Source organism: Pipistrellus hanaki, assembly GCF_964339955.1.
Source record: "Pipistrellus hanaki genome assembly, chromosome: 10".
NCBI classification, from domain to species: Eukaryota; Metazoa; Chordata; class Mammalia; order Chiroptera; family Vespertilionidae; genus Pipistrellus; species Pipistrellus hanaki.
The window spans coordinates 2,363,910-2,503,003 of record NC_140512.1 but is presented as its reverse complement, the minus strand read 5'-3'; the positions used below and the strand labels follow the sequence as shown (position 1 = coordinate 2,503,003).

The following is a 139,094-nucleotide window of genomic DNA, read 5'->3' as shown; positions in this document are numbered from 1 at the left end:
GGGGGTTAGTTCCCTTTTCATCCTTGACCTGGAAATACCTGTAAATTCAGGCCTCATGGAATGTGTGCTCCACAGCCTAGCCGTGGTATGACCTTGGGCAGCCTCTGTGCCCCACGTTGCTTCACAGGTAGAGATATGAGGGAGGGAAGCCGCCACACAGGCTCCGGTGGGGCCAGATGAGTCACCAAATGCGATAGGCTTATCAAGGACTTCACACGGTGCCCAGCTCTACAGTCGATATTGTACATTAGCGATGCCATGCTCTCAAGAGCTTAACCCCGTTAAAGTGGGGGAGAGCCTAGAGTAGAGAGTGGAGAGTCACTGTGGCCATGCCTCTTGAGTCAGCCTCTGGGAATAGTACTGATGAATCATATGTGCTGACTGTAAATGAGATACCACGCCCCCTAGCAGAGCTGGCCATCTGTGGTTGGGTGTGGGTGAAGCTCAGCACCTAAGTGGGAGTGGACAGCAACTCCCTGAAGGATTGTGATTCCAGAAAAAAACACAGGGGTGTGGGGCTGGAGCCACAAAATCCCATGAAAGCTGCCTTCCTGGGGCTGGGGCCAGCCCGCTGCTTCAGGGGTGGGGGAGGGGTGCCAGCCAATAGAGGCAGCCAGTCCACCATCACAATCCTTTCCCCGTGAGCAAGCATCATCTGAGGTTGCCCTTAATCCCCCAGTTCACAGAGAAGGCGATACTGAGTTTGTGAACATGTGCATGATGTTAGGTTCTTGACTTGGATTATGTGATCTCATCTTCCCAACAGCTCTGGAAGGCAGAACTGGATGTGGCATCGTGAGTCCTGAGCCCACAGCAGGGAAAGCAGGAGCCTTTCCCCAGGCAGTTAGTCAGGCCCTGGCCCTGGGCTGTGGGTGGGCAGCACCCAGGGGCTCTGGGTGGCAGGGAGGAGGTTTGGCCGATGGCTGCTTAGCTGCCAATCAGCTCTGTGCAGGCCTTTCCTGCCACCCAGCAGTGTCTGGCCCTCCCCTTCCTAGAGCTTCTGTTCTGGAAAGAGCGCTGGCCTTTGGCCCAGAGGACATGAGGTCAGGGTGAAGGTCAGAGTGCCCTCTGGTGAAGATGGCCCCTGGCATGCTGCCCCCTTCCCCTCTGCGACTTGCAGCAGGAGATTAGGTGCTGGCTGGGCAGGTGCTGGTGGGCTCCAGAAACAGGCCCAGCCACGTCCACCCTGTGGGCAAGCGTTTCCAGTGAGCTTCAGACCCCCCCCCCCCCCCGCCCCTCAGCTCTGGGAGCTTGTGCAGCCCAGAGCTAACCAGCAGACCCTCTGACAGGAGAGACTAAAGCCAGCAGACAGGACACACCAGCTCAGATAAAGCCAGCTAGCCAGCGAGCTGAGCGTGGCTGGAGAACCACCACAGCCCACCCACCCATCTCCCTTATGTCCACAACCACGTGGGCTCTGGATGCCACCATGCCGGGCAGCGGGGGTCCAGACCAGCCTTCCTGGGGCGACAGAGGAACCAGGGAGCCACGGCAAGTTCCGCTGATGGGTGGGTCCCCAGGCGAGCACCACCAGCATCACCCTAGACTCGGCAGGAGACGCCCTCGGGCCCCACCTAGACCTACGGATCCCACCGGCCCAGGGGCCCGAGTTTCCACAAGCCTCCAAGAGATTGCTGGGCGTGCTGGCTTTGAGAGCCGCTGACTCACCCTCCTCCGTCTCCTGGCGACATTCACACTTTCTCTTCTCGCTCCCGGTCCTCACACCTCCTCCTCCACCTTCACTCAGCAGATGCCCCGCTGAGAACACCGAAGAAATCAGACTTCTACCGCGCCTACCGCCCCTCTGCGCCCACCAGCGTCTGCGCCCATCTGTGACCAGAGACGTGGAATGCAGGCTCCAGCTCTGCGCCCCCTGGTCTGGGCCTGGGCACCAGCTCCCCCCCGCTGTCCCCCTTCCTGTGCCATGTCACGTCTCAAACACGGCCCTCTGGGTCCTGCTCACGGATTCACAAACACGCTGTTAGTTTTCTGAACTTAAAAAAGTATATTCTTGATCCCCTTTCTCTCACCATGGACAACTCTTTCCTCTCCGAAGAGCGGATCCCTCTTCTCCCTGCCTCCCCCTCATGGCTTCCAGGAGAGCACAGCCCGATCCAGGGCTGCTTCCGCCCCACCCCCCTTGCTGGGCTTCCTCTCCTCCCAGCCCCCATGCTGCTGGGCTTCCTCTCCTCCCAGCCCCCATGCTGCTGGGCTTCCCTGTGCAGCCCAGAGTGCTTCAAAGACAGCAATAGGCAACCCACTCCCAAATGCCATGTGCCTGACCATGACCCTGACCCTACCTAACCCTGACCTTGACCCTGACTGTGCCTGACTGTGACCCTGACTATGCCTGACCCTGGCCCATGCCACGTCCCCTCCACCTGCTGGCACCCAATGGGGAGGAGGAGGGTGTGAGGCCGCCTGGCCGAGAGCAAACCTGTGAGTGTGACTCCTGAGTATTGTACCGGCAGCTTCCCTGTCCCTCACGTGTCAGCCCAAGACAAGGCCAACAAGAGCCTTGTCATACATGGAGGGTGCGCAGTGACCAAGGTCACCCTGTTTGGGAACATGCGGCCAGGACACGCCCCTCTGGCTGGGAGGCCGAGTCCTGTGCAGCCCCCAGGCCTCCCCGGGACACGCGACAGCACAGGCCACCGCCTCGTGGGCCGAGGGACCCCGTGAGCGGCTGTGTGGGTGCGGCTGTGGACCCCGTGCGCGGCTGTGTGTGGGTGCGGCTGTGGACCCCGTGAGCGGCTGTGTGTGGGTGCGGCTGTGGACCCCGTGCGCGGCTGTGTGTGGGTGCGGCTGTGTGTGGGTGCGGCTGTGTGTGGGTGCGGCTGTGGACCCCGTGAGCGGCTGTGTGTGGGTGCGGCTGTGGACCCCGTGCGCGGCTGTGTGTGGGTGCGGCTGTGGACCCCGTGCGCGGCTGTGTGTGGATGGGGCGGGAGCAGGTTGACGGTTGGGCTCTCCAGATGCATGTCCTCCGGGTGACAGGGCCTGGCTGCCCAGGAAGCCCCTTAAAAACATCCCTGGGGATCTGTGACCAGGGATGTCACCAGCCCCACGTGGGAACAGATGTGACTCGGACACAGTGGCTATGTGAAGGCTGAGCCGTCACATTCATCAGGCTGGCCTGGGGCGCTCAGCCTCGCCAGGAGGGCCGTGACCTGCCTTCCGTGCTGACCCCCTCTGTGAGGGCACAGGGGCTGCTGGTGGCCAGACAGGCCCAGGCCTGGGGCCTCGGTGTCTCCCGAACCCCGCCTCACGCGCAGGTGAGCCGTTCCAGACCAGCCGTCCCGAGGGAAACCTGCTACCCACGGAGCCCAGTGGCAGGACTGGGGGCACGCACGCTCACCCAGAGCCGTGCCCGTTTACACGCACATGCCCGCCAGGTTCTCATTGGACTGTGTTTCCCGTGTGGACACGTGAAGACCAGCACGTTCATGCTTAACATGCGTCATCATGATCCTGTCATCCCCCAGTGAACAAAGCACAGGACGCATGGATCCCGAGCGGATGCCTAGATAACGGACCAAGTTTGACAGTTTAATTGCAGGGACACGGGACAGAGACCTGCCTGCCGGTCGCCTTCTGGAACTTTACTCACGGAACTTAAAGCCACACACACAAGGCGGACGGACGGGGAGCCGCGGACTGCCCACGCCGGGCCCTGACACACAGCTGTCACAGAAGGTTCACCTGCAGCCGCCCGGGTCCCGAGGCCACGCTGCTGAGAGGCACCGGCTGCTCAAACCACCGGGGCGAGCCGGGCCGGTGGCTCAGTGGCTGGAGCGTCATTCTCGTACATCCAAAGGCTGCGGGTTCGAGTCCCTGTCAGGGCACGTGTGGGAGGCAATCTCTCTCCTCACCTCTCCTCTCTCTCTCAGCCAGTAAAACAGATCCTCAGGTAAGGATGTAAAGAAAATAAAACAACAACAACAACAACAAACACCGAGGTGAGCACTGAACCCTGGAGGGAAGGCTGAGCCCTGGACCCCTGCAGCCGAACCTTCTCACCGGCTCCGCTTCCGGTCCCGGAGCCCTTCCCTCCTGCCGGAGGCGCAGCGTGCGGTGGGGGTGTGGGCCCGCTGCCCTGCCGGGAAGTGACTCACAGAGAAGGGGCTGCCACCTCCCAGGGGCCAGCTCCGTGCGAGGGCACAGAGGGCCTTCTGCCTAGCACAGCTGAAACCCACACAGCAAACACCAGGGACATGCAAACGCGCGGGAGCTGGGTGAGGACGGCGTGGCCGGGGTGGGGCTGTGACGGGCGTGACGGGAGCGGCCACTCGGCGCCAGGTCCAGGGCCTCTGCACACAGGCCCGGCTTCCCGTCAGGCACCGAGCAGTCTCGTGGCTTTTGGTCCAGACGGGGCTCTGAGGAGTCTTTTTACATCTTTTTATCCGTCTGCGAAGGGCTAAGTTCAAACGCCGGGAACCGGGATGTCTCGGGGGTCAGGACGTCGGAGAGAAAGTGGATCGCACCAGCCATGCCTGCAATCAAGGGGTCCTTTACGAAGGGCACTGGGCGGGACACAGCCCCTGACCCTGCTGGTCAGGAGCCACCCGAGGCAGCGGTCACAAACAGCACACATGCTTGTACACACACACTTGCACACGCACACACACACATCCCCCAGGGCGCTCTGTAGGCTATTTTGCTTTCTCGGGTTATGGTCACATGCTGTGCCTGCAGCAGACTTACCACTGTTTTCCACTTCCTGTCATTGCTCTTGTTTTCCAGAACTTTCTTCAATATTCTCATAACTTTTCCCAACTACCACTATTTCCAGCTACTAATGCTTTTTTAAATACCAATATTGATCAGTCACATTTGTTTATGTAACTGAAGTGATTGGATACATGTAAGCAGCTAACTAACGAGGTCCTGTGGCAGAGCATGGCACACACAGCACCGCCCAGGGAGCAGAGCAGGAAGGCAGCCTGTCCTCGTTGCCAAGCAGCAAGCGCCCTGCTGTCTGCATTTGCTTCACAAGAGACCAAACACGGGAGACAGTCACAGGAGCACCAGGCGGGCAGCAGGGAGACTAATGTAACTCAGCCACGAATCCTGAGTGAGGACTGATGGCTGTGGGGTCATCGCTGGAGCAGGAGCAGGAGCAGAGGCACTGGTGCCGGTCCCGCAGAGAGGGGCCGCTCCCGCCCCCACACCCGGGGCCCCCTCACCTTCGAAGAGGGAGTAGGGTCTGTCGGGGATGCGGCATCCGTGGGCACCGTAGTCCAGACACCACTCTGCAAACTAAGGAGACATTGCTTGTCAAGGCTGAGAGGTCACCCAGGAGGCAGCAAAGCAGACACTCGATGACCTCCCCCAGGGACCCCCCGCCCCCCCATGCCAAGGCCAGGAGGCTGCACCCAGTGCAGAGGGCGGGGCGTGGGCTCTGTGCTGGGCCCTGTCCGCCTCCTCTCAGTGGGGTGTCTGCTGTAGAGCCGCCACCCAGGCTGAGCCTGGGGATTGGGGGGGGTGCGGGCGGGCGGGTAGAAGAAGGGGAAGGGAGGGGGGAGGGAGGGGGGAGGTGTCCCTGATGGGGACCAGCTGAGCCGCGGGGAGAGGAGAGGCGGGCAGGGCGAGGGGCTCGGGAACAGGAGTGGGTCTGACTCCGGGGCGCGGTGGACGGGGCAGGACGGGCTGTGCCGGAGGGAGGAGGGGAGCTGTGCTGTCCGGCAGAGCTCGCCTTGCAGGCGCGGTAGAGGTGCCTCCTGTCCTGGGTGAGGTGGTACAGGGACAGGAAGGAGTAGCCGTTGCCGGCCGTGCCGTGGCAGAGCCCGTAGCCCTTGCGCAGCAGGCCGCGCTGCCAGATGACGTCGCTGCACTCCACGGCGTCCTTCAGGTACTTCTCCTCCTTGAACACCTGGTGGGAGGAGGCGGGAGGAGGCTCAGGGGGCCAGCGAGACCTGCCCGTCCCCTCAGGAGCCACAGGACGCTCGGCAGCCTGGGGGCCTGGACAGACAGCCACCCCTCCTGACGGCCCTGGACAGACACACCCTCCTCCTGACAGCACCCCTCCTCCTGCTGGCCCTGGACAGACACACCCTCCTGACGGCCCTGGGCAGATCACAGTCCCTCCTCCTGATGGCCCTGGACAGACACACCCTCCTCCTGACGGCCCTGGGCAGACACACTCCCTTCTCCTGACGGCCCTGGGCAGACACACTCCCTCCTCCTGACGGCCCTGGGCAGACACACTCCCTCCTCCTGCAGCAGCTCCTACAGCCTCAGTCTGTTCTGTGTCCCCGTCCCCCTTGCACCTGACCACAGGAGCTGCTGACGGAGGCCACGGAGGAGCGGGAGGGGAGGAGGCACTGGCCTTGTGCGCCTGCATCAGCATGTGGATGACCCCCGAGGCCCCGTGGCACCAGTGGACCAGCCGGTCCGTTTCGTTGCTCAGCGACGACGGGTAATTGCCGGAGCGGAAGCGCTTGTGGCGGACGTAGTCAATGCTGGGCTTCACCGCCGCGGCCAGCGTCTCCTGGTCCACTTTTGCTGCTGGCTTCAAGCAAACAAAATACAACACTTAACCTACTTTCCTAAGTGTCTTCTTTTCCTTCAGAAAACCTCTCTCTATGGCTAATGTCAATTACCTGGGATACTGAGAAGCACATAAAATTAGAATCGATTCAGTTATTGGGTTAATTAAGTCCAGGGCACATCTTCCACCCATTTAAGTATAAACCTCACAGAAACGTTCAGGATAATGTCTGACCACACCTCTCGGCACCGTGAATAAATATCAAGTTAACACGTAAAGTTAACACAGAGAGCTGGCCTGTCTGTTTCTTTTTTAAATATATATATTTTCATTGATTTCAGAGACTGATGTCCCAGTCTGGTGTATTTTTTTTTTACATTCACACACTGAAACATTTTATCTCTTTCTGTATATTGGTAATGATAAAGCTTAAAATGCTTACTCTATGAAACCGCACACGTGAGGAATATACATAAATGATTTATCTTACAGAAACTAAAGGTGAAAACGTCTTCCACACCCTGAGCTCAGGGTGTGGCAGCCAGGCTCTCCCTCAGCTGGGCACTGTGCGTCTCACAGAGAACGATGACCCACCACGCCCGTGTCTCACCCAGACCGGTGGGCACAGGGCCCGGGGGCTCGCGGGAGCTCTGCCCAATGGGGACAGGGACTCCTCCGCAGCAGCAGGCCCCCACCGGCCAGTGGGCGGAGAACCCGATCTGCGCAGACTTCCTGCGACCGAGCTCCGGCGCTCACTGCTGGGTGAGTGCAGCAGGCTGAGGGGTCCTGGCTCAGAGGGCCTTATTGCAGCCTGCCTGGTCTGTGGCCACGTTTAGCTCCGTTTTCCTAGCCGACCTCCTGCTTTATGTCCGCCCGCGTGGTCAGTGTTTAGAGCGTCTCCCACCTGCATCAGCATGTAGTAGATGCCGGCCATGCCGTGGGCGGCCCCCACGTACTGCTTCCGGTGCCACTGGTACAGCAGGGGGCAGCGCTCCGCCTTCCGCTCCTCCCTCGACAGAGCCTTGCCCGACTCAATGATAGCAGTGACGACCTGCAGAGATAAGACACAGCTTACGTCTGGAAAACTTACATGTGTCCTGTTTTACTGATACCACTAACAGCATGTGCTTAGATATCTTCATCATCCATAAATCTCTAAGCACTCAGCAACCAGCACTGTTCTTCATTTTGTAAATTAACAAATATAGGCAGAGAGAAATCAGTAGACAATCGTAGAGCAGAAAAAGTCAAACCACCAAACCAAAACTTTTATGCATAATAAGTTTCCTATAAAAATATTCTTCTTAGTTGCTTTGTAGCTGCAATGTTTTCCCAAAAAGACTGGTGACCTCCCATAAAATGCTGCAGGAATGGCTGTGTGTGGGAAAAGCTGCATGAACTGGCTGTGTGTGGGAAAAGCTAGTGACATGAGGTTGCTGTGACATGCAGAGCCTTAGTTAGATAAAAAGAAGACCTGAATGGCTGTACTGAGGCTGGAGTGCAGATCCTGCCTGGCTCTAACATCCTGACTCCCGTCACACTTCTGGTCCCTTTGGTACAAGTTTAGCTGGGCCTCCTGGCCTCTTAACCCCGTGGCTGAGTTGTGTGTGTGGGATGGGAGCAGAGCTGAGAGGAGCAGCTTCTTGTTCTTGGCCTGACAAGGAAGCTGCCCATCCTCCACTCACTCACTTGTCCCCGGGCACAGGTGCTCACCCAGCCTGGGCCATGCCGACAAGGGCACGGCCCCAGGATGTGGGCAAACAAGATAGAGGGACCGCCCACCGGCTCAGACATCTCCTCAAAGGCAAACATGCTACCTTCCTGAAGCTGGGGCTGTTTTATTCTAGTGAAAACACTGACTGGACACAGGTCTAAGAGGAGTACAGGTTAAAAACCCCCACACGTTCCTGGAAGACGCAGGAAGGAGCTACGCATTAGCTACGATCTGCTTTTAGAAGTTACTGTTCTTAAGGCAGAGAGCAGGCCCGAATGGGCGGGGTGCGAGGAGACCCTACCTCTCTGACCGCCGACTCAGACACGGTGCCCGGCCCGATCTCCGTGTTCAGGTAGAGGAGGGCGTACAGGTACCCGGCCCGGCCGTAGAGCAGCTCGTCGGGGAGGTCCGAGTCTTGGCAGACGATGGATTTCTGGAGCTGCAAAAGTCTACCCAACGAGAAAGTGTCTTTTCCCAGGGAAGGTCCTGGCTACCTTCCTGAAACTGTGATTAACTGTTGGTTATTTTCAACTTAAATGGTTTAAAGAAATACCAAAAACCAGAAAAGAAAACCTTTTCCATTTCACTCATTTCTCGCTCAGATATTACAGTGAGTAACAAAACATCGTTATGGTCAAAATGTCTACCGTACATCTACCCTACGCCATGGAAGAGAAGATACTCAATTTTGAAATTCAGAATTAGAAGAAAGTGAATTGTCTGTCGTTCAGTAAACAGGAACAGCCCAGCCTGAGCTGGGGACCACGGCCTCGGCAGTGAGCGCTGGACTCTGCTTCTCCAGGGAAGAACAGAAGCCGACAGATGCACAAAACGTGGATGCTCTACCTGTCCCACTGCCATGGAACCGAGAACAACTTCCTCACCCTAGGTCTGAGGCATACAGGCACCTTTCCGTGCACCGAAGGCGCCAAAAGTTACACAGAAAAATGATGAAAGTAACGCAAAGAAACACGTGTCCTGTCCCCTGCTTGCCCCCCTCTCTCCCCACGTTAAGGCCAGCACAGTGTGGGTAGAAAGGAGCACACGATCCCACACCTGCTCAGAATTCACACACCGACTCTCCACTGCTCGGGGAGGTCTGTAGCCGGTGAGTTAACAATGGCTTCCTTTTGGACACCTTCTGACAGCAGGGCCTCCCGCTGAGAGTCCGGAGGAGACCTCAGCGTTCAGCACTCACTTTGCGATGCACTCCTGGGACTCGCCGTCGCTCCTGAGCCTGTGGTACACCACCGCGCCCACGGCCAGCGGCCCCGCGTCTCCGCAGAGGAAGGTGACCCTGCGGCCGCTCAGGTTCCGAAGCGTCCTCTTGACGTAATCCAGGGACCGCAGCAGGTGGGTCTGGTCACCCGTCACCCGGTGCAGCTGCAGGTACAGCAGTGCTATGCCTGGGAATGCCGGGAAGAGCGTTAACCCCTCCCTGCACCGTTAGGGCACTGCTTTACATTTACGTGAAAACTACAGAACACCTGTACTTCTGAACGGCAACAGGATAGATAGACTTACAAAAAAACTCAGGGTAGTAAAAAGGCAGCACAAACACTGGTCTGGGGCAAGCCTGCTCTTAGCACCCATTTCTGTAGTCGCCGTACATTAGGGCAAATCACGTGACAGACACGTAGCAGATGACATGTCAAGCTTCCAACTTGCAGGCAAAATGTTTTAGAAATAAAGTTCTAAAGCATCTCCTCTGGGAAGACAGTTCAAAACCTCATGGGAAGGGTACAGAGCTTCACCATTTTACAGGAGAAAGACTTTTACACCCAAGTCTTAGGTACCATCATCTAAGAATAGAACACAGTAGTCACCCCCCCTCGCACCCAGCTCTCACCTGTCCAGCCAGTGTAAGCAGAGCAGTCATGTGGGTCGGCCGTCTTCAGTCCTTCTTCCATCTGCTGAAGCAGATCTTTGATTTTGGTCTGGATCCGCCTTGTGAAGGTGGGAATGATCTGAGAACCAGAGGACATCGATATAAACGGCACAGGAGCAGGACAATGTTGTGATAAATCCGTTACCAGTCTAAGTCGTGAGAACGTCAATAGACGGAAGCTACACTGCCTGGCCCATTTTAACGCTTCGCAGGTTGGAGAGTGTGTCTTGGCTTATTAAGGTAAGTTTTTAAATGAGATAATGCCCCCCCCCCCCCCACGATAAGCCTTAGGTAGGATTACACAAAAGAAGTTGCAGAACCAAAGGAACAAAACCATTGAAAGGTGGTAGATTTGACTACACAGATGTTTTAACTTCTCTAAGTTAAAGGGAATAAGAAAGATGGTTTAAAGGTTAATGACAAAAACCTGCAGACACAGACAACAGCATGGTGGTCACCAGAGGGTGCAAAGGGGATGGGGCAGGTAGGAGAGGGTAAAGGTTGGGGGGAGTTGGGGGAAACCAGGCCAGCAAGGGGGGGGGCAGTAAGGGGCAACCAGCTCAGCGGGGGGGGGGGGGGTGGTGGTGGGGGGTAGGGGGGGCAGTTGGGTGTGACCAGACTGACAGGCAGAGGCAATTAGGGGTGATCAGGCTGTCAGGCAGGTGAGCAGTTAGGAGCCAGCAGTCCCGGATTGTGAAAGGAACGTCCGAATGCCGGTTTAGGCCCAATCCCAGATTGGAGAGGGTGCAGGCTGGGCTGAGGGGAATTTTGTGCACCAGGCCTCTAGTTTTAACAATAAAATGTAGTAATCAGCCAATCATAAAGTATCTCTATGGAAGATAGTGGAACTTAATCCATCTTCATTTTATCTTGTGACTTTCCCCTTTTAACATCACAGCCCGCCCCTCCTTCATGTCTAAGAACACAATTCCCACTTGCCCTTTCCTCCCGAAAGCACGCACACCCACTAGCACCGTCCCGCCCTGCGAGTTCACTGTCTCACTGCACGGAGAGAAATACAAGCCGCATGAATCACTGGTGCTTTAACTTCCTTTTCACCAATCCCTTCGGTATAGGCACGCGTGAGCAAAAGCAGGTTTACAGTGGTTCGCATAGAAACATATATAATCAGTAACAAGTAACAACACAAGAATAAACATTGTTTTGTGAACTCACAGCTGTAAACCCACTTTTGCCCAGCCCTGTAGCTGGGGTAAAAATCACATTCACTACCGTATTTTCCGGCATATAAGACGACCCCCTAATTTCACAGTTAAAACATAGGTTTAGGCCTATATTCGCTGTATAAGACTACCTCCCCCTTCCGAGGCAACAACATGTACACTGTGTTCTAGTAAAAAGCCTGCTCAGATTGGCCGGAGTCAGAGCGGCGGTCTATTAAAAAAAGAACTGGTGTTGCCTCGGAAGTGGCGAATATAGGCCTAAACCTATGTTTTAACTGTAAAATTAGGGGGTCGTCTTATACGTCGGAAATACGGTACATACAAAGGGTAAAAAGAAAGAAAAAAGTCATTTTCATGGTCAGCGTTTCTCTCAGTGTGTGGGCAGAAATGAAACAGCGGCTCCAGCCCCTTGACTGTTCCCACGGAGGCTCCGCCGAGTGGGGGGCTCGCTTCCCGCACCCTCACCAACCTTGGCAGTGGTTGAGAGCTACTGGTGGCAAGCATGAGCGTTTGCCAGCGGTCAGTATAAACTTTTTACTGTAAAAATGTGAACCCTGCCCTAACTGGTGTGGCTCAGTCGATAGAGCAGCGACTTGCAGACTGAAAGGACCCAGGTTCAATTCCCATCAAGGGCATGTACCTTGGTGGCGGGCACATCCCCAGTGAGGGGTGTGCAGGAGGCAGCTGATCAATGTTTCTAACTCTCTATCCTTCTCCCTTCCTCTCTGTAAAAAACCAATAAAATACATATTTTTAAAAACGTGAGCCCGCAGAAACTGGTTTGACTCAGTGGATGGAGTGTCGGCCTGCAGACTGAAGGGTACCAGGTACGAATCCGGTCAAGGGCATGTACCTTGGTGGCGGGCACATCCCCAGTGAGGGGTGTGCAGGAGGCAGCTGATCGATGTTTCTCTCTCATTGATGTTTCTGACTCTCTATCCCTCTCCCTTCCTCTCTAAAAAAATCAATAAAATATATATATTTTAAAAAACGTGAACCCTAAGCGACACATATAACGTGCAAACAGAGGATGCCGGCGGCCCGGGAACACCGGAGCCGGTTCGCAGCGCGCGTTGGCTCCTGCAGGCAGTGAAGGGCATCGCTGCCATCCAACCAGCGCCTTCGCCCCGCCGGCCCCGAGCAGACCCTCCGCCGGGCACTTCCAAGGCTGAGGGCCCGGGGCGCCAGGCGGGGAAGGCGGCCCCACCTGGCAGGGCCCGCCCGCCTGGGGCTGGCGGCCAGGAGGGACCCACAGGGCGGAAGGACCTGCTCCCCGAGCCTGGCCCAGGCGGGACGCGGGCCGGTCCAGCGCGCGGCGCAGGTGGGCGGGGCCGGTGACGTCAGCGCGCAGAGGGCGGATCGATGACATCAGCCCGCTGTGGGCGGGGCGGGTGGACGCTACCACCGCCCGGCTCCCCCCGCCCGGCGCGGCCCAGGCCCGGCCTCGGCGCCGCCGCTCACCTTCCCGTCGTCGTGAAACGGGAGGCCGAGCCCGTCGGGGGCGGGCGCGGGGCTGGCGTCGTCCGCGTCCTCGGCCGCGGCGGAGGCGGCGGCGTCGGCGCAGGCGGCGGCCTCGTAGTCCGGGAAGCGGTTGGCGAACGCGCGCTCCTCCATCTCCGCCTCGGCGCCCAGGTGCAGGCGCAGCCGCTTGGACATGGTCTCGCCCATCGCCGCGCGCCGGGGCCGCGCGGGCGGACGGATCGCGCGCGGGGACAAACCTCCGGCGCGGGCGGCGTTCGCCGGCCGGTTCCTAGGCGGGCGGCGGGCCGCGGGCGCGGGGGCCTGGGCGCGGGGCCGCGCGCCGGCACATCGGCCCCGGCGGCGCGCCCCCCGGGGGCCCGCCCGGCCGGACGCTGCTGCCGGGGCGGCGGGGCCCCGCGGGACGCCGGGCGGCTCCGAGCCCGGCCCCGGCCGCCCGCCCGGTGCCTGTGCCGCCCGGTGCCTCGCCGCCGCCGGGGCCCCGGCTGGAAGCGCCGCCCGCGGGAGCCTGGAGCGGGCGCGCCGTCATGCACGGCGCCCGGGCGCGCCGGCACCGCCCCGCATGTCCTCCCGCCGGGCGGGGGCCCGGGCCCGGGGCAGCGCCGGTTCCGATCCCGGAGAAACTCCTCCAGGAAAGGCCGAACAGCCCCGCCGCCGCGGACGGAGCCGGGAGCGCGCGGCCCCTCCTCTCCCGCCGCTGGGAGGGGGTCGGGGGAGGAGCCTCCGGCCTGTCTGGCTCTGTCTCTCTCTCCCAAAACCTCTTCTTTCCAGCCCCTTTGTTTGGAATGAGCGTGTGTCTTCGTTAACCGGACATACGCGGGAGCCTATTTAACCCGAATCTCCCGGCGCCGCCGGGGGTTCTCGGACGTTAACGGCCCGGCAGCTGTCAGCTGTCAGCGGAGGACCCGCCTTCCCTCCGCGGACAGGGCTGCTGCTCTGTCCTGCTGCTTCCATCCTTTTAACCACATCGATGCAGCGATTTCTCCTCCTTTTAGGGAAATATTTCACATTTTTCTCCCCCATTTAAACAGCCATTGAACGCCCGTGGGTGCCAGGCGATGACGGCACAGATGGAAGGGACTCCCATGGGGTGGGGGAGAGGGAGGGGTTACAGGACACACCGTGTGGGGCCTTTTCTGGAGCCCAGCAAGGGGCACATGGACACGGATAGGGACAAGGGGCACATGGACACAGACAGGGACAAGGGGCACATGGACACAGGGACAGTGTGGCGGAAAGCGGGTCCCAGCCCCGGGAAGGCGGGCGGAGGCCTGGCTCCCCTCGCAGGAGGCTGACAGTGTCCCGGAATCATCCTAAAGGGGTTACTGAGCCCATGTCCCCAGGGCTGAAGGGAGCAGCTGGTGCCACAGGGACCTGCTAAGGAGGCATCATGGAGGCCCCGCCCACTTTCCTGCCTCTCTCTCTCTCTCTCTTAAAAATATATATTTTTTTGTTTTTTACAGAGGAAGGGAGAGGGATAGAGAGTAACATCAATGAGAGAGAAATATCCATCAGCTGCCTCCTGCATGCCCCCCACTGGGGATGTGCCCGCAACCAAGGAACATGCGCTTGACCGGAATTGAACCCTGGACCCTTCGGTCCCCAGGCCGACGCTCCATCCACTGAGCCAAACCAGCCAGGGCTCTCCCTCTTTCTAAAATCCGTAAGAACATATCCTTGGGTGAGGATTAATAAAAAAAAACATACCTTGAGACAAATGAGAATGAAATATAACATCACAACTTAAGTGATGCAACACAAAAGCTTTTAGAGAGAAGATCAGAGTTATAAATGCTTATGTTCGGAAAAAAGAAAGATCTCAAACAACTTTACTGGCCAAGAAGAGAACGTCTGAAGGCAGAGTCAGCAGGTGAAGGCAGTCCCAGGGCGCGGCCACGTGCTGCCCGGCCTGGCCGGTGCGGGGAGCACCCTGTCTCACTCCTCGAGAGGCCTTGGCGTGAGTGCTTGCCTGAGCTGCGGACACACCTCCAGGGCTGACACTCTGCGTCCACGCTCGGCAGGGGCCTCTTGGCCAGCAGGCCCTGTGAGGGGACGGAGCGGAGCTAGGGTGTGAGCCCTGCCAGCTTCTCCTCAGCAAAGAGTCTCCCTCCTCACCCATGTGGGCCAACCTGGGGGCCCGGAGGAGACCCCCACCCTGGGGAGACCTACGAGGGCAGGGATGTGTCCGCTCTGGGCGCAGACCCTGAGGGGTGTGGTGTCTCCAGAGAACTGGCAGACAATAAAAACGACAGGCGTCCATCTGTTAGCTCTGGACCCTAGCGCTCACCCTGGGGACGCAGCATCCGGTTATACCGGGCGGGGCAGGAGGACGGGGAAGAGGCTGTGCTACGGCATCACAGAAATGTCTGCGTCGTTATTTCGTTGTGTTTCTCTCCCTGAGCCACAGCGCCCTGAGGGCAGGGTTGTGTTTGTATCGTTATTACTTTACCGTGGCCTCACAGTGCGGGCACGTCAGAGGCATTTAAAATATTTCATGGATGAATGCATGGATGGTGGCTGGATGGATGGATGGACCGGTGAATGAGGGAATGAATGCAATGATTTCGTCTGAAAAGGCCTTGGAGAATGAGATTAAGCTGACTTATCATTTGTACATGACTTTTCCATTTTTAAAGGACTTTAACATTCCTATTTGAGCGGTTGCTAATGTCTGTGTGACTGAGGGTGACGGCCGTTCAGAGCGGCACCGCCTGTGCCCACGCAGGAGGTCACTGGCAGGACGGGGATCGGAAGCAGCCTCCGACTTGTCCCATCTCGTCCACTTCCTACTTTCCCCGATGAAGAACCGGAGGCCACGGCGGTAAGAGAACGCTCACAGGGTTACACAACAGGCCACACGAAGACAAAATCACGGAAACTTGTCTGGAAAAAACAGCTGTTGCCCGTTTGGCTCAGTGGATAGAGCGTTGGCCTGCGGACTGAAGGGTCCCGGGTTCAGTTCGTGTCAAGGGCACATGCCTGGGTTGCAGGCTGGATCCCCATTAGGGGGCGTGCAGGAGGCAACCGATCAATGATTCTCATCATTGATGTTTCTATCTCCCTCCTCCTTCCTCTCTGAAATCATAGACACACACACACACACACACACACACTGAGTGGCCAGATCATTATGATCTCTGACCGCATAATAATCTGGCCACTCTGTGTGTGTGTGTGTGTGTGTGTGTGTGTGTGTGTATAAATTAAAAAACAAACAAAAAACCCCAGCCGTATTCCCTTCAATGATTCTTTGGTCTTTCACTCTGGCCCAAGGCAGGCTCCTCAGCGGCTGTTGAAACACATCTTGCCCGGCCAGCCGGACTGGCTGTAGTGGAGCATCCGCACATGAACCAGGTCGCCGTTTGATTCTGTCAGGGCACATGCCTGGGTTATGGGCTCTAGCCCCAGTAGGGGCCATGCAGGAGGCAGTAAATAGAAGATTCTCTCCCTCTCTCTCCCTTCCTCTCAAACCCCTTATTTTTCAGCAACATGGAAACGGGGACCCAGGACATAGCTGGGACAGGGCGGAAGCAGAGCGGGCACCTGCCTATGGCTCAGGGCCATTGGGGACTAACCCACGTGGGTCCACAGAACAGCTTGACGGTGGTCCTCCCCAGCAGTAAGAGTCTCATGCTTTAGTCCGGCAGGCCTGGCTCAGGTGTTGAGCATCCACCTATGAACCAGGAGGTCACGGTTCAATCCCCCGTCAAGGCACTTGCTGGGGTTGTGGGCTCGATTCCTAGTAGGGGGTGGGGGTGGGGCGTGCAGGAGGCAGCCTATCCAGGATTCTCTCTCATCATTGATGTTTCTTTCTTTCTCTCTCTCCTCCTTGCTCTCTGAAATCAATAAAAATATATATTAAAAAAGTCTCATGCTTTAGAATCTAAAGTTTAGATAATACACAACCTATACACCTATAGTGAAAAAGTTAAAGAGCCCAGCAGTGGACAGTGTGTGTGTGTGTGTGTGTGTGTGTGTGTGTGTGGAGGGGGATTGCTCTGCAGTCTGGGGCTTGTTGCCTCCAAGGATTCAGGCCACGGGAAAGACTGTCACGCTGTCACACGCCCTCGGAAATCCCAGCTGCTCTGTCTCCCTGGTCCCAGGGTCTCCCAGGAGGAAGTCGAACCGGGATGAAGTAGGCGGGCCGGGGTTTCATTGCTTCTGCGCTGGGTGCGAGGGCGTCCCGGTCCCAAACCTTGGCAAGAACGTGCGCTTGATCTCCATGCTCGGGAACAGACCTGGGCAGGCACTGCGGACCCCTGCTCAGACTGCATTCTGGACGCACCACGGAGGCCGGGGAGGGGGCCCACCTGGAGGATGTCGGGGGTCACTCGGGGGAGAGCTGGGGCTGGCATTTGGCTCCTTCACGTCTGAGTGCGGCTAACTCCCCACCCTGCCATTTCCAGTCCTGCCTGCCTACCAGAGACAGGGCCTGGTTCTGTGTTGTACCCGCCACAGCCCACCAGCAGGGGGCACCATCGCCCCGTTGGCGTTTGCAGGACCGCTGGGGTGGGGCGGCTGGCATTCATGTGTGATGAATACGTTATGGATCCTGCACCCCGGGATGGACGGACAGACAGGGAGTGCCCGCGGCGCTGGCTCCTGAGGCCGATGCCCCGGAGGCAGCGCACACGGAAGCCGGGTTTAGGCTGGGTGAGCACAGGGAACACCGAGTCCGTCCCGGTGTTACCTCCAGGCTCAGGAACGCCTGGTGGCACCAAGAGAGAATCAGGTGGCAGCAGCGGACTCTCCTCTCTCTTACTTTATGTTTAAAGCTTTTTGTTCATCTTCACTTAGGGCACTCGGCCCGCGCTGATTGGTGGTCTCCTGTAAGGCACATGATTAGGCACGTAGGGACTCAGGAATCGGGGCTGAGGGTACTTGGCAGGTGCTGACTGGCGGTTCAGGGTCCAGTCCACGCGAGGTGCCTGGTCAGGTGCTCAGGAATGTGCGGCTGCAGGTGGAGTTTCCGTCATTCTCTCTCCGTCCACCACTTGGGGGAAGGGGGCCTGTCAGGAGCGGGTGGTATTCGTGGAGGGGTTTCCGTTGCAAACTCCTCATTACCCGCTCCTCAGCACCCCCCCCCCCACTCCCCTCCTGGAGCCCGCAGACTCCTGCCTCCCCCGCGAGGCCGCGCCCAGCCTCGGGGCTGCGCCGTGTCTCCCAGGCCTCCCCGCCCACGTCTCTGCTTCTGTGCAGCGATCTCCGCGTGCACCCCCCCCCGCCTGTGGGGCCCACACCGTCCTCCGGGCCCGACGCCCTGGCCCGGCTGCAGGCACAGAGAGGCTGCTCTCCTGGGTCCCCGCACACACAAGCGCTGGTTCCAGCCGGGCGGTGGCCACCCGGACCCGCGTCCCTCCCAGCGCCCGGCCCGGCGAGGCGTGGCCGGGGTGAGCCGGGTCCACGGGAGGAAAGCGAGCGTGGACTCGGCTTCCGAGAAACGTCCTGTGCGCACGCCTTTCCTGCCTTTGTCTCCCCTCGGCCGGAATGCGGATGTGCGTGTGTGCGTGTGTGTGCTTGTCTGTGCCTGTGCGTGTGTGCGTGTGCGTGTGCTTGGGTGCGTGTGTGTGCGTGTGTGTGTGCGCGTGTGCGTGCGTGCCTGTGCGTGTGTGTGTGTGTCCGGCCGCCACCCCTCGGGTGCAGAGTGGAAGCTGAGTGCTGACTAGGGGAGGTGCCCCGAGGAGGGCAGGGCCCCGGTGGGTGAGGCCAACATTCTCTCCGGGAAAAGAAAAGCTCTGCTTTCTTCGTTGTGTTTTTTTTTTCTTCTAATTGCAGCATTTTACTTTTTAAATTTTAAAAAATATTTTTATTTCTTTAAGAAATATATGTTTCTTTATTGATTTCAGAGTGGAAGGGAGAAGGAGATAGAGAGAGAAACATCAGTGATGAGAGAGAATCATTGACTGGCTGCCGGAATCGGACCCGGGACCCCTCAATCCGCAGGCTGGCACTCTGCCGACCAGGGCTCATTTTTTAATTTAATGTAATTAAAAAAAATCCTCACTCAAAGATATTTTTTAATTGATTTTTAGAGAGAGTGAGAGGGAGAGGGAAAGACAGAGAGAAACATCGATGTGAGAGAAAGACTGAGGGGCCGGGACCGGGGAGGAGCCTGCAACCGAAGTTCATGCCCTTGACCAGAATCCAACCCAGGTCCCTTTGGTCTGCAGGGCGACGCTCTATCCACTGAGCCACACTGGCCAGGGCTCCGTGCAATATTTCTATCCTCAGAAAAAAAGCCCCATAACATCCCACCAGTGGAGGCCTATTTAAAGTTTCACTTTCTCTTTTAGGAGTTCCATTCTTTTCTCCTATCAAAGAAGATAAATAAAATAATTGATAATGTAATTCTTAAAATAGTCCACTGTTTTTACAGGTTTAAAAAAGCTATGGCAGTGCCGGCGGCAGAATTTTCTCTCCGTGACCTTGCAAAGGTCACTGTGCTTCTCTGGCCCTGGCTTCATTTCTGGACCGGATGCTCACGCCGTCCCCGCCCTCCTCCTGGGCCCCGCTGCCCCCTCCGCCTGGCGGCAGGCCCGGCGGCTCCTCCCTGCGTCCCTCCCGAGTTCCTGCTGAGCAGGGCAGAGGGCCAGCCAGGCTCCCTGACCTCCCAGCGGCCAGCTCTCCCTCGCACGTGAGCCCGCGCAGCGGCTGGCTCCTCAGCACAGGCTCCCGCCCCAGGCTCTGCCCCGTCCGTCCTCACGCAGCCCCTCTGCCTCAGACGCTCCCGCACCTTCCCTCAGCGAGCAGTCCCCGTCCCCAGCCGCCCCCTGACCGCCCGCCCGGTCCTGACAGACAGGTGTCCAGCGCTCCAGCTGTGGCTGGGGGCTCCTGCTTTCAGGCAGCCGAGGAAACGCATTTGTCAGAGAAGGTGGTGGGTTGCTGGGCCTTTTACTCACTCCCCGTCCAACGTGGACCACAAGAGCGAGAGCACGGCATTTTTGCCGTCTCCTCCTCCTCGGACCCAGCCCGGACGTGGCCCCGCGCCCAGGCAGGCCGCCTCGCCTCGGGGTGGGCGGGGTGGGGGGCCTGACGGCCTGCTGGCCTGGAGTTCCGGCCTCAGCCGTTTGGAATCACCCCGGAGCCCCGGCCAGGATCCTGGAGGGCGCGGGCGGCTCCTGCGTTTGCAATCGGAGCGGGGGGCGGGGGGGGGGTGTGTGTGTGTGAGAGGCTGCTTGCGGGTCCGCCCCCGTTCCCCTGACACTTGGATCTGGTTCCACTGGATGGTAAAACCAGAGCGAAGAGGGTCTGGTTCTTCTAGATTTCCCTCTTCAGATGCAGGTCTCAGCGGACTCCACGTGGAGCCACGCCTCCGCTGCAGACAGCATGAGGGGCCCGGTGTTCTGGCTCTTCCCGGCCTTTCCCTGCGGAGGTTCCGTTCACAGGCGGTTCTCTCTCCATGGTCACACCATCCGTGTGTGTCATGTACTGTGACACGAGGGGCCTGGGCACAGAGGGACACAAGCAGCAGCCGGTGGGAGTGTGGCTCAGGAAGAGGTCAGTGAGGCGGTGGGGGCGGGCTAGGGCTAGGGCTAGGGTTAGGGGTAGGGCTAGGGCTAGGGCTAGGGCTAGGGCTAGGGTTAGGGGTAGGGCTAGGGCTAGGGCTAGGGTTAGGGGTAGGGCTAGGGCTAGGGCTAGGGCTAGGGTTAGGGGTAGGGCTAGGGCTAGGGTTAGGGCTGGGGTTAGGGCTTTTGCTAGGGTTATGGTTAGGTTTAGGGGTTGGACTAGGGCTATGGTTAGTGTTAGGGCTAGGGCCAGGGTCAGGGCTAGTGTTAGAGTTGGTCTAGGACTAGAACTGAGGTTAGGGTTAGGGGTAGGGGTAGCGTTAGGGTTAGCTTAGGGTTAGCCTTAGGGATAGTTCTAGGTGTAGGTCTAGGGTTAGGACTAGGGCTAAGACTAGGTCTAGGGCTACGGCTAGGGTAATGGTTAGAGTTGGGGGTAGGGTTAGTGTCAGGGTTAGGTCTAGTGCTAGGGCTAGGTTACTAGTAAGATAGTTTGGGGTTTGGTATCTCATTAAAGCCTCTGGCAGAAGAGCTCAGAGACTGTGTATCTTGGAGGGCGTGTGAGAAGAGGGTCGAGGGAGGCGCTGTTTGAAGCGGCCGGTGGAGGCCAGCATGGCTGTCCCTGTGGGAGGACACAGGTGTGTCACGGAGGCCGTAAAACACAAGACCCCTCGGAGTTAGAGGCCCCACGCCATGTCGGGGACGTGAGGAGCCGTGGAGGGGCGTCAGGGAGTCAGGAGGCCTGTGCTGACGCAGGGAGTGGGGTCAGGAGCCACGTTCTGCCTCGCTGTGCCCGTGCTTTCTGGAAGGGGCGGGAGGCAGTGAACTGGCCGCCTCGGGCACACTCCCTCAGGAAGGAATTTACAATCCGTCTGTCAGGGGCTGGACGTGCGTCAAACCAGAGCCAGCCTTCCCGGAACAGGGGGGGCTCCAGGGAGGGGGCTGCAGTGTGGGAGTGGAACGGCTCCTCGGAGCCACTTAAAAAATCCTCATCCAACAGTCTGTTTTCATTGATTTTTTTTTTTTGCATTTTTGTTTCTGCCTCATAGTAATAAGCATGTTTTAATATGTGCATCATAGGTTTTCTTTTTTCTCTTCTCATTGTACAAAGGGACTTTTATTTCTTAAACTATCATTTGCTGTCCCTCGGAGAATGGGTTGGAGTTCATTCCCGGTTGCGGGTGAAAGGATGCTGGTAACTAAGCTGCTCAGGGATGGGAAGGAGGGCTCAGTTAGATCTGTGTGCACCTGAGAATCCTCTGGCTCTTGCCCACAGCCGTGTCCCCAGATGGAGAGATAAAGGGCCCCTTAGCAAGAGGCAAATATTTCCCACTTTTCAAAAGGTACAATCTGTTCTGCTATAGAAAAGCCAGGATGTAAAACTGACCAATTGGCAGGCCATCAGTAGAAATTTATCTGGTGTTTTCATTGATTTTTACAGAGAGGAAGGGAGGGAAGGAAGAAGGAATTTCTTCCTTCTTCCTTAGAGAGAGAGAGAGAGAGGGGGGGGGAGAGAGAGAGAGAGAGGGAGAGAGAGAGAGAGAGGAACATTGATGTGACAGAGAAACATCCATTGGTTGCCTCCTGCCTGCACCCCCACTGGGATTGAACCCACAACCTTTCGGCGCCGGGACGGGGCTCCCACTGCCTGAGACGCCCCAGTCAGGGCTTGTCGGAGCTGCCCTGGTGTGGGATTTTGGAGCTCCTGGGACCAAAGAAAACTCCAGCGGCTCCTGGCCCGTGGTCCCGATGGTAGGACCAGGCCGGGCATGTGGGCGGCTACGAAATGTTTACTCTGAATGGACAGGACGCCGTGCTTGTTGAAGTGTCTGTTTCCTCAGGATGTGCCTTCAAAAATGGCAGAGTAGCCCGGCCGGCCTGGCTCAGTGGCTGAGCATCGACCTACGGACCAGGAGGTCACGGTTCGGTTCCCGGTCAGGGCACAGGCTGGAGTTGTGGGCTCCTCCCCAGGGTGGGGCGTGCAGGAGGCAGCCGATCCATCATCCTCTCTCATCATGGATGTTTCTCTCTCCCTCTCCCTTCCTCTTGAAATCAATCTATCTGTATAAAAGGCTAATATGCAAAGTTCTACCTGGAGACTAGGAGTTCGATCGATCGCTATTACGTGCACTGACCACCAGGGGGCAGTGCAGAACGAAGGAATGAAGGAAGGCCTGGCTGGCAGCCAGCAGCTGGGGAAGGGAGGCTGGATCGGCCCTGATCTCCGGCCGGGCCTAGGGACCCTCCCGTGCACGGATTCTGTGCAGCAGGCCTCCAGGAAAACATATTAAGGAAAGAAGAAAGCTTGCCAGGCTCCACAGGGGTGTACCACCCACGGGAACCCACAGCCCTTCGGGAGAGGGAGGGAGCTTTGCTCTGCTGGGAGGAAGGGGGCTGGTGGTGGGGCTGGTTCTTCGGGGTGGAGGTGGCTGACTGCCTCCCTGGCAGCCAGAGTGCCGTCCGGCTGGGACAGCGGCTGCTGGGGGCCAGCCCCTCCCGCCCCCTGGCGGGGCGATTCCCACATTGTCCGGGCGTCCCACAGGGCCTTCCGGTGGGGCCTGGGCCGGTCCCCGGCTCGGCTCCGTGGGTGGCTGAGCAGGACTGGCAAGCTGAGAGCCGGGCCCCTCGGGATGGAGAGCCAGGATGTGGGAGTGCGAGGAGGCCGCGGGGCGGATGTGAGCAGATGGAGCAGGGCTGTGGGCCGGCGGGGGCCGGGGCGGGAAGGGCCGCTGGGCGCCAGCCGGACAGCAGCCCCTCCCGCCGGCGGGTGGTGGGCCAGCACAGAGGCTCTGCGGGAAGACGGGCGGGAAACTCCCCCCGCCAGCAGAGAACATGGCGAACACGGCTGCGCCTCGGGGGAGGGCCTTCTCAGCCCAGGCGCCTGAGCAAATTCCATGGAAAACGCATTTAATATAAAAAACGCCAGGATTCCGGTTCCCCGATGATAGCATTTACAGTGTCTCACGTATAGGATGGGGAGACAGGGAGCGGGAGTCCCGGACACAGGGTGAGCGTCTGTGTCCACACGCAGGAGGCAGGCGCCCGCAGAAAAGGTCAGCCGGCGCCGGGGGAGGCGACACACGGGGGCAAACACGCCTCCCGCCGGTCTGTGTGTGCCATGCTCCCGTGTTTTCTATAGGGTAAGCGTGTTTCATAGGCGAATACACACACGAAGAAGACGCCATGGTCACGAGGCAAACGCGGAAACCCCGAGCAGAGAGAGCCAAAGCAGACACGGCCGCCGGAGCCCCACGCGGTGCACAGGAGCCTGAGAGCTGACAGCGCGGGGAGCTGGCAGGGGTGCGGAGAAACGGGCCGCATGTGCTTCTGGCGGCTGGACAGTGTCCATGTACATGGAAATGCCCCACCACTTAAAGCAATTTCCTGTTGCAGAGTGAGAGGGAGAGAGGGAAGGGAGGGGGGGAGAGAGGGAGAGGGAGGGGGAGAGAGAGGGCGGGGAGAGAGAGATGGAGAGAGAGATGGAGAGAGAGATGGAGAGAGGGAGAGAGAGAGAGGGAGAGAGGGAAAGGGAGGGGGGGAGAGATGGGGGAGAGAGAGAGAGAGAGAGGGAAAGGGAGAGAGAGATAGAGAGAGAGATGGAGAGAGGGAAAGGGAGGGGGAGAGAGAGGGGGAGAGAGAGAGAGAGAGAGAGAGAGAGAGAGAGAGAGAGAGATGGAGAGAGAGATGGAGAGAGAGATGGAGAGAGAGATGGAGAGAGGGAGAGAGAGAGAGAGGGAGGGAGAGAGAGGGGGAGGGAGAGAGAGAGATGGAGAGAGAGAGAGAGAGATGGAGAGAGAGATGGAGAGAGGGAGAGAGAGAGAGAGAGGGAGGGAGAGAGAGGGAGAGAGAGAGAGAGAGGGAGGGAGAGAGAGGGGGAGGGAGAGAGAGGGGGAGGGAGAGAGAGAGATGGAGAGAGAGAGAGAGAGATGGAGAGAGAGATGGAGAGAGGGTGAGAGAGTGCGCCTCGCAGGGGTGCACAGCAGGGCACATGCAGCATCACGGCTGCTGCCGAAGGCCTGCGGGAGGCAGACAGCGGCCTCAGGAGGAGCCCAGTCACACGTGGGGGCCGTGCAGGGGGATGAGCTCGGTGTCTCCGTCATGGCAGACGGAGGGCTCCTAACGCTCTGCTGGGCGGGGAGCAGCCGCAGAAGAACGAAGAGTCACCACCCTCCCCCACCACACCCCTTACCACCCGCACCGTCTTAATGTCATAAACACACCACATGGATGTTCCGTGTCAATCACATGGGTATTACACACATGCCGCACCCTGAGTAAAGGATGGGGGGGGGAGGAGAGACAGGAGTCCCCGCTCTGGGCGGGGCGGGGCGGGACGAGGGGTCCCTGACGCAGGTGCTGCGAGCGGAGTGGGGGCAGCTGGTGCTGGGGTTCCCTCCCGCGGGCTGGCCTGCGGCTCCCGAGCCGCCGGGTGGCTGGTGGGAGCCTGTGCTCTGTCTCCGGGAGGAGTACTCCAGGTGCCAGCTGGCGCTCACTGCGCGTCTTAAAGTAAAGCAGCCTTTTCTTTCTTTTTTTAAAAAAATATATTTTATTGATTTTTTACAGAGAGGAAGGGAGAGAGGTAGAGAGCTAGAAACGTCGATGAGAGAGAAACATCGACCAGCCGCCTCCTGCACACCCCCCACCGGGGATGTGCCCGCAACCAAGGTACATGCCCCTGACCGGATTCGAACCTGGGACCCTTCAGTTCACAGACCGACGCTCTACCACTGAGCCACACCGGCTTCGGCTAACGCAGCCTTTCTGACTACGTGTGCCCTCCGCGGGGATGTCAAGGCCCGGCCCCCGGGGGTGGTGATGGCTGTGGCTTTGGGAGGGTTAGCAGGGGTGGGGCCATGAGGGGGGGCCCCGGCTGGGGGGTCAGTGCCCTTCGAAGAGACATCAGATGCCCTTTCTGTGCCTCTCGGTCCGGCGAGGCCCACACACCGGGAGGGAGGGGGCTCTCGGCATCGGACCCCAGGCAGCCGCCCGTCGGCCCTGGAGCTCGTCGCCCCAGCCGGTGCGAAACCAGCGTCTGCTGTGCCAGCCACGCAGCCGGCGGCACTTTCTCACGCAGCCCAAGCTGACTACCGGCCTCCTCCGAGGGCCCTGCTCTCCCAGGCCGTGTGTCCGTCACCCAGGAACCCATGCCCTCAGCCCAGAGCGCCCCCTGCCCGCCACCGCCTCCCGCCACCCAGGCCTCACCACAGCCTCCGCCACCCAGGGGCCGACCACAGCCTCCCGCCACCCAGGGGCCCAACCACCACCTCCCGCCACCCAGGGCCTCACCACAGCCTCCGCCACCCAGGGCCTCACCACAGCCTCCGCCACCCAGGGCCTCACCACAGCCTCCGCCACCCAGGGCCTCACCACAGCCTCTCGCCACCAGCACTTTCCCCGAAGGAGCCGGAGGAAGCTAAACAGGACTCGGCTGCGGGCCCGAGGGAAAGGCTGACGTCCGGGAAACAGATCCCAATACAAGCACCAGAGTGACAGGCAATCATTCCAAACACCCGCAGCCGAAACCGGTTTGGCTCTGTGGACTGAAGGTTCCCGGGTTCCATTCCGGTCAAGGGCATGTACCTTGGTTGCAGGCACATCCCCAGTAGGAGGTGTGCAAGAGGCAGCTGATCGATGATTCTCTCTCATCGATGTTTCTGACTCTCTATCCCTCTCTCTTCCTCTCCGTAAAAATCAATAAACAATATTAAATAAAAAATAAGCACCCCACAGCATGGGAAGTAAAAGGAAACAGATAAAAGGCACCCCACCCCCCGCCCCAGCCACCTCATCGCCTCACTCCCCACTCCCTGCTCACCACAGGTCCCAGCATCGATGAGCCAACATGACCAGCTCCAGATCCATGTCAGGCTGTACGCGTGTGCACACATGGGTATACACACATGTAGGCTTTTCTTCTTTTTTAAACAAAAGTGTTATTCAGCATCTTGCTTGATTTTACTTAAAACTACAGGACGGGGACATAGCTCGCAGTATTGCTCATGGTTTCTCCCGTCCCATCTAACAAGGGCGTTGAGTTGCATAGCCGGCTGCTCCAACAATGACTTCCCTTTGGCCCGGCGGCGTGGCTCGGTGGTTAGCGTTGACCTATGAACCAGGAGGTCATGGTTCAATCGGTCAGAGCACATGCTGGGATTGCGGGATGAATTCCCAGTAGGGGGTGTGCAGGAGGCAGCTGGTCCGTGATTCTCTCTCACCGATGTTTCTAGCTCTCTCCGCCTCTCCCTTCCTCTCTGAAACCAATAAAAAAATACTTAAAGAAATAATTTCCCAGGTGCACGGACATGACGCAGCTCCCACGTCGTTTCTGTGACGGAACCTGCCGCAGTGAGCATGCTCCCTCCTGCATGTGTCTGGTTGTTGGACTGTCGGCTTCGCCAGCTCAGGGCCCAGGCGAAGCGGCGGAGAGCGGGTGGCTGACCGAGCAGTCCTGACTTCCTCCGTGTGGGCGCTGGGAGTCCGAGCCCCGGGCCCAGCTCGGCCCGGTCCTGGCGAGAGTGCTCGTCTGGCTGGCAGGGGGCTGCCCTCTGCCTGGTCCTCCCCGCGGAGAGAGAGGGGGCTCTGGTGTCCCCCTCTTCTTAGAAGGCCCTAACCCCCTCTCCCCTGGGTCCCAGCTCCGGAGTGCCCGGAACCCCAGTTCCTTCCAAAGCCCACCTCCCAACACCATCACCGGGGGTTCGGGCTTAGCAAATACCTTTAAGGGGAGACACGTGTTGTCCATGACAATATTTCACTAGGTGACTAGTGAAATCTCACAGCCCTGGACACCCGAACCTGTCCACATAGAGCTCCAGGCGCCTGGCCCTGCCCTGCCCTCTGGCTTCTCTGGCTGCCTCAAGCCCCGCTCTCAGTCCTCGAGTTGCCTCGGGCTGGTCCCGCCTTCTCTGGACGCCCCCCGGCTTCTGCCCCATCTCCGGAGCCACACGGCTCCTCTGCACTGTCATGGCGCCTCCTGCCCGCTGCGCTGTGCTCCCTCCCGGGCAGGTGGGCGGGCGCTCTGAGTGCCAGCGGTGGGTGCGAAGGCCTGGTGAGGGGGTGCTACGGGCTCTCCCCCGCCCCTGCCCTCCCCAGCATGGGATGGTCCTGCCTCCTCTGGGCACCTCCCTGCTTCAGCCGGGCCCCGGAGCAATGCCCCACGCACACGTGCAGGCAGCCTCTGCGATGGCCGTTCCCGTTACGGCGTCCTGACCGTTAGCACACCAGCTCTCTGTCGTTAGGACCAGAGCCCGTGGCACGGAGATGCTGGAGATGCGCGCCTTAGGCCTTCCTCCCCCTGGCGGCCCTGCTGGTTTTCCTCCGCCCGGGACCCAGGCCTTCACTCCGGCAGCCCTCCGTCTCGGCCCCGGCCCAGGCACCCCGTATGACAGATGCGCGCCCGCAGGCTCTTTCCCGTGCTCTGTTGACTGGCTCTGAGGCCAGGGCGCCATTCAGATGGGATTGTGTGGCTTCTCCACCCCAGTGTTTACAAGTGGTTTTCGGGGTGTGGAGGGTGGACCGTGGCCTGGAGAGGGAACCGGGTCCCCAGGAAACCCGGAGAGCGCCTGAGCCCGCTCCGGGAGCCAGGCCCGGCAGGAGGAACCCGTCCCCGCCAGCCCCTCCGCTCTGGGGACCTGTCTCCTCCGTTAGAGCGGCTCCGACAGATGTGGCCCCGAAGCACCATTTCTCCCGGCCTCCGCCCCTCGCTCGGAGCTGCAGGTGGAGGGAGGGGGCAGGGGGAGGGGGAGGGGAGCGGGGCTGGGGAGAGGGGGCAGGGCGAGGGGGAGGGGAGCGGGGCTGGGGAGAGGGGGCAGGGCGAGGGGGAGGGGAGCGGGGCTGGGGAGAGGGGGCAGGGGGAGGGGGCTGCAGGTGGAGGGGGGGCAGGGGGAGCAGGGAGAGGGGAGTGGGGCTGGAGGGAGAGCAGGGGAGGGGGGCTGGTGCGTTTGCCTTGAGGTTGGGATCTCTCTTTTTTAAAATATAGTTTTATTGATGTCAGAGAGTAAGGGGGAGAGAGGGAGAAACATCAGTGATGAGAGAGAATCATTGATTGGCTGCCTCCTGCACGCCCCCTATTGGGGATCTAGCCCGCAACCCGGGCATGTGCCCTTGGCTGGAATCGAACCCGGGACCGTTCAGTCTGCAGGCTGGCACTCTGTCCACTGAGCCACACCAGCCAGGGCTCCTTCGGCACTGGTGGGCCAGCAGTGAAGTGTCTGAAATGAGACACGCTACGGAAGAGTCCCCTTGCCCACAGGAGTCACTGGTGGGTGGGGGAGGGAGCCATCCAGAGTGCGGGGTGGGGGGAGGGGGAGGTGGTGACAGGGCCGCAGGGAGCCTGCCGCTGTGCACGGGCCGCGGGCACAGTCGCCCTCAGAGCATGGGGGGGGCAGGTGTGTCTCAGGGACACTCCCCCCGCTGAGGGTCCGAGGAACAGGCGGCATGGCGCCCGGGGCTCTGCGGAGCCGGGGCCAGAGCCCTCGGAGGGAATCGGACGGAGAGCGTCAGGGGGAACGGCTGAAACGACCGTAGAATGAAGCGCTCGGGTCAGACGCACCGCCCACCGCGGCGCCCGGAGGGACCCCCGCTGGGGGACGGGCCCCGATCCCACCCCACACCGATCCTCCGGGCGGCGCTGTGACCAGGCCGCGGGGTGTGGGCGGCCACAGGGAAGGAGGGTCGGGGTGCGGGGAGGGGGGTGGGAAGAGGGGGTTGGGAATGTCCTCCTTTCTGCCCCATTTTGCAGTGTCTCAACCCGACAGTGCTCTAAAAATAAAGTTTATTAATGAACTTTAAAACGTCATCCATCAGGAAAGATCACCTGCAGGCGGCCAGACGGGACCGATGACGAGCATGGACTCATGGACACGGTTAGGCAGGGTACAGGTTATCCTACAGGGACTCAGGCACAGCCCACAGGGGCGGCGGGCACTCACCGCCGGGCACTGCCCGCCAGCCTGCCCGCACTGTCGCCGTGGCCGCGGGCGGGCGCCCGGGACAGACCCTCTCCGCGCCCCCAGCGGGCGGAGCGTGTCTGGCCGGCGCCGAGGCTGCCGCTGGTTTGGGAAGGAAGGTCGTGCTCCGGCCGCTCCCCGCGGTCGCCCCCAACCCCAGGGTCCCCGTCTGTTGGAGGCGCTATCACACAGCGGGGTTATTTCCTGCCGAATTAGGTGGGAAGGTTTTGTATTAAAAGAAGTAAATGCAGGTAGATGTGCCGCCAGGCGATGGGGGAAAGGGGGACGGCCGAGGCCCTCAGAGTGGACGGCCCGGTGCCTGCAGTCATGGCTGAGCCTCCGTGGGCCCTGGCCCGGGACCACACCGGACCCTGGTGCAGAGGGGCGGCTCTCCCACCGCCAGCCCCCTGGGCCCCCCGGGCTCGTTAGGTGGTGAGGACGCGGGCCGTCTGAAAGGCCTGGGAGCCGGCCCTCATTCCCGCAGGTAAACCCGGTCCCCGGGGTGTACAGAATGCCAGGCCGCGGGCTCCGTCCCCAGGGCGGGGCGCGGAGGCGCTGATCCACGGTTCTCTCTCACATGGATGTTTCTCTCTCTCAATCCCTTCCTCTCTGAAATCAATAACAATGCTTTAAGAAAACTTGCCTTACAAAGTTCAGTGCTACATAAGAGGCTAATATTCCTTAAAAAAGTTACAAAAATAGATGCCCATGGAAAGTCCTGTGTGCGTGGGTCTGAGTACAGAGGGGTAGGCCCCCGGCCGCCCCGGCAGGTGTGGGGGGGGGAGGCAGGTGTGTGTGTGGAAGGTGTGGGGGGAGGCGGGCTTCCTGACAGGTTAGGGTGACAGCCCCAGGCCAGGGAGCAGACGGAGAATCGCTTCCGGAAAAACACAGCCTTCAGCGAAGCGGGCAGCCAGGTCTCGGGCAGGAGAGTGGAGATCCGGGAGGAGCCAGTGCTGGGACCTCTGACCTCTGCGGGTGACTGTTACAGAGTGAACTCTCTCCATTTCCACCCGGAGCTCCTGGCTGCACGGACGCCTCCCCGCCCCCATCACCGTGACCCTGGCCTGGGACTGCGGCTCCGGGGGGTGGGGGTGCGGGGGGAGACCTGCCGAGCCACTCCCGTTCCGAGGGGCATGGGCCACAAGGCGGTTTCGTGGCCCTGGCGTCGTCGCACGTGGATGCTTAGTGATGCGGTGCGCGTCCCCCCAGCCCCGCTGACTCCTGGGGGGACTCTGACTCCTGGGGGGACTCTGACTCCTGGGGGGACTCTGACTCCTGGGGGGACTCTGACTCCTGGGGAGACTCTGACTGACTCCTGGGGAGACTCTGACTGACTCCTGGGGGGACTCTGGCTCGTGGGGGGACTCTGGCTCCTGGAGGGACTCTGACTCCTGGGGGGACACCACCTCCAGCGTGAAGCCCGGGGCGGTGCAGGGCCTCCGGGCTTAAAGGGGCAGCGGTCGGAATTCCCTGGGAACAGGGATTCTGACCTATGGCTTTTTGCACGTTAGCACCTTTGCGGGGTGGCCGAGGCCTCCGGGGTGTTCCCAGCGCGGTGGCACTAAGTTGAACAGAGCTTCTATTTCCACGGAAACAAATTTTTGGTAACAAAATGGCGGGGCCCTGACCCACCTGAGAGTCACCACATCTTTCAAAAGCAAAGGACAGCTTTGCACGTGTGCGCGCATGTATGTGTGTGCACGCCTGTGCGTGTGTGCATGTGTGTGTGTGGCCAGAGAGGCGGGGGATGCTTCTCCCGGGGCTGGGTGGGCGGTGGGTGTGGCTCCGCGTGTGTAAGGCACCGGGGAGGCCCACCTCGGACCCGTCGGGGTGTAGGGGCAGCCAGATTGGAAACACGGTGGGTGCCCCACCTCGCTGGGCCTCCCGATGATGGAGACTCTTTTTCCAGAAGGAAGAACATTTCTCCTCCTCCTCCACCTGCCGATGCTGGAAGGCACTACGTCACCTTCACACCCGCCTTCCCATCTGCTCCCTGAACCCCCTCCCCACCGTCCCCCGCCAGCCGGGCGGCGGCAGTGCGAGCTGTGAGGGCGCCGTCCTCTCTCCCCGGGCCGGGCCTCCCCCAAGAGGAGGGCAGAGTGCCTTCAGGAGAAGGAAGGGGAGGAGGAGGGAGGGCTTTCACGGGGCCTCAGCGGACCTTTTCGGGGAGACTCAGCGGGCCCCCAGCACAGCCTGCTCTCCGCAGCCCGGACCTGCGCTCCCCCCGACCCCGCGGCCGGGGACTCCCGGAGCCGGCCCGGGACACGCACTCGTCCGAAGGGAACGTGTCTCAGTAACAGGCTCCGGTCTGAATGCTGCCCACGGCCTGGGAGCCGGCCCGGCCCGCTGGCTGCGCCGTGTCCGTCCCGGGCGCCGGCAGGAATGGAATGGACGATGGACGAGGAAGTCCTCAGGCTGGTCCCGGGAAGACGCCGGTCCGGGGCGGGGAGGGAGGACGGTGGACACAGGGACAGGAGAGCGAGTCCGAGGGGGCGTCTGCCCCGGTGCTTCCTGCCCAGGAGGGTTCCACGTGGCTCATCCTCTCGTACCTGCCACGCCGTACCGAGTACCGAGTACCGAGTACCGAGTACCGTCAGCTGCTGGGGTCAGGGGGGCACAGGTGACCCTGGGCGGGGGTGGGCCGGGCAGAGCCGATGGTCCGTGCCGGCTGCCGGCTGGCCTTGCTCTGGCCCCAGGGGCGCCCCGTCCACTCAGGGCAGTGTGAGCTCCGGACGCTCATGTCTCTTCCTCCTACGAGGAGCTCACTCAGAACCGAACCAGTACCGACCATAGAAAACCGCCCCACCCCCGGCCCCAGCAGCCCGCCTCGTGTGGGGCGGCTTTCGTTCTCTCCGAGGAGACCTCGCTGCCGGGCGCACATCTGCCCGGGACAATGTCCTTCCCGGTGCCTCCGGGGGCCTCGGAGCGTGAGGGCGGAGGGACGCCCCAAACTCAGGGGCCACATGGGAGCAGGGGCGCTGCCGGCCGTGGGGGGCCCGTCAGACCATCTAAGGAGATGCTGGTTCCGGCCGAGCCAGTCCGGCGGGCAGGTTGGGGGAACGGAGCGGCCGGCGGGCCGGGGGGGGGCCGGCCGTGGCTGTGGCCGCCTCCTCGTCACGCCCCGATGGACTCGCCGCTGGGCAGGGCGTCTGCGTGCGGGGCCGGGGGCCCCAGGGAGAGCCCGTTGGGCCGGGCCTGCTTGGGCAGGAAGTCCTGCTGGTAGTCGGGGTTGTCCAGGCTGATCTGGTGGCTGCCGTTCGGCGGCCGGCGGGCGGGGGCGCCGGGGGTCCCGGGAGCCCCGGGGGGGCGGGCGGTGTTGAGATACTCGGGGTTGCCCACGGCGATGCTGGGCGGGTTCTGGTAGTGCGGGTCCCGGCCGGGGGCGGGCGTCAGGGGCTGGTTGTGGTAGACGGGGTTCTGCACCGAGCCGGCCGGCCGCTTGGGGACGGACTGGTTCATGTACTCTGCGCGGAGGGAAGCAGAGGCGTCAGCGCCCGGCGGGCGGGCGGGCCCCCTGGCGTCCTCTGACCCGGGAGTGTCCCCAGGGGGCGGGGGACGGGGTGGGTGACGGGGTGGGAGTGGAGACGGCGGTCCCCCTGTCCCTCAAACAGGCTGTGCCCATTCTGTGCCCCCAGAGCGGCAGGCACCCCGGCCCCCGCCCCCGAGAGCTCCCGGGGGACACTGGCCCCGGGGGTGCAGGCAGGTGGGAGGCTGGGGTACAGCTTAGATCAGAACTGCATGGTCACAGGCTGAGCATGGAGCCAGGAGAGAAAAAGGGGCGTGAATCTGTCACCCCCCAACATGCTCACACACATGCAATGCTCACACTCTTCTCACACACTTTCACACACACATTGCTCACACACACACACACACACACACACAATGCTCACTCTCTCACATACTTTCACACACACAATGCTCACACACACACTCACACACACTCACACACACACACAATGCTCACACTTACACATGCACATATGTGCACACACACTCACACACACACAACGCTCACACTTACACATACACATATGTGCACACACACAATGCTCACTCTCTCACACACTTTCACACACACAATGCTCACACACACTCACACACATCCGCTCACAGACTCTCATACACACACACATACACTCTCACATACTCACACACACTCACATACATACACGCACCTTCGCACTCTCTCACACACGTATGCGTGAGCTGTTTGCCCCACAGCCTGGAACCTGCAGATTCATTGTGCACACTGAGCTCTGACACCCCCGCCCACGCCTGGGCTCGGGGGAGATGAGGGGCCACGCTGAGTCGGCTGTGTGCATCTGCCTCTCACGCCCCCGCTGTGCCTGCCTGTTTGCCCCGTGTCCGCCCCCGGGTCCGCCCGGAGGAAGCCGCGGCCGCGGCCGGGGCTGGGGCTGGGGCTGCCGAGCATGCGTGCCCAGGACGGCCACTCACCTGGTGCGGGCAGGAAGGCGTCGCTGAGGCTGTCCTCCTCGATCAGGGCACCCGTGGGGTCGGAGCTGTACCGCTGCAGGAAGCTGTCCTCCTTGAGGGGGAAGCTCTGCGGGGGAGGGCAGGAGGCGGGTCATGGATCTGACAGACCCGGGGGCAGAATCTGAGCTCCGCTCCAGGCGGGCTTGCACTCTCCGGTCTGGGTGGCTCGAGATTCTGCGTTCCTAACATGCTCCGGGGTCCCCACACTGCTGGCCCAGACCTGGGCAGGTGGCATGCCCGGCACCGACGTCCTGCAGGCCGTGCACCCAGCGGGCCATGCACCCAGTGGGCCATGCACCCAGTGGGCCGTGCACCCAGCGGGCCATGCACCCAGTGGGCCGTGCACCCAGCAGGCCATGCACCCAGCAGGCCGTGCACCCAGCGGGCCGTGCACCCAGCGGGCCGTGCACCCAGCGGGCCATGCACCCAGCAGGCCATGCACCCAGCGGGCCGTGCACCCAGTGGGCCGTGCACCCAGTGGGCCGTGCACCCAGCAGGCCATGCACCCAGTGGGCCGTGCACCCAGTGGGCCATGCACCCAGTGGGCCGTGCACCCAGCAGGCCATGCACCCAGTGGGCCTTGCACCCAGCGGGCCGTCTGCAAGGGCAGACTCGGCCTCTAGCCACGTGTGTGAGCAGCTGAGCCGTAACCAGCATTTGGTCTTAATGAACGTTTACATGGAAGCTAGTGGCTTCCCCTTGGCAAAGGGGGTCCCGATCCAGGCTGCATGCCACCGAGTCGGCACCCCCAGGGGGCTGGGTGCTCCCCGAGGGGCCCGCTTCCTTGTACCCCTGCTTTGCATGGTCACCAGCTGCCTGGTGACACTGAGGCGGACGGACGGTCTGGGAGCCACGACGGAGCAGCACTGCAGAGACGGCTCATACAGGCCTCGCAGGGGCGGGGGCGGGGGCGGGGGCGGGGGAGAAGCCGCGGGGCAGGGGGCGGGGATCTCGGGGTGAACCTGGGCATTTCCCGGGTTCCACAGCGCAGAGCCCAGGGCGCCCCCGAGCCGTTCACAGGCCTCCACACGTACCCCGTTCCTGTCGACGCAGGTCACGGCGGAGCTGTTGCTGGTGGCACTCTGGAAGAGAATGAGGGGTTTGTGGGATGCACGTACGTCCTTCCCTGCCTCCCCGGGTCACCGGGGCGCCCTCTCCTCGGGACCCGGAGCTGCAGGAGCACCAGGCCTGCGGCTGACGCAGTTCCACTCCCCGGTGAACCCGAAAAAGCCACCACCTGGGAGTCCCGACGCCACCCAAAGCGTGAACACGCCGAGCGGCCGGGCCCCTCGGCTCCAGGCACCTCGTCCCCGGTGAGTCCCCGGACTGGCGTCCGTCCGTCCCTCCCGACGGGCGCGGGGCGGGGGCTCTCACCAGGGAGCTGAGCAGCGGCGTGCGGGAGGTGGCGGGGCTGTGGAAGAAGCCCTGCTGCGGGATCAGGTACTCGTCCGCGTCCACCACGTCCTCCATGTCCTCCTCGTCCATCAGCGCGCGGTAGAAGTTGGAGTCCGTGGGGCTGGGCAGGTTCATCCTCTCGTCGCCCTGGGGTGGGGGTGGGGGGTCGGAGCCCGTGAGGAAGGCCCAGGGGGGGGGAATTTCCTCTTGGCTCTCGGGGTCTGGGAGTCCATGGCGGCAGGCGCTGTGCTTGCCGGGTGAGTCACGGTAAAATTGCCCTGGCTCTCTTCCGTGGGGCGGGAATGAAAACATCAGTGGTGGCTCGGGTGGAGCATCGACCTGTGAACCAGGTCACAGTTCCATTCCCGGTCAGGACACGTGCCTGGGTTGCAAACTCGATCCCCAGTGGGGGGCGTGCAGGAGGCAGCTGATCAATGATTCTCTCATCATGGATGTTCCTCTCTCTCTCTCTCTCTCTCTCTCTCTCTCTCTCTCTCTCTCTCTCTCTCTCTCTCTCCTCTCCGAAATCACTAAAAATCTACACTAATAAAAGAGAAACACGCAAATTGACCGTCACTTCACGATGCCCACCAGCCAATCAGGAGTGAGTAGGCAAATTAGCCTGACAAAGATGGCGGCAGCCCGCCCCCTAGCTCTCCGGGCCTCTGGGCAGCACACATGCAGGCGCAGAGTGGCCAGGCAGGGCAGGACGCCTGCTACGAGGGGGAGGGCGGGGGGCGGAGGGAGCTGAGGAGCAGCGCTCTGGCCGGAGCGAAGACGGAGGGCCCCTGCTGCCACCCACCCCTGCTCCCCACTCGCCATCGAAGCCTGCCAGCGGTGGGTGGGGGTGGGGGCGAGAGGCTGGCCGTTTGCGCCCGCTCGCCGGCCTCGGGGACGGGCGGCACCGGGCGGAGCTCGGACACGGTGTGCGTTATGGGTCTGAGGTCTGGTACCTGGATGACGAGGTAGCGCTGGGGGTCGCGGGCCATCTTGGAGAATTCGCTGATCAACTCGCGGAACTTGGGGCGGCTGTCCGCATCGATCATCCAGCCTGGAGGAGGGAGGAGGGGACGGGGTCCAGTGAGAGCCCCCCAATAACAGCCCCCAGGACGGCACCGCCAGGGGCGGCTTACGGGGAGGCCCTCCCCCCCACCAGTCAGTGCTGCGGAAACCTGCCCCCTCGATGGACCTCCAGTCAGACGTGTGTGTGTATTGTGTCGTCAGACACGTTTGTAGAGTGTGTCCCCGACAACAGACATGTGTGAACGGGAGCGACGTGACATCTGTGATGGGTCCGCCTGCTCCTCCGCGGCCAGCACCGCGGCGTGAGCCTGGGGGACCCCTGGGAGCTGCTCTGACTGTGGGCGCCCCGTGGCCACGCCCCCAGGCCCTCACTCCGAGGGCCCCTCACTCCGCAGTCCTGCCAACTGAGACCAGGGCCCGTGCAGGGGAACTGGGGACGTTCTTTAAGAATCTGGGGTCCGGGAGGTCCCCGCCCTGATGCCCTCATGTGCCCGGGGGGGGGGGGGAGGAGCAGAGGACACCCCTGTCTCCGTTCCCAGGCTGGTGGCCTCGCTTACACGACCCCGGCCGATCCCCGTCGACCAGCTACAGGAGCAGCCGGGCCTGGCCGCCCTCGGCCTCCGGGCCTCACGTTTACTTCCTACCAGCGGGACGGCGGCTATTTTTAGGCCAGACGGCCGGTGACCTCAGATCCCAGCTTCCTCGGCCCCCCAACCAGACGCTAAAAACAGATGACCCCGTAGCTGGGAGTTCAAGAGGCATCAATGTTTACATCGATGCTGCTCCCGCCCCCCTTCCCGTTTCCTTCTGGGTCAACGCTCAGCACACGCACGGCCACGTCGCCCTGGGCCCGCTGAGCCCGGGCTTCTGCCGCCCTGCCAGCGGGAGCCGGGCACATCCACCTTGCCGCCAGACCGCACGGAAACCGCGGCTGGGAAGATGGGATCAAGGCAGGCAGGCGGACTCCACCAGCCTCGTGCGGTCACTCACGGCTGGCCCCTCCGGTCACTCACTCCCCTACGGGCGGGCCTGTCCCTGGAGCCACTCAGGACGGGGGTGGGGGCGGCGTGGCTCCCGGGGGACCTTGCTTTTGTTTATTTGCTCGCAGCCCCGGGCAGACGCGGGGCCCCGGGGCTCCGTGAGTCAGGCTCGGCTTCAGGAACGTCCGGGGGCTGCCGGCGGGTGTCCCTGGGCCTGACTGCCGGCCGCAGAGCCGGGTGGCGTTTCTCCGGGGAGCTGAGCGCTCCCGGAGCAGCTGCGCGAGGCGGGGCCCGGCGGTCACTCACACTTGACCATGATCATGTAGACGTCGATGGTGCAGATGGGCGGCTGCGGGAGGCGCTCCCCCTTCTCCAGGACGGTGGAGATCTCGCTGGCCGGGATCCCGTCGTACGGCTTCGACCCGAAGGTCATCAACTCCCACACGGTGACCCCTGCGAGGACCAAGGTGCCACGTTAGGAGTCAGGGACCCCAGCGCCTCGGCCCTGGTCATCTCTATCGACAGGGTTTCTTATGCTCAGACACCTGTGTGTCTGTGGTCCTGGGCAGCGGGCTGGCGCTGGGGGCTCAGTGTACCTCTCTGTAAAAGGGGGTGATGACAGTGTTCGTCTAGGATGTTATGAGGGGCCAATAACATAACGGAAATGTTCAGACAGTAAATGGTAAACTTTAGTGACAACCGCAGAGACACCTTGGCCACGGGAGTGGGTAAATGTCAGTCTGTTCTCGGGCAGGAGGGGCCCGCAGGCGGCGCCCCCAGCAGCTTGGAGGACACATGGGCTTGCAGCAAGGTTACACGCTGGGAGTTTTAATAAAAGAAAAACTAGAGGGTAAGAGGTCACCCAAAGGACTTGTAAGCATGCGTATTAGCATAAGTGATGGACACGGACGCTGGGCGGTGGGGCTTGACCTGGGGGGTGGGAGTGGCAGGGGTCAATGGGGGCAGAAGGAGACATGTAATACTTTAAACAATAGGAAGAACACACACACACATATCCCACGGCCTCGGCGCTCCGGCTCCACTCACCGTAGCTCCAGACGTCGCTCTGGTGGGTGTAGATGCGGTGCAGGATGGACTCCAGGGCCATCCACTTGATGGGCACCTGGGGACAGCGGAGGGGGCGATGAGAGACCCCAGCCTCCCCTTCCGAGGCCAGGCTGCCACGTCACCAGGACAGGTGATGGGGACGAGTGAGGGGGGCCGGCCCCCATCCCCCCACCCCCAGGCCCAGGGTCTGCCAGGAGGGGCAGGCTGCCCATCGGCTGAGAAGAGGGGTGCTCGGAGGCCCCTGGCTGGCAGCCCAGGGCCTGGCTCTGGGCCCCGAGCTTATGGGGTTTGCTGGGGCCGTGCAGGCTGGGGAGAGACGTGGGAGGGTCCGGCTGACCCAGAGCACTCTGAAGGCCGCCCTGTGGGGGGAGCCCCGGGAGGGGCCCCGACCTGTCAGAGGAGGGCGCCCAGCAGGCGTCACAGAGACCTCGGGGCTCTGACACGTTCTCACCGCCGCCGTCCACCGACCGGTGGGGCCTCCACAGCTGCCTGCGGAGGGAGCTTCCTCCTGCAGGGCCGGGCCTGACCTCGCGGGGCCCATGGGGCCAGACTCACGTGACGGCTCTCCGTTCTCCACCAGAAACATCGTGCTCCCTCCCCCCGCAAACCCTGCCCCAGGCCCAGGAGTCGGTGGCAGTGCTGTGACTGACGTCCCCGGCCCGGACCGAGAGCACCCCCGGTCCGTCCGTCCATCCGTCCGTCCGTCCGCCCGCCCGCGGCCCCGGCCCGCTCGCACCTTGCCGCCCTCGGCGTGGTACTCCTTCTCCTCGGCGCCCAGCAGCTTGGCCAGCCCGAAGTCCGTGATCTTGACGTGCTGCGGCGTCTTCACCAGCACGTTCCTGGCGGCCAGGTCCCGGTGCACCAGGCGCCGCTCCTCCAGGTAGTTCATGCCCTGAGGCAGGCAGCGGTGAGTGAGGGCGCGGGGGCTCAGGGGCCCTCCCGCCCCCGCTGGCGGCTTGTTCCCGCCGGGCCACGCGGAGGACAGCCCAGCAGGAGCCGGCCCCTGGCCCAGACCTGGCTGGTCGGGGGAAGGGGGAGCCAGCAGGATGTGCTCCCGGCCGGGCACCTCCCAGACTCACCGCCAATGCCCATCTCTCCGCCTGTCCCCCTCCGCCATCTCATTTGTTTATTTAAAGAATAGCTTAGTTAGTTATTTGTTGAGAGAGAGGAAGGGAGGAGAGAGAAACGTGGATGTGAGAGTTCAATGTGGATGGGCCATCTCCCGCACACCCCTTACTGGGGACCAAGCCCACCATACAGGCCTGTGCCCTGACCGGGAATCGAACCCCAAACCTTCTGGTGCGCCGGATGACACCCAACCAACTGAGCCACACCAGCCAGGGCTCTCTCACGTGTTTTTTTTCTTTTTTTTTTCTTTTAAAAATATATTTTATTGAATTTTTACAGAGAGGAAGGAGAGGGACAGAGTTAGAAACATTGATGAGAGAGAATCATTGATCAGCCGCCTCCTGCACTCCCCCCCCCCCCCCCACTGGGGATGTGCCCACAACCAAGGTACATGCCCTTGACCTGAATCGAACCTGGGACCCTTCAGTCTGCAGGCCGACGCTCTATCCACTGAACCACACTGTTAGGGCTCTCACGTGTTTTACATGAAAACCACGTGGCTATTGAACTTGATTCTATAAGCTCTGCCCTCTCCTGTCCCCCCACTCCCCTGCCCCCACCCCTCCTGGTCCCTGTGGCTGTGCAAACCCAGTGAAGGAGCTGAGCTCGGCCGCCCTCCACCCGCCCCTCCACCCACACGGCGGCCGTTCCAGGCAGAGCAGCTGGGGGTGCTGCCTGTGTTCGGGGAGCGGGGCGGCTGGGAAAGGGAGGGGGAGGGGGGGAAGGGCGGCTCCCACGTTCCGGATAATTCTGGGACGAGAAGATTAAATCCGTTTGAACTCGGATCACACGCTCAGTCTGGGTCCCACACTCCGAGGCCCGGGGGCGGCCACGCCGAGCCAGCAGGGTCACTGTTTAACCGGCCACCGACGCCGATCGGAGCCACGGCCTGGCTGCAGAGCTCAGAACGCGGCGGAGAGGCCCGGAGGGATGGCAGGGCCGCGGGGGAGGGATGGCAGGCCTGGGGCCTCCGGGGGCCTCGCTTCCTGCCTCCAGCCTGGCTTCCATGCGCGCAGCGCGTGTGTTTGTGTGAATGGCTGCGCCGGCTGGCTGCGCGCTGACAGACGGCGGTTCCAGAGACCTCACACGGGAGGGCCCGGGGCCAGGGTGCGAGGGGAAGGTTTTCCTGGCGGGACTTTTACAGGCTGCTTTCCCACGGCTGCCGCCGCCCACAGCCCGGGGAGGGGCCCCGAGGGCCATGCCCCCCACGTGGAAACGGGGCACGCACGGATGTGAGGACAGGGATGTGCAGGACGAGGACGGCCTAGCAGAGGCCGCTGGGGCAGCGGGGCCCACAGTGCAGCCTCCCCCCGCAGACCCGGCCCTGGAGGGGGGCGCTGACATGGACTGTGGGGTCGGGACGCTGGCTGGCTGGCCTGGGGGCTCTGAGTCAGGGGCCGGTGCGGGCAACGGGCGTGGATGTGGGAGCAAGGCCGCCCGGCGTCCAAGCCCCAGTTCGCTACGTGCTGGCCCGGGGCGCCAATTTTTAAAAAAAGAGCTCAGAGAGCTGAGTTTTCAGACAAAGGAGAGAAGCGTAGGTTGCTGGGAGCAGCCTGAGACGTGAGGAGAGCGCTCAGGAGGGCAGGCGAGGGCAGGCGATGTGAGGGCGAGGGTTAGGGTTAGGGTTCTGGCCAGGGCGAGGCCAGGGCCGCAGGAAGAGGCTTAGGCCCGGCCGCCATCCTCTGACCGCGGCTTCGTACGCAGCAGCCTGCTGAGCTCTTTTTTAAAAAACTGATTTTTAGAGACAGAGAGAGACATTGCTTTGCTGTTCGCTCACTGATGCTCTCACCGGCTGATTCTCATCTGTGCCCTGAGCAGGGGTCAAACCCGCAACCTCGGAGCATTGGGGTGGCGCTCTAACCGATGAGCCCCCCGGCCGGGCGGTGAGGTCTCAGTCTGGGTTGGTGCTGAGAGCGTGCTGCTGTCTGAAAGGCTGAGGAGCCCGGCCCCCACGGCTCAGGGACTGAGTGTTGACCTCTGAACCAGGAGGTCATGGTCCCATCCCGGGTCAGGGCACAGGCCCGGGTTGTGGGCTCCATCCCCAGTAGGGGGCGTCCAAGAGGCAGCCGATCAGTGATTCTCTCTCATCATGGATGTTTCTCTCCCTCTCCCTCTCCCTTCCTCCCTGAGATCAATAAAAATATATTTAAAACATGACAGGCTTGGGAAAATGCTGGTTTCACCGCCGCCCGGCGGCTCCCTCTCCCGCGGGCCCTGCAGGAGGAGGGGGCCGGGGCAGCGTGCACGGCAGCCATGCCCTGAGGCTGCAGGGCGGACTCCTCTGGATGAGAGGGTGTAGAGGTGACGGGGCCACGCAGCACACGTCGGGGGTCACCCCTGGCTCACAGAGCCACAAAGAGTGGGCACGCTCTCCGCAGCCACCGCGCGGCCGCCTGTCGGTGACAGCCACCGAGGCCTCGTGGCCGGCCTCCCTGATGGGGGTGGGGGTGTAAGGGGGGTGGGTGAGGTCTGCGAGTCCTGAGCCGGAGACTTTGGTCTGGAGAACAGAAGCCATTTCCACGCCTGCAGCCGCGGGGGGGGGGGGGCGGTGAGTGGGGGGGGGGGGCTGCTTCCTTCTGCCCCCCTCCGGCCCCGCCCGCCCCCGCCCGCCCCCGCCCCCCGCCATTCCTACTATGGCGAGATGATCACTTTTCCTTTCGCCGGGCGATGCGGTTTTATCTGCTGTCTTGGCAGGGTGGCCGGGACCATAAACGCCTTCCGGCAGCGTTCAGACAGTTTCCCAGGACGCCCAGCCGGTGCCCGCCGGTGCCCGCCGGTGCCCGCCCCCCGTCCACCGCTCAGCAGAGCCTGCTGCGCCCGGGCGGCCGGTTTAGGCTCTGGTCGGCCACGGAGAGTTTCGGGGCGGCTTCGCCTCAGGTTTGTACAAAGAAAACGGCTTAATCCTCAGATAAATAGTCCCTGACCCCGAGCGAATGCCTCTCTTCTCGGCCGGGCGAGGGAACCATCCCCCCCCCCGCGTCCCCCCTCCCCCCGACAGACGCCGGGCCCGCCAGCTCCTGGAACACGGCGTCCCCGGCGTGTCACAGGCGGACAGCTCACAGCCGCTGGCGGAAGGACTTCAACACCGAGCACCGCCCACAGCCCGGGAGGCAGGCCGGCGGGCTTCAATGCGGTTGATGCCCTGCTGGTGTGGCCCAGTGGATAGCGCGTCAGCGTGAACTGAAGGGCCCCCGGGTTCCATCCCCGGTCAGGGCACATGCCCGGGTTGCGGGCTGGATCCCCAGTAGGGGGCAGTGACTCTCATCATCGATGTTTCTATCTCCCCCCCTTCCTCTCTGAATCAATAGAAATCTGTTTAAGAAAATGTAGCCAGGTGACCTGGTGCCCAGCGGGCAGTGGGACAGGCACGGCTGGAGGCGGAAGACAATTCCGTTCCACCCCCAGGCACGGGGGCTCCCACCGGCGGCCGCGCGTCCCGGGCGGGAGGGCCGCCCGCCTGCCCGCGCCCCCTCGGCCCGCGCCCGCACTGACCTTGGCGATCTGCACACACCAGTTGAGCAGGTGCTGGGAGCCGATGCTGTCCTTGTGCTCCCGCACGTAGTCCAGCAGGCAGCCGAAGGGCATCAGCTGTGTCACCAGCTGCACCGTGGACGTCAGGCAGATGCCCAGCAGGCGGCACACGTGCGGGTTGTCCACGCTGGCCATCACGTAGGCTTCCTGGGCGGGCGAGAGGCGGGCGGGCGTCAGGCGAGCTCCGGCGGGGCCGAGGCCGAGGGCGAGGCGGGCGGGCCCTGCCCGGGTCCCAGAGCAGATGCGGTGTGGAGGGGACGGGTGGGCGGGGAGGGGGGCATTCTGCAGGGTCTCTGGTGGATTGGCTGTGAATGACCAGGTGCATTGTGAGGCGGGCGCCCCCCGGGGGCACGAGAGACCCCCTGTGCAGGGCGCCCCGGTGGCAGAGACCTGTTGTCCCCAGCCGGGCACTGCCAAGCTCTCCGTCTCCGCTGCCTTGACGCTAAGGAGGCTGCAGGCTAAGATGTGGGCGGGTGGAGGGACCCGGAGAGCATCATGCTGAGCGAAATCAGCCACTCAGAGGAAGACAGGACCCCTGGTCCCGCTCCTCTGGGAGTCTCCTGGGCCAAATGAACTGATGATCAAAATTAGATCCTGAGACACAGACGCAGGGGCAGCCTGGGGGACCTCAGAGGGAAGGCGGGAGGGAGGGTGGGAAGAGAGAGATCAGCGGATGAACTGTTGTTTGCAAATATGCGTAACCCGGGACACAGACAGTGTGTGTGGGAGGGAGGGCCTGGGGGTGATGGGAGTGGCTGGGAGAGGTCAGTGGGGAAAAGGGGGCCATATGTAATACTTTCAAGAATAAAGATAAAAAATTAAAAGATAATAAAATGTCCTCAGGGTTCCCACCGCCGGACAGGGCCTCGCCCGCGGGTGCTGAGCCCCCGCTGCGGCCCGGGAGCCAGACACCCTGCCGGGGGCCCGTCGGAGGCCTCCCCGGGGGCCGCGCCCCCTTGGCCGCGGGTGCCAGGCAGGGGCCTTTGTGGGCACAGACGGGGGCAGAGACTGTGAGTCCTGCTTCCTCGGACGGACGGGCTGTTTATTTATCACCCCGCACACAACGGGCCCTGTCTTCTGTCTGCGTGAGCGGGAGGGGACCCTGGATTTCCACCCATAAATCCTCCTCTTCTCCTCTAGCAGACAAAGGCTGGGGCTCTTCACCCGGACCACGGGGCTGCGGGAGGAAGCTCAGCGGCGCCTTTGTCCATCCCGGCTGCTCCCGGGGGTGGGGGTGGGGGTGGGGGTGGGGGGAGGAGGGGAGGCCGGGCGCTCCCTGCAGAAGTGAAGGTGCCTGGGCCGCTGGGCAGGGGAGGTGAGACAGGAGACGGAGGTGGGGGCCTGCCCCTCCCTGGGCCTCACCTTCCAGCCCCGCCTCCCACACCCCTCTGGCCCCCCTGCCCTGTTCCGTCAGCCCTCCCTCAGCCCCCCCCACCCAGGCCCTTTACCCCCTCCCAGACCCCAATCCGAGCTGGCTTCTCCTGGGTCTCACCACAGTCCCGGGGGCCGGCTGGGCACAGCCTGGAACTTTCTGTGGGAGATGCAGGAGGGAGCCCACCCAGCGGTCTGTCTATGGGAACAAGAGAGTCAGCCACTCGTGGTGAGAGCCACTTGGGTGTTCGTGTGACTTTGAAAAATCTTCCCCACTAGGGTCTCTGAGGAAAGGGCTGCAGGTCAGCTCTGGTACACGCCAGAGCCCCCAGTATATGCCAGAGTCCCCATACATGCCCAGAGCCCCTTGTGCACGCCCAGAGATCCGTGTACACGCCCAGAGCCCCCTGTACACGCCCAGAGCTCCCTGTACACACCCAGAGCCCCCTGATACACGCCCAGAGCTCCCAGTACACGCCAGAGCTCCCAGTACACGCCCAGAGCCCCCTGCACACGCCCAGAGCCCCCTGATAGACGCCCAGAGATCCCTGTACACACCCAGAGCTCCCTGTACACACCCAGAGCTCCCAGTACACACCCAGAGCTCCTGTACACGCCCAGAGCTCCCTGATACACGCCCAGAGCTCCCTGATACACGCCCAGAGTTCCCGGTACACGCCAGAGCTCCTGGTACACGCCAGAGCTCCCGGTACATGCCCAGAGCTCCCGGTACACGCCAGAGCTCCCGGTACACGCCAGAGCTCCCGGTACACGCCCAGAGCCCCCTGTACACGCCCAGAGCCCCCGGTACACGCCAGAGCTCCCGGTACACGCCAGAGCTCCCGGTACACGCCCAGAGCCCCCTGTACACGCCCAGAGCCACCTGATACACGCCCAGAGCTCCCAGTACACGCCCAGAGCTCCCAGTACATGCCAGAGCTCCCAGCACATGCCCAGAGCTCCCAGTACACGCCCAGAGCTCCCCGCACTGGACCTGCTGCCAAGCGCTGATTATTTATTGCTCCCCTGCCCCCTCCCCGCCCCCTGCGCTCCCGCTGACTCAGCAATGTGGTCAGCACTTGGCGGGAGTGCCCGGATCTCTCTTCCTTCCTTCATTCCAGCGCGGCCCGCCCTACGTGCAGGCACGGAGCTGCCTCGGAGATGCCAGGGCTGTGCCGCACCGAAATCACACGAAGCTGAAGTGCAGAGCAGAGCAGCGACCCCGATGTCTCTGAGCCACAAGGACTCTCGCTGGGAGGCCTTCCTTTCAGGGGAGCTTGCGGGTCTCTTTTGCACCTCCTACCCCGCAGGCCGTGTGCCTGTGCAGACCCGGCCCAAGCCTTCCCTCACCTTGGGAAGGCAGCCACCGGAGGCAGAGCTGCGGAGCCCGGGCCCCTCCTTCCCGGGCCGTTTTGTCTAAAAGGAATCGAGGCGCTGGGAGGCGAATGGCCCACGGAGACCCCGTCCCCGGGCGGGAGTGGCCACGGTGGGGGGGGGGGGGCCATCGGGGAGCAGCCACACCCCACGTCCGCAGAGCGGCTCTGCACTCCCGCTCCCGCCGCCCTCCACCAGGCTGGGAAGCCGCGGAGAAATGAGCAGGCCCCGGCTGCCAAAGCACAGCTCCCTCTCCCCCGCGTCTGGGAACCGGTACAACCACAACACGGAGGCCCTGGGCCCGGGGGAGGCGGACACATGCTGTCCTCATTTCGAGGAGAAAACCCGCGCCCAGCACCGGAGCGGCGGCCGGGGGCGCGGGGGCAGGAGGACCTGGCGGACCCGGGGAGGATGGGGAGCGGCTCGGCGGGGGTGTCGGGCCACACAGAGCCGGGAGCCCCGCCAGGTTCCGGTCCCGCTGCAATGGGATGGAGCACAGAACCAGGTCACCCCCCCCATTCTCCCCCCGCCCCCGCCCCCCAGGCACAACGGGCCGCTGTCCGGTCACGTGTCCCCTCAGTGTGCGCACAAGCAAGTGAGCTTTGCTCTTTGCTGTTCTGCAAAGGGTGACCCGCGGGGAGCACACACACACACACACACACACACCCCTGTGCCCGCCCCGCCCGCCCGGCCCGCCCGGCAGGCAGAGCCGCACCCGGAGCCCCAGGACAGGGGTCCCGGTCACGTGGCCGGGGCGGGTGTCTCTGAGGCCTGGGGACCTTGGAAGTCTGTTACTTTGTCCAGTTGCCAAAATGGTTCTTTGGATCCCCCCTCCTTGCCTGTGTTCCCATCGAGAACTATTTCACGCGAAGCTCTGGGAAGAATCCATCCTCTCCGCCTCCCTCCGCAGAGCTGTCTCCCCTTTCTAGGGGTGTCGAACTCAATCAGAGAAGGGGCCAAAATCTAAAATCCAGCCTAAATCGCGGGCCGAATGGTTTACTGAACAGTCATAAACTGACAATGTCATAAACTGACAGCGGAGTGCAGTGATGACAGCGCGGTGCGGGCCACATTGCAAGGCCTGGCGGGCTGGATTTGGCCTGCGGGCCTTGTGTTTGACACATGTGCTTTAGACGAAGGAGCAGGTCCCCGTGCCGGCCGGCGTGGCGCAGGGGGGGAGTGCCGACCCCGGAACCAGGAGGTCAGGGTTCAATTCCCGGTCGGGGCGCAGACCCGGGTCGTGGGCTCCATCCCCACTGTGGGGCGTGCAGGAGGCAGCCGTCAGCGATTGTCTCTCATCATGGATGTTTCTCTCTCTCTTTCCGTTTCCCAATCCTCTCCGAAATCAATAAAAATATATTAAAAAGAAAAAGAGTAGGTGCCCTGTGCGGCCCACCGGCCTCGAGTTTGACATGCTTGATGTACACGCTCCCACGAGCCTTCGCAAGAAGGTGCTGGGCCCCAGGGGGCCCTGTCTTCTATTTCTCTGTCCCCAAAGCACGTTTCCTCCAGTTTTAGGGGCTCTGGGGGCCCTTTGCAGTGAACACTGCTGCTTCCTTCCCAAAGCATTGCTGCCGGCTCCCCGCGCCCCCTGCCAGGGAGATGTGGCTGCCGGGGAGCGTGGCTCTGGGGACCCGGAGGAGGTGCTGAAGGAGCCGCGGTGAGCAAGGGGCCGCCTCGGGGAGGCCCCCTCGGCAGCGGAGGCGCGGGGGTCGGGCGGGGTGGGAGGGAGCCGGAACGAACGTCCGGTCTCCCCCGTGCCTCCCGGTCCGGCTAACGGGAGCGGACACCCTGCTGACGGACTTCCCGCTGGAGGGCGAGCCGCCCGGCCAGAGGAGCCGTCTCTGGTGAGTGCGGCCTCCGTGCGGGCGGTCACACGCTCACGGTGCAGCGTCAGCTCAGGGGGCGCCTGAGCCGTGGAGGCCGGGGACCCGGAGAGCTGGCGTGGAGGGGCTGCCCGGGGTGGGGGGTCGCGGAGTCCGAGCCCATTTTAAAGGGTCCCCGTCGGCCTGGCTTACTGTGAGGACGGCCTGTGGGTCAGAGGCCCCAGTGGGAGTGCCCGTCCGGCCGCTGCCCTTCTCGACTGCACGGAGAGCAACATCCCAGAGCCCCTGAGCCGCTTTCCCTCCCGGGGACTCTGCGCCCCGAACCCCGGCCCAGCCTCGTCCCCGCCGGGGCACCGCTCCGCCCAGGACGCCAGCAGAGGTGCCGTGACCACCGCAGGCAGAGGCCCGGCCGTGAGCCCCGGGCCCCAGGGCCGAGCGGGGCTGCCTGAGCCACTACCCGGAGGCCCCGCCCCGCCCCGGGCCGCCCCTGCAGCCCCTCCTGCTGGTCAGGGCCAGAGACGATGGAAAGGGCTGTGGTAGGGGCCTCAGATGAAGCTGCGGGGCCGGCGTGGCGGCCCTAACGCCCTGGAGACCAGAGGAGCCACACGGACGCTCTGACCGTAAAGATCCCACTCAGAGCCGCCCCGGCCAGGGCCTGAGGCTCCTCAGCAGAGGCCGCCCTTCCGCTGCCCCGGGCTGTCCCATCTCCGGGCTGAGATACCCCCCCGCACCCCCTCGCTGTCCCATCTCCGGGCTGAGATAACCACCGCCCCCCCCCCCCCCCTCCGGGCTGTCCCAGCTCCGGGCTGAGATAACCACCCGGCGGGAGAGCCATTTCTCTTCCCGGGCGCCGTCTGCCCGGAACACCAGCTCAGAGGACCCTCACGCTGTCCAGTTCCCCGAATCCCCCCTCTAGGGCCGCAGACATTCATTATGAACGCCCCGAGCCCACAGGAGGCAGGAGGTACGTGTCTCTGCACTGGCTCTCGGCTCCGATCCCCGGGACTCCCCCGCCCCCTTCCCACCGCGCGCGGACGCCAGGCCGCCCTCCCCGCGCCTCTCCTCGGACCCCGGTCTGTGCACCGCTGCCACGCGGCCGCTCTCCGGCGTTCCCCCGGCCCTCGGAGAGTCCGCGCCCGGCAGCGGCCGTCAGCCTGGCTCACACAGAGCTGTGACGGTTCTCGGGGTGGGGAGGGGAGAGTCTGGACGTTTCTCACACGCCCCTGCTGTGCGCCCGGAGGGCCCGGCCGCCCGCCCTGAGGGACCTCGGAGGACACGGTGTCCCTGACCGGGCCGGTCCAGCGGCACAAATGTCACTTCCAGTTCTGTCCCCAGGCCCTTCAGGGCAAAAACACCGTAACCTGCGGAACGTTCCGGAGACTCCGCCAGAGAGGAACAGCCGGAGGCGCCGAGGAGCACGGCAGCCGTCCGGGGCGCAAGCACAGAGGGCGGGCGGCCGCCTCTGCAGCCGCCGGCCACCGCAGTGCACATTCTACACGTCACCAACGGCATCTTTCCAACGCCGCTTCCCCGAGCAGAGAACTGGACGGAGCACAGGGACTGGGCTTCAGAGGCAGAAGGACAGGACCGTGGGCTGGGCCCCTCCATGCCCCCAGGAACCAGAGCACGGCTCGCTGGGCCTCCACTCCTCACCGGCCGGTGCTGGACACCATCCCTCCCCCCCCGCCGGAGTGTGCGAGGGGCAACTTCGTGTGCACACCTCGCGAGAGTGAGGCTGCCCCCTGGAGGGAGAGGAGCCCGGCAGAGCTGGGCCTTCCCCGCAGGACAAGGCCCGGAGGGACGCAGGCCCACCGGAGGCCGAAGGAAGGAGATGCGGGGAGGGACCCTTCGCACGTGGGGAGGAAGAGAGTGTAACAGGCCGGGGCCGCCCGCCCCGGGAGAGGCGGCCCTGACCGCAGGCCCGGGGCGGCGGGAGGAGGGGCAGCCACTCACATCGAGGATCTCCTTGTTGGCCTTCGGAGACGTGGCTTCCCGCAACTCCTTGATGGCCACGGGGATTTTAACCTTCTCGCCCTCCGGGATCCAGAGTCCCTGCGACCGAGAGAGAGAGAGAGAGAGGGAGAGAGAGACAGAGGTGGTCAGGCATGAGCGGGCAGGCCTCACACTGTGCCGCGGGGGACTCGGAGGGGCCAGGGACAAGGAGCTCAGCCCGGCCCGGAACGGCCGCGGTGCGGGAGTCCCCGCGTCCCGGCGGCTCCTCGGCGATCGCCGTCCTCGGACCCGAGTCGTCGGACACACCCCCTACGCGCGTGCCCAGGACAAAGCCGGGGTGCGCCGTTGCGCCCACAGCGCTGAGGCCCCGGCCCAGCTCTCACGGAGAGCCGGCCTCGTGCAGAGAGGGCCGAGGAAAAGGATGGAGAGGAGGCGCTGTGACCGGGCCTGTGCCATCGTCTATGAAACGTGTCTGTGGACACGTGTCTGTGGACACGTCTCACGGGACCACGTCCCGGCGCCGTGATCCCAAAAGATGTCCCCTCGACCGCGTGGGAAACACGTTGGGATTGCCCAGACCCTCAGCGACACCAAGAACACATGACAGATGCAGACGACAGCCGAGGACTCTGGCTCCGCCGCCCCCGCTCCCCCCCACCGCAAGGCGAGGGGCGGCCAGCCGAGCCCGGGCGCCTCACCTTGTACACGGTGCCGAAGGCGCCGGAGCCCAGCACCTTGATCTTTTTGAACTCCGTCTCCTTCAGGATCCGCAGGAGGGCCTGGTTGGGGGCCTCGCCGCTGGGCGTCAGGGGCTCCACGAGCTGCGGAGACAGGTGAGTGAGTGACGGTGCTGGCCCGCCTCCACGCCCCACGCGGCTGGCGAGGTCCTGCCTGGCACAGAGACCCTGCTGTGCGCCTGGAGGGCCCGGCCGCCCGCTCTGAGGGACCTCGGAGGACAGGGTGTCCCTGACCGGGGCCGGTCCAGCGGTACAAATGTCACTCCCAGTTCTGTTCCCAGGCCCTTCAGCTGGCCCGGGAGGTGTGGGGGAGGGACCTTTTACGGGAGGTCATGTTGGTGGCCTGCCGGGCCCCCGGGCATCCGAGTGCCAGGATGCTACAGCTGCCCTGGGGACGCCTCCCGGGGGCTCTGGCTCCCGAATCCGCTGGGCGTGGGTGCGGGGCGTGGACCGTCGGGGGGAGGGCAGTGCCAGGAGCGCGCCGCGGGAAGCAGAGCTCAGAGGGGGACAGGCGTGGACCAGGCCACTTTGCCCCGGGGCCTCCCAGGACTCAGCGGGCACCGCTCCAAGGCTTGCTCCTGCACATGCACACGTGCACTGTCCTCTTTAAAAAAAAATTAGAAAGATCACCCGGGGCTATTTCCCCGTTGGTTTTTCCCGAGGGGGGAGGGAGGAGGGAGACACCCAGGGAGACATGTTGACATATTGGTGGCTTCCCCCATGTGCCCACCAGGGCCGGGACTCAGCCTGCAGCCGAGGTGCGTGCCCTTGACCTGAGCGGAACCGGGGACCCTGCAGGCCCACGCTCTGGCTGAGCCACCCCGGCGGCCCCCGGTCCTGTGCCTGAGGCGGGCCGGGCAGCTGCCCCGGGGAGGAGGCGGAGTGCTCTGGGCAGATGCCCCGCGGGGAGGAGCGGAGTGACGCAGGGACAGAGCACACACGGCCGGCCGCAGGGTCCGCGCGGGCGGGCCCGGGGCGGGCACTCACCTCCCGCTCCTGCAGCAGCCGGCGCAGTGTGCGCTTGCGGACGATGTGGCGCCGGCGCAGGAGCAGGCCCACCCCGACCCCCAGCATCAGCAGCAGGAAGAGGCCGCCCACGATGCCCATGGCGATGGACGGGATCCTGGACCTGCAGGGGGCGCACACATGGGGAAGGTCAGGCCGGTGCCAGGTGTCACGGCCTTTGCATCACCCATTTCCTGCCTGCGCTGGCGGCTGAGGACACTGGACGCCCAGAGAGGCCCTGCGGCAGCCGCTGAGGGCGGGGAGCCGCCGAGGTCCAGGGCAGTGTCCAGGGCAGTGTCTGCACTGCGGTCCCCACCCGCCACCTGGCTGCATTGCGTTTTTCAAATTAAGGAATTATCTGGATCTCTCCATAGAGTGGTTATACTAGCATATAATTATTTTATTTTATCTTATTTTTAGAGAGAGGGAGGGAGGGAGAGGGAGAGAGAGAGAGAGACACTGATCGGCTGCTTCCTGCATGATCCCCACTGGGAACTGAGCCCACAACCTGGGCCCGTGTCCTGACCGGGAATTGAACCGGCAACGCAGCAGTCTTTGGTGCATAGCACAGCGCCCAACCAACTGAGCCACCCGGGGCCAGGGCAATGGCTGTTTTAATCGGTTGATGAAGAAAAGACATTAATTCAAAAGCCACTCAGTTCCGGTTTCCCTGTCAATTTGTGTGTCTCCCCAGAGTGAGGGGGCCTCGCTGTGGAGGTGCTGACTGGGGACGGGCAGCAGCAGGAGCTGGCTGTGCCCGGCTTGGGGAGAGATGGGGCCGAAGGGATCTGGTCGGAAGCAGCACGACCCACAGAAAAACACGTCCTTTCCAGGTGCCAACGAGCAGCGGAGATTAACCCGCGGCCGCGTTTGGACGTGCGGTACGGGACATCGTCCTCACAAATTTCCCGTAAGCGGATCAGGTGCACGGTCAGGAGAGAGCGTGACACAGGTTCTGCCTAGGAGAACAAGCGCCCGCTCCTGCGCCTGACCCTCTGCGGCCACTGCCCTCGAGTTCATGGGTTTTTACAGTTTTGGAGGGAAGTGAGAGACACGTAGAAACGAATCTGTTACCGGGGACGTGCTCCACGTCGAGCCGTAATGAGGGTGAGTGAATGGCAAAGGAACTTAGAATAAGATGACCAGACGTCCCGCTTTTGGCGGGACAGTCCCGATTCCTAACGATCTGTCCCGCATCCCGTGGCGTTTTTAAAAAGTCCCGATTTAAAACGCCACGGGACGCGGGACAAATGGTTAAAATCCGGTCATCTTAACTTAGGAGAGTCAATGGAACGGAGAATGGTGACCGGCTGGTGCTGGGGAAGTGAGGGGGCCTCGCTGTGGAGGTGCTGACTGGGGACGGGCAGCAGCAGGAGCTGGCTGTGCCCGGCTCGGGGAGAGATGGGGCCGAAGGGATCTGATCCCTGCAAATGCCTCCTGGAGAGCAGGGAGGACCTGTCACCGCAGCTGTTCTGGGGGCGGCGTCAGGGGCATGGAGAGGGATCCGCAGACAGGGCTGGAACTTAGGGCTCCTAGCCCGGCTGGGTGCTCCGCTGGTTGGGTGTGGACCAGGAAGTCACCCGTTTGGTCCCCGGTCAGGGCACATGCCCGGCTGCAGCTTGCTCCCCAGCAGGGGGCGTGCAGGAGGCATCGGTGGATGTCTCTCTTGCACCGACGTTTCCACAGGTGTCTGGTGTAAAATCTGACTCCTCTCTAGATCCCGCTCTTTCCGGCTGAGTCTGAGCTGGAAGCCCAGCTCCGCTGGTCCCAGGGCCCGTGTCAGCCACGATGGCAAACGGACCAGAGCCGACACGCTGAGGAGGGCGCATGGGGGAAGATCAGGGGAGAAACCCCCCGCTGGAGCTCGGTCACCGAGCAGAGAGGTCATTCAGACACCGTCTGTGGCAGGCCAGGCTGGGGCAGGGGCAGGGAGGACGGAGGAGAAGCTGGGAGAAGAGAAGGAGCCAGCCACACAGGCGTGACCAGAGACACCAGAGGAAGGACGGAGAAAGGGGTGCCGGGCCTCAAGCACGCACGTCCCGCGCCCCCGCCCAGAAGTGCCACACCGGAGCCTCGGCGATGGCAGGGGGCCCGCGGTGCCGGTGAGAGCCTGGCCAGGCAGGGGGAGCCGGCAGTGCGGCCACGGCTTGTCCTCACCCGTCCGGCGCCGTGGCATTAGACTAAGGTGACCAGACGTCCCGCTTTTGGCGGGACAGTCCCGATTTTTAATAATTTGTCCCGTGGGGAAATCGGGACTTTTTTTTTTTTTTTTTTAATATATTTTATTGATTTTGTACAGAGAGGAAGGGAGAGAGATACAGAGTTAGAAACATCGATGAGCAAGAGTCATCGGTCAGCTGCCTCTTGCACACCCCCTACTGAGGATATGCCCGCAACCAAGGTACATGCCCTTGACCTGAATCGAACCCGGGACCCTTCAGTCCCCAAGCCGACGCTCTATCCATTGAGCCAAACCGGTTTTGGCGAAATCGGGACTTTTTAAAAACGCCTGGGGACTCGGGACAGATGGTTAAATTGCCAAAAGCGGGACCTTACGTCAGAGGCGCATGGTCACACTCACCCATCGGTTATGCAGTGTTCCAGGCCGGGCCCCGTGCAGCTGTGGGGATAAAGGAGGCGTGCGTTTGCGCGTTGTCTTCCTCAGCGTGCTTCCTCGAAGAGCTGTCACTCAATCACAAGCCAGCCTCTTTACCAAACCCCAAAGCAACCCTCCCTTATTGCTTCGGAGACCGGCACAGGGCGTGACGGAAGATGCTCAAGGTCTTGCTAGCTTACGTGGCAGAGACTGAGTGCCTGGGACTCACACCTCTGCCCCTGCCCCCTCCCAATCCCCCGACGCAGCACACGAAGCGCTCACTGCCTAACAGTTCCGATGGAGAAGGGTAAGGCCTCTCAAAGGGTTAAAACCACGAGGCGCCGCAGGGTGGGGGCGGCGGTTACCCGTTTATCTCTTAGGGGCGCTGATTCACTCAGCAAATGTTTCTGAGCGTCTGCTCTGCGCCAGGGCCTGTGCCAGCGCTGAACAGAGCACAGCGTTCCCGGTCTCGGCACTGAAGCGCTCCCATGTGTGACCTTGGCGCGGCACAGCTGTCTCACAGCTGGCACAGGGCACCGAGCGGGCGGGCTGGTCAGGGGGGAGCGAGGGGAAGCAGCTGGGCGAGGGAGGACACGGGCCTCAGAGGCAGGGAATGGGGCGGTGAGGACGGCAGACCCCGAAGGCAGGGACCGGGGCTGGCTTCCTCCAGCCACACGGCTGAGGGGCACATGGCGCAGGGACAGCGTTGGCCTTAGCGTGACTCTGAGCTGCTGGGCCGCGGGAGCAAAGTGAATGTTAACAGGAAAACAGAACACGCCAGTTACATGGAAAGGCCGGCACGGGGCCGCCTGGGGAGACATGAAGCACATCTCACGCAGGGGAAGAGGGCTGGGCGCTGTGTGACCCTCCCCGCTGCTGACAGACATTTCCTGTCCCTCCGAGGGCTGTCTCTGGGGACCTGGTATCCAAGCACAGATCCTTCAGGATGGACCGCTGGAGACCAGGGGCCTCCCACCAAGCCCCACACACTGCGCTCCTCCCACCCAGCCCCGCCCACTGCACCCCTCCCACCATAAGCCCCGCCCACTGTGCCCTGCCCCACCCACCGCACGACTCCCACGTGCTCCTCCCACCGTGCCCTGCCCCACCCTGCCCACCACACCCTCCCACTGCGCTCTTCCCACCACAAACCCCGCCCACCACACCCTCCCACTGCGCTCTTCCCACCACAAACCCCGCCCGCCAAGCACCTCCCACCACAAGCCACGCCCATCAAGCTCCTCCCAGCACAAGCCCCGCCCACCAAAGCCCCTCCCACCACGAACCCCGCCCACCTCGCCCTTCCACCGCGCTCCTCCCACAGGGCCCGCCTTCCGCGCTCGGCCCACGGCGTCCCGCCCGCTGTGCCCGCCCACCAGCCTGTTCTCTGCTGCCTGGCCCTGGGGACCCTGAGCCCCTGGCTCACTCAGACCTCTGGGCGCGCCGCCTGGACACTCTGGAGCTGCTTCCGCCCTGCGACCTTGCAGGCCAGGGCACCTTTGTCGCGGGCATTTCCCTCCCAGCCGCCGGCACTCACCCGTGGGTGCAGTTGGGGTGGCACAGGCGGCACACGTGGCTGGCGTCCGCGAACTTCCAGACCAGCGTGTTGTTCTCGCCCAAGACGCCGGCCGGGCAGGTCTGGACGCAGTGGGGGCCGTCGATGAAGTGGGCGCACTGCACGCAGCTGTCCGGCCCCTGCAGCGGGGGAGAGGGGCGTCACCCAGGAGGCCCCCCCTCCCAGAGGGAAGAAGCCTGTTACTTAAACCCGTGTCTGGGGAACAGTCCAGTGGTGTGGACGTGGTCAGCGTGGAAGGTGAGCTCGCCTGTGGCTGTGCTTGAGCCCTGGCCCTGCTCTCAGCTGGCCGCACACGCGTGTACAACAGAGAACAGAAGAGACCCGCTATTCCGCTCATGACACGCCCCTGCCCCTCTGTGGGCCCCTCTCCTGGCGGCCCCTCTCCTGGCGGCCCCTCTCCTGGTGGCCCCTCTCCTGGTGGGCCCTCTCCTGGCGCCCCTCTCCTGGTGGCCCCTCTCCTGGCAGGCCCCTCTCCTGGTGCCCCTCTCCTGGCGGGCCCTCCGGTGCGCTCCCCGGGCGGGCGGGGGTGTCTGTGGTTCAGGGAGGCTGGCGGCCAGACCCGCCCAGTGAGCGGCCGGGGCCCACAAGCAGCCGGTCCTGAGCGGGAGGCGGCGGCGGAGGGCAGTGCAGCTGCCCGTTAGCCGAGCTCCGGGCTGCATTCTGCCCTGGGGACCGAGCTCTCACCCGTGTTCCTGACAACACCGTTAGCGAGGAAACTGGGCTTTAAGAACCCAGTTTTCTTTAAGAACCCTCCTAAAACGCTACGCTGATACTGCGTAAGAACCTGGGGATGTCTGAGCAAAAGGGAAGCAGTGGGGACCGACGTGGGCTGAGCCCATGCCGGCCCCGCTGGCTCCTGCTGTGTGGGGACACGGCTGGTGTGAGGCCTGGGCCGGAGAGGGGCTGCCTGGCCGGTGGGTGTGAGGACTCCGCTCCGGCAGAGCCCCAGCCCGGCCCGAGGGCGGAGCCGCTCGCCTGGGCCTGGGCCGGGTGCTGTCCTCAGGGGCCCTGGGACCGGGGCCACGGTGGGGCGTGCGGCGAGCTCCTTACGCGTCCGGTGCAGGTCAGGTTCCTGGGCTGGGGCAGGCACTCCGGGTGGCACTGGATGCACTCGGCATTCTGCACAAACTCCCGGGGCTCGCTGCGGGGGTGGAGGGGAGGGACAGGGTCAGGGGACCCGCCGGTCTGTCCGAAAAGCCGGGTGACGCGAACCGCCTCCCTCAGCAGCTGACCCGTGATTCTCTCTCATCGTGGATGCTTCTCTCTCTCTCTCTCTCTCCCTTTCCCTTCCCCTCTGAAATCAATAAAATAGATACTAAAAGAGGAAGGGAGAGAGAGAGAGAGAGTTAGAAACATTGATGAGAGAGAGTCATCGATCAGTTGCCTCTTGCACACCCCCCACTGGGGATATGCCTCTATAGATTATTAGGTTGGATTAAGCCAGGAAAAGAGTTTGGCCATTTCCGTAGTGATGAACAGCTGCTAACCAACAACAGAAGAAAGGAAGAGGGAGACAGAGGGAGGGGCCCGGGCGTGGCGCTGGCCCTGGACGCCCTCAAGGCCGCAGCGCTCACCCCTCCAGCAGGTGGCACTGCTCCACGCACTCCCGGTAGCGGCTGACGTTCCGGCAGGCCACGCAGTCCCTGGGCCCGGGGCCCCAGCAGCCCTCGGGCGAGCACAGTCGGTGGCAGACGCGGCCCTCGGCCTCTGGGGAGACAGGGCGCCACCGTCAGGGGGCGAGTGGCCGTGGGACGCCTGGCACAGCGCCCGGTGAGGGGCCGGGACCTCCCGCTGACGGACACGCCCCCCCGCCCCCCAAAGAAGCCGTGACCCACAACAGCCCCAGAGGCCGACTGGGAGGTGCTCGGGGTCCTGTCACAGCGGAGGGCTGGGGGAAGGTGCCCTGGGCACACCCCTGTGCTAGGAGGCCCCCGCCCAGCGTCTACACCGGTTTCCCTTCGTTCCCCCGGAGCGGGCGCTGTGGGGATCAGGCGGTCTCCATGGCGGGGTGAGGGGGCCCGAGCCCAGAGGCGGGGGAAATGGGGGGCGGCCTGGAAGGACCGGGCCAGGAGGAGGAGGCAGGTCTGCTTCCCGAGTGGCTGGGTCTGGGCACGAGGCTGCCACCTGCCCAGCTTCACAGGCGCTGGCCCTGGTGCAGGGGGGTGGCGCCACGGTGACAGGCCCACTCCCCGGCGTGCACATGGGTGCATGTGTGCATGTATGTGCACATGTGTGCATGTGTGCATGTGTGTGTGTGTGCATTAGCTAGAGCCATCGGAGGCGGCAATGAGCAGGGGACTAGCTGACATGAGCCCTCATCAGCACTGAGCGGACTGCAGAGCGTTGTAAACACCCGGCAGCCCGGACTCCAGGCCGCCCCGTCTGAGGAGAGGAGGGCGCCCCAAAGCGGCCCCATTGGGAGCGCGGGGCCGGCTTCTCTCGGTTGGGACGGCCCCGGGTGTCCTAGGCCCCCAGGCACGGAGCCCGGCCCGCCACCCGCCACCCGCCGCCCGCCGCCCGCCGCGGCCACGCACTGCACTGGCCGCCCGCCGCCCGCTGCCCGCCGAGGCCACGCACTGCACTGGCCGCCAGCCTTGTTGTTCTGGATCTTGGCTTTCTGGCTTGTGGTCCCGAAGAGCCGCTGCCAGGCGACGGTGTCCGCGTAGCACAGGTTGGGGTTGCTGGTGATGACCACGTCCCCGTCGCTGATCTCCCGGAGGGAGCGCAGCCCCAGGGACTCGATGTCCACCCCCACGACGGCGAGGGAGAAGCGGCCGCTGCGAGGAGAGGAAGTGGCCCCGTGAGAGGCCGCCCAGCGGGCGTCGCTGTGCGGACGGGGCTCCCGGCCCTTCCGGTTCACTCGTCCATGACCATGGCCCACGCGCCAGGCACGTGTTGTAACGGAAATCTGCAGGCGGTCCGGCCGCATGCGCAGGGGCTGAGCGTCCACTAGGAACCAGGAAGTCAGGGTTCGATCCCCGGTCAGGACACATGCCGGGGTGCGGACTCCATCCCCAGGGCGGGCGTGCAGGAGGCAGCCGATCCATGGTTCTCTCTCATCACTGATGTCGATGTCCCTCTCCCTGTCCCTGTCCCTGTCCCTGTCCCTGTCCCTCTCCCTCTTTTCCTCCCTGAAATCAATGACGACACATTAATAGGAAAAACCTGCCAGGGTTTCCTTGCGAGGCCCTCCAGGGGACAGCTAGTTTCCTGGGGGCTGGAGGCAGGGCTCAGTGCATCACCCGCCTGCTGCCTGTTCACTCTGCCTGGCACCGAGGTGTCCTCACCTCACACGTCCCAACAGGCCTCCAAGCACAGGCTCCTTTCCCCATCCAGCCGCCCAGCCGCTGAGCAAACGCTCGAGGTGGCGTGTGACTGATGCCACGCAGGCTGTGTGTGTTTCCCACTCTCAGGAAGCCCCCTTTCCCAGAGGGGGTGCAATCACAGAGCACCGGGAGCTGGTGGGGGGCACAGGGCGGGCCTCTGAGCACGCCCGGGAAGCCTGCGCAGGAGGGGGCTCCCGGGGAGAGTTGGGGCGGATGGCGATGGGGAGCAGTGCACCCGGACTGTGCTGCCCCTCAGGGCGATGAGACGGCCGTCGGGCTGGGAAGTGACGCAGGCGGGGTGGGGGCGGGAAGCCCGGGGCTGGAGAAGCAGGATTCCCGGTCAGGGGCGTGCGCCTGGGCTGTAGGGCCCCACCTGACCATGTGAGAGGCAGCCAGCTGCTGTGTCTCTCTCACACTGATGTTTCGCTCTCTCCCTCCTTCCCTTCCACCCTCTTAAAATAAAACCAATGGGAGAAATATCACTGGGCGGGGATTAACCAGGAGGCAGGATGAGCCGGGCTCACACAGGGACAGAGAAGGCGTCCGGGCAGCAGCCGGCGAGCCCTGGACAGGGGACCTTCCGCTGTCCGGCCGGCACTGGCACCGGCACCCCGGCCACCCGATGCCCCAGGAAACTGGGGGGAGGCACGCCGGGCCTGCAGCACCGCGGTGCTTTGGCACATTTATTTCAACCCCCCCCCCACACACACAGGCACACACACTCACACGCACGCACACATACACCACACTCACACACATACACACACACCACACACACACACACACACACTCACACGCACGCACACATACACCACACTCACACACACACACACACACCACACTCACACACACTCACACACACTCACACACCACACACACACACACACACACCACACACACACACACACACACTCACATGTACACACACATACACCACACTCACACACACACACACACACCACACACACACACACACACTCACACACACGCACGCACACACACACGCGCGCACACACACTCACACACTCATGCACACACACATACATGCAGGCACACATACACACACACACCACACTCACGTACACACACATACACTCACACACATACACACACACTCACACGCACACGCCTGAGGGCTCCCACTCACTGCTGCTTGGTGCGGCCCCGGATGATCTGCAGGTTCTCGAAGGCGTGCAGGTCGGTCCTGTTCTCCGGCCAGGCCTGGATCAGCAGGGAGCCTGCGGGCGGGCGGGCGCGCACTCAGATGGCCGTCCTGGCCGGGCCCCAGGACAGGGCGCTCCCCGCGGTGCGGCCAGGACACCGGGCGCTGGACCCTCCTCTCCCGTCCTCCCGCAGCTGCCCCCGGTGCGGGTGCCAGCCGGGCGCCCGCCTCTCCTCCCTCCCCGCCCCCCGGGCGCCCACCTGTTATCTCCTTCACCGTCTTCAGGATGTCCAGCTCCCGCGGGTCCAGGGGCGGCGTGCGGGTGAAGGAGTCCCTGAGACAGCGGCACAGTCACCCCCCGCCCCTCGCTGCCCGTGGGAGCGGGGCTATGGCCAGCGGCTCCCCGGGACTCACCCCTCAGAGACAGTATCCCCCCCTCCCCGGGACAAACCCTCAGAGGTGATGACCCCCCCCCCCGGGACTCACCCCTCAGAGACAGTATCCCCCCCCCTCGGGACTCACCCCTCAGAGGCGATGACCCCCCCCTCCCCCCCGACTCACCCCTCAGAGGCGATGACCCCCACCCCCTGGGACTCACCCCTCAGAGACAGTATCCCCCCCCCCCGGGACTCACCCCTCAGAGGCGATGACCCCCCCCTCCCCCCCGACTCACCCCTCAGAGGCGATGACCCCCCCCTCCCCCCCGACTCACCCCTCAGAGGTGATGACCCCCACCCCCTGGGACTCACCCCTCAGAGACAATACCCCCCCTCCCGGGGACTCACCCCTCAGAGACAATACCCCCCCTCCCCGGGACATACCTCTCAGAGGTGATGACACCCCCCCCCCCCCGGGACTCACCCCTTGAAGGCGGCCCCCGCCCCCGGGATTCACCCCTCAGAAACGGTACCCCCCCCCTCCACGACTCACCCCTCAGAGGTGATGACCCGCACCCCCGGACTCACCCCTCAGAGACGGTACCCCCGCCCCCGGGACTCACCCCTTGAAGGCCACGGGCAGGACGTGCAGGTCGCCGCTGATGGTGGTGCAGTTCTGGAAGTGCCTGATGTTGGTGGCGTTGATGGACAGGGCATCTTTGAACTCCCCGATGCCGATCCCGTTACACACTGCGGAGAGGACAGGAACCGTCCATGCGGAGCCCTGAGCAGGGCGGGGCCAGGCGGGGGCGTGGCCAGGGCGTGGCCAGGTGGAGGGGCAGGTCCAGGCGGAGGGGGCGGGGCCGGGCGAAGGGGCGGGGCCATGCAGGGGCGGGGCGATGCGGAGGGGCGGGGCCGGGCGGGGGCGGGGCGATGCGGAGGGGCGGGGCCGGGCGGGAGCGAAGCCCTGAGACTGTCACTGCCCCACCACCGCTCATTCACTCAGCAAACGCGGGTGGGGGTTCGGGGACAGAGGTCAGAGGACACGCGGTCGCTGGGCAGCGCCCCCTCCTCGTCTCCCGCGGGACCAGGGGCTAACGGCAGGGGGTCCCCGCCTCCTCCGTCAGCGCCACCCTGTGCGGGGCTCCCGCCGGTACCCTGACCACCTCCCCTTCCCGCCCCCTGCGTGGCTGTGCCCGTCTCCGTCTTAGAGAAAACACGCACACGTTTTTTAAATCAAAAGGTGAGATGCAGCCTGGCCGGTGTGGCTCAGTGGGTGAGCATCAACCTATGAACCAGGAGGTCACAGTTTGATTCCCGGGTAGCAGGCTCCATCCCCAGTGTGGGGCGTGCAGGAGGCAGCCGATCCAGGATTCATTCTCTCTCTCTCTCTCTCTCTCTCTCTCTCTCTCTCTCTCTCTCTCTCTCTCCTCTCCCTTCCTCTCTGAAATCAACTTAAAAAATAATAAATAAAAATCAGTGCGCTGAAACCGGTCTGGCTCAGTGGATAGAGCATCGGTCTGTGGACTGAGAGGTCCCGGGTTCGATTCTGGTCAAGGGCATGTACTTTGGTTGCGGGCACATCCCCGGTGGGGGGTGTACAGGAGGCAGCTGGTCGATGTTTCTCTCTCATCAACGTTTCTAGCTCTCTATCCCTCTCCCTTCCTCTCTGTGGAAAATCAATAAAATATATTTAAAAAAAATCAGTGAATCTGTGCACAGTTTCGGGGGATTGCGTGAAGACGGACAGAAAGAAAGATGCAGTTGGCAGGGTAGACTGCAGGGCCAGGGCACGGAGCACAGGGAGGGAGGAGGGCCCCTGAGCGGAGAGGGGAGAGGCACCGGGACCTCCCAGCGCGGCCAGGAGCCCGGGCCGGGCACCGTGTCCAGCGGCACCCACGGGCGCCCACCTTTGCGGCACGGCCCCTCGCACTTCTTGCACTTGCGGACGCCGTCCTCCTCCACCTCCTGGCTGTCGGAGCTGCAGGCGCGCACGCAGGAGCCGTGGTCCGTCACCACGTAGTTCCCTGGGGGGGGGGGGGGGGGCAGGTGTGAGCGGCGCCAGGGGCCTCGGGGTCTGTCCTCCGGAATCGCGGCGATGAGAGGGCCCGGGGCCCTCTCGTGGGGTTGGTTTTAAGGACAAAGCGGGGCAGGTGCGGCCTGGACACCGATCTCGCTCAAGAGCTCCCCTGGCTTCCGGATCTGACGGCGAACAGACCCTTGTCCCGGGCGGGATGTGCAGGGGCAGCCCGACAGCTGACCATCCTGGACCTGATCCAGGTGCTGCCGGTCACCTGACAGCCACCTCCCGTCACCCTGTCACAGGGAGGCACCCGGCCAGGGCGGCCTGGGGTGGGACCCGGGTGCCGTGGGAGGCCCAGGGGGACGGACGCGGAACGGGAAGGGCGTCGGGCGGACTCACGGGGACACTTCTTCACGCATGTGGCGCCGAAGCTGTATTTGCCGTCGGGGTTGACGTCCATCTGGTAGGTGGTGGGGTTGTACAGCATGAGCGGCGGGCACGTGTCCTTGCAGGTGGCGCCATCCCGGAACCGGCGGCAGACCTGCCGAGCCGCGGGGACGGGGTCGGTGAGAGGAGGCGGGGATCGGGTGAAGGGAGACGGGGATCCAGTGAAGGGAGACGAGGATTGGGTGAAGGGAGACGGGGATCGGGTGAGAGAAAGACGGGGATCGGGTGAGACGGAGCGGAGCTGCCTCCCAGAGCAGCCGCCTCTCTTGTCCCAAACCCGGACCTCGGACCGGGACCTCGGATCTCAGACCTCGGAAATGTTAAATGGGTGCAACAAGCCTAAAGCAACATTGTTTGGGCCTAAAGCAACATTGTTTCCCAGTGGAGTGGATACAAGGAGGAAGCAGAGGCGACAATAGAAACTTTGTTTCGAGTTCGTGTCACTGTGTTGGCCAATAGCCAGCCCTCCTGCTCTGGATGCAGCTGCTTCCCTCTCCCAAAACCATGGCATTGTCTCCTCCCGGGACACTGGGCTCCTGCCTGAACCAGCGCTTCCCAAATCTATCTATCTCTCTCTTTCTCTCTCTCTCTCTCTCGCCCTCCCTCTCTCTCTCTCTCTCTCCCCCTCTCTCCCTCTCTCTCTCCCCCTCTCTCCCTCTCTCTCTCCCCCTCTCTCCCTCTCTCCCCCTCTCTCCCTCTCTCCCTCCCTCCCTCCCTCCCTCCCTCCCTCCCTCCCTCTCTCTCCCTCTCCCTCCCTTCCTCCCTCTCCCTCTCTCTCTCTCTCTCTCCCTCCCTCCCTCCCTCCCTCCCTCCCTCCCTCCCTCCCTCCCTCTCTCTCTCTCTCTCTCTCTCCTCTCTGCAGACCTGCGCAGGGAGCTGGGCAGGGACCGCTGGGTTTTGGGCAGGAGCCTCCAGTTCTGCTCAGGGGCTCGATTAGAGCAGGATCTGGCCGCGTGCTGGCGGCCCAGCCGGAAAGACCTTTCCAGAAGCACGGCCTTTCTTAAGCACACGTCCCTGCTAGGACCGTATGGACGGTGGCGAGAGGAAAACACCTCTTTCTCCATCGCGGACAGAAGGACAGAGAGCCGCCCATGGGCGGGACCACGAGGGGCTGTGCTCACACTCCCTCACACGCCGCCTGCACAGAGGACACGGGGGGTGGGGGTGCGGTCCGGGGTGCTGCCCTCGGCGGGGGCCCGCCTGGAAAGCTGCCGCCTGCAAGGACCAGGCCGGACAGGGTGCTGCCCGGAGCCCGCGCACCTCGCCGGCTGCGGGCTCACACGGCCACCGGCTCTCAGGACGTCCGAGGCGCCCACCCTCGGGGCAGCTGCGCGGGCCCCATCGACCCCCCCCCCCCCCCGGCAGTACGGATTTCACTAGAGCTTCCTGCCGTCCCAGGGACCAATGAGAGCACCCCAGGACCCCCTGCGTGGGGTGCGGGCAGCCTCTGAGCCTCCGGCCACTCCGGGTCTGCGTTCCCGAACGGGAAAGAGCACGCGTGTAGTGTTCGGGGCTCAGTCTGCGCCCGGTCCAGCAAGCCAGTGGTCGGCAAACTCATCGGTCCACAGAGCCAACATCAATGATTGCAATTTCTTTGGAGAGCCATATTTTTTCAGCTTAGACTTCTTCTAACGCCACTTCTTCAACACAGACTCGCCCAGGCCGTGGCATTTTGTGGAAGAGCCACACTCAAGGGACCAAAGAGCCGCCTGTGGCTCTTGAGCCACGGTTTGCCGACCGCAGCTCTAGGTCACGTGGGCCATTTAGCAGGGAGGCGCTCTCCGTCCACCCCCGTCCGACGGGGAGCCGGAGCACAGGGGTCACAGCAGCTGCCCAAGGTCACAGGGAGCGGGGAGGGGGGAGGGGAGGGCAGGGCGCTGGCAGAGGCCCCGGTCCCTGGGAAGGCAGCGTCCCGCCCTCCACCCAGACGGTCCTCCGCACACCGCAGCCACAGAAGCGCCCACGGGGGCTGGTGGGGGCCGGTGGGGGCCGGTGGGGGCCGGCGGGGCTGGGCTGATGGGGGGCTGGGGGGCCGTGCTAGGACCAGGGCAGTGGGGGCGGTCTTACCAGGCAGTCGCTCTCCCGGGGCCCGGTGCAGCCGGCAGCACACTGGGTGTGGCAGCAGTCACTTGGGGACTTGCCTCGGCAGCGGCCAGAGCACTGCTGGGCGCAGATGGTCTTGGTCACTGGGAAGGAGCACAGGCCACGTGAGCCGGGGCGGGAGGGGGGGCTGAGCAGCCTCGGTTCCCAGGAAGCTCCTCCGGGCACGGCCGGGGCAGGGGTGGGGGTGGGGTGGTGTGTGTGTGTGACTGGTGCGGGCCCGGCTGACGTATGCTCCTTCACGGCGGCCCGGCTCCTGTGCCCACAGCAGCGCCCGGGTCCCCGCGGGCGGCTGGCAGCACTGGTATTCCCTGGGCTGCTCCCTCTGGCCTTTCGACCAACAGTGACTTTTAGGCCTGGCTGGTGGCTCAGTGGTTGAATATCAACCCGTGAACGGGAGGTCACGGTTCGGTTCCCGGTCAGGGCACAGGCCCGGGTTGCAGGCTCAATCCCCAAGGGGGGGCGTGCAGGAGGCAGCCGATCAATGATCCCCTCTCATTATGGATGTTTCTCTCTCCCTCTCCCTTCTCTCTGGAATCAATAAAAACATATTAAAAATTGTGAGAGGCATTAGTAAAAATACGCCTCAGGCCATAACCGGTGTGGCTCAGTGGATGGAGTGTCGGCCTGTGGACTGAAAGGTCCCAGGTTCGATTCCAGTCAAGGGCATGTACCTTAGTTGTGGGCACATCCCACTGGGGAGTGTGCAGGAGGCAGCTGATCGATGATTCTCTCTCATCGATGTTTCTAACTCTCTATCTCTCTCCCTTCCTCTCTGTAAAAATCAATAAAATATATTTTAAAAAAACAAACAAACAAAAAGAAAACACCACGCCACAGGTCTGGGGCGGAGGCGGCCGCACACTCGCCCGCCCGCCCGCCCGCTCCCGCGGACTCACGTTGCTGGCAGTTCTCCTTGCCCGCAGCCCAGCAGCTTCCGTCGGGGCAGCTCGGGTCGCACGTCCCGCCTGCGACACAAATGCGGGGTCAGACGCCACCCCGGCCAGGGGAGCGGCGAGCAGAGCCGCGGCCGCACACGGCCTCCGGGCTGAGGCTCCGCCGGCCGGTCCCGGCCTGTGCCAACAGGAGCTACAGCCCGCACGGCCTCAGGCACAGCAGCCTTGGACACGGGAGAGCGTGGCTGCACACAGCGTGGTCCCATGCCGGCCGGACACGGGCTCAGTGAGGACACCGGAGAGTGTGGCTGCACACAGCGTGGTCCCATGCCGGCCCGGACACGGGCTCAGTGAGGACACGGGAGAGCGTGGCTGCACACAGCGTGGTCCCATGCCGGCCGGACACGGGCTCAGTGAGGACACGGGAGAGTGTGGCTGCACACAGCGTGGTCCCATGCCGGCCGGACACGGGCTCAGTGAGGACACGGGAGAGCGTGGCTGCACACAGCGTGGTCCCATGCCGGCCGGACACGGGGCTCAGTGAGCTCCGGGCCCGGTTCCCGCGGGCTCAGGCCCGGAGAAGCCCAGCGTCCCCCCTAGGTTAGGGTCTCCCCGCCCCCCCTGGGAGGGTAGCTCGGGGGGGGGGCCGTCGGCAGGTGCTGGGTGCAGTGCCGGTCTGCCCAGCAGCCGCCCCTGGGCTTACTGCCGCTCACAGGCGAAGGGAGCTGGGCCTGCGCCGCCTCCCCTGCCACCACCCGGCCCCTCGGCGGCCCAGGCGCCGGCACACTCACAGCTGTTGTGCGGGCTCTGGAAGTCCAGCGACATGTTGCTGCTGTCCACAATGTCGCGCCACTGGATGGTCTCCAGGTTGCAGAGCCTGGGGTTGTTGTTGAAGCGCACGCCACCCTGCAGGATCTCTGCGGGAGAGAGGGCCCGTGAGCCATGCCGCCTCGTCTCACCCGAGCACTCAGAGTGTGCACGCAATTCTTTTTTTTTTTTTTTTGTTAATCCTCATCTGAGGGTATTTCTCCATTGATTTTTAAAAAAATGTATTTTATTGGTTTTTTACAGAGAGGAAGGGAGAGGGATAGAGAGTTAGAAACATCAATCAGCTGCCTCCTGCACACCTCCCACTGGGGATGTGCCCGCAACCAAGGTACATGCCCTTGACCGGAATCGAACCTGGGACCTTTCAGTCCACAGGCCGATGCTCTATCCACTGAGCCACACCGGCTTCGGCTCCATTGATTTCTAGAGAGAGTGGGAGAGAGATGGAAAGACAGAGAGAAACACCGATGTGAGAGAAACACATCAATTGGACCCTCTGTGTGGGGGTCCACGCTCTGACCTCTGCACACCAGCCAGCATGAGGGGTTGATTCAATGCATTCCCTTACACCTGACGCCCAGGCCACAAGACCGGCACAAAGGCTGCTACCCGCTCGCTCTTCCAGAGCCTTCGCCACGTCTCACTGACTCTCGGATGCTTTTCCGAGAGCACGGGATAACCTGGCTCCCTTCTCCCCGTCCCACTGCACTGCGTACACCTTTTCAGTAACCTCCACTGGCTGAGTCTTGCACATGAGTGGCACAGGATACAAGAGAAAAACAGTTGGTTACCTACAAGGGAGCACCCATACGACTGTCAGCTGATTTCTCAACAGAAACTATGCAGGCCAGACAGGAGTGGCAAGAAATACTCAGTGATGAATAGCAAGAACCTACAACCAAGATTACTTTACCCAGCCAAGCTATCATTCAGAATGGAAGTTCAGATAGAGAGCTTCACAGACAAGAAAAAGCTAAAGGAGCTCACCACCACCAAACCAGGATTACATGAAATGTTGAAGGGTCTTCTTTAACAAGAGGAAGAAGAAGAATGAGGAGAAGGAGGAGGAGGAGGAGAACAAGGAGGAGCAGGAGGAGAACATTTGAAAATAAAACGGCAAAAAAGACATCTATCAACAGTTGAATCAAAAAATTAACCAAGAAATCTAATAAACAAAGTAAACTGATGAATAAAACAGAATCAGAGGCACGGAAGCACGGAACAGACTGATGAATTTCAGACGGAAGGGGGGAGGCGTGTGTGAAGAGATTAAACGAAGAAATTTCGTGCGTGTATGTGTTAGCTATGGACACAGACAACCGGGTGGCAGAAGTCTGGGGTGGGCAGGACCAGGCGGAGAGAGGCAGTGGGGGGGGAGAAGGGAGACACCTGTAATACTCTCAGCAATAAAGATTAAACACACACATTTGTTTTGAAGAGTAACGTCTTCCCGGAGTGAACTTAGGAGAGGGCCAGGGGGCGGTGCCCGCCCCGCCCGCCCCGGCCGCTCACCCTGCAGGCTCCGCAGGGGCAGCTCCCGCAGGCCGGTCCTGTTGCTGCCGTAGTTGGACAGCACGGACAGGGCGTGCGTGTTCTCGAAGAGCACGTTCCCCCGGATGATCTGCAGGTTCTCCAGCGGGATCCTCTCCACCACGTTGAGGGCGATGAGGACGTAGCCGGCCACCTCCTGGATGGTCTGAGGGGACAGAGCGTGACGCTGGCCTCTCTCCGTGAGGTCCCCACGGGCCCGGGGAACCGGGACGCCCCCCTGAGCGACGCACACGCGTGGTGACGGCCGTAGGGCGTGTGGGTGGCGCCACGGAGGGCGTGGCGGGTGCTGGGGGCACAGTCGCTCCCACGCCGTGTCCCCCCTCCCTCCCCCAGCCCGCTGGCGGCCGGAAAGGGCAACGTGACGACTCAGAAAATGGTGCCTCCTCCCCTTGGCCTTCGACACCCTCCGGTGACGCTGGGACCGGTTTCATTAACTTATCTCGCCTCTGTCCCGCCCGCTCTCTCACGGAAAGAAGAAAACAACCCCGAGAGGGAGGCCCATCACACCCAACGTTCAACTGCTGGCTCCCGCCGGCTCTCGGGAGCCGCCTGAGAAACAGGGGGGCCCTTGTGAAATGGCGGCTGCACTCTTGGCGGCCGGAAAGCAGCCGCGGTGGGAGTGTTTACACCAAGGCAATGGGCAGGTGCTACAAGGCAAGGCTCTTTCCACATTAGGAGCCAGTTACCCGGGTGCCACGGCGGCAGCCACGGCGGCAAGATACCTCTCGGTGTCTACGATGCCCGCGGGGCGCCGGCCGGGCCTGCTCCTTGGGGCGTCCCCCTGTGACCGGGCCCCAGCTGGGGGAGGGGGCCCCGCATGCAACACGCACCTCCAGTGCTCTGGGACTCGGAGCTGCCGGCCAAGGCCAGCCCGTGCCCGGGAGGGTCCCGCCCAGGCCCTGCCCGGCCCTCGCTCCCGCCACGTCCGGGAGCCCGCGCGCGGACCCACCTTCAGGAAGGACAGGTCGTAGCCCTGCTGCATGTAGGTGATCTCCAGGTTTCCCAGGACCACCTCGCAGTTGTTGAACATCCGCTGCAGGCTCAGGAAGTGGTCGTCGAAGGTGCCCAGCTGGGTGAGCTTGTTGTTGGTGCCCTGGCACACTGGGGGGGAAGAAAAGGCACCACGTGAGACGCCCAGGGAGGCACGGCACCAACATGAAACTGCGTCCGCCATCGCCGACGGGCTGTGTGCCACGGTGACTCCGGCTGTTCGCTCTGACCGGCGGCGTGCCGGCGCGGGGCAGGCTTCACCGGGCGCAGGCCCGCGGGCGCCGAGCCCGCCCCGAGCGCAGGGACGCGCTGACACGTGTTCAGAAGTCACGGGGACACAGAAAGGTTCTGTGAAAACCTTTTCTTTTCTTTCTTTCTTTCTTTCTTTCTTTCTTTCTTTCTTTCTTTCTTTTTTTAAAATATATCTTATTGATTTTTTACAGAGAGGAAGAGAGAGGGATAAAGAGTTAGAAACTGGTGAAAGAGAAACATCGACCAGCTGCCTCCTGCACGCCTCCTACTGGGGATGTGCCCGCAACCAAGGTGCATTTCCTTGACCTGAATGGAACCCGGGACCCTTCAGTCCACAGGCCGACGCTCTATCCACTGAGCCACACCAGCCAGGGCTAAAACAGTCTTCTAAGTGAATGCCTCGGAGACGAAGCCCACAGTCTAGAGATACGCATTAGTGAACAACAAAATGGAAACACGTCAGAACAGCCGGGAAGGAACCGACAGCCCTGCTGGCGGCTCCCGGGAGCCGGCCTCACAGGCGCCCCCCGCCGGCCGGCACCGCCTCAGCGCACGCAGCCCTTCGTGGGCGAAGGTGACCTCACAGCAGAGAACACTCTCGGTTGGGGAAACCCACGCGGCAGCCGGTGTGTCACAGCCGAGGAGAGGATGAGAGTGACATCATAGTCACAGCCCGGCTCTTTCACGGACGAGCCCAGGCAGGCGGACAGAACAAAGGGTTCGGCGTTTGAAGCTGGAGCTTTGAACCTCCACCCTCTCAGAGCGCAGACACAGGGCCCCTGGCCTGGGAGGGGGACCAGGACTGGCCGGGGGCCCCGGGTCTGCAGAGGCAGCACCCCTTCAGCAACTGGAGGCTGCGCCCCGAGACGTGGACTTCCTTGAGGTCCCCCCCCCCCACCTCCCCCCTCTCCCCCGAACCCGTTCTGCTCTTCCTAGGCCTCCGCATGAAGCCCTGGGCACCGCCCGCCCACACGCCCCAGTCAGGGCATTGATTTATTTTTTAATAATCCCCCCCCCCTCCCCATCGCAAAGAACCCAAGAAGCCAGCTGTCCAACCTGCCTGTTCTGGGGGATGAGAAGGCTGAGGCGTTTATTTGATTTGGTTTAAGGCAGGCCCACCTGGAACCCTGTTCCCCAGGGGAGAGAGAGAGAGAGAGAGAGAGAGAGAGAGAGAGAGAGAGAGAGAGAGAGAGAGAGAGGAACATCCATGATGAGAGAGAATCATGGATCGGCTACCTCCGGCAGGCCCCGCACCAGGACTCGAACCCTGACCTCCTGGTTCACAGGTCGACGCTCACCAAGGAGCATGCCGGCCGGGCTGTCTGCTCTGGACGCGTTCTGAAGGAGGGGCGGGCATCACCCCGCAGCCGCCGCTCTGGCTCAGTGTCCGCTCCCCGCTGCGGACGGGACGTGCAGGGCACAGCGGACCCAACCCCTCTGCGGGGAGCACTGGAGACGTCCACACATGCACACGGCGCACACGCGTGTAACCCTCCTGCACGAGAGGACACCACCATCGCCCCGGCGAGCCCCACACGCCCCTCCCGCGGCCCCCGCCCCCACAGCCTGTGGGCTCAGGGCCCCGCGCTCGCCGGATGGCGCCACGCTGTCCCGGTGTGGTGTCGGGGAGTCCCTGAGCAGGGACTGGCATGGGCTCCGCTCTGAGGGACAGGCCAGGCCAGGGCTGTGGGCGAGCCTGCGCTCACCCTCCGACACCCGGGCCGGCCCCCAGCCTGGCCGCGCTCTCCTGGGCCTGCACTTTATCCTAACTGCGAGTGAGACTGGCTGCCCCTTCCTGTGTGTGTCTGCGTGTGTCTGCGTGTGTCTGTGTCTGCGTGTGTCTGTGTGTGTCTGTGTCTGCGTGTGTCTGCGTGTGTCTGTGTCTGCGTGTGGGTGTGGTGGTGGGGGGCAGAGCCCGTCCCTCCCCTGCCATTAGGGGGTCGGCACCCCTCTGTGCCCACAAGCCCGGGCAAAACCTTCAAACCAGTTCCTCCAAGTTTCCCCCGACCCTGAGACGCCTGGAAGTGCCGAGGAGCTGACTGTGTAATCGTTTTAATGGGTTGTTTTCTGACTCGCATTGGCGGCCGAGCCCTCGTAACCCACTCCCCTGGCCTCCTGAGCCGTCCTGGCCCCTCTTCCACGGAGCGCCTCGTTCGGAAGGTGTGGCTCAGAGGCTGAGCGTCCATCTTTGAGCCAGGAAGTCACAGGTGGGTTCCCCGTCAGGGCACAGGCCCGGGTTGGGGGCTCCATCCCCAGTGCGGGGCGTGCAGGAGGCAGCCGGTCCATGGTTCTCTCTCATCATCGATGTTTCTTTCTCCCTCTCCCTTTCCCTTCCTCTCTGAAATCAATAAAAAAGTATAAAAATAGTCCCACGCCAAGTTCATGATTTAAATATATAAATCCCCATATGTATAGATGCCGAGCAGAGTAAGGCACCCTGGCATCCAGTGTCCACTCTCTTGGGTGCTAACTGGTGTTTGTGAGCCAAGAAAGGCCAGTCCCACGAGGGACTGTGGGTTACATTTCTTTTAAAAATATATTTTTATTGATTTCAGAGAGGAAGGGAGAGGCAGAGAGAGACAGAAACATCGATGATGAGAGAGAATCACTGATCAGCTGCCTCCTGACGCCCCCTACTGGGGACCGAGCCCACAGCCGGGGCCTGTGCCCTGACCAGGATTCGAACCCTGACCTCCTGGGTCATAGGTCAATGCTGAGCCGCTGAGCCCCGCCGGCCGGGCTGACCAGTGAGTGTAGTGTGCGGGCTCTCCCCTTCAGAGACAGGCAGGAGCGCCTCCTCTCGGGCCGGCTCCGGCCCCCTCATCCCCGTGCTGGGACTGCTGCTCACGCGTGCTCAGGGCCCCTGCACACACGTGTGTACTCCTGCGAGGTCTGGGCTTCCGCTCTGCCGCCCCCGAGCTACTTTCTCCGAGGAGCACCCTGCCTCCCTGCCCCCCCCCTCCCCCCGCCAGCGCAGGGCAGGGCAGGGCAGGCGGGGTGCAAAGCTCTCCCTCCAGGGCCACGGCTGAACCCTGCCTGTCCCCTGATGTGCAAGTGGCGGCCCCAGCAGACCCACTGAGAGAGGGGGCGTTGGTCCATCTCGCTAGCTGGCTGGCACCAGGGACGGCCAGGAGCCCGCACAGAACGGGGCAGCACGGGGTCAGGAGGGTGGGGAGGGGTTGGCAAAGTCTCGGGAACAGGAAGGTGAAAAGCGGGTTTGGTGGCAAAGACCCTGCTGGACCTCCAGGTGCCAATCCTGGTGCAAGGTGGGCTCGGCCAGCCCGCGAACCCCTCGCCTCGGACCCCACAGCGATGTGCAGAGGGAGCTGTGAGCAGAGCCGCATGGGCGGGGCGGGTGGGGGAGCCAGCCCGGGGTTCCCAATCTCCCTCCCACCGCCCCCCCCCCGGGCCCGAGGCTGCCCTCTGCCCACTGCTCCCACCGCCGTGTGCGGCCTGGCAGGCGGCCCCGGGCTCCGGCCCTGGGGGAGGGCAGCTGGAGCGGCCACAGCCACCTGGCCGCCCGGAGCGTCCCGCAGAAGCTGCCCCCCGGCCCCCAGGCCCCGCCACCTGACCCCTGCGGTGGCTTCCCCAGCGGCCGGGCCGTGGGCTGTGTCCGCACGTGTTTCTGTTTATCGCTCAATTTGAAATGGACATTGTGCTCCACTTCCTCCTCCTTCAGCTAACCACCTCCTCCAGCTGCCCTCCCGGTGCTCCAGTCCTCCCGGGCCTGGGCGAGGCCGGGCCGGGCCCCTCTCCCGGGTCAGCTCTGCAGCCAGCGCTGCCTCCCGGCCCGCCGAGCAGGAAGCAGGGGCTCGGAAACCACCGGCAGCCACCGGGGGAGTGCGGGGCGCCCAAGCCAAGCCCTGACCCCGGGGACTTCCTGAAGGCTCCAGAACACACGAGCCCCACCCCCACCCCGCCCGGGGAGCGCCAGCCACTGACAGCAAGTTCTCCCCGGCCTCATGGCTCAGTGGCTGAGCGTCGACCAATGAACCAGGAGGTCACAGTTCGATTCCTGGAACACGCAAGGGCTGCAGGCTCGATGCCCAGTGTGGGCTGTGCAGGAGGCGGCCGGTCCATGTTGCACTCTCACATCAATGTTTCTCTCTCTCACTCTCCCCCTGTTCCTTCCTCTTACATCAATGATAATAATAATAATAATAATAAAATAAAAGCGATATGCTAATGAGACCGGACAGCCTTCCGGAGGACGAAGCCAGGTCTGCGAGGGAAGCCCGGTCCTGGGTGCCAGAGGGAGCCGATGCCGGTGGCCAGGGGAAGGGCGGCCTGCTCTAGTAGGAATTCCGTGCACCGGGCCTCTCTCTCTGTAAAAGCAACCGTTCTCAGGGGCAGCCACTTGCTGTCAGGCGGGTCCCCTGCCTGGTGCCTGGAGAGAGAAGAGACGGTGCTGCCAGCCAGTGCGTCCTCTCGGTGCCACAGGTCTCCGACCACAGCCTCATTTCCCACAGCCCAGAGCAGGCCGGCAAACTTCTGAGAAGAGCAGGAACTGGCCCTGGCCAGTGCGGCTCAGTGGGTGGAGCGCTGTCCCTCACGCACCACAAGGTCCCCGGTGCCATTCCGGGTTAGGTGGGTAGGGCCTCGTGCCCCGGGTGCTGCCGCTCTGTGCCAGGCCTCTTTACTGTGAGGATGAACACACAGCTCCCCGTGCCCCACCGCATCCCGGCTCCCACGCCCGGGAGCTGGCTGCCAGGCCGGCGTGCCCGTCCCAAGAGGCTGAGAGCTTTGGCCTTGCTCAGAGGGTCTGCCCGGTCCACGCCGTGCGGGTGGCTTCGTCAGGGAACCTTCCTGGCCTTGCCGTAGTCTGAAGCCGGCCACGGCCTGGGTCCTACGGCTGAGCTCACAGGCACCCATGTCTCCTCCCCCACAGCCCTGCAGGCCCTGAGCTCAGGGCCCCGCACCCCAGGCCTGTCCTCCAGGCCCCCCCCCCCCCTCTGGGGAAGGCCATGCAATGGCCGCCCGCCCAGCCGTGCTCCCCTGCAGGGCCCCTCTGCCTGCTTCCTCGCCCGCAGCGGCCTCTCGGGGTGCGCCCGGCCCACGCTGGGGCGACGAGAGCCCTCTGTCCTCTCACAGCGCTGCCTGTCTCTTTCGCAAACACGCTGTCATCCTGAGAACAGCAGCAGACACTGTGCTTTCCTTTGAGGTCCCTTTCGCTGATGGCCCGGGGCGGCCGGCGAGCAATAAAAGATGAATAAGCACCAGCGAGGCCCTTGCGTAAACATCACGTATACGTTCTCGGCGGCGGCCTCGGCGCCGCTCGTTTTTTTTTGGGTTTAATAACTCACACGCCGGTTGAGCAATGGAAATGGAATCCCCGCGGCGTCTATTAATAGCCGGCTGCCGGTAAATTCCTCCCCGCTGGACGAGAGCGTGTTTTTCCTCGCTCCTCGGGCTCGGTCTCTATAGCGCCCGCTGCCCCCGCGGCCCGCACCGGTTCAGGATTCGGACCTGGCGGGGCCGCCCCCAGGCCAGGACCTGTGAGGAGGACAGCCGAGAAGACACAGCACAGCCGCCCTGGCTTTGCTCTCGCTCACCATCCAGGATAAGTCACCCGGAGACTCACAAAACATGCTTCCCGCCTCCCTCTCCTCCTTTAAGCATTGCAGCCCCCCACTTCTCTCCCATGTGTGTGTGCGGCTTCCAGAAAGACTCGTCTCTCCTCCTCGCTGACCTTTCTGTCACAGCGTTCATGCTGAAGTGCGACAATGACTGGGAACGGCTCCCCCATCACAGTAACTGGAGGCCAAAGGCTCTGGGAGGGGATTCCCTCACCACTTAGCAAAAAACCCCCCTTTCCTCCTCCAGAGACACTTAGAGATCATTCCCAGAAGCCTCCTCGGCTGCTCTGGGTGTCAGAGTGTCTTTTCACACACAGGTGCTCCATGTGCAGACGCTTCATGTGTATGCTCCATAGTTTTTTTACCCACTCAGCTGCTGACGGGCACCGAGGCTGTTTCCAGATCTTAGCTATGGCAAATCGTGCTGCTATGTACACAGGGGAACATATACTCTTCCTGATTGGTGTTTCTGACTTCTTAGGATAGAGTCCTAGGAGTGGGATGACTGGGTCAAACCACGGTACATCTACACCATGGAACACTACGCGGCAATAAAGAAGGAAGAACTCTTACCGCCTGCAACAGCACGGAGGGACCGGAGTGAAACCAGCCACTCAGAGGAAGACAGGACCCCATGGTCTCGCTCCTCTGTGAGTCTCATGGGCCAAATGAACTGATGATCAAAATTAGATCCTGAGACACAGCCACAGGGACAGTCTGGGGGACCTCAGAGGGAAGGTGGGAGGGAGGGGTGTGGTGGGAAGAGATAAGCCGATGAACCTGTCTACATATATGCACCAGCCATGGACACAGACAGTGGGGTGGTGAGGGCCTGGGGGTGGGGGAGGGGAGCGGCTGGGAGAGGTCCGTGGGGAAAAGGGGGACCTATGTCATACTTCCAGCATCAAAGACGGAAACACACACACACACACACACACACACACAGGTGTTCCCACAAGAACCTCAGTGCCTCCCCACGATGCTCTGCTGCGAGGCCCACCTCGATGCCTGGAGGCCCTGGTGTCCAGGCGAGGGGTGAAGTGATGGGGCTGGAAAACCGCTCCCCACGAGAGCCCTGGCCACCCCCCCCCCCCGCCCCCACGCCCGAGGACCGAGCCCAGCTCAGCCGTGGTGGGAATGGTCTGCCTTTGCCCTGAGCCTGCCCTGGCGCCATGCTGCCCCTCGACCTGACCGAGCATGCCGAGGGATAAAGCGATTCCTGGCGGCCGGGCCTGCGTGCCCCTGCAGGCCTGCGCCGCGCGGGTGCTGTCCAAGCCTTCCGAGGCTGGGGGGCCGGGCCCGGGGCCCTGGGCACATTTCAACAGGCCGGTAATCTGCCATCTGAAGCGCTCCTCTTGTTTGCTTGTCTCCTGGCTCTCCAAGCGGACCAGCCGGTTGTGGGGCCAGGAAGGAGAGGAGTGAGGGGGCCCCAATGTGCGCTCAGTGCCTTAACTGAACTCATCCTTAAGCTGTTTGTTCTGGCCCGCGGCCAGGGCTCAGAAGCCGGGCGGGAGCAGAGGGGGGCCTCCTGGGGAGCAGACTCCTGCTCTGTTGAAGGACCCCTCAAACCAGATCTCCCCCACCCCCCCACCACGCCCGGAAGCTAAGAAAGTTTTCCACACAAGCACGTCTTTGTAAGCTCAATTGACTTTTACAATAACTAGTGCTTTGAGTTTAAGAAATACAGATGTTGTGTGGGTGGCGGCGAGGGGAGGGGAGGGGAGGAGAGGATCGAGTGGAGTAAGGTTAGAGATGTCTCCTCCTTCGGAAAATGTGGTAACACTTTCTTTCATGGAAAAAGCACGTCGATGTGAGGGATTACTAAAACATGGACATTGTGTGCGTGTGTGTGGGAGAGAGAGAGAGAGAGAGAGAGAGAGAGAGAGAGAGAGAGAGAGAGCGCGCACCATGGCTGCTGGTGCAAGGCGGCCAGACTGGGCCATCTCCTCCCCCGGTCCTGGTGACAGAGCCTCTGGAATTGGGATTTTATGCCTGAAAATAGTCCGAAAGCCGGGAGCAGAACAGGCCATTCACCAAAGGGCCAGCTCCATTTCCAAACAAACAGAGAACCCCAGAGATTAAGGAACAATGAGGAGCCAGTGCTGTAAGTACCAGCCAAGGAACAGGGAGCTCCGGTGAGCTAGGGAATGCATCAGCTTTCACTGGGGAACGGCTGTGACCATTGGAACACACCAGCCCTCCCTCCCCGAGTCTCCTCACTCGCATTCAGTATTGATCTGAGGGTTAACCGGCGGGTGCTTGGGCTGGGCTGAATGTCTGTGGCTGTTTCACAGGACGATTTCCAAAGTAAATTTGAAGCCCAAACCCCACAGTAGTTTTCGCATAAGGAGTGCTGCATTCATGGCACACCCATCCACTTACAAACACAACAATGCTGACGAAAGGCTTTATGGTTCGGACTCGCTGGTCGTTGAGGCTTTCTGCTTCGTGTGGCCCTCTTGCTTCAGCCATTTGAAGCGCTCACCCTGATGGGAGCCTCCTGAGGATGAGCCCATTGGAATGAAGCCCTCTGTCACTTTGCACACGTGTGGCTCCGTGCTGGCGGCTCATCGGAGCCAGCCCAGGGACCATGTCCCTCTGCCTTCTTGTAGGCACCGTCCCAGTGTGCGTGGTGGCCAAGTGCAGGGGCGGGCAGGGGCGGGCAGGGGCGGGTGGAGGTGGGCTGCTGGAGCGGGAGCTGCCTGTGTAAGCTCAGGGTTCCAGCCCCACAGGCTCACCTTTGCACTGGCTCCTCTGGTACGGGGGGGGGGGGGGGGGGGGCACCTGGGGCAAAGCACTCCTCCTCCCCGAGCCTCCCTCTCCTCATCTGTAACATGAGGCTAACAGGACCCCACAGACGGTCATCGTAAGGATTAAATGGTTAATATCTGTAAGAGGGTCAGGCTCATGTAAGCTATTGCTATCATCATTACCACCATCACCATCACCACCATGATCATCCTCATCTCCATCATCATCACTATCATCATCACCGTCATCATTTCCATCACTATCATCATCACCATGATCCTCACCACCATGATCATCCTCATGTCCATCATCATCACCATCATCATCTCCATCATCACATCCATCATCATCACCATCATCACCATTATTACCACCATCAGAATCATCATCATCTCCATCACCATCACTATCAGCATCACCATTATCATCTCCATCACTATCATTATCACTCTCATCATCTCCATCACCATGATCATCTCCATCACCATGATCATCACCATCATCATTACTGGTGTCATTTTGGTGTCCAGGGTCCAGAGACACCGCACGGATGGGACTCACACTATTCCTGCCTCCTGAAGCTTACAGTCCATGTCTCCATGTGGGCATGAGTCAACCAAGTGCCCTGCTCATGAGGGGCCCATCCTTGGAGCTGGTTCTCTCCGGCCCAAACCAGTGTATAACGATGATGGGGATTTCATAAAAACCCCAAGATCCATGGCACCCACACAGGGTCCCCTCAGGTCCCAACTGCAGGTTGTACCCAAAGATCCCAAACGACACCGTAACTGTAGAGCTTGAATGTGAGATTTAGAAAAATCTGAAGATGTAACCAGAGCCAAGTGACCTTCCAGAGCCTTCTTGGCCCACACCTGTGCCCTAACAGCCCGGCAGTGAAGATTCTGTCCACGTCAAGCCTCGTGGCACCCGGAACGTACCGACACCAATAAAACATGTCGAAACGAAGCTTTTGGTGCGATGGACGTGGCACGGATGGCACCGGAACGCTGCCAATGGCACCGGGGAGCAGCTACAAGCCTGGGCATTTACAGCCGTGACTGATTTACACCGCAGAATCCTTTCCTGTCCCTTAAGTCACGGCGCTCTGGTTCCCAGCTCCGTTTCCTCACGTGCTCTCTAACAAGGCTTTTCACAACACACACGCGCACACACGTGCACACGCACACACACGTGCACACGCATGCTTGGCCTGGGCGAGGCCAGCTGCCCTGCTTTTCCCGATGTTTCCTCGCATTTGCTCCCTGCCTGTGCCTTCCCCTGCAGGCCTCCTTCCCCAGGGCTGAGCGCGGGCCTGAGCTGACACGCGTGCTGGGGAGGCGTGCAGCTCAGAGTTCCCCGGAAAAGCCTCGTGGGACGCAGCCCGGGGGAGGCGAGAGGAAGCGGAGGGCGGCGAGGAGTGAAGGGAGTGAAAGCTGGAGGCTTCCATGGAAAAGCATCCTCTCTGAGCCCTGCCGCCCTGAGCGGATGAGGGGTTCAGTGTTCTCCATGTATATTGTATGTGAAGGGGTGGCCGTGCTGAGGACTCAGTAAACGGTAGACATTATCATTTTAGCTGCTTCAACCGATACCCACGTGGCAAAGAACGCCTCTCTGATTGCCTGGCGTTCAACAGCTCCTCACCCTCATGCCATGAACTTACTGGGTCCACCACGTCAGCGTCGGTAGTCACACCTGCTTTTCCCAGGAGCACAGTAACACACAAGCGGGGGACATGGGGAAACCAGAAGTCCCTTTTAGGACCTTCCACAGGAAGCCGGTGGACTGGCTGAGCACGGAGCGGCCTGGCCATGGCTCCAAACTCCCGGCTGGCGGTTACCGTAAGGAGACCCCTGCCTCGCGGGGTGCTGCCTGCCACCAGTGCCTGCCTGGCCACCGCGCACCCTCCGCCACCACTTCCTGACGGTCCCGAGGGAACGCCGTCGGCGGCCGAGGCAGGAGGACACGCTGAACAGCAGCGGGGCCACGGCTCACACCGCTCATCCCGGAGACCAGAGGCACTGAAACGCCTCCTACAGGAGCTGGGGCTGAGCTGGTCGGGAGCGGTCTGGGAGGGAAGGGGTCAGGGGACAGACGCTGAGCTGGTCGGGAGCGGTCTGGGAGGGAAGGGGTAAGGGGACAGATGCTGAGCTGGTCGGGAGCGGTCTGGGAGGGAAGGGGTAAGGGGACAGACGGTGAGACGACACAGTGCAGGCAGGAGGCGGGCACGGGTACAGTGCTGAGCGAGTGCCAGTGGGAATGGCTGCTCCCCGGGCACCCATCCGAGGGAGGGGCCCACGGAGGGTGGCACGGCGGCCAGCTGGGGCAGGAGGCTCTGCGGGCGGGGCGGGGGCGGGGCGGGGGGGGGCGGCCGGTGCTGGGCGGCCGTGGCATGCAGGCTGGGGGAGACAGACAGGTGAGAGTTCAGGTTATCCGAGGGCAGGGAGGCTGAGGCCCGGGCTGCCAGGAGGGAGGGAGATGGGGAGAAATGCGGGTGTTTGAGGGTTCAGCGAGAAGCCTTCTGGTTTATGGGCAGCTTCTAGGAGGAGCCCCCTTTGCGGGTTCCAGGCTTGCTCCACACAGAACCCCTAACTGGTATCATCCCTCCGGAACGAGGCTCAGATCCCCCCCCTAAAATCTTTCTTGGGTGGGAAGGAGCCTCTGGTGTGAAGGACAGGGCCTCTCAGGGCTGCACTGAGATGGAAACACTTCAGACAGACAGACAGTCAGGGATCTACTGAATCTTACAGCACTCCTTGGCAGAGAGGCCTGCCCTGGGGTCTGCACTCCCAGCCCTTTCCAGCCCAGCACCCAGCACGACTCCAGGGAGCCGGGGGGCCATGAGCCACGGGCACAGGCAGACCTGGCCCAACGCGCCCACCCCAGCCAAGGAGAACTCGGTCACTGAGAGTCACGAAGGTGGTGCCGACCTGCCGTCCATCCCCGAGGGGCGCTGCCTCTCCCGGGAGCCGGAGCGGAAGCTGCCCGGGAGAGCGGGCATCGGGCACGGAAGGCAAACCGCCCCGGCGGGCAGAGCGCCGTGTCTGTCCCGGGTCTCGTGGGAATTCTCGGGACGGAGAGGAGGCGGTGATGGGCTGGCGGTGGGCGGTGGGTGGTGGGCGGGGAGGTGAGAACCGTCGGAGGAGGCACAGCTCCAGCGGCGGGTTATGAGGACAAGTGAACCCTCTAGAACCGGGGGGACTTCTTGCTTCTTCCCGTGAAGCAAGACGCAAAGATGCCCGAGGCATTGTCCCAACGGCCACGCCATGAGCAGAGGCAGGAGGCCGTGGCCCAGCCGTCGAGTGGCTCCTCGGACCTGCCTGTCCCGGGAAGAGCAGCCCCTGCGGGCACCCCTCGGCCGGAATGGACGGCTCCTTCCGGGGCCGGAGCGCGGGGGGGGGGGGCGCCTTCCCTGCCGCCCCTGCCGGACGAGCCCCCTGGCTCTCTCCCGGCTGCCCCCAGGCTCCCCGGGGGTGTCGCCAGGCGCTGGGCGGCTGGGGCTGGGGCTTTGCCAGGAGGACAGCCAGGAGGAGGCCTGTCTCCGCGCCCGCCCCGCCGCCCAGACACCGCCCGCCGCGTGTTGTAACATTTGGATCTCGCTCACGGAATCTTCCCGCTTTCCACACACATGACCTCTCCCCGGAGCCTCGTTGTCACCCCCCGGCCCGCGACGGGTCCAGCAGAGCCAAGCGCGCCACAAGCAGCGACTCAGGCCCAGCAAACGGTTAGCTCATCCCCAGCAAGGACACCTGGCAGGTCCCCGCCCCCGTGCCCGGCCTCACCCCCCACGCCACGCCCGCCCGGCAGGGTAAACACGCCTGCACGGCGACGGAGCCGGGACCCGTGAAAACAAACCCATAGAACGCAGCCCGGGCAGCGGCCCCCAGCGCCGGGGTGTCTGCAGGTGTGCGGGCAGCCCAAGGAGAGCCAGGGGCTCCCGCCGCGTCCACTGGTCCCTGGGCCCGAGCTGAGGGTCCAGGCAGGGCTGGGCTCACGGAGCTGGGGGCCCAGGAGGGAGGGAGGGAGGGAGGGAGGAAAGAGGAAGGGAGGGGGCGATGCCCGCAGGCCCCGGAGCAGCCGGTGGTCACCACGGCCCCCTGGCCTCCTGGCCGGAGCAGGCGGCCGCAGGAGGGGCCCAGCATGGGGGGCGGGCAGCGGCGGCGGTCCTGGCCCTGGTCCTGTTCCCCTTTCCTCCTTTTCTGGGGCCCAGGCTGGGGCCCCCCGCCCCCCACATCACACGAAGGCCCTCAGGGCGCCGCCTCCCGGGAGGTCCTGCCTGCGGAACCCCCGCCAGGCCCTGAGCCTCCACACGGCCCCTCGCTTTCCCCCGCCGGCCTCCTCGCCGTCCCCTCCGCACGGACAGCCGCGGAGGCCGTGGGAGACGCAGCCTTCCCGCCGTGGCCAGGGCAGGGGCGGGACGCCCGGGCTGCGTCTGCTAACAGGGCGTGCGGGTCGCTCTCCGAGGCCCGCGAGGCCACCCGGGCGTCCCCGCACGGCGCTCCGAGGGGCGGCCAGGGCCGAGCTGGGAGCCTTCGCCCTCATTCCGGGCCCGGCTCAGGCTGCCAGGGCTGGCACCGCCCTCCCGGGACCCAACGCCCCCGGTCAGCCCCTCGGCCACACCCGTCCATCCGGACACGCTGCCCGCGGGCTCTGCAGCTGGACCGCCGCCCGCCGCCCCGCGGGGGAGGCAGACAGCGCGTGTTTCCCAGGCAACACTCTCCCCCGGGGCCGGCCACCGTCGCTGGGCACCGGGATGGCCACCACCCTCACGCTCACTCCGCCCACGCCTGCAGTTCAGAAAAGGAGGCCAGGGCCTCACCACAGCCTCCGAACCCACAGGGCAGACCGTGTCCCTGCGGCCTGCGGAGGGCTCAGCTCCCGGCAGGCGGTGTGGCCGTGACCCCGGCTCTCCTGGGGACCGTGTGGACGTGAGAGTGAGCGCATGGGTCAGAGTTACAGGTTACGTCCATCCTCCTTACTGCTTGGCGGCGGGCGCACATCTAACTGACAGAGGCGCCGGGGCTGTGCTCCTGGCATCGGACCGGGGAGCGGAGGGAGGCGTGGGGTCCAGGCCGCCTGGGGGCTGGGGACTCGCCTCTCCGAGGCTCAGCCACGGTCTCAGCGAAGTGCCGGGCGGGCTGAGGCCCAGGCTCTCTTCCGGCCGCCCTGTGGTTTTAGGACTGGCTGTGGGGAAACTATGGAAGTCCGTATGACCCAGGAAGAGAACAAAGCGAGAAACCATGTGTGGCTCCTCCTTCTGCTCACAGCCTCCACTGCGGCTCACGGCCACGCCCTGGTCCCACGGCCAGGCCCAGCCCATGGCCACGGCCACGCCCAGCCAACAGCCACGCCCGGGTCCACGGCCATGCCTATACCCCATGGCCACACTCAGGCCACAGCCACACCCAGCCCATGGCCACACCCAGGCCCCACAGCCACACCCAGCCCATGGCCACACTCAGGCCCCACAGCCACACCTAGACCCCATGGCCACACCCAGCCCCAGAGCCATGCCAAGGCCCACACACCCACTGCCACATCCAGGCTCTATGCCTAGTCCACAGCCACGCCCAGCCCATGGCCACGCCCAGGACCCACACTTCACTGGAGGAGGCAAGCTCTTCCGTAAAATGTGGATTTGTGTCAAAATAACAAAATTAACAGCAAACCATGCGGAACCCCGTATACCTCGGGGCTCTGCTGTTTTCAGACAGCCTGCCATTTACCCTTCTCCCAACCCCGGCCTCCTTCCCATTCTCCCGGGGGAGGAACCGAGGTGTGGAGAGGAGATACTGCTTCGACCAGGGGCAGAGCCACAGCCGAGCCCTCACTCTGAGCCCTGGCTCCGGGCGCCCGCCTCCTGCACGCCTCCTCCTGGGGATCCAGCCTGGGCTGGGGCCCTGACCGGGAATCGAACCCTGACCTCCTGGTTCATAGGCCGACGATCAACCACTGAGCCACGCCGGCCGGGCTGTTAATACCCGATCTCCTTTCGATGAGTATCTCAGGGTCTTCAAGATAAAGTGTGCCGGGGCCCTGCTGGACCCTGAACAGTGCCCGGGGCTCAGGGAGGGGCAGTGTCCGGGCCAGGACAGCACGGCTTGGCGTGGATGCTCGGCGGGTGCAGGCCCGGGGCCAGCACTCAGAGCCGGAGCGAGCTTGTCACGCCATCACACTTCCAACCGCACTCCCGGCCTTTGTCTCTGCTCTTCCACCCGAACGGCCCCCTCTCCCGGAGGCTGGGCATGCCCGGGCGCGGGGCCCGGCCCCTCCCGCTCCCCCACGCTGCCCGTCTGCCCGGGGCCTGCCAGGGAGCCGCCGCCGCGCTGAGGCCACGTCTCGCCGGCACTAAAGGCCTTGATTGGAAGTGACAGCCCCCAGCTAATCATCTGTTTGTTCAGACCCCGTAGGGCTGAGCGGGAGCCCTCCCACCAGCTGCCTGTCGCCCGTGGCAGGAGGGGGGAGGCAGGGGGGCTGTGCCCGCAGGTTGGCCCGGATCCTGTCACCTGCCAGGCCAGGCGCTCTGCTGGCTGTGCCCGGGCTCAGACACGCCGGGGCCAGGGAAGGGCCGGGGCTGCAGACATCGAGCGCCAGAGCGGAGCTCCCGAGAGCAGCGCTGGGTGACAGGCCCGGCCTCACGGGGGCGGGACAGAGCTCACCTTGTGGGTGTCACAGGGTCCGGGCCCCGGTGGACGCGGGGCGCCCGCTCCTGGTCCCGGCGGAGCCTGTAAAGGCGGCCTTTCTGCACCAGGCAGAAGGGGCTTTGCCGCCTGGCTGCCCGTGGATCTGTGCCCCGGCTGCTGTGGGAGGGTGGGGTGGGGGGCCGGGGGGTGGGGTGTGAGGGCGGGGGCATCATTTCCCTGGAGTCCCAGCTCTGGTCTGCTTGTGTTACGGTCACATCTCCATCGGCCTCTCCCCTCCCAGCTCCCGCCTCCCGTCCGAACGCCAGCCCGGCCTCGGGTCAGCGGCTGAGGGTGGACAAGGGCCTGCAGCCCCGTGCTGGGCGCGGGCCGTGCCCTCCCCCGGCCTCCTGCCTGCCCTGTGCCTGGCACCACCCAGGCCCTGAGTGGGTGTGGGCGTGTCTGTAGGGGAGCCCTCCACACGGGGCGCCCCCCTCGGGTCCCCGCGTTCACCAGAGTGACCAGCTCTCACGCTCAGTCCCGGGCTCGTTTCTCAGAGGGGCTGCATCCGTCCCAGACTCCCGTCCTCCCTCTTCACACCGGCCGGGCTGTCACCCTGCACCCCCACCCCTGCCGTTCACTCCAGCGCCGTCCTGCCCGGGGCCGCCGGCTTCGGCCTAACCACAGGCCCGGAACCTGAAACCCAAGGCCAATTAAGAATAAAAGGTGGAGAGGAAGGCGAGGTGTGAGCGTGAGACAATCCCAGCCAGCCCGCAGCCAGCCCCGCCAGCTGCTCCCAAACCGGTTCCTGCAGCCTCTGAGGCTGGGACACGCTGTCCTCCCAGGGCTGTGCGGTGGGGAGTGGAGGGGGGAGCAGAGGGGGGCCCCCGCCCGAGTGGCCACCACGTGGTCCCCCACTGGCAGGGCCGCCGGGGAAGAGAGCAGCCAGCTGCCGGCCGGCATTCAGCGGGCCCAGCTCCGATTTCTATGCTTCCTGACTCAGTTCCTGGCTGTCAATGGAGGGGCCGCCACAATGCAGCCTCGAGAACAAGAGCGCGGGGCGTCTGGACGCCCCCCAGCACCCCTCCCCGGAGGAAGCTCTCCCGGAGGCGCTGAGCCCCGCGGCTCTGCAGCCAGCCCGGGATGTGAACGCCCTTCTTGGCCTGGAAACGCTCTCGGGCGACGCACACCTGGGCCGCGGGCTGCCAGGCCAGCTGGGCTCGGCGCGGGCCGTGGCTGGGGGCCAGCGGCTGGGGGCCCCTGGCTGGGGGCCGGCGGGGGGCAGGGAGAGGAAGGAGGCGGAAACGCGCCCCCCGTGAGGTCTGAAAAGCAGGATTTGGAACTCCCCCTCCGGACATGGGCACAGGGCGGCCTGGAAAGCAGGGTCCGAGGCCGGGAGGCTGTGCCTGCCATGAATGTCCTCTCCCGGGCGCAGCGTGAGCTGGCTGCACTCAGTGAGTCCTCCTGACACAGCCACAAAGGCCTGTGGGTCCGGGAGGGGGCGCCCCGGGGCTGTGCCGGCCCCTGCCCGCCTGGCTGGTGGCGGGGGTGGGGGTGGGGGCAGGGCACACAGAGGGCTCGGCGGCTGAGGTAGGTGCACCTGGCTGTCCCATCATCTGTCCCATCATCGGCAGGGTTACGGGGAGCAGTTCACAGACCCTCTCCGCCCCTCTGGCTACACCCCTACAGAGGCTTAAAGCTTCTCTCTGGAAACTCTCCTAAGATTCATCTGCACCTTCTCCTTCCCCAACAGGATCTTACAACGACAACGCCACGCCCCTCAGCCATCCACGTGTGTGTCCTGGCCCCTCAGAGCTCTCTCCCTCTGGGCCCAGCCCCCTCTGCCTGGCTGGCTCCAGAACGGAGTTCGAAGGCCGTGCATGGCGAAAACACAGCCAACCTCGGAGCAGGGCCCGGCAGGACCCCTGCAGAGCTGCACGGAGGAACCATTCTGGAGCCTCTCAAATAGAGGATGGCTTGCCCTGGCCAGTGTGGGTCAGTGGATAGAGCGTCTGCCTGCGGACTGAAGAGTCCCGGGTTCCATTCTGGGTTGCAGGCTCGATCACCTGTAAGGGACATGCAGGAGGAAGACGATCAATGATTCTCTCTTCATTGGTGTTTCTCTCTCTCTCCCTCTCCCTTCCTCTCTGAAATCAATAAAAAAATATATTTTTTTAAAAAAGGAGGATGGCTTTAGGGCTGCTTTTGCTTTTGTTTTTGAAATGCCAAATAGGCTCTTAAAAATTTTTTTTTTCTTTATTATTCACTTCAGAGAGGAAGGGAGAGGGAGAAGGAGATAGAAACATCCATGATGAGAGAGAATCATGGACCGGCTGCCTCCTGCACGCCCCCTATTGGGCACCGAGCCCGCAACCCCGGCCTGTGCCCTGACGGGGCATCGAACTGTGACCTCCTGGTTCACAGGTCGAAGCTCAGCCGCTGAGCCACGCCGGCCGGCCCCAACAGGCTCTTTGTCAGGCGAACAGACCCAGGCCCACAGTCCGGGCCCCTCGGGTCCCTCGGTCTGTCCTTCGAGGCACCGGCTGCACCTGGAGGAGGGGCCCCCGGGGCTCAGGAGACGCGGCCGCCCGCAGGGCGCTGCGCTGACTCACAGTGACTCATGGGAAAGAGGCGCTGGCCGCTGCCCCCGACCTGCCTCGTCTTGCTCTCCGCTGGGTCTCTGGAGGAGGGTCCCCGCCCGGCCAGCGGCATGCTGCTCCGAGCCGTGGTTTTTGTTTCTTTGAAGACGGACGGCCACAGGGCGGCACCTCCCGGCCGACCCAGCCGGAGTCCATCCTGGGGGACACTCCCAGCCCGTCTCTGCACCCCGGGACCCCTCAGAGCTCCCAGCCCGTCTCTGCACCCCGGGACCTCTCAGAGCTCCCAGCCCGTCTCTGCACCCCGGGACCTCTCAGAGCTCCCAGCCCGTCTCTGCACCCCGGAGCCCCTCAGAGCTCCCAGCCCCGTCTCTGCACCCCGGGACCCCTCAGAGCTCCCAGCCCGTCTCTGCACCCCGGGACCTCTCAGAGCTCCCAGCCCCGTCTCTGCACCCCGGCACCTTTCACAGAGCTCCCAGCCCCGTCTCTGCACCCCGGGACCTCTCAGAGCTCCCAGCCCGTCTCTGCACCCCGGAGCCCCTCAGAGCTCCCAGCCCCGTCTCTGCACCCCGGAGCCCCTCAGAGCTCCCAGCCCGTCTCTGCACCCCAGGACCCTCAGAGCTCCCAGCCCCGTCTCAGCACCCCGGGACCTCTCCCAGAGCTCCCAGCCCGTCTCTGCACCCCGGGACCCCTCAGAGCTCCCAGCCCCATCTCTGCACCCCGGGACTCCTCAGAGCTCCCAGCCCGTCTCTGCACCCCGGGACCTCTCAGAGCTCCCAGCCCCGTCTCTGCACCCCGGGACCTCTCAGAGCTCCCAGCCCGTCTCTGCACCCTGGGACCTCTCCCAGAGCTCCCAGCCCCGTCTCTGCACCCCGGAACCCCTCAGAGCTCCCAACCCGTCTCTGCACCCCGGAACCCCTCACAGAGCTCCCAGCCCGTCTCTGCACCCCGGAACCCCAGAGCTCCCAGACCTGTCTCTGCACCCGGAACCCCTCAGAGCTCCCAGCCCCGTCTCTGCACCCCGGAGCCCCTCAGAGCTCCCAGCCCCGTCTCTGCACCCCGGAGCCCTCACAGAGCTGCTGATGGGAGGAGCTGGATCGTGTGCCTCGGAAAGAATGAGCCATCCTGCACTGGGACTGCATCCGTGTTTGATGTGAAAGGGACTTAAGTAACTTCGCAGACGCCGCCGCGTACTCCCCTGCACAGCTCCGGGGTCCAGGCCGCGGCCCGCTGCCTGATAAGGCTGCCGGCTGCTCGGGTTTTGCATTCACCCTGCTCCACGCGCCCCCTCTCCCGCCTCCCCTCCAGGCCCCGTCACACAACCCTGTTCTTCCTTCGTGAGCGCTGAGCGTCGTCGAACAATTCCTTGTTTTTTAAAATTCTATTTCTACTGATTTCAGACAGGAAGGGAGGGGGAGAGAGACACATCCATGATGAGAGAGAATCATCCACAGGCTGCCTCCTGCACGCCCCACACTGGGGATCGAGCCTGCAACCCAGGCCTGTGCCCTGACCGGGAATCGAATGTGCCCTCCTGGTTCATAGGTCGAGGCTCAACCGCTGAGCCACACGGGCGAGGCGTTTTTAAGTTCTTTGGGTAAATATCAAGGAGTACCAGGGGATTCTCTGGACGCATTTTTGAAGTCTTAGTTTAAGACACGGAAATGAAACGGTGGTCAGGAGACAGGGAAACAGCCACCGGAGGGAGAGTTCCCACACGTGGTCCTCTCTGAGCACCCGCCGCCACCTGGGCCCGCACGGGGCCTGGCCGGGACGCAGCCGCTCACAGGACACTGCGGCCACGGGCGTGTGCGGCCACCGCAGGGGCCCCTCGGCATGAGCGCAGGCTGGGCCTAGGAGCGCTGTCCTGAGGGGCTCTCGGCATCTCCGAGGGACAGCGTACCCCCAGACGCCCGACACCTGCTGATGACAATATCCATTTGAAAGAAGTTCGTCTTAGAGGCGCGTTTCCATTGAGGGGGTGAAGCAGGTGGGAGAGAGCCTTATGGACGACCTTCTGAGGCGTCCCGGCTGCTCTGCTCTTGTCCCCGGGCAGCGTTCTTTTTTTGAAAATATATATTTCATTAATTTTTTTACAGAGAGGAAGGGAGAGGGATAGAGAGCTAGAAACATCGATGAGAGAGAAACATCGACCAGCTGCCTCCTGCACGCTCCCCACGGGGATGTGCCCGCAACTCAGGTACATGCCCTTGACCGGAATCGAACCCGGGACCCTTCAGTCCACAGACCGACGCTCTATCCACTGAGCCATGCGGTTTGCCCTCCTCGGGTTGCTCTCTCGGCAGGAAGCGAGCAGCCGCCGTGGCCATTCAGGAAGTCCTCCCGGTCCTAGTGGCCAGTTATCTGCTCCGGCGTTTACTCAGCTCCCTCCCGTGCCCACTGCCCACTGCCCACGGGAAGCGGGAAACTGGCTCGGAGCCGGCCGCTCCCGGGCCCGCGCGGTCCACCGAGCTTCCCGGTGCTGGGGATTGAGCCCACAATCCGTAAAGCTCAGCCGTCTTCCAGAAAACTCAGGGCAGGGCCAGGCATCCAGGAGCGGCAGGCCCTGCAGGGTGCGGGGGAGGGGTGCCGGAGACGCGGCCTGCCCTGAGCTGGGCCCCGAGCCCACCACGAAGGCCGGCCTGTGTCCGACACCCCCCGCCTGCCACGGGGCTCCCAGCCACGGGGAAGGGGGGCCCCCGGAGAGCGCCCCACCAGGCGGCACAGCCCGAGTCCGCTCCAGCCCCCGGTCAACGCACGCCCCCTCCCCCAGAGCCGCCCGGCGACCGGCGAGGGGGACCGAGCGCCTCTGTCTTTCCCATTTGTTTACTTTTTAGCTTTGATCCCACATCTGTTCACAGAAGCTGGCAGAAGCCCTGGGAGCGGCTGTAAAATCCACACCCGCTTTCCCACGGGTCAGCCCCGGGACAGGGCCCAGCAGGGCAGCAGGGGGTGCCTGCCCCTCCCCCCGCCCAGCCCCACACCCCTCAGGCAGGATTTGCATATTAGCCTTTTATTATATAGGATAAAGTATTTTTATTGATTTCAGAGAGGAAGGGAGCAGGAGAAAGAGATAGAAATATCAATGACGGGAGAGAATCACGGATCGGCTGCCTCCTACACGTCTCCCACTGGGATCCAGCCCGCAACCCAGCCATGTGTCCTGACTGAACCTGGGACCCTTCTGTCTGCAGGCCGATGCGCTATCCACTGAGCCAAACCAGCCAGATGCTCAATGCCACGCGCACCTCCTGGAATGAGCACGGGTGCGGGCACGGAGGCCGCGGGCACCGGGCAGCTCTGTGGACGGCGCGGGCCCGGGAGCGGCCGGCTCCGAGCCAGTTTCCCGCTTCCCGTGGGCAGTGGGCGCGGGAGGGAGCTGGGTAAACGCCGGCGCAGATAACGGGCCATTAGGACCGGGAGGACTTCCTGAATGGCCACCGCGGCTGCTCGCTTCCAGCCGAGAGCAATGCGAGGGGAGCGTCGGGGCAAAGAACACAGCGGGGACGTGGGCAGAGCGGCGGGGACGAGGGCAGAGCGGCCGGGGCGCCTCAGAAGGCGGAACAGAGGAAGACAAGATGGCCTGGTCTCTGTGGGGTCGTCGACCCACAGCCCACGCGTCTCTCCCCCGGGGCTGCCGGCTGCCCCATCCCCGCCGTCCCCAGCCGAGCAGAAGCCTGGGGAGCCGGGACGCGGTGGCCGAGCAACAGAGCGGGGCCCTGAGGACAGAGCGAACCGGCGAAAGGCAGGCAGAGAGCCGGCCTGGGAGAGAGAGAGAGAGAGAGAGAGAGAGGGCTCCCTGCCGCTCCTCTCCTCTCCACGGGGAGCCCGGTGGGGGTTGTCCCGGCCCGGGACGCGGCCAGGAAACCACGGCTGGGGGACCGCAGCTCCCTCCCGCCCCCGCCCCCCCCCCCCCCCCCCCCGCGTCCTCTCCGCCTCTGTCCTCTCCTCCTCCGAGGCCGCGGAACCCGGCCGCTCTGCCCGGCAACCGCAGGCTGCCTCTGTGAGTGTCCGTCCGACAGCCCGCAGTCACCGGGGTTAAACACACAGAATAGAGACAGACCCGCGGACAGCGGACAGACTGACAGCTGTCAGAGGCGGGCGGGGTGGGGCGGAGGGGGAGGGGCTGACCCTGTCCGGGGAGGAGCAGGTGGTGCCCAGCGGGAGAGGTGGTGGTGGGGGGAGGAATGGGGAGGGGAGGAGGCGGGACCCCGGTGGTGATCACACAGCACGATGTCCGGAGGAGGCATCAGAGGACGAGCACCTGAAGCCGCTAGTGTCACCCCAATAAGTTCAATCAGGAAGAGGAGGCATGTGAGCTCGGGCTCCGTGAGCGTCAGGAGCGGCCTCCTGAGCTCCCTCCTTCCAGCGAGGCCGGAGAGCCGTGCCCATGGCCCCTCCTGTGCCCGGTCAGGGCGCTCAGGTCCCCGCCTGCTTGCCCAGGGAAGCGCCCCGCACCCCTGGGGACCCGGGGGCCGTCCCCCTCTGCGGGGCGGGAGGGGCCGAGGGCAGGAGCGCTCGGGGCAGTGCCTGGAGGGTCGGTCTGCAGCCCACGCCCGGGGGACGCGAGGACACATGGCCACTCCGAGCGGCGGCAGGAACGACCAGGACCCGTGTGTGTCCCCGCTCAGCACTGCGTCCCCATGCCCCTGCGAGGAGGAAGGAGCGTCCGCAGGGCTGAGCCCAGGGGCTGGAGGAGAGGAGGGGGGCCCTGCACTGCGTGCGGTTAAAGGCGTGCTCCCCGCTGCCGGTGCCGCCGTAGCCGGTTAATCATTCACCCGCTCCCTCTCTGCGGCGGGCCCCCCAGAAGCAGGTTTCTCAATGCCTCCTGCTCCGATGGTCACTGTGGGAATCTGCCTGCACACCTGCGGGCACACACAGGACACAAACCTGTGGACACACGGCCATCGGAGTGAACACGGCTGTTCAGCTCGAACCCGCACCGCTGAGCCCGCCTTCACTGCGCACCTTCTCAGGGCGTTTCCCGGAGCAGCAGGGGCTGGAGCCGGGGGCCGGGAGCTCCCCCCCGCCCCCCCGCACCTTCCCATAAACGGTGGAGGTCACCGGGCCGCCCTCAGGCCACTGGTCAGCAGGCACCACGTCCAGCCTCAGGGACCCGCTTGCTTGGAGAATGGGAGGAAGAGAAACGAGCTCCTGGTTACCAGCAACCTAGGCCATCTTCGAGCCGGGGACTCCCCCCCCCCCACCGAGGGGCAGAGCGACCACATCGGAGGCACACAACAGCCCAAACACCCCCCTCCGGCCCCCAGACAGACGTTCCTCCGGGACAGCGCAGCCTGGTCTGAGACGCAGACAGAGCCTGGGGGGGGGGGTACGGTGAGGGGAGACGGAGGGACAGGGAGCGGCGGGTCCCGTCTGAGACGCAGCCAGAGCCTCGGGGGGTGGGGGGGTGGGGGGGCAGGACAGGGAGCGGCGGGTTCCGGCTGCGGCGTGAGTTCTGGGAGAAGACGCGGAAGGCCCGGCCGTGGGAGGACAACATTGATAAGCGTCACCGTCCGGGCTGCGCTCGGCCAAAGGCCGTGTCACGGACGGGGCACAGATAAGCCGCCGCGGAGCACACGTCTGCGGAGCCCGTGTGACCGAGGCCCAGCTCGCCGACGGCACTGTCCACGCGGGGCCCTCCCGCCGGCCGGGCCACTGCGTCCAGCTCTGCTGAGACCCCTGGGGGGCGGGGGCGGGGGCTGCGTCCGGCTCTGCTGAGACCCCTGGAGGGCGGGGAGGGGGGCAGGGGCGGTGGGGGCTGCTCTCCCCCCCACTGGTCTGTCCTCTGGGCCCCTCCGCCGTGCCTCCCCCGGCCCTGGATGCCGGGCCCGTCTCCCACCCCGATTGGCCCTTGGTCACTGGCACAGTCCCAGCTCGCTGACTGGGTTTCCGAGGTGCCCGCTCCCCACTTCCAGGCCGAGAGCCCTGCACCCGCTGTGCCCCTGAAGCACCCCCTGCGAGGTTTCCTTTCAGAGCCCAGCCATCTCTCGCACCCGAGGGTGCCTGCGGCCTCCGGGGTCCCCATCGTTCCCCAGGGACCCCAGTCCCCGCTCCGCCTGCCTTCCGGCTCCGCACACACCCTCGGCCGGGCCAGCTCCCGGGGAGGTCAGCATCCCTGTCACTTAATCACATCACAATCTCCAGGGAGGACGGAGACGGGAGGGAGGGAGAGAGAGAGAGGGAGAGAGAGAGAGAGAGAGAGGGAGAGAGAGGGGGAGAGGGAGGGAGAGAGAGAGAGAGAGAGAGGGAGGGAGAGAGAGGGGGAGAGGGAGGGAGAGAGAGAGAGGGAGGGAGGGAGAGGGGGAGAGGGAGGGAGAGAGAGAGAGGGAGGGAGGGAGGAAGAGAGGGAGAGAGAGAGAGAGAGAGAGAGAGGGAGGGAGAGGGGGAGAGGGAGGGAGAGAGAGAGAGAGAGAGAGAGAGGGAGGGAGGGAGAGAGGGAGAGGGAGGGAGAGAGAGAGAGGGAGGGAGGGAGGAAGAGAGGGAGAGAGAGAGAGAGAGAGGGAGAGGGAGGGAGAGGGGGAGAGGGAGGGAGAGAGAGAGAGAGAGAGAGAGAGAGGGAGGGAGGGAGAGGGGGAGAGGGAGGGAGAGAGAGAGAGGGAGGGAGGGAGGAAGAGAGGGAGAGATCCGGCCCGGGGAACCACACCGAGGACCAGCCTTCACTTTCTGCGCGAAGGACGAGCCGGAGCCCGGAAAACGCCGCGCGGACACAGCCTGCGACGCCTGCGAATCCTGGGCCCTTTGTCACCGCGTGAACCCCGAACAGACTCCACGCCGCCGCACCTCCTGGCCGTGGCTCCCGGTCTCCCGAGGCGCCCGGTCACTGGGACACCGCGTCGGCCAGGGCCCACGGCTGCGGAAACCCCGTGTCCCGGGTGTGAGGAGAGGGACCGTCTGTCACTCCGCCCGCTGGGCCACACTCAGTGCAGAACGCCCGCCGGGCAGGCCCCGGAACGAACACACATGTGTCGCCGGGGCCTGAATACCCGCCGGCGGACGAACCGGCGCCCGGGACTGTCACGCGAGCGGGCGGGCCTGGCGGGGAGGTGCTCACGGTAACGCCCTCCGTCACTCACTGCGAGGCCGGTGCCCGGCGGACCCTGCCCCAGCACGCAGGGCGGCCCCGGGGAACGGGACGGTCAGCCACGGCCTGTCCGTCTGCTTTGTGCAGACCTGCTCCCCCCGCCCCCGACAGCCGCCCAGTGAGCGGGCCCTTCACTCAGCGATCCGGACGCGGGGAGCGATGTGCTCGGCTTTCCGCATGTTTACGACGAGCTGGAGGGAGCGAGCTCCGGCCGAGGGCGCCACGCAGCCGGCGCTCGCCAGGAAGGCACTGTGGCCGCCCGCAGCCGCACCTCCTCCCGGCCGCTCCGCCCGGCCCCCGCGGCACGGCCCAGGCCCCGAGCCCCAGGCGCCAGCCCTGCCGCCAAGTTCAGGAAGACCGGCCCGATCTGGGCGGGACAACTGAGTGTCAGGGGGACCTCCTCTGGGGACAGCCTCAGACAGACAAACGTGTCTCATTGTTTGCGTGTGCGTGCGCGTGTGTGCGTGTGCGCGTGTGCGTGTATGTGTGCGTCCGGCTCGGCGAGCGGTTCTGAAATCCCACAAGAACCGTTTCTCTCTAAAAGCCCAAGACAAACACTGCGTCTTCGTGTCTGCGATGCCGCGGATAACACGCCCCCAGGAAGCGTGGAGCCCGGGGACGGGGCTGTGGGTGAGGGAGCGGGGCCTCGGCCCCTAAGACCGGGAGAGGCGCACAGGCAGGGACCCAGCGGGCAGAGTGTGGCCGCGGCCGGGAAAGTGCTCGATGCCGTTTCTCTCCGCTCCATCGCCGCCGCCCCAGCCGCCTCAAGAGGAAGACCCGGCCCTGGGACCTGCCCTGACCCAGGGATGGTCCGGCTGCCTACCTGCCCGCCTTTATGGCCCTCAGAGCCCTCAGAGCGACGCCTCCCCACGTCTGCGGGCACGGCCCTCCCCCGCACGCGGGCACTGCCCCCTGGAGGCCGAGCTCCAGGGCGATGAGAGAGGGGAGTGGTTCTGCTCCGAGGGGACCGGGACACTCCAAACCCGCTGGTATTTTAGTGCAACCGGAGCTAGGAGAGTCCGTGGGAGCCTCTCTCACACGCACACACACACACGCATGCACACACACACTCACACACTCTCTCACACACACGCATGCACACACACACGCACACACACACGCACACACTCTCACACACACGCGCGCACACACGTGTGCACACACACTCACACACACGCACACACATGCACACACATACACACACGCGCACACACGCGCGCGCACACACGTCAGTAAGCCTGTTTAGAAGGAATGCTCCCGCTCTGAAGAGCTGATGAGACTGAGCAGTGCCTGTGGATTCCCGTGACTGGGCCGGTGCACACAGGATGGGCCGGGAGCCAACAGCCTGGCCCTGAGTTTACTGCGTTTTAAATATTTATTCACTCATTTCCATCCCCCTCCATCCCCTCGATGCCCCCTTGGCCCGGTGTCTTCACAGACTCAGGCTCTCTGCTGTCAGCTCCCTTTTAAAAAAATCTGAGAAAACGTTCCGTGCATTGTTTGGTGGTTCTGAGTTTTAAGAGATTGACATGGAAAGGTGAGACGCGGTGAGACGCCAGGGAAGGCCGTGGAGCCCGGAGTCCGGCGCTGCTCCTCCCTCCAGCCCCGGGAGCCGTCGCACTAGCGCCAGCGCAGCGCGGCCCGTCTGGACCCGAGCCCGCGATGTGTATCTGGTTTTCCATGATCGCACGAGTTAATGGCATTCTTCCTGCTTCTGAACATAACCCAGATGCTCCGGATTCCTTCCTGTTTCCTTCCTGGCAGCGGGAGCGGCCTGCGGGGTCAGCCGGCCGCAGGGCTGAGGGCTGGCGAGCTCCTCCGTCCGAAGCCGCGGCCGGGACCCCACGAAGGCCCGGCGGCTGCCCCGGGCTCGGGGCGGGCCCCACGGCCTCCGCTGGGGGCTCTGGGCCCTCGCCCGCCCGGCGACGGAGGCAGCGGCCTGCGCACAGCCAGGCTGCGGTGGAACGAGCCGGGATTCGGAAGATTCCTGGATCACGTGTCTCCTTTTCTTCCCGCAGAACGGGTGAGGGCAGTGAGAGGCCCGGAGCCGCCCGTCAGGTGGCCCGTCCAGGGGCCGGGACAGCGGGAGAGGAGACAGGCAGCTCGGCGTGTGAGCTTCCCTCTTGCACACGCTCGTGCACGCGCTTCTGAACCCCGCGCCAGCGTGAACCGGGACAGCTGGGCGTCCCCAGGCATCTGCACACGGAGGTCTGCGTGGCCGCCTTCTCTCGTCCGCAACGGGGACCCCCGGGCTGGAGACGCAGGTCCCTGCCCACACAGCCCCACGGCCGGTTTGACTTGTCTGTGCATTTCTGCTTGTGCGTATTTCTGTGCATGCGCACGTGTGTGTGTGTGTGTGTGTGTGTGTGTGTGTGAGTGTATCTGTGTGCACGCCTGTGCATTTAAATCCCAGAACTCCCCACGGATATGTGATTACAAGTTGGACACTGGGTCCTTCTCCTGCTCTGGCTCGGCTACCACAGGGAGGGCCCTCGCTCAGGCAGCAGGCGGCTGGGGCGCTCAGGAACGCCGAGCCTCAGGAGAGGAAGTCGACAGGGCCGGGGCACCCGCGGAGAGCCATGTCAGCTGTCAGAGCCTGCGCTGCCGCCGGGAATAAGGAAGGCGGTGCAGGGAGAGGCAGGGAGGACACGCAGGAGGCCACGGACGTGTGAGGAGATGCTCAGCGCCCCTGGTCGTCCGAGAGGCGCCAGTCAGAGGCACAGGGAGGGGCCGTCAGATCGGCCCCATCACCAGGTCCACACGCACCGCCGGGGGGTGCAGGCAGAGGGCGCCCTCGGGCCCCGCCGCGGGCGGGCGGGCCGGGGCAGCCGCGGTGGACACAGGGTGACGTCTCCTTAAAAAACTAAAGACGGAGCCACATCAGGACCCAGCGACCCCGCGTCTGGGATTTATGCACAGAAACCTGACACTGACTGGGAAGAAAAGACGCACTCCAGGTCCCGACAGCGTTACTGACAGCCGCTGAGATCGGAAGCCGCCCACGTGCCCGTCCGTGGACACGTGGGTGGAGGGGCTGTGGCCGTGTGCCCCAGGGAGGACGGCCCACAGCAAGGGGAGGATCGCGTGCCTGTGGGAGCACGGAGGGACCCGGAGAGCGTCCGCCGAGCGACACAGCCACTCCGAGAAGCCCAGTGCCCGTGCTCCCACTCAGGTGGAATCTAAGGACCAACATGGACTCACAGAACAGGGACAGACTCACACAGAGGCAGCTGGTGCTGTCAGAGGGGCGGGGCGGCAGCTGGCAGGAGACCGTGGGAGGACGAAGCAGGAAAAGAACAAAAATCTCCTGGACACAGACAGCCACCCGGTGGTTCCCGAGGTGGGGGGGCAGGGCGGGTAAAGGGGGATCAGTGGGGACGGAAGGAGACTGGACGGGGGCGGCGACCACACAGTAGAAGGCCCAGGTGCTGTTATAGGACTACACACCCCAAGCCCGTGTCATTCTGTTAACCACTGTCACCCCAATAATCGCAGCAACAATCAACGTCACCGCCGCACCAGCACAGCGGCGGGAGAGGGGAGAGCAGCGGCAGAGAAGCAGGGTCCCGCCCTCACTCCCGACCCCGCCTGGGGGAGCCGCCGGCACAGCCACCACCGCTCCCAGCCGGGCTCTCCTGCCGGTGCCCGCGGGTCCGCGGAACCCCGCTCCCGGGGTGCGGCTCCCGGAGTGCGGGGTCCCCGGGTGCAGCTCCCAGGCTGCGGCTCCCGGAGTGCGGGGTCCCCTCAGCGGCAGGACCCTCTCGGCAGACACCGCGCCGCGGGCAGCGGGCGCCCGCCCCGCACTCTCACCCCCGCACAGCAGCACAAGTTAACGATTAAGGCTGCAAACGTGCGAGGCGTCACCCCAACACGGCCCGCGGTGAACACTGCTTCCGAACCCCCTTCCGTGCCGCTCCGCCTCGCCCAGCGCGGCTCCTGAGACGGGGAGCGGGGACTGGACGGCAGGGAGCCTCCGGGCCCTTCCGCCTGCCCTCGTGGCCGGGCAGTGGATGCAGCTGATGGAGGATCATTAAAGCCTGCACTGCTTCCGCGCTCACTCTGTCCCGGCGAGAGAGAGAGAGAGAGAGAGAGAGAGAGAGAGAGAGAGCGAGCGCGCGCGCGGCCCAGGGAGGCGGAGAGCCAAGAAGACAAGTGTCACATGGCGTGTCCCTCCCTCCGCTCTCCCTGACACCCACGGACAATGTCCTCAGGAGAAGAACGGAAAATGAGAGGAGCCTCTGGGATGCCGGCAGCCGAGCCTCCGGGAGGCGTCCTGGGGAGGGCGCACCCTAAGGGCAGGCCCAGTCCTCACGCACACACAGCCTCCCCCGCGGAGCACTATGCAGCCCCGAAAAGGGGATCTTAGCCTGGGGACCGCCCGGAGGGACCTGGAACACATCCCGCTAAGAGAAATAAGCCGAGCCGAGGAAGACAAGTACCACACGGTCTCACTGACGTACGGAATCTAACGAACAAGAGGGACTGACCTACAGAATCAGACCGCAGCCGGGAGGCAGGGACCACGCTGACAGACGGCCACGGGGTGGGGAGGACGGAGGAGAGACACCAGAGAAGGCACAGACGTCCAGGCACGGCCCACAGCCCCGGGGACGGGGTGGGGGCGGGGAGAGGGGGAAAGAGGGGGAACAGGAGATGTCCGTAAAAAAGAAGAATCTGTGTTCTGTTCATGCTCCTTCCTCCCCCACGCCTGGTCTTCTCATCTCAGACACACAGGCTCGGCCCCTCCGCAGTCCTCCCGCCGCCCGAGGGTTCCGGGATGTTCCGGCGGCCTCTGCACACAGGCCCCGGCTAAGTGGAGGACCAGAGTGAAACCGGAGCCGGGCCTTGATGACTTCGCCAGGAGGAAGGGGATCAGGCGAGACCGAGGGGGAAACGGGGGAAGAGGAACGCGGCCAGGAGGCAGAAGGAAAGGATGGAGACGGGAGGTGGGAGGCCCGTGTCCGGGCACCGGGTCCTGCCTGCATCTCCGGGCTGGAACCCGACCCCGTCTGCTCTTCCCATCAGGCCCAGCGGAGGAGGGGGGCGGTGGGGCCGTGGAGCAGACGGTGCAGGCAGCACACTCGAGCAGCACACAGTGCAGGCAGCACATGGACGGGCAGCACAGGGCGCGGGGAGCACAGGGCGGGCAGCACATGGACGGGCAGCACAGGGCGGGCAGCACATGGACGGGCAGCACAGGGCGGGCAGCACATGGACGGGCAGCACAGGGCACGGGGAGCACAGGGCGGGCAGCACAGGGCGGGCAGCACAGGGCGCGGGGAGCACAGAGCACAGGCCGGGTGCGGGGAGCTGGGGCCCTCGCTGTGCCTCCGTCCTCCGTCTCCCCAAGGCGAAGAGGACTCAGGTGCAGCTCTCACAGGCTCCTGTGAGCAGCAGCAGGAGGGGGCGGGGGAGCACGGGGCTGGCGCGAAGCAGGCACCGGCCCCAGCAGAGCGGCTGCTTTAGCAGCTCTCCCCGGTGGGCGGTCAGGGAGCTCAGGAAGGACGGCACTGGGATTCACACCCCCTCCCCCCAGGGAGACAAGATAGGACCTGAGCTCTGGGGACCTGTGGCCGTGGGCCTGCCCTCGGGCACCTCCGAGGGGCCGTGTATCCTGGGAGGAACAGCACCAGCTCGAACCCGGAGCCACGCCCACGCCTCCACACCCAGGAGCAGGCGATGGAGAAAACACGCGTCCACCCAGCAAGCAGGGTCCAGCGGCACGCCCACAGCCCCGTGTCAGCCGCACCCCGGGCCGGGCCGGGCTCTGATCCCAGTCCCGGGGTTCCCAGGAGGGTCCTCGGGGGGTGGGAGGGCCCTCCACGCTCCCGTCTCCCTCTCCTTCCCTCATCTCCCTCCAGCTCCTCCCCACGCCCCTGGAGCTGGACTCCCGCCCCTCCTGTCGGTATCGGACGCGGGAGGCGGTGTGAGCCGCACCCCGCCGGGTCCGTACAGAGGGTCTGCATTCAGAAGCGGGGTTCCTTCTCTGCACGGCCAGGGAGCGGCCATGCTGGGCCCAGGCCCACCCCCTCCCCCATCACGGCCCCCTCGCTTTAGCATCCAGGGTCCCCCGCTCCGAGTCTGGGTTTCTGGCTTCCCACGGACCCCCCAGCGTGCTTCCCTCCTGGCTTGTGGGTCAGGGAGCCCCTCCTCCAGGCCCTGAGTTCCCCCGGAGCCCGGAGGAGTTTGTAGCACTGGCCAGTCAGACACCACCTCCCCCCCGTTACCCCCGCCCCCCGGCAGCCTGGCAGGACCACGATCTTCGGAGGATCCCTCATCCCGGCCATTCATCCCCAACAGCCGTGGTGTGTGCGATGCTTCGCTCCCCGGGGGCCGCGGAAAACGTGTCCGTCAGGCGAGGCGCCGCCCGCTGGGCCGGGAGTGAGCTCACCGCCGGCTGACCGGTCCCCCCTCCTGGCGGAGGGCCAGCTGTCCGGTGTCCAAGACCCACACATGGAGACGCAGCTCCGCACGGACTTTATGTCTGATTTACTCCTGACCCTTCCCGCTGCGTCCGCGGGCAGCGGGGTGTGTCCCACGGCCACGCTGGTCCGGGGCGCGGGCTGTGACCCCGCCACGCAGGGGGCTGGGCTGGGAACACGGCCGCCCCACCCGAGGCTGCCCCCCCGCACGGCCGTGGGGAAGGGCCTGTGCAGACGGCCGTGGGGAAGGGCCTGCGGAGACGGCCGTCTAATTGGAAGCAGCTGCGGGCGGTGGGAAGCCGAGCTCTCTCCGCCAGGACGATGGCTCTCCCTCCCGGGCGGGGCAGTGGGAGGGGCCGGGCCGTGGGCCGCACCCCCCACAGGAGAGACAGCACCCACCCGCACGAGCCCGCCACGCCCCCCTCACGTGGCCTGTTCACGACCACGGACAAGGCCCACTGGTTCACTTCATGTGACTCATGGAGGGGGACAGGTGGATGACAGGGGACAGGAGGGTGACAGGGGAGAGGTGTGACAGGGGGCAGGTGGGTGACAGGAGGCAGGTGTGAGCAGGGGACAAATGTGAGTAGGGGAGAGGTGTGAGCCGGGACACAGGTGTGAGCAGGGGGCGGGTGGGTGACAGGGGAGAGCTGTGAGCAGGGGACAGTTGTGAGCAGGGGGCAGGTGGGTGACGGGAGAGGTGTGAGCAGGGGAGAGCTGTGAGCAGGGGAGAGGTGTGAGGCGGGGCACAGGTGGGTGACAGGGGACAGGAGGGTGACAGGGGGCAGGTGGGTGACAGGGGAGAGCTGTGAGCAGGGGGCAGGGCGTGTACAAGAACCGTCCAATGAGTGCTTCAGTACATGGAACAAGCCAGTGCTTGGCTCTCCTTCCCTCTCTCTAAGGTCAGTGAAGAACAACGTTCAGAAAAGCTTTCTGAGCCTCCCTGCCTGCTCCCTACAGAATGCTGTCTTTGGCAAACCCGCTTTTCGTGGAAACGGACCCCTCAGGACACCAGGCAGCCAGCCCGAGGGCCCACACCAGCCGGTCTGTCCAGGTAAAGGACAGTCCCGTGACTAATGACACTGCGTGACAGAGGCCTCAGACGGCTCCGTGGGAGGCCAGCACACTGCCCGCAGGAGCAGGAAGCTGCAGAGCGCTGCTCTTCTGCTCAGACCCTGCGGGTCTTCCTCGGGGCGGACACGGGAGAGCCCGCGCCCCTGCTGCCCAGGCCCAGCCGTGCCCGGCACTGGGCGCCGGCCTCTGTCTCCAGCCCCACCCCTACCCCCACCCACCTCCGCCCCCACCTGCACCTCCACCTCCACCCCCAGCCGCACCCAGACGTTATCTGGGTCAAGCACTGGGCCAGTGTCCACTCAGCACACGGCGGGGCGGTCACTGTTTTCCCACGCGATGATGTCATGGGCGAGCCATCCTGTGAAGCGCCGATGGCCAGGCACATGTTTTCTCCGCAAACACGGATGGGGCGCCTGCTGCAGACTCAGGAGTTTCCCGCCGCACCGGGTGGGGAGCAGGCGTCCGAGCAGACGGGGCGGCGAGGGCGGTGGCGGCACAGGGAGGCGGGGCGAGGCGGGTGAGCGCGGAGCACAGGGGACCCTCTGTGTGATGCTGGGGGGGCGGGGACACGGCTTCATCCCTTCATCACAACCCAGGCACCTGACGCCCAGCACTCGGGGGGTGTCTGCCTGCCCGTGGCGGGGCTCGCGGTCAGCACGGGGAGTGGGGATGGCGAGGGCACACGGCACTTCTCACACCCGTCCCGCGGCCGTGCGGGGAGACGTGAGGCCATCGCTCCCGGGGCCGCTCCGGGCACAGCTCCCTCTGCACAGCGCGGGGGGCGGGATGAGATCTCGGGGGAAGCCGTGCTGCCATCACACACGTGTCTCGTATGTTTTGTGTCGTTACCTTACACGCTACACACTTCTCTCCGGTTTCCTCACCTTGGACACTTAGACCTCGAAAACAAAAGGAAGGGACTTGCGAGCTGAGCTGTTCAGGGAGCTTGAGTTTAGTAAGAACCAACCGGGCCGTCTACAAAAATAAAATAAAATAAAATGCACAACCTCTCCCCGCCCCCGACGGTGGGAACCGTGGCCTCGGCGGATAATGACTACCAGCACGGCTCCTCGGTGGGAACACACGCACCACGCTAACCACATGTCACACGGAGAAGCCTGGGGGAGGGGTGGGGCAGGGAGGGCAGGAACTCCACTTGCTGCTCAATTTCTCTGTAAAGGCGCGAAAAGGCTGCGTCTCCCCGTCTACAAGCAGGTCCTCGCGCTCTCCGCCGACGCTGCCCAGGGACGCCCTCCTGGCCCATAGGAGACAGCGGGACCGACCTGGCTTCGGGGGCCTGTGGTTCGAGAGCTGCATGTGGCTTGCGAGCCGTAGTTTGCCAACCACTGGTTTAGTGGAAGGGACGTCAGAGCTTCATGCTCTGGATCCCCACAAAACACAGTCCTGACGGCGTCTGGGGGCACCTCCTCACTTCTCGGGGACCCCCCAGCCCTCCTCAGCCACTGATGGGCATCGAACCGTGACCCCCTGGTTCCTGGGTCCATGATCAACCCCTGAGCCATTTGCTGTCTCTGACTCACACCGTGTGTCTTGGTTCTGACCATGGCGCTGGAGGGTAAGTCCGCCTCCCTGCCCGCCTCGCAGACGTGCAGCCAGCTGGCCGAGCCGTGCCCACCCGAGCCTCCGACGGCCCCTGCCTGGCTTCTCACTCCCCTGCAGCTCCAGTCCCCCACCATCTCCAGCTCCCCGCAGCCCGTGACATGTGCCCCGGTGGCACCCCCGCCCACCGCCTTCCGACGGGCCCTCGGCACGGCCGGACCTCACCTCCCGGCTCAGGGCACCGCCGTCTCAGGGACCAGGCCGGCCGGGCCAAGTGCCCGCTGGCTCACGCGGAACCGGCCGCCAATGAAAACACCCGGCCCCTCTCACACTTAGGCAGCGGGCGTCTCTGCATGCTGCCAGCGCTCTCACACACTGCCTTCAGGAAAGCTGCTTCCACACCCACGGCCGACGGCTTTCCATCGAGGGCCGGAGACATGGAGGAGGCACGGACCTCTGGCCTGCGGCTGACCCCGAGGCTGAGGCCGTCCCCGTGAACCTGACCGTGAACCTGACCATGAACCTGACCGTGAACCTGACCGTGAACCTGACCGTGAACCTGACCGTGACCCGCCGTCCGCAGCAACCAGGCGTTCCAGACTCTCCACCACGCGGAGGCCCAGGGGCACCAAAGGGGGCACTGGACAGGGGAGCGAGGTCACGCCCCATCACGCCCGCCTCCCGCGTCCCAGGGAGCGGGCTCGGCGGCCCTGGGGCGTGGTCTGGGAAAGAGGCCCGTCGGGGCTGTCCCGGTTTGAAAGCCAGTGTGGATCCAGCCTCGAGGTCGAAGATGTTATTCTTGGGAATCATGGAAAAGTACTGGGAGCCACTCCCCCGGCACACACACAAGTCCCTTCACGCCCCGGGTGCCGGCTTCCACACACACAGACGCTCTGCGGAAAGCAGAGGAATACTAGGAAGTTTTCCAGAAAACTCTGACACCGCCCACACGGCTCCGGGATCGCGAGATGCCGCGCCCACACCTGCCCCGGCCCAGCGGGTTCTCCGCCTGTGAACTCCCCGTGGCCGGTGACGACCTAGCCCGCCTGCGATCGGCTCCCGGGCGCTGCCCAGTCCATTCGTTCCCGAGAGCAGGCGCGCGCTCAGAGCGCCGTGTGTGAGTGTGTGTGTGTGTGTGTGTGTGTGAGTGTGTGTGTGTGTGTGTGTGTGTGTGTGTCTGATGCCCGGAGCGCCCCCGTGGCTGCCCCGCCCCGAGCAGGGGGAGCTCCCTGCTCCCAGCGGGCCCCCCAGAGGTGCCCGGGAATCCCGGCCCCACAGGCCCTCCCTGTGCTGACCCAGGGCCGCGTCTGCCCGGCCTGCGCCACTCCCGTCGGGACAAACATGGCGTTTCCTGCCGTCTTCGGAATGGCTGCCCATCGCCCGGCGACACGGCTCAGGGGTCGAGCATCGACCTTCGAACCAGGTGGGATGCCCGGTCAGGCACATGCCCGGGTGGCAGGCTCGATCCCCAGCCAGGAGCCTGCAGGAGGCAGCCGACCTACCATTCTCTTATCATTGATGTTTCTCTCTCTCTCCCTCCCTCTCCTTTTTTTTTTTTTTTTCTGAAATCAATAAAAGTATATTTAAAGAAACACCGAAAAGTGGTTTCCACTCCACAAGTGGAGCTTCCCGCCCAATGCTGCCGAGTCCCGCATACCCAGACGGAGGGCACGTGGGGGCGGGATGCTGAGAGCCGCTCAGGGTCACCCCAGGTGGAGCTGGGGTGGAACTAGAAGGGCCAGGTTCTTGCTGCTGTCGGGGCGGGGCGCTCGGTCCTTTCATAGACAGAGCGCTTGGCCCGGGTCCGAGGGCCGTGGGCTGACTCCTGGACCAGGTGGGACGAGCCAGGCTTAGTTAGTCCTCCCAGAACAGGGCGGCGGGTTCCGGGGAGGGCGGCGTGAACTGGCCCGGCCCCTGGGGGGCGGCCCCTCCCAAACCTGGGGCTGAGCGGCCCCAGGCAGCCGCCCTGGGAGGGAGGAGCGATTGCTGATGGGAAGGAAAAGCTCTCTGGAGGCCCAGGCCGGGCTGTGCTGGGGATCTGGTTTGTCTGCTTCAGACAGAACTGGTTCACTGTGAAGCAGATCAGTTAAGAGCTTAAAAAAAAATAAATAAAAAAGTGAGCTCCTGTGACTGAGGTGGAGGGAAGGCCGGGATCCAATGTCCTGGATGTGTGCCCCCGGCAGAGGCGCCTGGGCCGGGCGGCCTGACAGGAGGCGTTCTGCAGCCCCCCCCCTCCCCCTCTCCCTTTTAATGGTAAGCGTTGCTTTCAGGCCCGGGGCAGCCGACAAGGATTACATAAGCCACATCCTCCCAGGCCCACCGCTCAGACAGGGCCCACCCAGACAGGGACCGCGGGGGCAGGGGCCGCCCGGACAGGGACCGCGGGGGCAGGGGCCGCCCGGACAGGGGCGGCTGCAGCAGGGACAGTCCGGACAGGGACCGCGGGGGACACCTCCCGAGGACTGCCCCGCGCCTGTCCCCGCCCTGCCCGCTCGCCGCTGTCGCCGCTGACGGAAAGCTGTGAGCCCAGAGGGACCGGGAGCCGCTCAGGCCTCGCTCTGTGAACCTCCTGGAGCAGAACCCACCGGGGCAGCGGCTGCAGGACCCTCGCTCAGGCCTGGAGGCTCTCAGAGACGCTGGGAGACACCCGATCCCAGCGGGTCCAGACGGAGGCCGAGAGCCAGCACCGTGGGCCGTGCACACCGGCCGGCCAGGGGCCGCCTCGCAGACAGGGCCCCGCAGGCGGGGCTGCTTCCCGGCGCCTCCCTCCGCGCAGGGCCACGGGGGCTCCAGCAGCGGCCTGGGCAGCGGTGCCGGCGAGGTCTCAGCGACTCGGGCCTGAGGCAGCCGCCGGCAGTGACCTCTGAGGTCTGACCTCAGGGCGTCTGTGACTCCGCCGCCGGGAGGGAGGGGCCCAGACCAGACAGCAGAGCTGGTCCTCACGTGGCCCCGGCCGGTCCCTTCGGGACACCAGCGCCCGCTCCTAAGAGCCACCGGGCGTCTGGGCTAATGGCGGACCCAGTGCTTTCCCGGTGACGAGCAGAAGAATTCCCAACCGCCCTTCAGACGCGCTGTTCTTGCCAAAGTGTGAGTGTGAGTGCGAGTGAGTGTGGAAGCGAGAGTGTGTGTGTGTGTGTGTGCGTGAGCGTGTGTGTGTGCGTGCATGTGTGTGAGGGTGTGTGTGTGTGTGAGGTGGCTGGGACTTGCTGACTCTCTCCTATCGCACATGTCACCACGACGGCTTTACTTTAAAAACCGCAGGGACAAGGTGGACACGGTGCAGACACAACACACTTTCATCACAGAGCAGCTTCTTATTTAAAAAAAACACCGGAGCGCAAGGTTTGCAGAGAGGCCCGCCGGTGAGCGCCGAGGACAGAGCACCCCGACGCCCGTGCAGTGTGAGCCGGAACCACGGGCCGGCACCCAGGGCCACGCCGTGTGCACGGAGGTGCCTGGGCAGGCGAGGAGGACGGCGGGGGATTCGTTTGTTTTCCTGCCTGATCTCGGAGCCCGGTGCCACGCACCGTGCTGGGGCCGGGGCCGGGTCATCCGTCCGGAGCCGTCCGGTGCTGCCTCCTTCCCGGGCCCAGGAATCTGACCTTGGACCCCGCCCAAGGTCACACGCCGGGAGAGCCTCCGCCCTGCCTGAACCCAGCCCGTCCTAGGGCGCCTTAGCCGCTCCGTTCCACGGGCTCCATGGAGATCTGGGACGAGAAGACAGACAGACGGACACGGCCACCGCGAGGCACCGGTTCCACCACGTGACGGGCCCTGGCCCTCTTCAGGGGTGAACGACAGCCAGGGTCAAGGTCATGGGCAGCCCAGCTGTGTTTACCTAAACTCCGCCGATGTCACCCATGCTTACGGTTCACAGTCCACGCAGGGCCCGGCACCAGCTCACACAGCTGGTCACCTACCGGCCCCAGGGCACCCGTGTGCCCTCCCCACGGACGGAGAGCTGGTGACCAGACTAGGACGGTGGGAGCTAAATAGTGTGGACCACCCTCCCTGCTAGAGAAAGACACTGTATTTACCTTAAAGGTTTTTAAATGGATTTTTAGAGAGAGGAGATGGGAGAGGGAGAGAAACATGGGTCGGTTGTCTCCTGCATGTCCTCCCACCGGGAATCGAACCGGCAGCCTTTCCGTGCCCAGGATGATGCCCAACCAACTGAGCCACACCAGCCAGGGCAGCAACAGAGGTTTTAAAAACACCCCCCCGTAGCTGACTTGTTCCTGAGCGTCTGCTGCTTGCTCTGTGTGTGCATTCAGAAATAGAAGATGATGAGCCAGAAGTTTCTGCTCCCCAGTGGAGTGTCTTCTGAGATAATGAACATGTTAATAAGCTTTTGTTTGACTTATGACTTCCTAGCCGTGTCGTCATATGTGTTTAGTTGAGAGCAGCGCACAGATCTTTTTTAAAACGCACCCGTCACCAGTCACCTGTGTGTGTTGAGAACTATGAACTCCTCTCTCTCTCTCTTTTTTTTTAATAATATATTTAATTGATTTTTTACAGAGAGGAAGGGAGAGAGAGAAAGAGTTGGAAACATCGATGAGAGAGAAACATCGACCAGCTGCCTCCTGCACACCTCCTACTGGGGATGTGCCTGCAACAAAGGTACATGCCCTTGACCGGAATCGAACCCGGGACCTCTCAGTCCGCGGGCCGACGCTCTACCCACTGAGCCGCACCGGCTTCGGCACGACCTCCTCTCTTAGCAAATCCCAAGCCTGCGCACTGACAGCGTTATTGACGAGTCCCCTGCTGTGCATCCACCAGGACTCGCTCGGCCTCTAACTGGGAGCCTGTGCCCTTTGGCCCTCTCCCCGCTCCTCTCTCCCCTGGCTCCTGGCAACCTCCCCTCCACTCTGTGTCTCCAACTTCATATCATGTCTGTAGTTCCCACACATGAGGGAGGTCACACAGTGTTTGTCCTTCTCTGTCCGGCTCATTTCCCTGAGAACAATGTCCTCCAGGCCTGTCCGTGCTGCTGCCCATGGCAGGAGTTCCTCCTCCTCCTCTCACTGGGCTATACCCTCTATCCCTCCCCTCCTCCTCCGTCCCCGCGGCGGCATGCAGCGCTTCGCCGGCGGCCTGGGGCCAGTGCCGGGCGGGGAGGGCGGCTCTTCCAGGAGAAGCCGATCCGCTCCTCCGGGGCCCCCCGTCAGCCGTGGCTCTCGGGCCGCACACACCGCACCACGGCCTCGCCCTGGGCCCCGCAGGACCTGAGTCTCCTCCTGTGCGGAAGGAGGGCTGGACCACGGTCCCGTCACTCTGGACTCCCTCCCTCCCTCCCCCCTCCCTCCTTCCCTCCCTCCCTCCTCCCTCCCTCCCTCCCTCCCTCCCCCCTCACTCCTTCCCTCCCTCCCTCCCTCCCTTCTCCCTCCCTCCCTCCCTCCCTCCCTCCCTCCCTCCCTCTTCCCTCCCTCCCTCCCTCCCTCCCCCCTCACTCCTTCCCTCCCTCCCTCCCTCCCTCCTCCCTCCCTCCCTCCCTCCTCCCTCCCTCCCTCCCTCCCTCCTCCCTCCCTCCCTCCCTCCCTCCTCCCTCCCTCCCTCCCTCCCTCCTCCCTCCTCCCTCCCTCCCTCCCTCCCTCCTCACGTGCTGTGGGGCACCAGCTGCACCGCACTGTCAGTTGTGACTCCCGTGCAGGAAATCACCGCGTCTGAGGATGCCAGTTCCTTAGGGGGAAACACGCAGCCACCCTGTTTCCCAAGCGGGCCTCGAACCCCAGCAGGCCCGCCCCGCCCCGGTCACCCGCTGGCCGGAGCGCCCGGGCTGCCCGGGTGTGCGCTGCCCCGGTGTGCACTGCTCCGGGCTCCGGGCCCCCCCGGCCCAGCTGGAGGCACCGGGCTCCGCCCGTCGCTGGGAGCCTGCGGGCTGCGGGTGGGGGCGCCACCCCGGCGGTGAGGGGGACAGGCAGCGGGCCCTCTGCCGGCCTCACGCAGCCTGTGGACTGAGCACAGCACCCTGCCCCGGAGAGCCACGGGCAGGCCCGCACCGCTGGCGGCCGCTCTGCCGTTCGGGCTCCCGCACAGCCGGCCTGCTGGGGAGGGAGGTCCCGGACGGAGGGGGCCCTCCTGTGCCCCCAGAGCCCGCTCGGGCCGCGGGGCTCCCTGCCGGCTCTCCTCCGGGGAGCAGAGCGGGGAGGGATGTGAGCTCAGCGTCCGCACCACCGGAGGGAGAGAGGGCGAGAGACTCGGTGTTTATATAAAAATGTATATAAAGTCGTGCGGGTGTGAAAGGCAGTGCTTCCCCAGCTTCAGGCCCGAGGCCCGGCTGGGCGGCTGCCAGGGGGCGGCGGGGGCGCTGGGGGGACAGGCCGGGGCAGGCGAGCGGAATGCAGGCGGCCCCTGCGGGGGGGGGGGGCAGGAGCGCCTACCCGCGGCTCACAGCAGACCCGGGCCGGCGGGAACTCCGAGCGGGGACGCAGGACCGGGTGCCCAGGCCCCACTGCCGCACTGAGGCCCAGGGACCGACGCGGGTGCCCCTGCCATGGGCCCGGGGACGGACGGGTGGCCAGGGTCCACAGGGGTTTCCGCGGAGAAACAGACAGGCACCCTCTCGCCCAGAGGATGTGACTCCTGGATGGACCGCAGCAGCGTCTTCTGCTGCGGCCGCCCTCCCCGGCGAATTTTATGGATTTACGGGGGATTCTCCGCGCCCCAGGACCCCTCGCCCAGCAGATGGCACCACGCAGACACAGGGGTCACCGAAGCTCTGCTCCCGCAAACAGGATCAGATACCCAGCCAGGCCCATGTCTGTCTGCCCGGGGTTTTCTGGGAAGAGGCCTGCCGTCCCACCATGTGCTGTCCCACCATGTGCTGTCCCACCATGTGCTGTCCCACCATGTGCTGTCCCACCACGGGGCCGTGGGGACCCACACGGTGTCAGCCTTCAGCCGGCACCGAGAAGCTAAGCCAGAGCCCGTGTCCTCCCCCCGCCCGCCCTGCAGAGTGAGCGCAGCTCAGGAGGCGCATCTACAGGCTGCTCTGCAGCTTTGCAAACCGGTTCCGACAGAGGAGCCGCCGGTGAGGTCATCGCCCGGGGCTGCTCCTCCCGTTTTCTTATTCACCGGAGCTCCGGCCGGCGGACATTTTCCCGATTCCGTCCCGGGCCGGACATGGTGGCGCAGACCTCCCAGGCCCACCTTGTTCTTAAAGAAATGCTTTTGTTGGTTTCAGAGAGGAAGGAGAGGGAGGGAGAGGTAGAGACATCCATGATAAGAGAGTTTCATCGATCAGCTGCCTCCTGCACGCCCCACACTGGGGATCGAGCTGCAACCTGGGAATCGAACCCGGGACCCTTCAGTCAGCAGCTGACACGCTATCCACTGAGCCACACCGGCAGGGCCCACCCTTTCTTAGGTGTGTCTGCATTCTACCCGACCTCCGCCCTGGGTCCCAGGATTGCTATTTCTTTGAAGAAAGTTTACAGGCAAATATCAGGCGCACCCGCTACTAACGCGGGCTTTTTCAGTAGGTGGAGTTACATGTATGTTGATATACATGCCATTTGATAGGTATGCTATTTTATTGTATCGACAGGAAGCTTCAAAGCTTCATGTGTCAAATTTGTTGAAGGTATTAACATCATAGATATTTTTACGCTTAAAAATGTCAAGTTTCGTGCCAAAAAAAAAAAAAAAAAAAGAGCATTTGCAGTAAGTTTTAATTCATTACTTTACTTTGAAGAAAAAGTGCTGCTGAAAGTGATCGTATTCTTCGGGAAGCTTTTGGTGAACATGCGCCATCTCAAGATACTTGTGAACGCTGGTTTAAACGCTTTAAAAGTGATGATTTCTATGTGAAAGACAATGAATGTCCAGGCCAACTGAAAAAGTTTGAAGACCAACTAATGATGAGCATTATTGGATGAAGTGTGTGTCAAACTCAAAAACAACTCACAGAAAGATGAAACATTGCTCAGCAAACAATTTCCCATCATCTATAAGCAACGGGAAAGATTTTAAAGGAAAGAAAGTGGGTGCCACATCAACTGAATTGTGACTGGTGGTGAAAAGTGGACTTATTTGGAGAATCCCAAATGCACAAACTCATGGGTTGATCCAGGTCAACCATCAACATCAACTGCAAGGCCGAATGGCTTCAGAAAGAAGACACTGCTCTGCGTTTGGTGGGATCGGGAAGGAGTGGTGCATTATGAGCTCCTAAAACCAGGTGAAACCGTTACTACTGACGGCTACCGACAACAAATAATCAATATGAACAAAACTTTGATCGTGAAAGGACCAGAATGTGCCAGAATACAGAGCAAAGTAATTTTGCTTCATGTTGACGCACCATCACACACTTCAAAACCAGCTAAAGACACGTGAAAAGATCTTGCCTGGGAAGTATGAACCCACCCGCCGTGTTCACCAGCCCTTGCTCCTTCAGATGACCATGTGTTCCGATCGACGGCACACGCCCTGTCTGAGCAGCACTTCAAAACATACAAAGAAGTGGGAAATTGGGTCTCTGAATGGTCTGCCTCAAAACAAGGAAAGTTCTATTGGGACGGTACCCACAGATGACCTGACAGATGGGTGTAGCTAGCGATGGCCATCGCTTTGAATAAAGCGCTTCTGATGTTTCTCTTGAAATGACCGTGTTTTCTTTGATTACAAAATCCGAGCTATTAGCTGGCACACCCACTTTTTATGTTTTCCTGGGGCAAAAAGGAAGTCTTCCTTCGGACCTTGGCCGGATTCCAAGGCTGGTGCAGAAACTCAGAGCCTACGTGGTGAACACAGAACACCAGCATTCTCTCCTCTTCACCCTTCCTCCTCTTCCGTCCTCTAAGGTCCCGGGGGCTGCTCAAGATAACAACCGTGAGGTGGGACTGACAGTGACTGTCACTTGTTGCTAGAAAATGGCTCAGTCTGTACCTAAGTTCAAAAGACCTTAGCTTATCCTCAAACAGGGCAAGTAAAGCCACACTCTGACGATAAAAAGAAAAAAAATCTTCTGAAGTTCTCCGGTAGAGCAGCATCCTAACTGCTCCCCTCCTGCCCAACGGCCCCTCCCCCGAGTGGGGCCGGGAGCCGCAGGTGCCCTTGCATCCCAGAAGCCAGCTGGGGCGGGGCCGAGCCCGGGCTGGGTCACAGGCGGATGCTGGTCCAGGTGGATGGACGCACGGGGGTGCCTGCGGGTGACGTCATGCACCCGGCCGCGGCGCTGGGCGTGGGTTTTCATTGCTGCTGGCCGGGCCGAGGCTCGGGGCGGGTGTGTTTCTCCAGCTTCCGGTTCTGCTGAGTCATGAGACTCAGCTTCTGAGTCTGGACGCCAGACAGGTGTCCCCTGGGGTCCAAAAGGGACCCCCCCTGGGAAGGGGCACCCCATTGCCTCCCTGGACAAAGCTGACCCACCCCGCGTGTGTCCTGGGCTCTGGGGCCTCCTCCAGCCCCCCACGCCCTATCACCCTTCTTGCCTGCCCTTAGGCCTCAGGGCAGACCCTGGAGGGCCACGTGAGGGACAGCAGGGTGGCCGGCTCCAGTGGGAGGGCCCAGCGTGGGGCACGCCTCCTGGCCTCACCCTCCCATCCGGGCATCCAAACGACCCCTTAGCAACGGCATTTGGAACCGACGGGTCTTTCCGGGAAAGTAGGAGCCCCTGTCCGGGTCAGAAAAGAAAGGAGGCGGGCGGTGGGTGAAACGCCCCTTCGGTGAGGGGCAGGCGGAGCTGGGAGAGGGCCTGCCGTTCAGGGCGGATCTGCCCCGTGAGCGGAGGCTCCAGGCTGGGTACCCACTGCCCCGCCCGGTCTGCTGGAGAGCGGAAGGGAAATGGGCGAAGCTGCAGTTCATGCAAATGAGACAATGAGACGGGAGCACCGCCCTCCCCGAGAAGCCGGAGAAGCCAGAGTGCGAGCGGAGTGCCGATGCGGAGCAGCACACAGTGTCCCGTGTCCCAGCCCGTCCCGTCCGGCGCAGGCTCCAGTGCTCACCGCCCCGGGCCACGCCCTCCCCTCCCGCTGCGTGCCGACCCAGCGGGGCTCCGGCTCCCGGCTCCCTGGGCAGAGGGTGCCGTCCCGGGTCCCAGCAGCCGGTGCCCGCAGCTTTCCGGGGCACGGAGGGCAGTCAGCCATCACCCTTGCCTGCAGGCTGGACGGAGCTCGGGAATGACAAGGGAGGACACTCTGGGGGTGACTGGCGTACTAAAACGCACCCCCACCCCCGGTGCTGCCTGCCAGGCTCACGGCCGGGCCAGGCCGGCTGTGTGAGTCGGGATCCAAGGCTGGGCCCGGCGGATCCGGACACCCCGAGTGGACCTGCGGAATGAGGCTGCCCCGTGGCTGGGGGCTGGTGGCCCCAGGAGGCCGCCTGCCTCTTCTCGGTCCCAGGCCAGTGCGGGGACCTGGTGCTGGATTCGGGGGGTGACCGGGAGGAGGCATGACTACCCCCAAGGACACGGTCCTCCCGCAGGGTCTGCAGCTGGCGGGAACCTGCAGCGGCCTTTCCCGGGGGGCCGTGTGGGGGGCCCTCCGCCCTCCTTCCCTCTCCCTCCTCATGCCTTCGCGGCCCTCGCGTGTTAACGTCAAAAGCACTTCATTTAGAGAAAACGTTCACTTCCAAGCATGTCTCACCTGAGGCCGGCGGCCCCGTGTGTGACATGCGTGTGAAGGCGCCCATGTCCGTCCTGCCACCTCCCTGGCTGGGTCCTCTGGGCGAATCCCGGAGAGGACGGCACGCCACGGGCGGAGGGCTTTGTGTGGGATGTGACCCCGGAGCCTGCCTCACCACTTCCTGCGAGTCCGCGGTTCTTCAGAAACAAGAAGTCCGCAGCGAGGAGCTCTGCCACCGCGGCGAGCCGCAGGGCCTGCTCCCCCGCGGCGGTCAGGCTCTGTGTACGGGATGGTCTGTGTCTAGGAACTGGGGTTTTTAAAAAGCCTCAGCTCCTCTCTTAAGGAAAAGGATACTGTTGGGAGAAAGGAGGTCAACGCGGTAAGTTCACACAAATACCCGCTCTGCAATGAGTGCTGACTCAGTGCCGAACCACACTGTCCAGAGGCCACACAACAGTGAACATCCTGAATCCGTCCTTCCCGACCGTGTATTTTTTCTTCCCTTCTTAACATAAAAAAAAAAAAAAAAAAAAGCTGACCGAAAAGTTCGCATTCAGAGAAAGCAAATGTTTGCCTGGCAGAGCCTCCGGGTCAGGAGCGACAGCCACGGCCGTGGAGTCCCCCGTTTTCCAGGGGACCCTCCTGCCCCCCCTGCACCACCCCCCTGCCCCGCGTGGGGCTCCAGGCCCCCCTGGGAGACCAGCCAGAGGAGGGGACCACCTCCCCGCCGCCTGTGAGCGCCCGTCCACAAATCCCTCGTGTTTAAAGCGCCACGCCATCGGCAATGGCCGTCGGATAAATGATCATCTCTGACCCGTGCGCTTTTCCATGTTTGGTGTTTCTTGCAGCAAAAGCCATTTATTTTTGCTCGCAGATTTAAAACAACTTTAAAAATAACTTTTATATGCTGCCGGGGGAAGCGGAGAGTCTCTAAGCGCACGCTAATCCAGGACCCGCCTGCTTCTCTGCCAGGGGGAGAAACACCTCGACCGGCTGCCTCCAACCAGGGCCTGGGCGGGGAGGAGCCTGCAACCGAGGTACCTGTGCTTCACCGGAATCGAACCCGGGACCCTTTGGTCCGCAGGCCGGCGCTCTATCCACTGAGCCGCACGGGCCAGGGCCTAAGGCACTCTTCAGCTGCTATCGTGACGCGCAGCCTGGGGACATGATTCCCGGACTCGGGAGTTTTGGACGCGCACGTGACTGGCGGGCGCTCAGTCCGCCCGGTGGTGGTGCCTTCGGCGCTGAGGGCAGTTGTCCCAGGAGCCCGGACAGTTGCACGGGGGCTCTCTGACCTCCGGCTCCTTGAGCCCCCAGCCCCGAGTCCTGCCGGGGAAGTATCACCTTTCCTCCTCGGAGTCAAGAATGCGGGGACATTGCCCGCATTTTTCACACATGATGCGCACATTCCACTTCACAGCCAGACGAGCCAGAGGCAGGGGCGCTGGGGAGGACCGACCTCCAGGGGTGCGGGCGCCGCCCACCGTGTTCAGGCTCGTGTCTGGCCTGCAGCTGTGTTCGCCCTCGGGGCTGAGGACGGGCCGGGCGCGAGGGCCTGGCACCGGCCAGCTTATCGTCCGGACGCTAACAGGTAGCCCAGAGGGGGGGTGTCTCCTAGCGTGACCGACCCTGCAAAACTGTCTCCAGCCGCGTCCTGGGAGAGCTCACTCCGTCAGCAACGGGCCTTCGCAAGGCATGAGGCATGCATGTGCACGTCTGTATCAGACACAGAGGTAGGGGAGGGAGAGGGGAAGGAGAGCAGACGGAGGTGCTACATGATCTCACTCCTGAACGGCTCCCGGCAGAGCGTCCATTCCAGTCCCAGGAAGCGGCGCCGAGGAGGACGCGGGTTTTCCATGAACGTGGCAGCGCAGCGAAGCCACGGCGAGTCCTCCCGTCCGCCACGTCTCACAGCCCGGGAGTGAGCACGGCGCCGCGGGAGGGCCAGGACAGTCAGCGCCCCCCGTGCACACGGCAGCCGCGCCGGCCTCAATCCCAGGGAGAGGCAGGGCGCCGCGTCCTGTCCACCCCTCCGCTCCAACGCGCCGAGTGAAGAAGAAAGAGGGATTTTGCAAAATAGCGCTGGAGCAAACCTGAAATCGTTCGCCTGGCGCAGTGGTCGGCAAACTCATCAGTCCACAGAGCCAAGCATCAACAGCACAGCGATTGAAATTTCTATTGAGAGCCAATTTTTTAAAAATGTAAACTTGTTCTAACGCCACTCCTTCAAAATAGATTCGGCAGGCCATGATATTTTTTGGAAGAGCCACACTCAAGGGGTCAAAGAGCCACATGTGACTCGTGAGCCACAGTTTGCCGACCATGGGCCTGGCGGGTCTTGCTCAGGAGGCTGTGCACCTGCTGTGGGCTCTGACGTGTGATAACCAACGGGTGGTAGTGATGAGTGGCCGCCAACTCCACAGCCTTCAGACCACGCTGCTGGCCACACACTCCACAGCCTTCAGACCACGCTGCTGGCCACGACCCCACAGCCTTCAGACCACGCTGCTGCCACGACCCCACAGCCTTCAGACCACGCTGCTGGCCACACACTCCACAGCCTTCAGATCACGCTGCTGGCCACGACCCCACAGCCTTCAGACCACGCTGCTGGCCATGACTCCACAGCCTTCAGACCACACTGCTGGCCATGACTCCACAGCCTTCAGACCACGCTGCTGCCACGACCCCACAGCCTTCAGACCACGCTGCTGGCCACACACTCCACAGCCTTCAGACCACGCTGCTGGCCACGACCCCACAGCCTTCAGACCACGCTGCTGGCCATGACTCCACAGCCTTCAGACCACGCTGCTGGCCACGACCCCACAGCCTTCAGACCACGCTGCTGGCCATGACTCCACAGCCTTCAGACCACGCTGCTGGCCACACACTCCACAGCCTTCAGACCACGCTGCTGGCCACGACCCCACAGCCTTCAGACCACGCTGCTGGCCACACACCCCACAGCCTTCAGACCACACTGCTGGCCATGACTCCACAGCCTTCAGACCACGCTGCTGGCCACACACCCCACAGCCTTCAGACCACGCTGCTGGCCACACACCCCACAGCCTTCAGACCACGCTGCTGGCCACGACCCCACAGCCTTCAGACCACACTGCTGGCCACGACCCCACAGCCTTCAGACCACACTGCTGGCCACGACCCCACAGCCTTCAGACCACGCTGCTGGCCATGAACAAAAATAAAAATAAAGTAAAAATAAAGGCTGATCCCAGAACGCTTCCCAGAAGCCGCTGCTTCTGCCAGCGTTTCAGGCGTGCCACCTGCAGCTCCCTTCTCCCTAACGGGCTCCGGGGCACGAGAGCCAGTCCCCCGGGTGACTCCGCCTGCAGCTCAGCCGAGGACGCGGCAGCCCAGGCCCTCCCTGTGGTCCGAGCACGGAGAGAGGAATGCAAACAAAAGCCCGCGGCGTCAGAGGTAGCGATCCTGCCCTTACACCGAAGGACAAACACCGCGGCCGCCTTACGTAACTGTTTACGGCGCGGGGCCTGCGCAGGCGGGGGCGGCGTGCGCTGCGGGGGCGTTGCGGGCCTTGGACAAGGCCTCCCCCCAACCACGGGGCCCCGAATCCGCAATGCAAGGCCTCGCTCCTGAGACACTCCAGATGTGGTCAGGAAGGACAGACGCTGTGGCTCTGGGCTTCCTGGGAGAAGCCGCCCGAACGGGACACAGTGTGGAAGCCAGAGGGACACGCTGCCTCCCGTGCTGGCCACACACACGGCCCCGGGAGGGAAGTGGGTGTTAAGCACACGCAGTGCACAGAGGCCTCGTCCGCAGTGGCCCGATGGCTGACCTTCCACCTCGGAGCCCAAGACCGGTGTCCACGCCAGCCCGCAGCCTCCCACAGCCTGGGCCACGGGCCTGGGCCACAGCCCCGGCCCCGCCCCGCCCCCTCTCCGGCTCCCGGCGGCTCCCGGCGGCTCCAGGAACGTTCTGCACATCTGAGTGGACCGTGTTACCCAAATGCGTCGGAAGAACAATGGGCTTCATGGCTCCGACAGAGAAAACGTCCGTCAAACTGGTATCGGACGGGAGGGGGACGCCTGGGTCCTGGCCAGAGGCAGACCCTCCTCACCTGCTGGGCAAAGAGCCAGCGGGGGCGCTGTTCTGAGAAAGGGCAGCCTCTTCTGGGGAAGGCGAGAAAGGAGGCCTGAGCCGGCGCCAGTCCCAGGGCCCGGCCTCCGGGAGCAAGGCCCACCCGCTCTCCCATGGGCTCATCATCCTTCAAGAACAAACCAGCCCTAACCGGCGTGGCTCAGTGGGTAGAGTGTCGGCTTGCAGACTCAAGGGTCCTGGGTTCGATTCCGGTCAAGGGCATGTACCTTGGTTGCGGCACATCCCCAGTAGGAGGAGTGCAGGAGGCAGCTGATGGATGTTTCTCTCTCATCGAGGTTTCTCCCTCTCTCTCCCTCTCCCTTCCTCTCTGTAAAAAATCAATAGAATATATTAAAAAAAAAAAAAAAAAAGAATAAACCCCCGTCAACACGCACTGAGACCAAAGCCGCTTCTCACATAACGTCCAACGTCCATAAAGGGCAGAGGAAAACGAAATCAGAAGCGTCTGCAGTGATCTGAGAGGTCCACCCATTTTTCTGGCATCGACGTGGAAACAGGGCACGGGCAGCCACATTCTAGAACACATGTGTCAAACACAAGGCCCGCGGGCCAAATCCAGCCCGCCAGGCCTTGCAATGTGGCCCGCACCGCGCTGTCATCACTGCACTCCGCTGTCAGTTTATGACATTGTCAGTTTATGACTGTTCAGTAAACCATTCGGCCCGCGATTTAGGCTGGATTTTAGATTTTGGCCCCTTCTCTGATTGAGTTCGACACCCCTCTTCTAGAACCTTAAACGTTCCTCAGAGCCGGCTCCCGAGAGCAAAACCCAGCTCCAAGGAGCCATGTCCACTGCGCCGGGTCTCCGCTAACCAGAGCCGCGAACACGGCTCTCTCGGCGAGCCACGGGGCGCACACGAAGGCTGCGTGGTTCCCGGGCGGGGCCTGCGACCCCTGAGTGTCCCCGGCCCTCTGACCCCACGGCCCACTCCAGGGCCTGGGTCACCGCCCGCACTCCCCCAGGCAAGGTGGGCGGGCGGCCGCCCCCTCCCTGGCCCCAGACCCTCTGTGCGGCCCAGAGCTGAGATCCACGCAAAAACAAGAGCTCCATGTTTCCTTTCTGAACAGGGCGGGTCGTGCTCCCGGACGCGGCCTCTGCAGGGATCTCGGGGCTCCTTCAGGAACAAAAGCGCGGTCCCTGGGCCCTGCCTCGCGATGGAGTCGGCGGAGTGAGGCCGTGATGGAGTCGGCGGAGTGAGGCCGTGACACGGCATGGGCTCGGACACGAAACGTGGGAAGCCAGAAATACACGAAGACCGTCCAAAGTCAGGAATGTGCTGGGAGGCGGGGCCGGGGCCGGCCGGGCTGCCAGTTCCTGCCTCTCTCGGAATGCCGCCAGGGCCACCGCCGTTCTGCAGGAGGGTGCCTACTCCGCGCGCCTCCCAGGCCGACCTCACAGCCCGCCCGCCCGCCCGAGGGGTGCTGAGCGAGGCTCACGCCGCTGCTGACCGGGCGGCTCTGATGCCCCCGGGACAGGCGGCCGGCCGACCGACCGACCGCAGAGTAACTGTGAGCGGGAGTCTAGACCACGGCCCGGGGCCCGGAGTCCTCATCGGGGACCACCCTGAGGAGCCCTGTCCCTCCCTGTCCCACCCCCTGGCCTCCGACGCCCTCCGAAGACCAGAACTCCCGGAGGAGAGGCAGGGGCGGCAGGTGACGGAGCCTCCGCGGGTTCCCGCTGCCGGGAAAGCAGCCGGGTCTCCGGCCCTGTCTCCCCATCCGCCCGGAGCACCCACCTCCTCGCCTGTCCGGGGGTTAAAGGGATCGAGGGGACGGTGATTCCATTGCTTAGAGCCAGGCCGGTCTGTCTGAGATAAGGACGTTTCGTGAACAAAACTGACGGGACTTGTCTTCACCACTCTGTCAGAAGTCACATGTTGTGTTTCTCACACGTCGCTCCTGTTTCTGGGGAGCTGCGCCCACTGCTGTTTTTTTGTGTCCCCCCCCCCCCCCCCCCCCGCCCTGCCCCGAGCATCCTGTTCTAAGCGAACACAAAACCAACAGGCAAATTAAGTGGTATTTATGTTTTTTCCCCAAAACAAATCTCCGGCTCCTCGTCCTGCTGGAAGGGCAGCAGGGAGGAGCGGCGTCTGTGGGGAAGAGGGGTGCGTGGAGTGCCCGAGAGATTGACTGCACGCAGGACAGGGTCCCGGCCGCAGAACCGAGACACACTGACTCCGGGGGCCCCTGTGGAGGGGTTGGGGAGCGGGAAGGACCAGGCGGGGGGGGGGGGGGGGGGGCAGCAGGGAGGAGGCAGCCCTCCGAGGGCAGAGGAGCCCGCTGGTATGGAAACCACCCCCAGCTCCCGTTCCCACGTTTTGCAAGAGGCTCCACACTCCAGATGTTCCCCCAGAGCCCGGCCGTGCCAGCTAATTGTTAGGACTCGGTACCGATCCCTGTCCTCCGTGCCAACGGCTGCCCGCCCCACCGGCCCATGCCCGCACCTGGCACCCGATGCCCGCCCCGGCGGCCCATGCCCCCCCCCCCCCAGCCATGGGCAGAGCCACCTGAGGAGCGGGCGGCCCCCCGTGGCCCACGCACCCCGGGCGGAGGAAACCGGGCCGTCTGGGGATTGGGGGGTGGGGGAGGCAGGCTTGGGGGTTTACTGGCTTCGCTTTAAAGCCCCCAGGGAGTCTGCGGCAACCCGGCCGGAGCCCGCCACCCGCACCCAACCCGGCCGGTGACCTCAGCAGCAAGCCGGGACCTGAGCCTGGAAGCCGAGATGTCGAAACCGGTCAGACCTTCCGGCCTCACGTGGAGGGGTGCCGGAGGGTGCCACCAGGAGGGTGCCGGGGAGGGGTGCCTGGGCTGGCCGACCCTCAGGTTCTGTTCGCCCTGGACGTGGGGCCCACAGCGCCGCCGGCACCGCCCCCCCAATTGGGTCAAACATTAACGCGCTGCTTTGCTTGGCTCCGGGTCAAAATCTGCCGAAAGCGAAAAGAAACAGGCCCGAGAGAAGCTCCGGGATCCCAGGAGGAAAGTTTGCAGGAAAAAAAAATAATAATAATAAAAAGGCGGGGACCGGTCCCAGGAACTCGGGGTCCGCCTGGCCGGTCGCACCCATCCCGCCGGCTCCACCGCGAACCCGGAGCCGCGAGCCGGGCTGCAGGTGGGGGCAGCCGGGTGGGGATGGGGGTTCCCGGAAGCCAGAGGAGATCCCGGGGGGACGCGGGAGGAGACCGCGGGGTCCAAGCCCCCGCTGCGGGCGGAGTGGACGGCCGTCCCCCCGGCGGCCCAGGAGCCGGCGCCCCGCCCGCGCTCGGCTCCGGTCCGGCCGCAGCGGCGCCCCCGGGCCGGGCCGGCGCAGCAGGGAGGCCCGGGGTCCCCGAGGGAGGCGCCCTCCGCCGGGACCGGACCGGGCGCACGTGCCGGGACGCGCCCCCCGCGCAGGTAGGACAGTGAGGAAGTTGCGAGCGCTCCGGGCGTCCGATCCCTGCACCCAGGTCCCCGCGCCCCGGTCCCTGCACCCGATCCCCGGCCCGGACCCGCAGCGGCACGTCCCCCGGTGGGTCCCGGAGGGTCCCGGAGGGTCCGGTCGATCCCGGCGGGTCCCGGGGGGTCCCGGTCGGTCCCGGCGGGTCCCGGGGGGGGTCCCGGCCGGTCCCGGCGGGCCCCGGGGAGTCCCGGGGGGTCCCGGTCGGTTCCGGTGGGTCCGGGTCGGTGGGTCCCGGTCGGTCCGGGCGGCGGGCACGCCTTACCTCTCTTCTCCTCCAGCGCCGGGAGCGCCGGCCACTGCGCCGCCAGCAGCACCAGGAGCGCGGCGCCCGCCGCCCGGGAGGGGCGCATCGCCCCGCAGCCCGGGGTCCGGGGTCCGGGGAGCAGCGGCTGCGCTTCGGGGCGGCGAGGCGGGGGCTCCGGGGTCCGGGTCCGGCGGGGGTTCTGGGTCCGGGTCCGGCGGGGGCTCCGGGTCCGGGGGAGGCGGCCGGGCTGCTGGGATCGCGGGCTCGGTCCGCCCTGGCCGGGTGTGCGCTCCGCTGAGCGGGGCGGAGGCTGCCGGCCGCCCGGACGTCTCCGCGGGGCGGGGGCGGGGGCCGGGCCGCGAGGGGAGGGACCAGCGCGGGGAGGGACCGGCCGGGCGGCGGGGGAGGAGGCACCGGCGGAGCGGGCGGGGGCGGAGGGGAGGCGGCCGGGCCGTGCGCTCCGAGGAGGGTGGCGGGAGCGGGTGCGGGAGCCCGGGCGCCCGGTCAGCCTCCGAGAGGCGCTCCCCGCCGGGGCCGGGCTCGGCCTGAGAACTAGGAGACCCAGCTGCGTCCCGCGAACGGGAGCCAGGCCGCCATCGCCCCCCTCCACCTGCAGAGCAGAGGGCACAGCCCCTCGCCCTGCCCAGCCAGCGCCCGGGCCGGCCGTGGCACGGACGGCGGCACCCTGTGTCTGCCCCCCGGGGACAGAGCTGGACTGCCCGGTGGCCGAGTGGTAGCTTTCCAGCCCCAAGGGCCCTTCGCGGCCGCCAAGCACCCTCCACAGACTCTGAGGAGGGACCGGGCCCTGGCCCCGGCCGGCCGGGAGCTGTCACCGAATGAAGGCGGGAGCCGGGCCAGCCCGCAGCCCCCTGAGGCCGCAGAGGCCTCAGCGCTGGAGAGCAGACGCCTGTGGCCAGTCATTGTGCAAAAGCCGAGCGTGAGAAAGCAGCTGGACACCAACCCGAGCGGGTGCTTCTCCGGGGGAGCTGGGTGCCCCTCCTATGCCTGGCCCGGGGCAGCCTCCCGGGGTGGGCAGGAGTGCCCACCTGGGCAGATCCCCGAGGTCGGGCAGGAGGAGAGGAGGGTCCCGGCTGGCCAAGGTGGGCTAAGCCATGTCTGCTCCCTGCTCCTTCCCATGGGACAGGTGTCCTCACACCCATCCTCCACCCAAGTCCCCGGCCGTCCCCACCAAAGCCCTGCCTGCCCACAGGGCAGCTGGCCAGTGCGGTCTCCCCTGAAAGCAAAGTGAGCGCAGCTCCAGGCCGCCCCTCCTGCGTGGGGGGCAGGGAGGGGAGAGAGGGACACCTGTCCTCCCTCCCGCACAGCCGGCCCTGCCCTCTGAGCGGAGAGTCCGGTCCCCGTGTCTGTCCCGGTGTTTGAACTGCGGGACCCGCCGAGCCGCTGGGCCCCCGGCCGGGCGGGAGGCCGTGAGGCTCCAGCGTGGTCCCGGCACAGGCTCCAGAGGAGGTCATGTCACACGCTACATGTCACACGCGACAACCGCAGAGCAGCGTGCGGAGAAACACGGCTGTGCACGCCGCAGAGGAGGGAAGGGCTACCGGGAACACGCGTGGGACGCAGCCCGAAGCCGGGAGGCGTCTGACAGCCCAGTCCTGAGGGCACCTCCACCGGCCCCGCAGCTGGCTCTGGAGCAGCGTTCTCCACCTTCCTCATGCCTGACCCTTCCACACAGCTCCTCATGGCGTGGTGACCCCCACCCGCAACATTATTTTCGTTGCTTCTTCATCACTGTCGTTTTGCTGCTGTTACAGATAGTCATGTAAATATGTGTGTCTTCCGGTGGTCTTATGTGAGCCATAGGTTGAGAACCGCTGCTGTAGATAGAGCCTAAGACCATGGGAAAGCACAGATGTTTGCATTATGAGGAGCTGAATCAAAGGGTCGCAGCCTCAGGAAGGTGGAGAACCGCTGTCCTGGAGCCTTCAGCCCGGGAAGTGTGGTGGGTGGCGGCACAAACCATACTGTCCACGTGTTAAAGCGCCGATCGGTCGAAGCTACAACTAACAGTTAGGATTGCATGGGGCCCGGCCGGCGTGGCTCAGCGGCTGAGCACAGGCCCAGGAACCAGGAGGTCACGGTTTGACTCCCAGTCAGGGCACCTGCTCTGGGCGCAGGCTCCTTCCCCAGCAGGGGCGTGCAGGAGGCAGCCGATCCATGATTCTCTCTCATCACGGATGTTCCAACCTCTCTCTCCCTCTCCTCTTCCTCTCTCTGAAAAATCAGTAAAGACAGTAAAAACAAAAAGAGGGCGTGGGGACATCGGCCACGAGCCCGGGGGAGACGGTGATGAGAGTTCTCCCAGCCACCGCCACGCAGCAGCCTTCACGGCGCCGTTGGCCAGCCATCGTCCCACAGGCTCTGACACCTCCGGGGCACCCCTGCACGGGGCCCACCCCAGGGATGGGGGAAGGGGAGCCCCATGCCCCCCGGACACTGGTGTGCAGTGTGGTCCCTCCCTGGATGGGACACGGGAGTGACCGCCAGGTGACCGTGCCCGTCGGCGGCAGGTACGTGGCGTGCCCGGGTGGCGCGTCCGGAAAACCGTGGACCTTGTGACGTACAGAGCAGCAGGACGGGCCTCCGCGTATTTCAGTTCCGTCCCCACCAGGGGCCTCGGACCACCTGTTCTCTCTGGCCTGGGAGGTCACCGCGGGGAAGGACAAGGACAAACGTCAGAAATTAAACACGGGTCCTGGGTGAATGGGGAGCCTTCTCCCCGTGGGAGGTGCAGCCCCCGAGGGGGCCGGGCTCCCCATCCTGGGCGAGGGGTGCCTGCAGGGGCGTCTGGGACCTGGGGCGGTGGGTCAGGGGTGGGGCGAGGCCCCTTCCGACCCTACATTCCGGAGGAACACGCGTTTCTAAAACCGGCTCCCCTTGGATGGACAGGCACCGACGGCTCCGCTGAAGATGTCTGAGGCGCAGGGCTGTGCTGACTGCTCCCAGCGGGCGGGCAGCGAGGGAGCTGGGCCGGGGCTGCAGGAGACTGATTGTTGACCTGTCTGTGCTCTCAGACCTCGGTGTCAGTATGGGCAGCAGCACCGGCTTCTGTAAGGGCAGGGCCGTGGCTCCGGGCCCTTGCAGAGGGTCCTGGCCCTCCTGCGGGGCCTCCTGGGTCTCCTCGGCCAGGGCACTCCCCCCTGAGCCTGGTTATCCGCGGACCCTGTGTCGGCAGAGCCCAGAGGGGCAGTGTCTGTTTCGGGGGACAGGGTGCTGTGGCCCAGCTGCTGACCAACCACCTGTCGTCAGCACCTCATTAGTGCTGTGTCCTGGGGATTCTCGGTCCTCCCCAGGGCTCGGGATCAGGACGTGCTAAGAAGCAGAGCCGTTTTGAGTGCTGGTTTCTGGCTCTGCCTTTTGCCCATTGCTTTGCGTGGGGTCTGGTAGGAAGTTTCTGGACGCTGCACTGGGCTTTGCCCAGGCTGAAGGTTAAAGCTGAGATGAAGCCTGGCCGGCGTGGCTCAGCGGTTGAGCATCACGTTATGAACCAGGAAGTCGTGGTTTGATTCCCGGTCAGGGCACACGCCTGGGTTGCAGGCTCGATCCCCAGTGTGGGGCGTGCAGGAGGCAGCCCGTCTACGGTTCCCTCTTATCATGGATGTTTCTCTCTCCCTCCCTGACGTCAATAAAAACACATTAAAACACAACAGAAAGAAGGGGTGAGCCTGGCAGGGGTGTCACTGCCTGCCTCAGGGATCGTCCCAACGGAAGTGTGAGGCCCGGGCGGCAGCCGCTGGCTGGCGGAGCAAGCTCAGGGTCCAGGTGTGGGTCTGAGGCCCCTTCAGTATTTATTTTCATTGGGTTTTTGGCCACATTTAACCAATCAGAGATTTCCATATTTGGAATGTGGACTCTTTCTCTTGGAAAACATGGTGACGTGCTGGCCAGCGGGTCTGCTTTCGTGGGGGAGGGGTGATAACTGTCCCCTTTGGAGAGACTGACGCTGGCAGCTCAGCTCACTCAACCCGCCAAACCTGCTCCTCCAGTTCAGGCCTCGGCTGGCATTTCAGTCTGCGCCCCGCCCTTCCTGGTTCAGCCACGCTAGGCCTCTTTACAGCTCCTTCCTTGCTGCCCTATGTCCCTTCCCTGGCCAGCTCCTCTGGCTCCGTGTGTGTGCGTGTGTGTGTGTGTGTGTGTGTGTGTGTGTGTCTGTGTGTCTCTGTGTGTGACTGTGTGTGTCTGTGTTTGTGCGCGCACACCTGTGTGTCTCTCTGTGTCTGTGTGTGTGACTGTGTCTCTATGTGTCTGTGCAGTGTGTGTGATTGCGTGTGCCTGTGTGTGTCTCTGTGTGTGACTGTGTGTGAGTGTGTGCCTGTGTGTGTCTGTGTGTGTCTGTGCACAAGCACGTGCGTATCTGTATTTGTTGATTCTTTTTTGTCCCGAGGTCAGCTCGTAATGCTTTACATACCACACTGGACCTCACTTTAAATTTGCATAATTCAAATATGGAACAATTTAAAAATCACAGCTCACACTTGTGCCGCATTGTCGCCGTTGACTGTATAAATATGAATGTATGCACACACAGAAATCCGCGTGGGAGCGGAGTGGGGGCTCCTCCTTTATCTTGCAGGTGAGCACGCTTTGCCTGGGTAATGGTCCATGAACGGTAACGTGACAGATGTGAGCTTTCTTAGGAAGCAGCTGCAGGCATCGGAGGCTTCTTAGTGCTTGGACATCCCTGTTATAATTCTGCTCGCCGCTGTTCTGCCGTGAGGGAGGCCATGCTGCGGGGACCACTGCCTGGCATCTGTCCTCCAACCTGGGACTCAGGTGCGCCCCCCCCCCCCCCCCCCCCCGAGGCCTCGCCCATGGCAGCCAATCACAGAGCACCCTGGGCGGGAGCAGGTTTGGGAACCTTAAAGCCTTCTCTCCTGTTTCAGCTGAGGCGCTTTTCCATCAAAAAATAAACTGACACTGTACAAAGAATTCACACACACACACTATCTCATACACACACACTCACACACACTCACACACACACACACACACACACACACACTTAAAGGGACAGAAGGAACCGCATGAACAGAGATCTAAATACTGCTGTGAACTCGGGTGGCCTTGCGCCTGTTTTATAGCTTCACCCTTTCCCCTGAAGCCTGGCGTGTGCTCTGTGCGCCCTCAGGGGGAGGCCCCACTGCGGGCCTGGGGTGGGGGGGCCCTAAGGCAGCGCTGGGGACCCGGCCTCAGGCCCTGCTTGGCTGTCCTTCCTCCGGAGCCTGCAGGTGAGAGGCCATTATAACGGCGGGGAGACGGGGGCCTGGCTGGGAGCCCTGCAGGCGGGGGTCGGGGTCCGACTCCAGGTGTACAAGGCATTGAACGTGGCGAGTGAGAGACAGCCGGAGCCGGGATGGCCTTGACCAGCACGTTGGCTGTGGCAGTCTTCACAGAGACCTGTACGGGGGAGGCAGATGGAAGGGAGAAGCCAAGGGTCTGGTTTGGGCTCGCTGCATCTTATAAGAATATTATGCACAGCTGTGGGACTGGAGTTTGACCTTCAGGAGAGAGGTCAGGCAGGAGTTAACAGCTGGGACCATCGGTGCGGTGCTGTGCAGATGCTACTTGGAATTGAATGAGACCGCGAAGAGATTAGAAGAGTTGGGGGAGAGAGAGAGAGAGAGAGAGAGGCAGAGAGAGAGAGAGGGAGAGGGAGAGGGAGAGGGAGAGAGGGAGAGGGAGAGGGAGAGGGAGAGGGAGAGGGAGAGGGAGAGGGAGAGGGAGAGGGAGAGGGAGAGGGAGAGGGAGAGGGAGAGGGAGAGAGTAAAGACAGAAGATAGGAGATCTCACCTTGATCTTGAAAACCCTCACACTTATCGTCAAAGTGGAGGGGAATCAGCTGGCAAACACGACTGATGGAGCAGACAGATAGGTGAGAGGAGGAGCAGGCAAGAGAGGGGGTGGGCGGGGAGCCAAGGCTGACTCACGGAGGAGGAAGTGAGTGGCCAGAGGTCAAAGGCTACCGAGGAGCCAGCACCATAAAGCATCAACGCTCCCTGCTGGACCTGCCCGTGTCCCAGTCACTGGGGACACTGGTGGGAGCTACTTTGGGAATGTTTGAGGGGGGTCGGGGAGAAGGGGGGGCGGGAGCCAGATTTAAGTGGGCTGGAGAATGACTCAGATCCTGTTTCCAAAGGACTCCTGGCCTCTGGTTGCTTTCTAATTCCGGGCCTGCCCTTTGATCCTGGCCTCCCGTCTTGACTCTCAAACTTGACTCAGCCCTAAGCTGCGTGGCCTTCCCCGCTGCCTCCGAGTCCCTTTGGGACCAGGCTCTTGGTTCCGGCCGTGCAGCACCCGGACTGGGCGTGAGCCCTCAGCAAGGGAAGGTGACCGGAGCTCACCCATCAGAGCGGGTCTCGGGCCTGCCTCCACACGTGGCCACTGATTGCCTACCATGGGAACGCTGCTTCACTCCAGTTTCCTCCTCAGCGGAGGGAGGACCATCATCTCCTGGACTGTGTCATCGCGAGGACTGTCCTTCCCGGTACACGATGATTTCCCAATAAATGGTGGTTTCCAAACGCCCCGCCTTCTCCAGATAGAACATCCCTTTAGTCATCGCGCTGAGGTGGATTCCTGAGTCTCAGTCCAAGCTTCTAAAGGGATAGGTATGTTCTCTCCAAGGAATGGACCTGCTTCCCTGCCGCCATTTCCTGACTCCCCACCCTTTACTGACCCAGCGCCTCTCCCGGGGCAGGCGCAGAGCGGGCTCCGGGCGTCGGTGAGAGCAGGAGGAGCATGGTGTGCTGCCCCACGGCGCCCAGCATGCACTGCAGCGGGGAGACACGGTAACAAACAGTCAAAAATCACGTGACTGTAAATGGCAGCAAGTGCCAGGCAGGAGATATGGTGCTGAGAAGAAGGGCGATGGGGTGGGGCTGCTTCCGGGGGAGTCAGGGGAGGAAGGCTCTTCTGAGATGCTGAGGGGTAAGCCACCACCAAGGGCATCAAGGAGCAAGGTGACACACCCTTCCCGGCATTCACCGAGAGCCCGGGCTGTCACACGTGATCTCCGACGAGCTAAGCAGGCGTGCTGGTGTCCTCGCCTCTCCATGGAATCCGTACCCAGGTGACTGTGCATTTATTTCCTTCCATTAACTTGTAGTATTTTTGTTTCTCCATCACCATCTTCCAGTGGATCAAGTCAAGCATCTTTAAATAGTTGCTATTTTTTTAAAAAATTATTTTATTGATTTTTTACAGAAAGGAAGGGAGAGGGATAGAGAGTTAGAAACATTGAAGAGAGAGAAACATCCATCAGCTGCCTCTTGCACACTCCCTACAGGGGATGTGCCTGCAACCAAGGTACATGCCCTTGACTGGAATCAAACCTGGGACCTTTCAGTCCCCAGGCCGACGCTCTACCCACCGAGCCAAACCGGTCAGGGCAGTATATGGTATTTTGTGGAAGAGCCACACTCAAGGGGCCAAAGAGTCTCATGTGGCTCGGGAGCTGCGGTTGGCCGACCACGGGTATAGAGGAATTGCAACGCAGGTCCCTCTGCAGAAAATGAAGAGTTCGGGCCCAGAGAGGGCTCACGAGTCGTAGGATGAGTTTGCCGGAAGCATCCACAAAGGTGGTATTTACACACGCTTTCTATTCTTGCTTCCCAAACCATCAGTGGCACCAAGATCTGAGGAAGAGGGGGAGGGGCTGGAGAGCTCAGAGAGCCTCCCCCACTGGATGCTAATTTTGGTGACGGATGATTGACAGGCAGTGGGTGTTGTGGAGAGCCCTGGAGAGCCACCAAGTGGCCCAGTGGCAACGGGTGACCCTGAGAGGAATTCCCTGTATGACTCTGAGCAGATCACGTGGTTTATTCTGGGTCCTGACGTCCTCATGGTGAAAACGCAATTGCACTCTGATAACTGTGATGGACCCTCTCCCACCTCGGACATGCTGCTTCGGGGGATAACGGAGGCATTTCTAGGACCAACGACATCTACAATGAGCCAGCTCCACTTAGGTTTTTATTTTTATTTATTTATTTATTTATTTATTTTTCTAATATGTTATTGATTTTATACAGAGGAAGGGAGAGGGAGAGAAAGTCAGAAACATCGATCAGCTGCCTCCTGCACAACCCCCACAGGGGATGTGCCCGCAACCAAGGTACATGCCCTTGACCGGAATAGAATCTGGGACCCTTGAGTCCATAGGCCGACGCTCTATCCACTGAGCCAAACCGGTTTTGGCTCCACTTAGGTTTTTTATACGGGGATGCCCAGAGTGGATCGGAGAAGTTAATAAATGCATAGTCACCTAGGGATGCGGCCCCTGTCACTGCAGTTGCTATGTTTATGGCCCAAATGATTATAATTGAAATGACAATGTTTCATGTGTATGCGCCCAGTCGATAATGGTGATGGCGACCCAACCCCTTTGTAAGCAGGTAAGAAACTGGGAAGGGTGGGGTGCACCCTTTTGGAAATGTTGTTGTGGATGGATGTCAGGAATCAAGATGTGTTTTACCGATTTCTCTGCGTTTCTATGTTTTCCTTCGAGTATCAACCATTTCACGACCACCACAGTGAACGTGATAAAAAGTTGTTTTACTTTGAACTATTTCGTACCTACACACAAGGTGAGCTTCTTTTACGCCCAACAATAATCCTGGTGGAATTATTACCGCGTTGGCCAATCCAAGGAATCTTGAGAAAGGCTTCCCACTTACACGGCAGATTTTTGAATTTCTTCGCAAAAACTTGCTTTTCCTGGAACAATCGAGGCAGAGACAGCGCTCCGGTTCGCAGATGTGTTTTCATTTCTTGTGTGAGTTCCATCGGGCCCTGTGGTAACGGGGAGAGAAAGTAGGAAAAGTGATCGGCGTTGCAGGATTTCGGAAATGTCAGCCTTTTGGAAAAGAAATCCCTGACGCTCAGGAAACCCGGCAGTTAGACAATTTGCTGGAACTTCGGCGCCAGGCGTTCCACGTCCCTGTTTCTTCTGTGGGGTGAGAGACTGGAAAACGGACCCGGCTCTTTCTAGCAATAAAAGGCCCACGAACCCTCCTCTTGGTTTGAAAGCCTCGCCGTTTTTTGTTATTGACATTGGTTCTTATTCAACACTTCTCTCACCGTATTTCACATCGAGTCAGCTCTTCTGTTCTATTTTTAGTCCAAACCCTTTTCCTGCCGGCCCCCCCCCGAAATGGGAAGATCCGATTTCAGGTCCTGGCGGGGGGGGGGGGGGGGGGAGCCCACGGAGGTCTGCTCGCCGGTTCCTGGTGGGAACACGGGTTTCTCCTTCTCTCTCGGACCTGGGTCGAGTGGCACCTTCTCCGCTGCCCCCGGGACGGGGCCCGGGGGTGGGGGGGAGCGGGCCTGGCTCCCCGAGGCCCAGCTGGCCCTGCTCCGCCCGCGCTCCGCATGGAAACTCCGTGATGCGAGTTGGCACGGCCCTGCCACCAGCTCCCCCCGCAGGGCCTCAGCACTTCTGACAGCTGCAGCTGCTGCCCGGCGAGTGCCATATTTGCTTCTGCGTCCGCAGCTCCCATTGGCTCCTCGCAGATGAGTCCCTGACTCGGTGGGGCGCCCAGCGGGGTTGCTGTGGCTCTTCAGCACTTGGGCACGGGTCGCGTGTGGGCTTGGGCTGCTCCGAAGGGCCCCTCATCCGTCCTTGCCCAGGTGGCGATGGGCACCTTATTGTCAGGCTCCTCTGATGAAATATCATTCATTCATTCATTCGTTCATTCATCCAACAGTTGTTCACCGAATGTCAGAAAGGTGCCGGTCCCTGCCAGGCAGCAGGACTTCCAGAGGAACCGGAGAACTGGCTGAGCCTCTGAGGGGAGACTGTACAAAAGGTCCGGTGCGAAAGCAAAGGGAAACCACCCGTGAAGGTGGTGGGGCAGCGCCGGGTCCGTGCTGAGAGCCCAGAGGGCAGGGAGCAGAGCTGAGCCCTCCTCACGGTCCTCCCGTGTGCAGGAGGTGAGCCGCCAGCCCCACGTTCAGAACGGGCAGGAGAGAGCGAGACAGCACGCTCCGAGGCCCAGAGGCACGGGCGGCCGCGAGCTTCAGCGCCATTAGCACCCGAGTTTCCAGGAACAGAGACATCGCGGAGCCCGGGCTGGAGAGAGAGACAAGGGTGGAGTTGTGATGGGCGTGGTGTGTCCTCGGCTAAGGCACTCGATGCATTCTCTGAGTAGTGTCTCTGCAAGCAAGAGAGAGAGATACCGACTCTCACTCCTAGCTGTCATCCTGGAAGGTACCCCCTGGCGGAGTGGAGGGCGGCGGGAGAGGAAGGTGCTGAGTGGGTGCAGAGGGCTGGGCGTGCGGAGAGTCTGCCGCTTTGGAGGACCTGGGGGGATGTCCGGGGTCCGGCCTCCTTCTTTCAGAGGGACAGGCCCTGAGGGCCAGGACCTGTGACACCCTCGAGATGGGGCGTAAGGGAAGCCCAACCGTGGAGGTGGCCCGGGGCACGTGAAGGCTGGCTGCGAGGTGGCACGTGCTTGTTCATGAGCCTTGGAGGCCCTTGGGGCCTCCCTGAGTTAAGAAGGTGGAGGGGTGCGGGGATGTGTTGGTAGCTGAGATACCACCTGAGATACTGGGCCGCTGGACCTGAATCTTTTCTTTTTTTTTAATTAAATATATTTTATTGATTTTTTACAGAGAGGAAGGGAGAGGGATAGAGAGCCAGAAATATCGATGAGAGAGAAACATCGATCAGTTGCCTCCTGCACACCCCCCACAGGGGATGTGCCTGCAACCAAGGTACATGCCCTTGACCAGAATTGAACCTGGGACCCCCTAGTCCGCAGGCCGACGCTCTATCCACTGAGCCACACCGGTTTTGGCTGGACCTGGATCTTTAAATCCTACCTGCAGGCTGGGGACCATGTGGGGAACAGTTGGGTTTGTGTTCTGAGGTCCAGGCAGGGTGTGCCAGCAAGTGAATGTGTTTGTCACACGGGAGAGCGTCTGACTCTTTGGCGTGAATGTTTATTTTTCCTGACAAAGAGAGGCCGACCCGGAGAGGCGGGGCCGTTCTCAGCTCGCTGCTCGTCGGCGAGAGGCCCTCCCGTCTTGGGTCAGCCTCCAAGCCTGTCTCCTCGCTGAGAAGTTGTTGAATTTCTCCCGGGAGCACAGTAGTCACTTGCGATGATGAAATTCAAATATTGTCCCCATTGAACAAACACAGCAAGTTTCTGTAATAATATTTGTATAAAAATGTGGTTTTCAGCCGCCAGTCACTTCAGGGTGAGACGGGTCCCTGGTTCTGTTCCCACCCTGCTCTATTTGTTTTTCAAAACCATAAAAAAAAAAGCATATAAGTTCCATGACACAGAGCACTCACACACACACACACCACACACTCACACACACCAGGAAACACAGCGTGAGGTTTCCATAAACAGGCCTCGGCCACGGGGCGTGTCTTCTGGATGAAGGACTCCACAACCATCATCCCGTATCGTCTTCAGAATGATATTTCTTTTATGTGGTGTGTGGGCAATTTCACAATTACCTAATGCTCGTGTATTATTAACGTGTGAGAGTGGTTTAAACCGTATTTCATGGTCATAAAAAATGGCATGCAGTGCCCGCATGGGTGGCGTGTCATTGCAGACACCGGGGAAGAGCCACGGAGCTGCACAGGCATGGCCCGCGGGCAGCTCTCCAGCAGCCGCCGTGTCGGGCCACTAATCCATGAAGCAGCAGCGGGAAAAAGAAAAGTAATTGAGTGAGCAAGCCGAAAGGCAAACTCATTCATCAACAGAGCCAACTATCAATGGGACAACGATTGAAATTTCTTTAGAGAGCCAAATTTTTAAACTTAAACTTCTTCTAACGCCACTTCTTCAACACAGACTCTCCCAGGCTGTGGTATGTTGTGGAAGAGCCACACTCAAGGGGCCAGAGAGCCGCCTGTGGCTCATGGTCAGCAGCTTGTGGTCAGTTTGCTGACCACGACTCTAGTGGGAATATCCTGAGGTATCCTTCCCACCCCTCTTCCCACGGAACTCCCACCTCTCACCGGGCACCCCTGTGCAACCGCCAGCCCCCAGAGGCCAGTGAACTCTTGAAAAGTCTCCCCGTTTCATTTGAGCTAGAACGAGAGAGATGGCAGTTGGGGTTGATGGTTGTGCTGCTGAGAGGAAAGTGCGTAAGTCCCTAATGTCGAGGTCCATGGAGCAGCAAAATCCCCAAGGACTGACTCCCGTTACTTGGCGGTGTGGCAGCACTTCCTGGGTTCCTTGCTTTATTTCGGCATCCCTCCCAGGAGGAGCCCCCGGGACTTGCTCTCCTTACACACGATCCAGATAGACTTGGTCATTCGCATCCCAACAAGCGATATGAACACATGTGATCAGCATACGATGTACACGGCATGCCTCCAGAGCGGCGAGACCGATCCATAACCATCTGTTTAGACTGCCAAGAACCTGGCCATCTTTGGGGATGAGACCCCCTGACGATGACGGAGACCTGCCTGAAGCTGGAGGTGCCTCCCCGAGAACCCAGCGACCACGCGCCAGAACGGCTCAGACTGTGGGCAAGACCGGGCCGGTGGGCGCCAGCCCCAGGACTCGGTGACGGTCAGTTATGTCATTACACGACTAAGCCATGCAAACAGACGGTGACACGCAGGTCAACTGTGCAAATATTGGACATAGATTCCATGGAAGATGCAGATCAGGAATCCCTGCTAATACAAGAGTCTCTGGTGTGGCGCCAAGCCCGGAGTGGAAATACATGAGTTGTGTGCGCAGAGATTAAGATAAGGTGAGACATTAATGTCTGCTCCTTCATGGCTGGGAAAATTTCCAGCTACTCAGAGAAATTAAACATCTCAGTGCCCTTGTTTACTCGATATGTAAATGAAAACCTAGGCGACTAGCACCCTGCAGCGTCTGACTTCAATGGCATCTTCTACAAAGATGTAAAGAAAATGATTGTCCGAATGATGAAAATTAATTAAAGTAAGGTTCTATTCGTTAAAACCATTTTTCATGAAAATAAATGCCATCTTGGTCACGGAGTCCACGTTATCCCACTTTTCACCTTTAACAAAGGGGTTACACGTCCTGGGCAATAATGTTTATAATATTTTCTATTAATCACTATTTTACTACAATTATTTCTTCGCATGGTTATATATATTTAAATTGAATACCCAACACCAATGAATGGGATATTTAGATTGGTCGATGGATTTCATTAAGGACTTTCGCTGTGTGTCTTTTGTTTAAAAATCTCATTTTAAAAATCTTATTGGTGAAATAGTCTCGAGATTCTTGCATGGTTGAGGCTATTTTGGCCCTTTATTTGAAGGACATCGTGAGTGTGTAAAAGTTCTGATGGCCTTTGGTCCACCGTCTTTGGCATTCTTGTTATCGTAGATCACCTGACCCTCCACTGCCACCCCCTCCTAAAGGTAAGTTGTCTTTTGTGCCTGGATATTTCATGATTCCTTATCTTGAAGTCCAGCGATTTCATGGGCTGCACCTGGCTGTGCATGCTCTTGAATGTGTTTATTCTGGGTCAACGTGCACAATCAAGTATTTCTTTATTTCAGAAAGGCTTTGCTGAGCCTTGACTATTGTTTGCTACCGGTACTTCTTCCTGTCTCGTTCTTAAGAAACAACCAGCTACCCCCCGCCCCCCGGCAGGCTCTCTCTATTGGAGCCAACAGAGATGGCCAGCTGATAGCATTTCTCCCCCGGTGGTCCCCTATGTCGAGGTGGGCCTTCATGGGGACCTGCGTTTGAGTCCAGACTGTGTAGGACTCGGCAGGCGTGCTTCACTGCTTCTCATATGGGATTTGGAAATGACTTGGACTCATAAAATGGTCTTTTCCCTTTTCCTTTTCATCTGTTGTGGTTGCTTTGGAAGGGTCTGAGGAGACGTGAGCAAAATGCCAGGCACGTTCTTCTTCAGCAGAAAGTGCCTATGACTCGCTGTTGCCTTGCCCTCCTGCCCTGGTAGCCCTGATCCAACCCTTATCAAACAGCTGAACAAATGAGCAAACACTGACGCCCTGTACAGGCGGAAGTCATCAGAAACGACCGTGGCCGCAATCAGCTGGAAGAAGTGACCGAGGCTGGCTCGGCCCGCCGTGATGGAGGGACCACGGAGAACTCACTGGGTAGTTTACACCGTTTCCTGAATCGCCTACATGGCATCATAAACAACCCGTGCCCACCGGGAAGATTGCCGAGACCGAGGGTCGTTACTGTCGGGCGATTTTGGGTGTAAGAAGCTCGCTGTTTGCATGAAGCTCTGTCCGCCAGGTTTTCACTGTAATGACTATTACATCTCACGAGGGAAAGAAGTAAAAGGACTTCCGGAGTAATGTTGGGGTTTTTCTCACTGACCTTGTTCCTTGTATTCACACAGAGCTGGGCACCTACGGTGAGATACGTGGGCCCTTCTTTCCCGAGGACACTGGAAAAATCATAGTACATTATTGTGACGTTTGGAATTCTGAAATCCTCTTGTCTAAGGGACAACTAATTAAATAACTATGTCCTTCATTGACCTTGACAGATGCTAACCAAGAGAATAGACAAACGCAACAGGAAGCTGCTTCTGTGCGCGGCTGGCGGGAACCAGCGAGGTACAGCCACAGAGCTGCCAGGTCACGTGGAAAAGAACCTTTCCCGTGAGCCTGTAGTTTAACCTCCCGAGTCAGACCTGACGGACTCTCACGTCCACATGCACAAGACACAAAGCAGTTGCAGCAACTTGCAATGGCTCCAAAGTAGGAACAGCCAACGTCGGCCACCAAGAGCAGAACGGATGGACAAATCACGGTAATTCACGTGAGGACATGTGTGGGTATGTCTGCTAGCCGGGACTGCTGCTGTGGCTTCCCTTCGGCGTTCTTTCCCACCAGCCATGCGGCGTGGGCTCTTGCTCACTGTAGCACCTGTCCCAGGGTAAGCTTCTGCAGGGACTGACAGGGCCCCGCCTCCTGTAATTTCCCGTAGATCCTGGTCCTTCTCTGCAGATTGTAGATTTGTCCTTCTGCAGTTCGATACTGTCTCGGTTTTATTTCTCTGATGTTCCTCAAATTATGTCACATTATTCATTTCTCACTAGTTTATTTTTATTTTTATTTTTTATAAAGGATTTTCAAGGGTGGGAGTGCCAGCGTTGCTGACTCTCAAATCATGAGACTACCCTATATGATAAGAGGCTAATATGCAAATCGACCGAACGTCAGATCAACCAGTTGCTATGACATGCACTGACCGCCAGGGGGCAGATGCTCAGCCAGAAGCCGGGCTCATGGCTGGCGAGTGCAGCAGCGGTGGCGGGAACCTCTCCCACTTCCCCGGCAGTGCTAGGGATGTCTGACTGATGGCTTAGGCCCGAGACCCTAAGCCGGCAGTTGGACATCCCCTGAGGGCTCCCAGGCTGTGAGAGGGCACAGGCTGGGCTGAGAGACCGCCCCCTCTTCTCTGTGCACGAATGTCATGCAGGGGGCCTCTAGTAAAACAATAATTAAACATACAAGCAAAATAATTGACGAAAGGGCAAATAAGTTAGAAAATGTTTTTAGCTTCTATGGGGAAATGTATTTGTTATTTAAGCTAATGAGGGTCCAACGAGGTCTCCAAATTTAACTAGACATTTTTCCCAGTAGGAAATATTTTTCCTGCACAAGCATTGGATGACAGTCAATATCGTATTCCCAAATACAACTTCACTTAAAAGACCGATGCGATGCTTTTACGCTTCATAGGATGGTACAACAGCTGGTGTTGGAGACCAAGGTGCCCCATCACCCATCCTGGGTCATGCAAGTTATCGCAGTGCTTCCCGCACTGAATTCGGCAGCATCGGTCATGGCAGCAATAACAGGCAGACATGCATACCGACAGACAGTTACCTTCTGCCCAGAACTCTGCTTCTGGGAATTTTAACGGAGGCCTTGATTGATTTACAAGTAAAAGGATGGTCCTGACCGGTTTGGCTCAGTGTATAGAGTGTCAGCCTGAGGACTCAAGGGTCCCAGGTTCGATTCTGGTCAAGGGCATGTACCTTTGTTGCAGACACATCCCCAGTAGGGGATGTGCAGGAGGCAACTGATCCATGTTTCTCTTTCATCGATGTTTCTAACTCTATCCTCTCCCTTCCTCTCTCTAAAAAAAAAAAAAAAAAAAAAACCACAATAAAATATATTTTAAAAAATAAATAAAAGTAAAAAGATGATTATTGTAGTATTTGTAGAATGGCAAAATTTTGGTATCAACCTCAGTATTTGCAACAACAACAAAAAAATTAAAATGGAAATAAGTTATAGGATGCAGAACTTAATAATTGTGGAGTTTATGCAACATGCAAATTGATCTACAAGCAAATGCCGTACTCATTTCTGTGTCAGGAACATAATTCTGTAGAATTTATAGTCTATTTTTGCAACAAAACAATGGAACTAGTTTGCCACGTTGAGATAGCAGCACCAGTTTAATTGAACAGCGATGACAGAAGCACTAGCTTTCCATGTGCTGTATGAAATGTCGCACATATAACATGAAGACACTCCAATTCCGTGTGACCGATGGGGGTGGTATTAAAGTGCCAACGTCAGGCGCAGTCTCTCTCTCTGCTACCTACCCTCCCGCCCCGCTGAGCCTGTGAGACACACCTCGGGGCCCGGGCAGCTGCCCGAGTTCCTCCTGTGTCTGGGCAGAGTCCACTCTGTCAGTCACTGGGCGTGTGCAGGCTTTTGGAGGTCATTGACCTCCTTAGGAAGAGACCCGTTCCCGCCCCGCCTGCCGATTCTAAAAGCTCCGCCCGGACACGGTGGCTGCTGGGTGTGGGCTCCTGGTTTTCAGCTCCGCCTGATGCACCTGTGGCAGGTGTTCCCGGCCGGCTTCGGAGCAGGCCGTCCTGAGCGGGGGTTCCCGGCGGGTCCCGCCCCGGGCCAGGCTGTGCAGCTCCGCTGGCACGGGGCCGCGTGCTGCACTGCGGAGACATAGCTGGCATAGTTGGCACCTGCCATGGCTCGGCAGGCACATTCCAGGGACACGCTCAGGTGTGCAGGCACCGGGCTGCTGCCGTCCGTCGGGCCGGGATCAGAGCAGGGCGAGCGGCACAAAGCGCAGACACTCCTGAACCCCGGTTCTCTGGGCTCCCCGCTCAGCTAGTGAAGGTGCCCAGCCCCCGCTTCCCGAGTGCGTGAACGGACCAGGGTTATAGAGGAGCAGCCATGATTGTACTTGTCTGGTTTATTCTTTTAATCTTTTTTCAAATGTATTTTATTGATTTTTTTACAGAGAGGAAGAGAGAGGGATAGAGAGTTAGAAACATCGATGAGAGAGAAACATCGAACAGCTGCCTCCTGCACACCTCCCACTGGGGATGTGTCCGAAACCAAGGTTCATGCCCTTGACCGGAATTGAACCTGGGACCCTTGAGTCTGCAGGCCGACGCTCTATCCACTGAGCCAAACTGGTTACAGCAATTCTTTTTTTTTTTTTTTCCTTTTTAATATATTTTATTGAGTTTTTACAGAGAGGAAGAGAGAGGGATAGTTAGGAACATCGATGAGAGAGAATCATCAATCAGCTGCCTCCTTCACACCCGCCACCGGGGATGTGCCCGCAACCCAGGTACATGCCCTTGACCGGAATCGAATCCAGGACCCTTGAGTCTGCAGGCAGACCTCTATCCACTTTGCCACACTGGTTACAGCAATTCTTTTAGTCTTGTAACAACCCCTGTGAGCGAGGGCCAGGCACTGAGCTGGGCCATTTACTTCACATCACCCCCACGACGTAGTACGTGTATGTGCATCGGTGACAGCTTGGGGGTGGAGTCTGCGAGGGGCTTGGGGCCTGA

The 139,094-nt window shown here is 62.7% G+C and overlaps 2 protein-coding genes across 2 annotated transcripts; both read right to left on the bottom strand.

Annotated features, from left to right (window-relative positions):
* Positions 1-3,525: 3,525 nt before the first annotated feature.
* On the bottom strand, positions 3,526-13,025 carry LANCL2 (LanC like glutathione S-transferase 2). The gene is made up of 9 exons (XM_084896478.1): positions 12,735-13,025; positions 10,051-10,168; positions 9,400-9,607; positions 8,503-8,650; positions 7,392-7,538; positions 6,326-6,508; positions 5,693-5,869; positions 5,184-5,256; positions 3,526-4,490 (listed from the first exon to the last, which is right to left on the bottom strand). Exons 1-9 carry the CDS (start codon positions 12,939-12,941, stop codon positions 4,387-4,389), a joined length of 1,365 nt encoding a protein of 454 aa, XP_084752604.1. The 5' UTR covers positions 12,942-13,025; the 3' UTR covers positions 3,526-4,386.
* A 19,167-nt stretch (positions 13,026-32,192) lies between these two features.
* On the bottom strand, positions 32,193-121,627 carry EGFR (epidermal growth factor receptor). Its single transcript, XM_084897153.1, has 28 exons — positions 121,302-121,627; positions 68,919-69,070; positions 67,931-68,114; positions 66,382-66,507; positions 65,594-65,662; positions 64,662-64,780; positions 62,547-62,688; positions 62,035-62,151; positions 60,748-60,874; positions 60,008-60,081; positions 59,733-59,823; positions 57,837-58,036; positions 56,834-56,966; positions 56,310-56,400; positions 55,221-55,378; positions 53,669-53,707; positions 51,070-51,211; positions 50,044-50,166; positions 49,346-49,444; positions 42,783-42,968; positions 38,899-39,054; positions 38,142-38,217; positions 37,401-37,547; positions 36,045-36,142; positions 35,071-35,238; positions 34,731-34,778; positions 33,658-33,763; positions 32,193-32,663 (listed from the first exon to the last, which is right to left on the bottom strand). Exons 1-28 carry the CDS (start codon positions 121,387-121,389, stop codon positions 32,314-32,316), a joined length of 3,609 nt encoding a protein of 1,202 aa, XP_084753279.1. The 5' UTR covers positions 121,390-121,627; the 3' UTR covers positions 32,193-32,313.
* Positions 121,628-139,094: the final 17,467 nt, after the last annotated feature.

Bases quoted from the DNA above. Each gene is read 5' to 3' on its own strand.
- LANCL2 (XM_084896478.1), bottom strand. From the start codon at position 12,941: ATGGGCGAGACCATGTCCAAGCGGCTGCGCCTGCACCTGGGCGCCGAG. The intron at 5,870-6,325 runs GCCAGTGCCTCC...TCCTCCCACCAG, and splicing joins TGCTGATGCAGGCGCACAAG to GTGTTCAAGGAGGAGAAGTA. The intron at 4,491-5,183 runs GTGAGGGGGCCC...CCTTGATTGCAG, and splicing joins ACCCTACTCCCTCTTCGAAG to GCATGGCTGGTGCGATCCAC.
- EGFR (XM_084897153.1), bottom strand. From the start codon at position 121,389: ATGCGCCCCTCCCGGGCGGCGGGCGCCGCGCTCCTGGTGCTGCTGGCG. The intron at 56,967-57,836 runs GTGCGTGGCCTC...CTGTCTCCCCAG, and splicing joins CAAGGCTGGCGGCCAGTGCA to AGGCCGAGGGCCGCGTCTGC. The intron at 50,167-51,069 runs GTGAGTGCCCGC...CTGTCTCCGCAG, and splicing joins GGCTGCTGCAGGAGCGGGAG to CTCGTGGAGCCCCTGACGCC.